Raw genomic sequence first — 123,993 nt, 5'->3', positions numbered from 1 at the left:
TAAATTTTTTTTTTTTAAATTATAAAGAGTACAAAAGAGAGAAATAACGTTATATTGTCTGTTCAAGTTATAATTCTTTTCCCAGAAGGGAAAGTACAAGATGGCCTTTTCAGGCATGTTGAAGATTCTTTTAGGAAGACTGATGATGACAAACTCTGCTACTCCCCCCCCCCCCCCCTTCTGTCCAGATACAAAACTAAATAGAATTTTAAAGCTGGGAGGAACCTAACCTCACTCCCTCGCTTTCTAGATGTAGAAACTCGAAATTAATTTCTGCTATAAGCAGAAATTAAAATTCCATGCCCGGGAGAAAAAAAGTAATATTTGGGGGTATCTGGACCTGCAATTTCATCATTGTAACTATCTTCTATGTGGAAATGCCACCTTCTGCCTGCCTATCAGAGATTCAGAGCAGTAGTTATTCTGTATTTTATCATCTTAAAAAAATGTCAGGTTGAATCTATAAATCCAGGTCTTCCTGACTCCAGTGCTATCCACTATTCCACATTGCCACATACCTCCATGTTCCTCAGATGGATCTGTGATCTTGCCAATTTAGGAGATCCAGGGATGTAGATTGTAACTTCTCTATGTCTACCCATCCTGGGCAAGTCTTGACTATGTTCTTTTCAAATCATGGGAAGTTTGCCCACAAATTTATTATATGTTATAAATTCATAAATATTATATACAAGAAAATATAATTAACATAGCAATATATGGTATTCCATGTTATATGAATTTTAGAAATTTACGATATTATTGTTGATAAAAAAGAAAACTATGGAGATGCAGTCACTGTATTTATCCTCATTAGATGTCTTGAAATTCCTTCATGCTCACACATTCTCTGATGTATTGGAATTTATGTCTGATATGTTGTATTTTGCAAAGGTTTGGATCTCAGCCAAGATGAGTTTAATTGAACACTTTCTGCTTAACGATAGGGAATTGTGGTCTTTTGAGATGCTGTTATCTACAGCTGGCTGTTTTACAGCACCTTGGTAAGTATTGCCAATTTTTTGCCAACATAAAATCAATTCCATTTGGCCTCTGTCAAGAGGGAATCAAATAAAGGATCCATTCAATGCTGTCATTTGTCCTATTTAATTTAAATACTTAATATTAATTGTCTAAGACAAATAAAACCAAGATTAGAAAAATAGAAATTCATTCTTTTTCAATTGTGTCAGCTGTAAAATGGGGGTTATAAAAGTACCTACATCTTATAAAATCGTTGTAGTGCTTAGCCACCTAGTGCTTAATAAATACTCGTTTCCTTCTTTCTCCATGTTACTTTGCCACAAAGACAATGTTTAATCAAATTCCACCGATGATCTAAACCATTTTAGACAATAGTTTAATAATAGTCACTGAACAATTTACCAGCATAACTAATTTTTTAATGAACTGATTTGTGTCAGTCACCCACACCTCTTTCTCTTTTCCTACCTTATCTACCAAATTTAAAAGCTATCAGTTCTTAAGTTGAAATTTTGCCCTACTCTGAGTACATGTTATGGAATTGAAAGTAATTGTTTCTAAGCTATGACTAAAGAAGGAGCCTCTAGGTAAAATAATCCATTTTCAATGGCATCATGAAACTGCCTTTTTAACACTGAAATAGACAAGTTCTTATCTTTAAAATGAAGATATGATATTAATACTACCTACCTCACAGGGATTGTCATGAGAAAAATACTTCGTAAAGTGATATTTTAAAGATGAACTATTGTTATTATTTCTCTGTGAGAAAAAAAAAATGCCTTAAAAAATACTGGTTTATAAACAGCAATACTTAAAGAGTTTTGGTGCCTTATTTTATCTTGGATGTTGTGAGGACAGATGTCATGATCTGAATCCTATTTGGAGCCTTCAAGGACTTAAAATATGAGAATGTTTTCCCAATTATTTTTTTTATTTTTGTTTGTTCTTGTCATTAGGGGGCAAAATTAGAGAAGAAGGGCAGCTAGATGATGCAGATTACTAGCCCTGGAGGCAGAAGGACCTGAGTTCAAATCCTTCCTGAGACAATACTTACTAGCTATGTGGCCCTGGGCAAGTCACTTAATCCCAGTTACCTTGAGTGCCGACCCCCCCCCCAAAAAAAAAAAAAGTTTGGGAAGAAAGCAGGGAGGGATTTTGGAATGAAAGGAAAGAGGAAGGAAAAAGGGAAAGGAAGAATGAGAGGAAAGGTTTTTATTCTGTTAACATATAATAATTTTTGTAAATGTCCTTCCTCTACCTTTGAACTGAACCATGCCTTCCTTTTAACAACAAAAAATAAATCAGAAACACCTGATATAGTGAGCAAATGTGACATTGTATACATTTCACCCCAAGCTGTCCCCTTCCTCACCACCACCATGAACAGGAACAAGCAGGTTTCATCATCTCTTTTCTGGGATTGCTTCTCAATTTGGCTTCCTTGAAAGGAGGGAATCTTGCAAATGCAATACCTTCTTCTCTTTCAGATGGGCAATGGATATTGCTGTAGGTCAGCCAACTTAAATGACTAAGAAAGAAGCAGAATGCCATAATCATTCATTTATTTTGTTAGAGCTTTTTATTTACAAAGCATATGCTGGGTAATTTTTCCAAAATTGACCCTTGCGTAACCTTTTGTTTCAAATTTGCCCCTCCTTTCCCCGACACCCTCCCCTAGCTGGCAGGGAGTCCAATACATATTAAATATGTTGAAATACATGTTAGATCCAGTATTTATATACATAGTTATGAAGTTATCTGGTTGTGCAAGAAAGATCGGATCAAGAAGGAAGAAAAAGAAAAACTGAGGGGAAAAAATGCAAACAAATAACAGAGTGAGAATGCTATGTTGTAGTCTCTGTTCCCACAGTTCTCTCTCTGGGTGTAGTTGGCTCTCTTCATCACTGCACAAGTGGAATTCCTTTTAATGTTGAAGAGAGCCATGTCCAAGAACGACACAATTTTTAACCCAAGATAATGAATTAGATTCCAGTTATAGTAAATTATCCTGCCCAGAGGCATTTGGTAGAGTAGCATAATCTAAGTCTTATGATTTGAGGGCTAACAACTAGAAAATTACTGGGTAGAACACCTGCCTCAAAATATCTTCCTTTTTTGGTTTTTCATATTGATAATACATGAAGATTCATTTTTTTGGATTTAATGAATTGGCACCTGAAATATCTGGTTTTACTTAAAACACAAGAGCTACATAGTTAGGAGGTCATTCTCTGTCATTCCATCTATTCTATATATATATTTTATACATTCTGATTTTTATTTGTGGTTTCCCTTCATTGGAAAGAGGTCCTTGACGGCAAGGACTGTTTTGGCCTTTTCTTTATATCCCCATCGTTTAGTACAGTATCTAACACAAGGTAAACACCTATGTATAAATTGTGCATTAATTGTATCACTTGTGTGATAAATGCAAATACATCTAGGAGGGATAAAACAAATCTTCAGTTCACTTTTCAGTCATGTAAACAGGTACTTCAAGAGAGCATTTCACAAGTTCTAGTAGAAAATGAAGATAAACATTTCTGAGCATTGATTTTTCTTTAATTTCAAAGAAAAAAAAGACATTAGCTTTGCTATTCCTCTCTGAAACAGTACTTGAGAATTGATTGGTCAATACAAAAAACAGGTAATGTTAAAATAGCAACTGACATTTGTTTACTGCTTGTTAGATGGCAGACTGGTTACAAATACCAAAGAATTGCATTTTCTCTCATAACCCTAAACTACTTGCTTTCTGATCCCTTTCACCATATTAGTAAATCACACAACTTCATGTCACAGCTAATTGCTATCACTGGGATGACTCACAGGGCCTACAAAAGGACTACTTGAGTTTAAAACTTCAGCAACCTTTTTGACACTTCATCTAAGCCAGTGATGTGAATGGTATCCTGAGAGAGTATCATAAAATAATAAAATATCTCAAAGAGATCCTGGAACTTATTTAAACCAGCATTTCTCAAATTTAGTCCAAAGACCCTTGGGGGTACCCAAGACCTTTTCAGGCATTCATAAGATCAAAACCTTTTTTTCATTACAAATATCTATATAAAGCTGAATTTTCTTCATATGTTTCAACTAAAACAACAGGGCAACTGATTGAATGCAGAAGAAGATATGAGAATCCAGCTGTCTTCTATTAAGCCAAACATTAAAAAGATTTACAAAAATATGTAAAACAATGCCTCTCAATTGTATTTGTTTTGGAAAATATAGTTATTTTTCATTAAAAAAAAATAGTTACCTTCCCTAAAGTGTGATGAGTTTTATTATTAGATTTAGATGAATTCACAAACATTTTTAAAATGTATCGGTTTAATGTCTACAAGTAAATATTGATATATATAACCCACATAAAAAAAGTTCTTTAAGACCCTCAATAATTTTAACAGTGCAAAGGGGTTCTTAGTAATTTTTATGAGTGTAAAAAGTCTTTATTGTGAACAGTAAATTGGGGTACTGCTAATCTAGACCAACCTTATCATTTTACAGATGAGGAAACAATCCTACATAAGCCAATTAACTTGCCCAAGATCACTCAGGATAGTAAGTAGAATATCAACATTTGAACTTAGATCTTTTGAACCCACATTTATTTTTCTTTTCATTCCACCACACTGTTCTCATGGATAACTGCTTGCTTTCAAATATTTAAAAAGCTCAAAAATTGAATGCAAAAAGTGATATGGATTCAAGATTCTAGTAGTGAATTTTTCATTTTCTTGTTATTCAGTCATATCTGACTCTTCATGACCCCGTTTGGGATTTTCTTGGCAAAGATACTGGAGTGGATTGCCAGTTCCTTCTCCAGCTTGAACTTAGGTCTTCCTGACTCCAGGTCCCAGTATTCTGTGCTGCTTTTCTAACTTCAACATTACCTCGTACTTATTTTGCACTATTTATATGTGCACATGTTGTACTCTTATAGAATGAGAAGGCAAGGGCAGTTTCATTTTTGTCTAATGTCTTAACATGGTAGCTAGCACATAGTGGTAAAAATAGGCTTTTGAGTGATTTCCCAAAGTCACACAGATTATCATAAATGGTAAGTTTGAAGCCAGACCCGGTAGGTTCAAATACAGTTGTTTCTATTGAATGGCACAGTCTCCAAACATGTCTTCCGTGTGTAGGGGGATGTGAGAGAGCTGAGATACATAAATGCATAGTCCTTTAGGGAGGTGGAAGTCTGAAGGTTAAAGATGTCAGAACTGAATAGTGAGAATGGGAAATCATCTGCATGGAAGCAAGTAGTTGAAGCTGTGGGAGTGGGTAAGATTTACCTAGGAAGAGAGAGAGGTCAAAAAAAGACACTTGAAGAGCTCTCCCTCCTATTGAAGGCTTGTGCGCCCATCAAACAGTTAAAAGTGAAAGCTCTGATTGGTAATGGGAGTTGTGGGAGGGAAGAAGAGGGAATGACCTCGGAGGAGGATGTCCTGCCTAGAGAAGTCAGTGCTGAAGACAAACCCAGTTTCCTGATTTTACCTAGTAAAAGCTACTAACCCTACTTACTGTATTTGTAAAGCAAGCAATGATGCTAGGGAGCCACTGCACTGAGAAATGGTGAGTTTGGTATTAAGCCCAACCCCAAATCCCCATTTATCCTCTAAACAGCTGCCATTTTTGACCCAAACTATAGTTTTAAGGCAGGCCACCACAGGTAAAGAACCTGTTTCTATCTGGACCAAACCATTTTTCTCTGCTTAGCACAAAAAGACTAGGGGTAAAATAATAATAACAATAGCAAGGCAACAAGCAAAATACTGCTTCCTGGCTATTATTCAGGTGAGAGAAAATAGAGAGACATTAAAGTTTTTGGAAATTGTATCAGAATATGATGTAGTCCTGCCGTGGCCCCTGTCCCTAGCTTATTGTGTTACAGTCTGTTACCTAGGGAATGGAGTAACATTCCTATAGAGCTCCCCTAGCAGACTACAAAGAGAGTAAGGGAGAAAGTGTGACCAGAAGCCAAAGTCCTTTGGGATAAACATTTCTCCTAAAAATGAAGGACTGAGGATCAAAGATAGAAGGAAGTGATAGTGAGTATGAGTATCAAGTTTTGTGGGTCCTGGAGACTAGAGGAAGCGTAGCAGGGTACACGGAAAGGCCAGCTGTGCAGGTTGCCGGGGTCTTACCTCAGCTGGCATCATTGGGTCTCAAACCAAAGACAGTGGCCAAAAAAGCAGCAACATTCGCCTGGAAAATGGTCAGTCACACCCGTGGATAAGTGGACAGTGCCCTTGATCATCATCACTGCTGGGGAGATACAGGTAGGTAGTTTGGTCATCTACTTCCTGATTGGGTTAGAAAATTTTTCTTGTCCTAATTAATTGAAATTTCTTCTAGAAAAAGTCTGGGAAGAGAAAGGAGAAATTCATCACCAACCTTCCCAAACTTAGCATAGTTGTCTAGTCTAGGGAAGTCTGGACTATTCACCTAACTTTTCAAAGAGTCTCTCTACAACTCTCAAGTTACCATTTTCCCCAAAGCAACTTCATAATATCCAAAAATTATACAATATTAGAAATTGAAAAGGCTTTAGATCTCATTTTATCTAATCCTGGCAAATTTTTATAGGTGAGAAAACTGAGAATCAGAGAGGTGAAGTGACAGTGGCCCAAAGCCCATATGAATATTGAGTAGCACTGAGATTCAAAGCTATGTCTTCTGATCCCAAGTTGAGAATTCTTGATACTCTGGCAAGCTGTTCTCAATGACCTGTCAAATAACCCTTTCTAAGTTCTTTGTTGATAATAGTTTAAGGAATTACCTTCCCAGAAATAACAGAATTTCAAGAGCCTCTTTTTTAAAGACACAAAAATCTCAGGCATTAATACCAGACTAGTAGGATAAAGACAGGCAACCACCCAGTTAAGAAGCCAGTCTTTTTTGTTTGTTGTTATTCTTTTGTGGATCTGAGCAGACTGCAACATATATATAACCAATGAAGAAGAACTGGAATAAAGGAAATGGATGGCAGAAACAGAAATGGAAGATGGGCTGATCAAAAGTCAAGAAATAACAAGAAAAGGAGAAATAGAGGAAGTCCCTTAGTTTTTTGGGGAAATTCCTATGGCAAAATTATGGAAGAATATGAAGTCATACAGGAATAGATAGGTGGCACAGCAGATAAAATATTTTACCTGGAGTCAGGAAGACAAAAGTTCAGTTAAATGTAGTCTCAGACACAGATGAAGATATCACTGAATTTCTCTCTGCCTCAGTTTCCTCAACCACAAAATGGCAATAGTCATTATTATATTATATTATTATTATTATAACCTCCCAGGGTTATTATGAGGATCCAAGACATAACTTTGTAAAGTGCTTTGCAATTCCTAAAATACCAGATAAATGATAGCTATTGTTATTGTAATCTACATCAAATTTGTCAAACAGGCATCCTGGTCCCCCAGTACTACTGAATGTGACCTGAACCAGATTAAAATGTAATTAGAAAATATTTAACAGATAAAAATACAATAGAATATAGATACTGGTAAACAGTTTAAGTCAATATGCACCCTATAGAAGGATTCTTATGTATGATTCAGTGACCCCCTTTGACACTATCTACATCCTTGGAAGGAATATTCAAATTCATGAGCTCCCAGATCCATTCAAGTTTCTGAGTACATCTTCTCAAATCCACTCTCAGTTTCCAGGCCCCTGAACATTAGTCTCCATTGAACCAGTGCTGTGATACTTGAACTGCATTCTCAGACCTTCTGTGGCCCCTAACCTCCAGAAGAACCTTTCAACAAGACTTCAAAGAATCCTAAGATAGTTTATAATGATGCTTCATTGGCCATTTGGATGGTCCTTTCCTCTCTTTCATCAAACTCCTGTCCCTTGACTTTCTAAGACCCCTCCCAAAGTGTGGTTCCACCCTGCCTGCTCTACTGAAGTATTTCATACTCTAGACTTGTCTGTCCTACTTTACAACTCATACCCTCACAAAATCTTCTGTCTTATATACTATTCCTTCAGACTTGCTTTTCAGTTAGCTCATTTAAAAAGAAGCCATTGATGGCTCAATGTTTTGCTCTCCCTGGTAATATTTAAATTGTAGCCAAGGCTGTCAATGCTTTAAACCTAAGGACCTGAAGTGATTAGTAATCAAATTTTCAGACTCATTGAAGACCAGTGGGAATAATATTTTTAGAAAAGTGACTTTCATACCCTTGAAATCATATCAACTAAGCATCTTCCACCTTCCTCTATGTTTAGAGCCAATCCTGACTCCATCTTTGCCCTTTCCAATTCCTGCTTTAAGTGTATTTTGAGACTAAGAATCTTTTCAAAGCTATTGAAAGCTTTTCAAAGCTATTTGAAATGATGTCCTCTTGTTCTATACCTCCTCCTCTGTCACTTATTGAATTTTGAAATGACAGAATTTCACTACTTACATTTCACATGGTAAATTGTAATTTTAGTTCTTTCAAGGCAGTAACAACATCTTTCAGTACTAAAATTGGGGGTGTGCTAAAGCGACCTTGAAGGGGCTAAGAAAGCCTATTGTTCAATTTTCAATGTCAGTATTTACAACTCAAGAAATCAGCAAATAATACAAATCACTGTTGGCTTTATTGTCTTTTTGATTATCTAGAATTAAGAAAGTGATGGAGAAAATGTTAATTTAAATAAAGTGTGTTGTGCATACAGCCAATTGTTATTTACCAGCACAGATCTAAGACCTCCCATTGTTATGATGCTTTTTAATTTTCAAGTCATTTTCATGTCCATAATCTTGATTTTGTCCTCCTTTAAAAAAAAAAATCCTGTGTAGATATCTCCATGTAATAGCTGAAAAAGCTGAGACACAGAGAAGTAAAAGTACTTGTACAAGATTACATAGCAGATCGGCCACAGGGTTAGGACTAAAACCCAGATTTCCTACCTCTTGATCCAGTATTCTTGCTTAGCATACAACTCTACTTTTTATTTAATCTGTTGCTCAATCCCTCTTGCCATTTCTACAAACCGGTAGATGATATGAGACTTTACAGATAGTGTGTGTTTCTTAGTCAACTATTATGCAACAGAGATTCTGAGACTTCACTGGGCTTCCCAAGATTCCAATTGAATTTCAACTTTAGCAGTCCTAGCTTCCTGAATCCCACTTCCTTGCTCTATTGGTGAGGTGTTACTGAGTACTCCTTAGTGCTTCTCTGAAATTTTAAAATACCACAAGCATTAACAAAGAGATCCAAAATAAAATATTCTATGGCATTGAATTTAGTGTGTTTTCTCCTATCCTGATATTATTTTTTTCCTTTTTAATTTTTTTCTGGCTATACATGTATATTAATTTTTTTAAATACACTATTTCCCACTGAATCATGTTGGCAGAGAAAAACCATAAGAGAAAAAACCATGAGAGAAAATAAAGCAAAAGAAAAAGAAAAAAAGTGACCATAACATGTATTATTTATACTCAGTCTCTATAGTTCTCTCTCTGGATGCAGATGGTGTTCTTCTATGCAAAGTTTGTTGGGATTGCTTTGGATCATTGAACTGCTGAGAAGAATCAAGTCTTTCTTTTTTTTTTTTAATTTAATAGCCTTTTATTTACAGGATATATACATGGGTAACTTTACAGGATTAACAATTGCCAAACCTCTTGTTCCAATTTTTCACCTCTTACCCCCCCCACCCCCTCCCCTAGATGGCAGGATGACCAGTAGATGTTAAATATATTAAAATATAACTTAGATACACAATAAGTATACATGACCAAAACATTATTTTGCTGTACAAAAAGAATCAGACTCTGAATTATTGTACAATTAGCTTGTGAAGGAAATCAAAAATGCATGTGTGCATAAATATAGGGATTGGGAATTCAATAATGGTTTTTAGTCATCTCCCAGAGTTCTTTTTCTGGGCATAGCTAGTTCAGTTCATTACTGCTCCATTAGAAATGATTTGGTTGATCTCGTTGCTGAGGATGGCCTGATCCATCAGAACTGGTCATCATCTAGTATTGTTGTTGAAGTATATAATGATCTCCTGGTCCTGCTCATTTCACTCAGCATCAGTTCGTGTAAGTCTCTCCAGGCCTTTCTGAAATCATCCTGTTGGTCATTTCTTACAGAACAGTAATATTCCATAATTTTCATATACCACAATTTATTCAGCCATTCTCCAACTGATGGACATCCATTCAGTTTCCAGTTTCTAGCCACTACAAAAAGGGCTGCCACAAACATTCGTGCACATACAGGTCCCTTTCCCTTCTTTATAATCTCTTTGGGATATAATCCCAGTAGTAACACTGCTGGATCAAGAATCAAGTCTTTCATTGATCATCATTGCACAATTTTACAATTAGTGTGTACAATATATTCCTGGTTTTACTTGTTTTGTTCAGCATCAGTTCATCTAAATCTTTCTAGGCCTTTCTGAAATCAGCTTGTCCATCATTTTTTTAATAGAATAAGAAAATTCTATTACTTTCATATACTATAACTTATTCAGCCATTCCCCAATTGATGGTCATTTACTCATTTTCCATTCTTTTTGCCAAAAAGAGCTGCTATAAATATTTTTGTACATTTTTCCTCTTCTATGATTTCCTTGGTATACAGAGTCAATAGTAGCACTGTTGGATCAAAGGATACACAAAGTTTTATAGCTCTTTGGACATAGTTCCAGACTGCTCTTCAGAATGGTTAAATCAGTTCACAACTGCACCAACAATACACCAGTGCTCCAGTTTTCCCAATCCCCTCCAACATTTATCATTATCTTTTCCTGTCATTTTAGCCAATCTGAGAATTTTGACTTGATATCTCAGAACTGTTTTAATATGCATTTCTCCAATTACTAGTGATTTAGAGCATTTTTTCACATGACTCTAGATAGCTTTACGATACTTTTAAAAGAACTAAGGATACCCAAGGAAGTTCCATGCCACATGCCTTATTTCAGAATGTTTGCCACAGATTGTATTAAACTATGTGCCAATCTTCCTTCATAGGGAACTATATCTTGGAGTATTCTAAAATGGCCACACAAACCAGAATTGGAGTCCAGATTCAAGATAATGAAAGATTTCCACAAGATCTTAGGTAAGGAACTAGCTTACCTGAATTTCCAAATGAAAATAAATTTTTACTCATAAGAGGGAAATGAAATTATTTGCATTTTTGTTAAATAGCTTGAAATTTTTCCACAATACTAATATGTGGAACAAAACATAAGAATAATGTTTTTGACTCCAAATGAGAGAGGCTAATTGCTGGTATACCACTTTATGAAATGTTTTCCCCTTTAAACTGGCCTTGAGGCACAAATTCTAAGGACTGATTCATACATTGTAGAGTTTCTAAAGGATAAGTGGGAGAAAAACAAAGCAAATAAGAAAATCTCAGGATTATGCAAAAGAAATTAAAATTCTCCAAGGTTACTTTGAGGTCTATTTGGAAGGATGGAGTATAGACAGGTTAAATTAAGAAAACAGCAAATTGGAATTATGAGCAATGACCAAATGAAATTTGTGTTTTATAGCACCAAAGGAAATGTTGATGCAGACTTTAGAAGGCAGAAAACTGTGCAGCTGATCGATGGAAGCTCTGAAAAAACAAATAATGGATTATTGGTTTCAAACATCAAACAGACCCAGGACTTGGTAAAAAACAAACAAACAAACAAACAAAAAAGTTATATAGCTAAGAAAAAATAGTTACAAATGTTTAGGGGATTGGATATGAATGGAGGGTAGATTTGCTCAAAGGACATTCCTAAATGATATACCTCAGTCTAGAACAGCTGGAAAGTTGGACTTGGCAAAGCAATATCAGAACATGCAGGACTAGGGAGAAGAGTATAATTAATTGACTAAGTAAAAATATCTGTATTCAAAATTCTTTGAATTGCACCCAAAGAAAGGAAAAGAAATAATTCCTCCCAAATGTATACAGACCAAGCGACTAGCAGTATTTGTCTATCACATAATTATATACCTAATAAATGCTTGCTGCTGATTGACATGAAATTTACAAAGTATAAGTTAGAAAAGATGGAAAATACAAAGTGAAATTCAAAACCTTTTCCCATTTTTTGTTTTGTTTTTCTAAGAGAGAAGATAGATTTTATTTTCATACTGAACATGAATAGAAATGTATTTTTTCCTTAAAATTCCTTAGGAAAAAAACACAATCTTCTTAACAGAGACATATCTACTCATTTGAATTACTTTGTACATGAAAAAAGGGGAAAATCAGATTATTCTCTTTTATTAGAGTATTTCCATTTTTCATCTACTTCAGATACTCCCACCATAAGGTTAGAAAGACTAAAAGACTGGAATGACATAAAGCTCATGTCACATGAGAAATAGTTGAATGACTTCTGTATTTAAATTATACCAAAGAGAACATAAGAGATGGAAAAAGAGGCTAACCCATTCTGTGTTATGCCAGAGGTGCTTAATTGTGCTAAAATGGTTGGGTTGGAGTTAAAGAGAGATTGACCTTTCTCCTTAAAAAAGAAAATAGCTTTATGTTCAAAGCTATCCAACACTGAAAAGAACATACAGAGCTCCCAATCAAGGAAGTGATTAATCAGAGACTAGATGACCATCTGTCATTATTAAGGCTTATTTCCCCCATTAAATTGTAGGCTCCTTGAAGGCAAGAGACTATTTCTCTTAGGACAGTGATTGAACCTGGGATTTCATTGATAAAGAGCATTCCTCCTCCCCCTGAAGGTTATTCTGTACCTTCTATGAAACTTATAATGTGGAGCTGAGGACAAATAAGTGGGCACTAAGAGGCTAATTGACTTGCCCACGGTCAAATAGATGTGCCAGACAAGATTGTCTTCCTGCATCTGAGACCTACTCTACTGTACCATATTGTCCTTCATCCCAGAGTAGACATTTAATAAATGCTAACTGATTGAATGAGAGGTTGGAATAAATAAACTGAAAGATCTCTTCCAACTTAAAAAACAAACAAACTGGTTCTGTGATTCTGCAAATGAATTTGTTAAACCTTGTATCCTTTTTAATACGTGTACATTGGGATTTGTCCTTCATTCTTGAAGAGAACCAGGATATCAGGGAGATGATGCCCTGACATGCAGGTCAATTAGACTTGAGAGAGAGGCTGGGCAAGCTCACATGCCTCGCTTTCCCCTCCAGAGTCATCTGGGTCCTGTGGAGATCAAGACAACTGGAGGCACCCAAGATATAGTGGGAGGCCTTGGCCTGAGGTCTTTAACTGGCCTCAGTTTGACTGAGGCAACACCCAATCAGTGATTAAGGCCGAGTAAGAAATGTGGCAGAGAATGGACTTAAAAAAAAAAAAAGATCCTCAGGGTTTCTGTCCAAAATAGAAACAACTGCTATTTACATTCACTCTGAGCCAATTAGGGTCTAAACAATGACCAAGAAGGGCTTGGCCTGGGATCTATTGTTGGCCAATCTAAGAGAACCAGAGTGATTTGAGTTTTAAGTCTAAATCTTTAAGAAAGAAATCTTACATGCATAAGGGAGAAGTAGAAAGAAGAGTCATCTATTCGCTATATTCATATTGCTATATGAAGGCACTGTTCTATTTCTGTAGGGATCAGATCCTGAGGTTGAATCCATGGGCAATAGAGTCAAAATAGATGTATTCAGTAGTACTTCTTCAGATGTTGTAATGATGCATCCATGTTCAAAAGTTTCTAATATGGGAAAGATGAATAAATATGGGTAAGAACTCTACTATTCTCAGTATGTCAACCTCAAAATGTCATCCAAGAGAAGATCAGAATAGTGAAATCTGGTGTACATTTGATACGGGCAATCACGCTTCCTTATGTTCACAGGCAGTCTATTGATGATAGGATGGAAGATTCATCAATATGTGTCATTTTTGTAATAATCAAATCTGTGACTGGTATGCATATAATTCTCTGGCTGAGATGTAAATATAACTTGTATGTGGCATGGTAGAAAGAGGAAGATCCAAATCCTAGTTTCCAACTTTGCTGTGTTGGAATTAATTGGAATACTCAAGAAAGTAATTTAGATGCCTTTTCCTTGTCAATAAAATGAAGTAAACAGGCTATGGGACCATTTTTAGTATTGTTATTCTGTGACTTTTAAGAAAACTTGTAACTTAAGCAGATTGGGACTTCTAGTATACCATGATTTCAGGTTACCATTTCACCAGGCTCTGAAACTTCATTTTTCTAAAACATATAGTAGACCTTTTGGAAAGGCAGGACTAGGAATGTGCAAGAACTGGCTCCTAGGTTCCCAAAAACCTATTTTTAATTTTTCAATTTCATCATTGATGTCTCATTACAAATCAAGGCTTTATGTATTATTTTGTTGATTAACCAGGTTAAGGAAAAAGATTGACAATGCTGATTAAACTTAAAAGTGAGCATGTACCATACATTCTTTTTTCTCCACAAAGCCCAATTGTTAAACATTTTCAGCCCAACTCAGCAGGAATAGTAGGCTCAGCTAATGAGATCTGGTACCTGTAGGCTAATAATAACAACAAATAATAATGATGACTGGCATTCATATAGCACTTTAAAGTTTGCAAATTGCTTTACATCTATCATCTCATTTGAGTCACACAATACCACTGGATAGGACACACCTTGTCCTTGGATTCTTGACATTTCAATCCAACCCACCTGCAAAATGTAAAATCTTTTCAGTAGCAGGTAGCCAAAACTGTAGTTGAAGCTGCTATTCTTGCTGTACCCATGATGTGGGGGGTGGAGTGGGAGGGAGTGTCGCATTTTCCCTTTACTTTAACCAGTTTGAGTAAAATTGTATATGTCAAATAGAAATGAAATTTGCTCTATTTACCTTACAGATGTGGGCTTTGAATGGTTAAAAAGTGTGATGTAATTATAAATTGTTATTGTTAACTAATCAGAGAGTAAAATTTAAAATATCTCACACTTTTGATCTATGATGACATTCTAGATAAAGGCAGAGGACACAACTAAATTATTTCCAGAGTTTCTTTCCAGCTCCAAGATTTTTTGATGAGGTATAAAGTTAGTTACATTCAATTCAGGACAACATTCTAGCCAGAATATTTGTCAGTGAGTCATTTAGTCGTGTCTCACTCTTCGTGACTCCTTTTGTAGGGTTTCCTTGGCAGAGATACTGACATGGTTTGCCATTTATTTCTCCAGTTCAGTTTCCAGATGAGGAAATTAAGGCAAAAGGGATTAAGTGACTTGCCCAAGCTCACACAGCTAGTAAGAGTGAGGCCAAATGAATTCGGGAAGAATCTTCTTGATTCCAAGCCTGCTGCTTTATCTACTGAACCACCTACCTGCTCACATTGTGTGTAGAGAGAAAGAAATAAATTCCAGAAATATAGTTGGGGTAAAAGTCAACAAAATCTGGCAAATGGTGTAGGATGTGAAAAGATAAGTGAGACAGAAGACTCAAAGATAATGCTTAAATTTTGAACCTGGTTTATTTCTGGGATGCTAAAGATGCCAACACCAGAAAATGAAGTTGGGAGAAGAGGAAAGTTTCAAGAGGAAGTTAATTGGCTCAGCACTGAGTTTGAGGCACTAACAGATAGCAGACAGATGGAAATTCAGGACTAGAGCTAAAACCTGGAGCAGGAGATATGGATTTTTGAGACATCGAGTTAGAAATCACTAATAAACCAGCAAATATTTATTAAGCTACTGTATACTAGATACTATGCTAAGCACACAACAAGAGTTAAATGCTTTAGACAAATCAAGGAGAATTTAATGTTGAGAAAAGGTCATTTCATATATCAATTAAAAGAACACTGATAACCTCAAATGAAAAAGGTAGGATGATAGGATCATAGACATAGAAGAGATCTTAAAAGCCATCAAGCTCAATCTCCTCATTTTACAGATAAGGAAACTGAGACCCAGGGATATGAGCGCTTAAGAGGAAGACAAGGTGAAAGGAACTTTTTTTTATTGTCTTTAAGACAGGAGAGACTGAATGTGTTTTTAGGCAGCAGAGAATTGGCTGATAAAAAATAGAGTGAGTGGAAAACTGAGCTAATAAGAAAAGCTTAGTCTTGACAAGGAGTAAGACCACCTCTTCCTCCACAGCAAAGATCAAAAGGATGAATGAGAAAAGATCTTGAGGTGTGGAAATGTCTTCATATCAAAATAGATGAGCTCCTCTATTTAAAAAATGGAAGGTGGAATCAAATTGGAAGTTTGAAGAGACAAAAGGATTAGATCAACTTCTTTGAAGGTATTATGAGGTGTGTTCAAGGAAGATTAATACCTCTGGTGTTGTATGAATACCTTTGTGGTATTCAACTCTCACCTGTGACTAAGAAGCTGTAACATGCACTGACAGATGGACTAAATTAAGTTGAAGTGAGTTAGGAGGTGTCTAACCCAAGCTTCTTCTAATGGAATAGGTGGATGAGGACAATTTGTTCAGTGGTCATAAAGGCAGCTGAAACAAGTGCTGTGTATCAAGCTCTTGGAGCCCGATCAGACATTAAAGACTGCAAGCTCATCCACTGCATCCCGAACCATCGCCAGTTGTCTTGACACTTGTCTGGCCACTTGGCTTTGCTGACTCTGGAAGAGAGAGTGAAGCTGACAATTTAATGCAACTTGTCTTCCTTAAATCCAGTTCGTGTATAAGTCAAGACATTGCCCTAAAATGTCATTGATCCTCTTCAAAATGAAGGACAACAGAATGAAGAGTTTGATAGAACACTAGAGACAAAACAGAGGACTTATGTGGTAGTAAGGACAAGATTGAAATCAGATATTGTGAATCTGTAGTGTTCACAGTCAGCAAGGTTTCATGATTTCTTCCCAGGACTTGGTAACTCACCATAGGAACAAAAAAAGCAGATGGTGAATGTGACCAAGTGTCAGGGATAATTTAGCAGAGTGGGAAAACTGGAGGAATTCCAAGGTGAAGAATAATGTCTTGTTGAAATTTGGTCAAGACTGGAAGGAGGAAAATATGACCAAGGAGACACCAAGGAGAGATTGAATGCCTTCAAGTAAGGTATTCCTCATTACAGGAAGTAGTAACGCAATGGGAAAATTGGAAAGACAGGAGGTTATAATGAGAAAGGAATTTCATAAATTTAGATCTTGATAGTCTAGCTTTGTGCATAGTAGGTACTTCATAAATGTGAACTGAAATGAATTCATTTAGAATTGGAGCAATTTTAAGTACAGAACCTTCTAAGTGTCTGAGGTAGAGTATAATCGAGAATCAAAAAATCTGAGATAATAATAGCGTTTATACAGAACTTAATAGGGGGCAAGGACTATGGGAAGCACTTTGCAGAAACTTCATTTGATTTTCACAACAACCCTAGATGTTATTTTGATCCCCATTTTACAGTTGAGGAAACTGAGGCAGGTCTAAAGTTCACTGACTTGCCAATGCAGCTAGTGCTACCTACCTGCCTCCCAAGGGCTACCTAGCCCTCTGGGGCCAAGGAGAACAAACCAATATCTCTTCTACTTGACAGCCTTTCAAATACTCAGACTGTTGCCCCTCTTCTCTTCTCCAGGCTCAACCTCCCTAGTTTCTTCAATTGATGTTCATATGACATTAATGGGAAGCCCTTCAGCATCCTGTCCTTCTCTATTATGTCCAATCTTGTCAATGTCCTTCCTAAAATATGGTGCCCAGAGCTGAATAAATTATTCCAGATAATTGACTGGAGCAAAGTTCAATGAGACTATCAGCTCTCTAAAAGAAACTCAAGATTGCATTAGATTTTATTGCTACCATATCATACATTGCTATCATATCATACTGTCCATGGATGGACAACCCATAAATTTGGTTCATTAGTATATGTATCTTGAACAGATGTTATACATGAACAATAAGCTGCTCCCAGAATTGAATAGGAAAAGAGCAGGCTAGACTGTCTTTGGGAAATTCTGCCATGCTTTTAGAGACCCTGAGTCTTTCCCTGGAACAAAAGCTCCTTTTTTAACAATGTTTTTTGGATGTTATCTATGAGTCATAGATTTTCATGATCTCTGAAGAATAAAAGTTGAGGGTCATCCAAGGGACAATGAAGAACTACATGGTAGGTGTGAATAGGATATAACAATATCAGTCAGGAATTTTAACAAAAGGCATATAAAGGATGTTATTAGAGACATTAAAAATGTATGAATAAAAAGACCAAAAGTGATGGACAGCCCATGAACTCCATTTGTATCCACTCAGCATCAAGAGAACTGTGTTACGTGAAATGCTTTTTTTTTTTCATGCACAAGAATTACTTGGGATGTGAGAATGAATTGGCTTCAATCTTCAACCTTGGAGAAAACACTTATATTGATGATTAGTCAATTAAGTGACACTTATTCATCACCTACCATATTCCAAGCACTGGGGATACAAAGGCAAAAATGTTCCTGCTCTTCGGAAGCTTACACTATATTGGAAGAGATAGTTTGTACACAGATGACTATAGCCATGTCATGGAGAGGAAAGGAATTATGGTGTATGAAGAAGAAAGCTAAACTGTTTCTCCCTGGGTAGAGCCTCTCTTCTCCATCCACTTTCCTTCTCTTTCCATTGGGAATGAATTTTTCTCTACTATCTTCCCTGGACTACCCTCTACAAAGGAATTTTCCTTTGGGGCTGTGTGGAATAAAACAATGGGAAGGCTATATGACCCAGACAGAAATTGCTTCTGCCTTCCCTTTCCTTCTCTTCAAAGGGAAAACCTTCAACTCGTACTTTTGCTTTACTTAGGAAAATTATGGAATATAAAATCACTTAAGATTCTCCTTAATTCCAACCCAGAGCTTCCTTGCCAGAAGAAAAAAAAGAGAGGGATCCTGACATTTCCAATAGAAAGTGTATCTTCTCTTCTCTCTCAGCATTCAATGCCTGTTGCTGTCCTTCTCTCCAACTCCCTACTCCCAAGACTAAAAAACATACAAATAAACTGTTAAGGTTGAGCATACTATAAACACTAAAAATCAGGTTTTAATGTATGCTCTCTCCTGGCTTGCAGTGCAGGGTGGAACAAGGACATTATAAAAGAGGAAGGGGAAAACAAGCAAATACTGCATTGTATTGTAGGGTCTCCTAAAAGGAATGCTGCACCCCAAACATCCTCTGCCATTTCTAGCAGTAGTGGTATGTATACTGAGGCAGCTCACACTCCTTCACCCATCTTACCCCATCCTATCTCAGTCCCATTGCCCTCAATTTTCTATTCACAAATTCTTATCAGAGCAGCCTTTCTACCAACAGCCACCCCCAAATTTACATACACATCTTACCTTCAACAAAGTTTCTCAGGATAAAAACCGGAAAAATTAATCCTTTTGTCTCATGTAGTTTTCAGCTGTGATTTCTTGAAAAATAAATGAAAAGTGAGGCTTTGATAAGTCACTGGGATTCAAATGGAGCTACTTGACTTTTTTTACCCAAATCTCACTGGTCCTCACCAATTAGCCAATAATAGGTCCCAGCCCAAGCCTCACTTGCTTATTATATGTGTTCTGATGGTTGGCTGAGAGAAAGTATAAATAACAATTATTTCTATTCTGGCCAGAAACCCTGAAGGGCTTCCCTCTCAAAGTGATCCTTCTGTGAAAGCAAACTAGGCCATCTTTTGCCTCATTTATTACCAGCCTTTAAATGGGCATTGCCTCGGACAAATTGAGACATAGGAAAGACCTTAATTTAAAAAGATCCGGCCTCCCCCTTCAGAGCCATTGCCAGGGGTCCTGACCTAAGTCTTGCCATTGGATTCATATGACTAGAGGATGGAGTGAGGAGTGAGGCTGATGATTTTGCACAGCTCTTCCTCCCTTAAATCCAGGTCACTTGCAAGTCAAGGTATTACTCTCCTGATGTCATCGGTGGTCCTCCAGAAGTAAGGACAAATAACCACACCTAGGACAAAGGGAAAGCAACACTTTCTCTCTAAGACATGATACCTCTTTAGTAGGGGCAACTAGGTAGTACAGTGGAAGTGCTGGGCCTGGAGTCATCTTCCTCAGTTCAAAAGTAGCTTTAGACACTTCATGTGTCTGACTGGTTTCTCTGTCTCAGTAATACCTTTAAAAAGCCAAATACAAGTGGGTAGCCCAGATGTATAAACTGATCCCCTCTGCAGCAGATAAGGAATTCATATTTGATCAAAAAGATATCATTAACTCCTAAACAAATCCTCACTGATCTAATGAGGATCCAAGACAATGTTCAATCATAACCTCTATGCACCTTCGTGATTCTTGAGAACTTCTCACTCTTCCCAGGTTGCCTTGCCCTGAAGAAATTTTGTCCCTAAGACTCAACCTTTCTTTGGAACTTTTTGAAATCCACTCTTCCAAAACCAAAGATTCATGTCAAACAATGACCAGGTTTCTTCTCTTCTTTCTACCATTAATGCTAAGACATAATGATCATTTCTACCTCTGCCCCTAGGTTTCCATCATTTCTATTTCAACAACTGCATCCAAAAAAAGCAATTCCTCTTAATGTTTTCTCTACATTTTAAGGGTGAATTATCATTAAGGCCAGCCAAGAATATATTAGCAGCTCTGATTTTGGTAGAGTTGCAAGAAATGTCTAGTTAATTGAAGTTCCCAATTACTCCTATGTTGTGTGTAATGGCTTGTAATCTATTTCCTGAATTCTTCATCTATTTCCTTCTTTGGATGGTCTTTGCTTGATACGGCACCCTCCACTCTGGTTTTTGGATTACTTCTTTTTTGTTACTGTACGGAAGAGAACAAAAAGGTCAAAAAGAATCACAGACTAGTAAGAAAGCTTTCAAAGTTACATGTTGAATAATATCTAAAAAAAAAAATGAAGCTTTTCTGTTCTACTATGTATGTGGAAATACCCATTGGCCACAGATATTTGATTGCCTGAGATTGAGGAGTCAACTTGTGCCTAGGTTAAAGCTAACTTCAGGGCACCTAGGTGATGCCATAGAGCACAGAGCTCTGGGTCGGAGGCAGAAAGATTCATCTTCCTGAGTTCAAATCTGGCCTAAGACACTTACTGACTGTGATTCTGGGCAAGTCACTTTGTTGAAGTTGGAAAGGGAACCCCAAAAGATTGGGATCACAGACCAGTGTCTTGAGGTGTCTCAAAAAAATCTGCATGCTTGAACCCATTTTCTGATTAAGGGGCAAAATTTATTGTCTTTACAATGCTATTACAAGCAATCTAAATTCCAAGAGAATTTAGCAAAGAAACAGAAGCAAGGAGACACATTTATATAGTTCTTCATGTTATAGATATGCTCATTTTATGGCCCAGAGATAGGACCAAGGAGTACTCTCTGCAATTTGGTTCTCACTGACCAACAGATTATCACTATTGTCTCAGGAGTTTAGTCTGTGGAACTATCCTGAGGCCAGAAACTATCTGACAGTCAGCAAAGAATTGAGGAGTGGTCTGTTCAGAATCAGACAGATTTTTCTTCTTAGATTGGGTGTGGGAGTTTCCTGAGGCAGACTCCAAAGCCAGAAGATTTAGAATCACTGACTTATTGTTAGAACAGAAGCCCCCTAAAGTCTGGGGACCTCAAAATCCTTGCTGTCTCCCCTAGAAGCTACATTACATCAACTTCAGCCTGTTTGCCTCGGTTTCCTCATCCAGAAAATGAACTAAAGAAAGAAATAGTAAACCACTTCATTATCTTTGCTGAGAAAACCTCAAATAGAGTCACAAAGAATCAGACATGATTGAACAGCAACAAGAACCTACTTCAAGGGACTATAAAATAAGACCCAAATGGAGTCCCAAAGAGTTGGATACAACTAAAGTGACCTTCTGCTGTGTACCAGGTCTCTATCCTGGACAAAGAATGGTAACAGGAGGGAGAAGAAGCTGTTTGGCTCTGAGTGAGGTTAAAGATTCGTTTCCCAACCTGATCTGAGGCCTGGATTGTGGACCAAGGGAGCAGACTCAGAACAAGAGGAAACCCTCAGTTGTTTCCCACTGTGGACCTCTGTTTGTCTCCCTACACTAACCAGAGATTGAAAAATGTCTGCTTTTTCCTTGCATTTCCCAGTCAAGCACTCTTCCTAGGTGTAGTTATTGGGGAGAACTGGACTCTGCTGCTTGTTCCTCCTCCACCATTTTTGCTGGTCTCTCCAATGCCAGCTCTTCCCTTGGAGCCAGCCCTCTCTTGCCAATGCTTAGGAAATTTCTCAAAAATCCTGTTGCTTGGATGCCAGGAAAGGTGAAGACACCAGCTGCCAAAGCTGGAATATCTTCAGAGTTTTCATTGCTCATAAGGTCACTGCTAAAAGAAGGAAACACAGAAATATAAAGGCAACCAGAGGCCTCAGAAAAAACTCAGCTAGTTACATTCCAAATGGGGAGCAGTAGCCCCCACTGCCATCACTAAGTTTAGGGAAGGGCCATCCTTTACCCCTCAATGAATTTACATCTTGTCAGCCAGAGGGCTTCCTCCAATAAGTCAAAAGTCAACTTTTTTTTTCTGGTAGGTATGGGTACTCAGTGTTATCAGCTTATCAGTCATTTAGAAGACTCTCCGAAAATTAATCTATATGTGGCCTAAATTGCCTCCACCCCAACATAGTAGTTTAGAAATAGACAATGCTGGGAAAATGAAAGAATGAGCAAAAGGTAATGCCCCCATTACTCATAAAAAGGCAGGAGTTGAATCAGAAACTTCTATACTTTCCAGCTCTAAATCTATGCTCATCTACATAATGCCGTTTCTTGAAGGGCCTCAGATGCAGAGCAATGACATCTCTGGCATGTATAAGGCTGCAGACGGCTGAACTGTTCTACAGTTTTAATTAGACATTCTCCAGGGATATTTAAAGCTCATCTATGTTGATGGGAATTATAACTAGTCAATTCTGGAAGCTCTGGTCTCAGCTCATGCCAGGTGGGTTTTCCCTTTATTTTTGTTAGGGAAGGCAAGGCAGGATTACAACTAGAGAACTCAATTCCCTTTAATTTGACAAATATGAGAAAGTTAGGATTAGTTCTAGCATGAACTCTTTGGATGAGTAACTTCTGAATACCCTTGATGGGACACATCCTCACTTTAGCACTTCAATCAATACCAGCCCATTGCCTGGGAATGCAAATTATTTAAGGTCTGAATGCTTTCCACAATACTACCCCAAATTACTTTTCCAACTTTGGTAGTTTTTTCTACACAATATGTTCCTACAAAATTAGACTACTCACCTTTTCTTAACCTGATGTGGCCATCTCCTTCCTCTAGGCTTTTTTTTTTTTTTTTCCCCACACACCTAGAGCCAATATCTCCCCTCATCTCGCTTATTGACTTCCTTTCTTTCAAGGTCTAGCTCAGGTGTCATGTCCTCCATGAAGTTTTCTCTGATCACTCTCAGTTAAAGGTGATTAATTCTTTCAGATCAACCCATGTGACTTTTCCTAGGTAGTTAATTATTTTATAATATAGTTATTTGTGTTTCTCAAACTCCTCCCCTTTGTTACACTAAACTCCTTGAGAGCTATGACTATGCCTTTTTTCCCCCTTTGATCAAATAAAAGAAAATTTGTTAAAAGCTTTTAGCACAGTAGACAGCAACATGTAGATTACTAGCCTACTTAGATCACCTATAAATGTGTATTTTCTCCTCCCCTTCCTTGTGACCTTAAATGATTAAAAGAGATCATAAGCTCTCACTGTACATACTTTTGAATATGAAAAAGCTCTTGATTTGATAGCTCAAAGTGCCACATTTGGCCTTTTTAAAAACAAGGTGTATCCTATTCAGTTATGTCAAATTCTTTCAAAGGTTCCTTGAAAAATGTAACAACAGAAATTTTATTCTTCGTTGTTCAATTGTTTCAATCTCTTCATGATGCCATTTAGAATTTTCCTGGTGGGGTTTGCCATTTCTTCTTTGGCTCATTTTATTTACTTTTTCAATAGTATTGTTTTTCACTCATTAACATATGAAGAAAATTTCAGCATTCATTTTTAGCATTTAAAGATTTTTTTAAAAGATTCATTTTAAAGATTTAAAATATTTCTCTTTCCAAACCCTCCTCCCTTCTGAAGATGATAGGCATTTTGATTATACATGTGTTGTCATGTAAAGTATATTTCCATTATTAATAATAGTTGTGAAAGAAGAAACACATAAAAAGAAGAAAACACAAGAAAGAATCAAGTAATTTTTAAAATATATTTCAATCTTCAGATTCCTTAAATTCTTTTTCTGGTTATGGATAACCCTTGTTATCCATAAGAATTTTCCCTTGTGAGTCCTTTGAGAAGAGCTGAGTCCATCATAGTTGCTATGTTTTCCTAGTACCATTTCACTTTGCATCAGTTTGTACATCTTTCCAGGTTTTTTTTTTTTCCCCTGAAATATGCCTGTTCTCCATTCTTTTTGAATATTATATTACATTCATATACCACTGCTTGTGAAATTCAACCATTTCCCAATTGGGAATCCCTTCAGTTTCCAATATTTTATCATCACAAAAAAAGACTACTATAAATATTTTTACACATGTAAGTCCTTTACTTACTTTTTTTAGGATAAAGACCTACTAGTGGAATTGCTGGGTCAAAGGGTTGGTTGCCTTTTGGTGATAATTCCATATTGCTCTCCAGGATGGTTGGATCAGTTCACAACTTCACCAACAATGCAGTTTTTGGTTGTTGTTGTTTTTAAATTAAAGCTTTTTATTTTCAAAACATATGCATGGATAATTTTTCAACATTGACCCTTGCAAAACCAACTATGCAGGGTTTTTTTGTTTTTTTTTTTTTTTCCTGAGGCAATTGGGGTTAAGTGACTTGCCCGGGATCACACAGCTAGGACGTGTTAAGTGTCTGAGGTCAGATTTGAACTCAGCTCCTCCTGACTTCAAGGCTGGCTCTATCCACTGCACCCCCTAGCTGCCCCAACAATGCAGTTTTAATAATAAAACACTTGACACATATCCATTGAGGAACTCTAAAGAACGGGAGTAATAAATAACATTGAGAAGTTAAATGAGATGAAAAATTATAGCCAAAGGACTTCCCTGAATAAAGGAGAAAGCAAGGAAAGTCTCCAACATGTGGAATGGACCCCTAGTGGTAAACTTAACAACAGACTTGGGCAAGAATAGCAGGAGATGGTCAGGTCTAATTGGATTATGATTTCCATTGTTGCAGAGAACTTCCAAACTGATGAGTTCAAACATCCATTAGACTGTGAGCATCTCCAGTTCCTAGCACAGACTTTAATAAGTATTTATTGGATAACATTAAATTAGTACATCTAAAGATTGCTTTGAACTCCTTGAGCTTGGCAATCTTGTCTATTCTTTCTAACATATTCTCCCAAAGAGCCCTGCATACTGTTGCCTGATTAATATTCAGGATGCTTTATCTAGTTAGTTTTGGCATTTTGGCATCAAGAGAAGGAACTTTGTTTTCAAAGAACCAGCAAACATTTGTTGGATACTTTCTATGTGCATAGCATTGTGTTAGATATTTGGGGGGTACAAAGAAAAATAATAAACAATTCCTTACCCTAAGGGTTACTGCAAAGACAGCATAGAGCCACAAGAAAAGGTAACACAGGGAACAGATGGCAAATACCAAATGAATAATTTAGAAATTTAACTGCTAATTTGCCTCTGGCTTCATTTTTCAGAAAGGACCTGAAAAAGAGCCTCAGTCCCCATCTAAGAAAGATTTAGAAGAATGGTTTGACACTCACAATTTAACATACCTGAAGCTTACATTGGTGGATCTGATCAGCCAGGGCACAGTGGTTCTGTAAGTCTCAAATTAAAGAAAATATTCTTTCCTTCTGCCATCTCTAATCCCCATCTTCATACCCACTTCTATTCTTCCACTTTCCCCAGGGAAGCATGACAGTTCATAATAACATGTTCTTTCTTTAGGAACAAGAACAACAGTATCATGCAAAAAATCCACTTTCCAATTAAGGCTGTCAGTCTCTTTGAATCAAGAGTTTCTGAGTAAGTATAATAGCCTCAGCAGCTAAAAAGTATGTGAAACATTTCATTTGAGAGATATTTTATATGCTGTACCTTTCCATCAGGTCTTGTGCTAAGCTCTTTCAAATAAATGACTCCTGGACACTTTACCCAAGCAGTTTTTTCTTGTTTTAAGTCCTTTAACTTGGATTGTTGACTAAAAGGATTTGTATTATTTAATTCATTCAGTTAACACTGATGAAACACTTACTGTGTGTGCTGGGCACTATGCTAAGCACTGGGGATACAAAAATAGGCAAAAGACAGTTCATACCCTCAAGTAGTTTACAATCTGAGATTACTGTATTCCAACCACTTTAGGTGCTACGGATATAACATTGTGCTAAACAATATTCATTGGAAAGACCGACCACTGGAAATGGTAGAATAGGAAGGGGAAGAAAGGGGAGAGATATGAGATAAATGGGGTTTCTTAATACCACAAGATAGGACAAAATGAATCAGAGGTGGTTGATGTGGAAAAATGATGGGGTTGTGTTGGTGTTTTTTCTTCTTTAAAATAATAATAAGATGGTTCTCTTTGGGAGAGGATTCTCGGAGAGGTTCTCTGGAGGCAGCTTTAGTTTCAGTTACAATCAATAATTGCTCCAAAATGCAGCCAGCTGGTAAAAATGCAAACGTTTATTTTCTCCTTCCAAAATAACCCAGTTAGTTGAGGCCTATCTCTCTGCTTAGTTCTAAGAGCTCCACCCGAATGTCTCCAAATCCAAAGGTTTGTCCTTCAGACTACAGTCAGCACCAAAGTGGAAGATGCAATGAATCTCTCTTGCCTTGAAGAGAGGGCTTGTGGGCTTCCTCCCAGAGTGCTCCTCTCCGACCCCAGTCAATGTTCCGGAGAAATTCCTTTAAGCTTTAAGAGCTTTCTATATATATATGATCTCCCAAAGGTTAACTCCTCCTCCTGGAGGCAGGGCTTAAGGGAGGTGTAAATTTGGATATCTCATACTAAACCGTGTGAACTCCAATGAGTACTTAAATATTTCTTGCTTCCATGAGCTCTCTAAAGGTGTGAACACAAGCATTGTTTCCATCAGTATTAGCAACCCATCACCCTGCAAGGATTCGCTCTAAAGTGTGAACCAACAAGCATTGTAGCAATTCTATTGAGTTAACACCAGGACCCTGACATCACCCTTGCGTTTTCACCTTGTTTCAAGTTGAGTTGACACTAGGATTCCAAAAGGGTTGGACTAAATAGCCCAGAGATTTCTTCTAACTTCAGGCCTAAAATCCTATGATTCTTAGGCTCCTTACTAAGTATCAGTAAGTGGCAAGAAACCTGAAAAATAGAGAAGAGGGAGAACATTCTGAGTGGGAGAAACAGGTTAACAAACAAAAGCTTAGCACTGGGAAGAAGAATGGTCTGTTTCTTAGGTGATAAAACAATCAGATCTAGAAGAAGATTCTTCATGTAGAAAATTGGTAGAACGTAAAATAGTGAAGACAGAGACAAACTGTGGGATTTTGAATGCCAAGCTAAAGAAGTGAGACTTTGTTCTGTAGGTAATGGGGGAAACCAGTGAAAGTTTTTGAATGGGAGAATTACACAATGAGAGTAGTGTCTTAGGAAAAAATATTCTCTCAATTATGTGCAACATGTATAGATGGACTATTCAACTAGAATATATGTGTGAATAGCAGGAATAGAGAGGAAATGATAGGCCCAAAACATTTTGAAGGAGAACCTGAAGAAACCTGATGATGGATTGTAAGGAGAAAGAAGAGTCAAAAATGACTTCAAGGACATTTCATCAAACCTTCCTGTAGAAAAGGTATTTTGAATCAATAAATGAAATAGTGTATTCCTTTTCGAAGGTAACTAGGGCAAACACATCAAAGCTGGGAGCGTCTCTCATTAAAGTAAACTTTTGAAGAAGAGGGTCAGGGAGATAGTAAAAAGAGCACTGAGAGATCAGAAAGGTACGAGTGGAAGTTCTGGTGGGGCAAGTCACTTAAGCATTTGGGGCTGTAAAATGGGGGTGATATTATGTCTTGTGTCAATCTCACAGATTTGTTCTTAAGAACAAATGTGACAAAAGTATGGGAAAAACCTTTGAAAAAAATTTTTAAATATGACATATAAGTAAAAATCAATGGCAAGATTATTCACAGTTTTCCTTGTGTCTTGACAGAGCTATTGAAACCTATCAGCAAAGAATTCAGTGGCTCATGGAAGGCAGCAGGAAGGTAATAAAAACAAAAGTTTTGCTCTTTGCCTCCCTGCCCCAGTCTGTCTTTCTCTCTCTTCTGTAACTATAAAATATTTTACTTTTTCTTTCCACTTACCAGTATGTTATTTTTTTCCAATTACACATAAAGATAATTTTCAACATTCACTTTTATAAGATTTTTAATTCAAATTTTTTTCCTTCCCTTTCTTCCCTCTCTTTTCCCCAAGACAGCAAGCAATCTGATATGGGTTATCCATGTATAGTTATATTAAACTTATTTCCACATTAGTTACATTATGAGAAAAGAATCAGAATAAAAGGGAAAAACCACAAGAAAGATAAAATAATGAAAATAATATGTTTTGATCTGCATTCATACTCTATAGTTCTTTCTCAGGATGAGGATAGCAATTTTCATCATGAGTCTCAAAGTTGAGACTCAAACAAAGTAAACACAATAAATTTATTAAAATGTACTTTATGTTACTATTTATTATATTATTAAATATAATATTCATGATTCTAACAATAGCTTATCATAAAAATCTGTTTCCTTAAAAAAAAAAAACCCAGCAACTTCTTCCTTGAACTCTTAACTTAGAAGCATTTTATAAATTTTAAAATAATGAATATTATATTTAAATGCATATTGGTTGGTTAGTTGGTTGGTTGTTTTCCATTGTTCTCAAAAAGGACCAAAATGGCATCACTATATTAGAGTTGAATTACAATGTGTTTGACTGTGGCTGATCAGACCAATACGAGTGTTCAGGATGCTCTGTCATAGGTCAGACACTATAGTCCATATGAACATTTGAGGTAGCTTCTCTAATTTTGTACGTCTTGTGTTTCTTCTGAGTTAATGCAATTTTGCTTTACTCATAGAGCACAGCACATTCTCTGATGAGGGCAGGCTATGCTGGGCATTCTGTGCCAGTGTCTCCCATGTCTTACAATTGATTCTAAAGTTCTTAAGAGATACCTTGAAAGTGTCTTGTATTACTTTTTCTGACCACCTTGTGAGCGTATTAATTATTTATATTTAATATATACTTTAAATAACAAAATCAATTAGAAATGTGGGTTATATATATATATATATATACTTGATATATCACCAAGTATTTATACTTCTCAGTTAGTTTATACATTAAGTTTAATATATAATTAAGTATATATAATATATATCAATATATAATATACATTAAATATACATTTAAGAACAGCTTTTTACCTTTCAGTATCCTTATTCTCCATTTATGTATATATTTTGCTTTGAGGTAGTCATAAACAGGGTGTATATTCTTATGATTCTATTTTTACCACTTTGTAGTATTTTATATAAATTCATTCTTTATGTTATTCATACTTATCATTTTAATAGCATAATAGTATTCTCTTACATTCATATTATCAAACGGATCTGTGATCTTATAAATTTCATCTTCCCTTCAACAATGCAGATTATCCATCCTATCCATGCCTGCCCATTTGTATTTCCTTCCATGTACTCCTCTAAGGTCCTCAACAACATCGATAATATTCTCCTCAAATCCAGAAGATACAGGAAAACCTTTGGGCAGTCTACCTGTTGTGCCTTGCATTTATCATGTACTCACCCATTTGGATCAATTGCATTAATATACCATTATTTTTTAAAAACCAAGATCCAGAAGGTTTAATAACTTGCCCAAAGTCACACCAGTAGCAATTTTTTATTGTTATTGTTATGACACAGTACGACACAAAAAAAATATTTTTTAGTACCGTCCATGTGCCAAACACTTAAGCATTGAAGAGGCAAATAAGAAAAAAACAATCCTGTGTTAGGATAGGAGAAGATAACACCAAAAAAGGAAGCTGGAAAGGGGAGACAAAGGGTACATACACACTGCTCTGGGGCATGACAATGCCATGGAGTCAAAACCAAGCAGGGAACCAGGAGAGAAATGAAGAGCTGGCTGAGCTTCTAGACTCTCCTCAAAGAGAGGTTTGGGGAGGACATTTTTGCTCCATTCTCCAACCCTTCAATCAGAGGGACAGAAGCAATTGGAGATACTGATGATGTGAGTATCAAAGCAGAACCAGGGATGGGAGGTATGGTAATGATGGTGGAGCAAAAAATAAGTAATGTACTTGTAGAAAATATGCTTTTTGTATATTCTCAGGGTTGGGGATATTCCCTATGAGATTTTTGGATCAAGTCCTCACATTATACTATAATTTATATTTTGTGACTCTTCATATTATACTACATAAGGGGGAGGGGAGGGAAAGCTTCTAATCTGCAGTTACACCAATAATGTATGAGTGTACTTGTTTTTCTAATTCTCAAGTTCATACTGCCAATCCCACTCTCCAAAAAGGAGATAATCCTGTGAAATTAAGGTATGGGCTACCTATTAAAGATGAAGTTTCTTACTGGATACAATCTTTAAAGGAGGCTCCCTTTCTTTAATGATATAATACTTTATTATTATCAGAAGTAGTATTTATATAGTACTTTCAGGTTTGCAAAGCACTTTATAAATATTATCTCATTTGATCCTTGGGAGGTAGGTACTATTTATTATCCTCATTTAACAAATGAAACAGCCTAAAAAAGTTGCTTGCTCAAGTTCACACAGTTTAGAAAGTGTTTGAGGTTGAATCTGAATTTAGGTCTTCCTGGCTCTATGTCCTGTGCTCCATTCACTGGGCCATCTAACTGCCTTAATCAAATGGATCACTGATTATATCATAGATACTTCAAATTTCCATGGTAATAGAGTCAAAGAAAGCACAGAAGGATAAAACAAATGGATGATCCAGAAACATAAATTTGCCCAATAGTAGTAAGAAAATCAAAATCTATTAAAACTATTGGCAAAAAGGAACCTGGATAGTCAAAAGAGCTTATCATCAAACTCTCTGGATAAAATATCTAAATAATAGTCCCAGGATAGTCACTGAATAGCCGTATGATCTAGGTAAGTCACTTAAAACTCTGTAGGCCTCAAAATGAGTGTTGGGTAATGTTTGTTTTAAGTTTATGTTATATGTGGAAACATGTCTAGAAAAACTGCACATGTTTAACCTATATTAGATTGCTTGCTGCCTAAGGGAGAGGGAAAGTGGGGAGAGAGGGAGAAAAATTTGGAACACAAGGTTTTGCAAGAGTGAATACTAAAAACTATCTTTGCATGTATCTTGAAAAATACAAAGCTATTATTATTTTTTAAAGTTTATATTACAAAAAAAGCACTGGACTTGAAGTCATAAGGCATAGATTCAAGTGCTAGTTCTGTCAGTCACTAGGCCATAACCTTGGATTATTTCCTTGAACTCATCAAAGTTCAGTTTTTTGATCTGTAAAATGGAGATAATACTTACAGTACTCTATCACACAGAGTTGTTATAAGGACAGTGCTTTGCAAACTATAAGTGTAACTGTAGAAGTGTGAGTTAAGATTCCTAATTAACCTTATTGCATAATGTTTAATCGAGCAAAGGAAGAAATGGCTATATAATATGACCTGGAATCATAGACAACCCTAACAGTAGGCCCAGGGTTTGAGAGGAAATCCAACAAGACTGGGACATTTGTCTTTAGCAAAACTTTGAAAGTGAAGGTGACACAGAGCCAACAAAGCATCCCCCGGGTTCCATCTTCTTTGTTTTCCTTCAGGAATGGTTCCAGGAACTCTTACCATATGCTAGCACTTCTGCTCTAAGCATGATAGGGCAGAACAAGAGAGGGTCCACATGAGCAGAAAAGGACTTACGGGAAATGAGCCCAGTCACCGATTTGTAGCTTTGGGAGAGGAGAGATTTTTTATGCCACAGCCTGCTCTGGTCTGTCTCTGGTTTTCTGAGGGAGAGGCCTCCAGATCTGTTCTGATTGAGTTCTTCAATAATATTTTTATACCCGAATGGCTCTGAGAATGGGTCAGACTTGGACATCCTTATAGACTTTTTAAAGGGGTCAATCAAACCAGGACTTGGCTTCAGGTAGTCAGTTAGTATTTATGAACTACCTTCTATGTGCCGAGCACCATGCTAAGCTCTGGGATTATCAAAAAAAGGTAAAATACACACACACACACACACACACACACACACACACACACACACACACCGGGCTAATGTCCTGTAGGGTATCAACATCAGCATTACTTCTGGAAAAAGAATAATCTCAGGATGGGAGAACTGGGAACGGAGAAAGATGGGGAACAAAGTTTTAGCCTTTTCTTAGCATCATCTTCTGCCAAGAGACAGAAGCAAGTAACACTGAGCTGGGAGCAAAACACCTCCCTAGAGCTCCAGTTCTCCTGCCTCGGGAGCAAGGACCTTACACAGAGACAGTCTTTTGGGCCTTTCCTCAGTGGAGGAAAACTGTTAGATTTCTAAGAGTTTCTCAGAGTTTGATACTTAGCGAAGAAAAGGTGTTCCAAAAGTCTTGGTCCAGTTTTAGCTTTAATAGCTTATGTCTTTAGTACCAATTCTGGCTTTAATAGCTTAAAACTGCCCCAAGACTTTAGAGACATCCTGTATAAGGTGTCACTGATTCACTGATTCAACAAATGTCTTTGCCCTCAGATTTTTGGCCTCCTAAAGGGGACTAAAGTTGGAGTCCTGATAGATGTTTCAAACATTAGCTATAGCCTTCAAAAAAAGCAGTTCCAGCATGATCTGTTGGTAAGTAACTCTTGTAAACTGGGGGGAAGGGGGAGCAATTCTGCCTTCCTCAGCTCAATAACAAATATTCATGAATATTCACCTGTTATTTTTGAGGGACTTTGCTAGGCCGTAGACACAAAGATTAAAACAAGAATAACAACGGGAGTGCTATATCCCTGTCCTCAGAAAACTTACAGTCTAGTAGGAATTGAAAGGTCTGTTCAAATAACCACTATAGGAATCGGAATGTGATGAGCACACAGGACATAGACAAGACTGAGCGGTGCCTTTTTGGCTGGATGGATAGGGAAGTCTTAATGGAAGAGGTTACAACTGAACTATGAAAGGACAAAAGGATTTTGACACAGGAAGGTAAGACAAGAAACACTTCCAGATTTAAGAGGAAGGATGAAGAAGAGTTTCTTAACAGTTTGTCAAAGGAGGAAGTGCAGGTATAGAAAGAGAGGACTTGACAGATTTAGAACTAGAGAGGACCTTATTAAAAACCATCTAATCCAGGAGTTTCTAATTTTTTGTGTCCCAGATCCCTTGAGCAGTTTAGTCAAATTTATGGATCATTTCATTTTTTTTTCAAATCAAGTTTTCTTTTTTCTTTTTTTTAAACTTTTTTCTTTTCAAAACATATGCATAGATAATTTTCCACATTCATCCTTGCAAAGCCTTGTGTTCCAAATTTTTTCCCTCATTTCCTCCCCGACTCCCTCCTCTAGATGGCAAGCAATCCAATATATGTTAAACACGTGCAATTCTTCTATACATATTTCCACAATTATCATGCTACACAAGAAAAATCAGATCAAAAAGGAAAAACTGAGAAAGAAAACAAAATGCAAGCAAACAACAACAAAAAAGAGTGAAAATACTATGTTGTGATCCACACTCAGCCCTCACAGTCCCCTTTCTAAATGCAGATAGCTCTCTCCATCACAAGACCATTGGAACTGGCCTGAATCACCTCACTGTTGAAAAGAGCCATGTCCATGGATCATTTCTAATAATGTTTTTAAAAATATAAAATAAAATGCATAAGATTACCAGGGAAACCAAAGGTTAGTGAAAATAAAGATGCAATGTTTCCCATCCATACAAGTTCACATACTTCTAAAGATCTGTTTGACGAAGGGAGCCCTGAAACTCTCTCTCACTCTCTCTCAGACTTTGGGGAGAAAGTTTGGGAACTCCCTCAGAGAAGCTCTCCCCTAAGAGACCCACCCCAGGGAATCAAGGTAAAGTCATTCTGTTATCTAGGTGGGGCTAGTTGAGTCTCGAAGCGGGAGAATTCCAACCCTATTGAATTGAAGATTAGCCCACAGACTCATTCAATTCCAAGATTTTCTCTGATTCCAACTGAAACTACACCTAGCCCCCATCAAGAGCTTCTATTATAAAATGAGCCATGTGGGGCTCAGTTCTTGCTATTCCTGGCATGGCAGCAACCCTCTGCTCACTGAAATGATATTCTCCTTCAGCATTACCCTCTCTTTATCTTTCTCACCTGTTTCCCTAACAAGGCTGTATACCTGGCTGTTGGGATTTCTCTGCTAGAAACTTTACTTCTCTGCCAGGACTCCTCCACCAGAAACTTTACTTCTTTGTCAGGGATCCCCTCGTCAAGCCTATTTTGCAAATATGATGTTTACCTCCCACTCCCTTAATTGTTCAGAACAAGACAGACACAGACATATCACTCAGTTCAGGACAAACAAAATCCTCTTTCCCCTCCTTCTCCTCCCATACACCCATTCCACTCCAGTTTATCAATCTAGTATAGAAGAAAGGATCTGGATGAAGCCATCATTTGTGATGAGCATATGGGGAAAAAGTAGACAAGAATGAGTCCCTTTTAGCTAAGTGGATAGGAAAATCTTGATGGAAAGGATACAACTGAGCTATGAAAGGACAGAAGAATTCTTCAGGCAAGATGTTAAAACTTTTTTTTTCTTCAGTTCTGTAAAATGATGTTTAACTAGATCAGGGAGATCATAACCACCTTTTGGCAGCACAGAGGTCCTTTGTAAAGGAATTTATGAACCCGAAAAGCTAGACTAATAAAAAAAGTTTATTATTGCCATTGGGAAATCAGCCTTTGCATGAACAGGAAAGATTGAATTCCATGGTGGCAAGGTCCTGGCAGAGAAGTAAAGTGTCTAGTGGAGGAGTCCTGGCAGAGAAGTAAAGTTTCTGGCAGAGAAATCCTGACAGGTATAAAGTCTTGTTAGGGAAATAGGTAAGAATGATAAAGAGAGTAATGCTGAAAGAGAGATTTCAGCAGGTAGAGGGTTGCTTCTATGCATGGCATGGCATGTTAGGTCCTCTGCAAGGACTGAGCCCCAAATTAGCTCATTTTATAATAGAAGCCTAGGCTAGCAGCTCTTGATGGGGGCTGGGTGTAGTTTGAGCTGGAATCAGAAAATCTTGGAATTGAATGAGTCTCTGGGCTAATCTTCAATTCAGTAGGATTGGAATTCTCTAGCTCTGGACACAGCTAGCCCCACCTAGATAACAGAATGACTTTATCTTGATTCCCTGGGGTGGTCTCTCAGGGGAGAGCTTCTCTGAGGGAGCTCCCAAGCTTTGTCCCCAAAGTCCAAGAGAGAGAGTGAAAAAGTGTTTTGGGGCTCCCCTCGTCAGGCTCAGTTGTAAAAATCCATAAAGGGAGAGTTCTGATACTGTGTTTTGTTGTTTGTTTTTCAACAAGAATCGTTCATTAACACTAAGATATTAAAGAGACAAAAATTTATTGTGTTTGCAATAGAAACTGCAATCAGACTTTTTAAGGTTCTCACCCTAATTGCCTTTGCATTGTATAATGGCGCTTCTATTTTAGTTCATTTCAAGTGGTTTCCTCCAAGAATTGTAAACCCATTAACTGATTATGTCTTCAGTTGGGATGGATCCTAGTGGATATTAATTTCTATCACTCTACCCATCATCCTCCTTGGTGGAATTTTTTGACAGGAAATATAATGAGTTCAAATTCTACTTCAGACATTAATCATTTAGCCTCTTCTGTTATTCATTTTACTCATCTGTAAAATCAGGGCATTGTATTCAAGGCTCCTTTCAACTCTAAATCTCTGATTCTGTAGAATATGACATGCTATAATTTTTCTTTAAGAGGGAGATACTTTCAAATTCCTGAAAATCAGATTTTTCCTTAGGGGAGAGGGCTTATTGATAGTATTAATACATAATAAGAATTGAGATTGAAGCAGGATTTCCCTGCTGAGGTTTTTGAGCCAAGAGAGGAGTATATAGCACTGTCAGGTAGCCTAGACTGACTTTGATAGAATAGGTTATGCTTGACCTGGTTGAGAGCCCCATGCTAAGTGGTAGCAATAAATAAGAAATTTTTCACCATGATCATCTTCTCCCATCCTTGAAAGTACTCCTGTACTTCACTATAGGTCTTCCAAGGCTTTCTCAGGGATGCTTCCTCCAAGCAAGCCCTCCATGTCCCCATAATTCTTCAGGTGTGACTCTGAAGAGTCTGCCAGCTGAGCCGTGGACTGATCCAGCATGGAAGAGCTGGATGTTCTAATGTCTGCATGGAGTTCCCAGCCAGCATAGGGAGGGCGGTTTCCTCTGAATGATTACATTTCTAGAATCTTGTCATCTCAAAGTTTAAAATAAGTTTCTCAAAAGTATCCAGCTCAGTTAAGTGTCAATGGTATGGCATAGCACAGAAATATTGAGAAAGGAAAAAAAATCAGGATAACAATTTACTTACTCCATTACCTATAGATTTCATCTAAATAGGTCCAATGATATTGCCCTATGGACCTTACATAGGTAACAGGTAATGTTCCCTTTCATTTCTTTTAAATTAGCAGGAAATAACTACGTTCTGTGACTAGGCTGACTGGTCACTTTCCTTCAACCAAAAATATTTACTAAGAAAAAATGAGGACACTAGTTTAGCTACTCAAATACCTAAAGAATCTCATTATGATAAGAGCCTTGCAAATTTTCAGTATGAGCTGTGTGATGACAAATGTTTGTATGCAGACCATATTAATTTGATTATATAATAATAATAGTTAGCATTTAAATATGCTTTAAGGTTTGTGAATTACTTTACATATGCAATCTCATTTGTTTCTTTGCCACAACTCTATGGGTAAGGTTTTAAACCCCCATTTTATAGATGAGGAAACTTGAGTCTCAGTAAAATTAAGTGACTTTCTCAGCTATGTTTGAATTAGGATTCAAACTCAGGTCTTCCTGGCTCCAAGTTTAGTGCTCTCAATTTCTACTACTAATTGATGTATTACTGCTAGTTAGGTTACACAATGGAAGTAATAAGCTTTATTGTTATGTATGCTTATTAGATTTCTTTTTTCCCTAAGCAGGCCATAGCTTGGGGTCAAGCAGGTCCATAACTATATGCCATACAGGTTTCAGGGAGATCCTAGCCTACCTCTCTCTGAGATACTATGGACCCCACCTGAAAGGACCCCACCTTTCTACCTCTCATTCACTTTTTTTCTGAGGGCAGCCCTAACAGATCAAATTCAAAGAGCAACAAGTAAAGTACATCAGAGGTTTGTACCTAAGAGAGAACCTTTTGCAATGATGAGCAGGAATAAATGGAGAAACAGGCTGTGGAGTTGACAGAATGAGCGATGACAATCTACTTGCAAAAACCAAAACCCAAAACCCAAAACCCTAGTGACCCATTGTCTCCCAGACAGCCAGAGAATAAGATTAAAAATTAATCCCTGGCAGCTATTGAAATAGCATCCTGGTCACCTGTCTATCCTCCATCATGGAAACACAATAGAAAAGGAAATAAATGAAATTATTGTTATATTTCTCTGAAATTTAAGTATTTCTTATCTTGATTGTGGTCATTTGCTCACAACTTAAATAAATTAAAAGGAACCCCACTGGAGATCCACATAATCTATTCATAGGATTGATCTCATTAAACAACTCTGAGTTGGTTTTTTTTTTTCTTCTTCTTCTTTCTGAATCTTCCTAGTTTAAAAGAAGACGATGTTCTTTCTCTGACAGTGACTAATCTTGTATGCCTTGGAGCAATGAATTTTCAGTGTTTCAGTTTCACACATTACAAAAAAGATACAGGTCCCAGATGGATTCAGATTGAACCAGATCCATTCCATCACAAGCAGGCTTGTTCTATTTGGCTCCAGAGGGCAAAACTAGGGCCAGTTGGTGGAAGCTACAGAGAAACAGACTTCAGCTGAAGAGAAGGAAGATTTTTCTGACAAATCTGTCTAAAAATGGAATGGGTTGCTTTGTGAGGTAAATTTGTGCATGAATTTTCCATGCTGGAGTTATTCGAGCAAAGACTGGATAAATCTTGGTTACATGAGATTGTAATATTCAATGGAACTTTAGGTAAGATGATGCTGTCTAATTCTAATATTCTGTGGGTAACTCAGCCAATAAACACTTATTAAGCACCTACTATGTGCCAGGTATTATGTTAAGCAAAGAGGATACAAAGAAAGACAAAAGACAGCCCCTACTCATAAAGAGCTCCTAGTCTGACAGGGATGGGTAATTGGAGCCAGAGCCCAGTGTGGTGTGAATCCTCAGGCAGGCTGCCACACCAGACAGGTATTTTTTGTTCCTCTGTGGGTGGGAGATCAGATTAGATGACTTCTAAGGTCCTTCCTATTCTAAAGTTCTTTTGTCTTATTATTTCCTTTTGTCCTACAGAATCTTATAGATGAGCAGCTGAGCAAAAAAGAACATTTGTACCTTCTCTCCTTTGGTACCTCTCCCTCAGCTCTCTGGCCAAATCCAGTAAAGGTCAATAAGTCCATGTGAGTGCTACTTCCAACTGTGGTGACATTTAAAGCGATCAGAACAGGATGAACCAAGGAAGGCAAGATGGTGGGAATGCTTCCATACTTCAGTGGATGGGGTTTGAGTTGAAGTGGGAAGGTCCTCTGACAGTGAAGATCAAAACCCATCCACGTGTTCTTAAGAGAGAATGGGAAGCAAGAAACATATTAGATAGAAGAAGGTCAGGATCCAAAGCCCTGCAATGACTGGAATAGCTAAGGACTTCTGAAACCAGAGTAAAATCCAAGGACTATAACTTAGAAATCTTTGTTTAAAATATAACTATTAATTTTGCCAAATATTTCCCAATTACATATAAAAACTTTTTATAATATTAATTATTTTAAATTTTGAGCTCTAAATTCTCTACATCACTTCCACTCCACCCCTTGAGAATGCAAGCAATATATCATTTTTACACATGAAGTCATGTAAAAAGAAAAAGAAAGCTTACCTTTTTATTTTCAGGGTACTCTTTGGCAGTCTACTCTTTGTAACTCCATGTAGGGTTTTCTGGACAAAGATTCTAGAGGCATTTCCTTCTCCAACATTCATGTGACAGATGAGGAAAGTGAGGAAAACAGAGTTAAGGACTTGCCCAAAGTTGCACAGCTAGTTAAGTGTCTGAGCCTGGATTCGAACTCATCAAGATGAATTTTCCTGACTCACTGCCCTTTCCACTGTGCAACCTAGTTGCCCAAATTATGAGTAGTACAGTGGTAGTTCAACTTATCTCTATCTTGTCTTGGAGATTTTAATTCTGTAAAATAGTAAAATTTTATGAAATGATAATACAACTTTTGTGGTATTGATAAAAACAAAATTGACTTCATAAACCCTTATTTTAATTACATTCTAAATGTTAATTTTATACTACTCAGCTTTTTAATTATGTATGCATTTGTATATTCTTAATTTTTCAACAAATAAAAACTTCATCATTATTTTTTTTAAAATGCCGAGCAAGCTGATTTCAGGAAAAACCTATATAGACCCACATGGACTGATTCTGAGTGAAATAATCAAGAGAACACTGTACACAGTAACAGCAATATTGTACAATGATCACCTGTGAATACAATGATTCAAGATAGTTCCAGAGGACTTATGCTGAAAAATTTTATTAATACCATGGAGAAAGAACTAGAGTCTGAATACAGATGAACACATATTATTTTTCATTTTCTTTATTTTTTAATGTTGTTTCTTTACATCTGTTTTTTTTTCATAACATGACTAATAATGGAAATATGCTTTATATGATTGTACATATATAGCATTTTAAGTTGATTACTATCATGGAGTAGGGATGAAGGAGGGAGAAAATGTAAAACTCAAAATGTTTTTAAAATGAGTGTTTTAAAAGTTTTACATGTAATTGGGAAAAATACTATTAAAAAATTAAAAACCTGCTTTTGAGAAGGGCCTCATGGGCTTCACTAGACAGCCCACAGGATCCGAGACTCAAAACACCTTAACAATTCCTGTCAAACATAGAGCATCTAGCACAATACTGTACATTATTAGGAGCGTAAACGACATTTTGCAAAACTTTTTTTTCCTCATCCTCTCTTAAAGGAAACCAGATTAGGTATCCTAGTAGATTCTGCACCAACTAAATTGTAGTAACAATGTAATCCTAATTAAACGTCACCTTAAAAAGTTCATTTTCATCATCTGCTTCCTCATATTTCTCTTCACCTGTACTAGTTGAAAGCTAGTCCATATTGCTTGCTTTAAGAGAATTCCATCTCAGTCAAGTCAGTAGCAAAAGTTATGGAAAACATTTTAAGTGAAGAAAGATTGCTCAATACTTTGGGCCAAAGTGGGGACAATTCCCAGGACATTAAGAAGAATTTTGGGTCTTAGTCTCAGTTTTGTCCTCTCTTCAGACTCCAAGAAGCCAAGCAGTGGGTACAGATGCTACAGCCCCGGGGAGGAAGCAATCTGCTCCAAGCCCTGAGAAAAGCCCTCATGAAGAAGGAACTGAATTCTTTGGTAGTCATCATAGGCAGCTGGTAGGTCTCTTTTCTCAAATGGACTATGTGAAGTGAGGTAAAGAATCAGTTGGCTATGCATGTAAGAATGCATCCTTAGTTTGAGGCAAATTAAAAGGGCATTTTGTCCTACTAATGGAAAATCATGCCATCTTTTAGATACTAAATCGATCCACCATCATATAGGTGTCTGTTTAAGGTAGGTTTCCAATAATAAAGATGGATCCCACTGAACAATCTACATTCTACCTTTCCTTGGGATTAGTGACATGCATTTACAAAATGGTTAGATAAGGCAAGAAGTCCCATAACTTAATTAGTCATATTTCAATGAGAATGTCTCTGATCTCATCAACAGGCCTCTTCCTTGTGTTAAATTATATCATGACTACTTTTGATTCTCCTTCCTTCTGCAATCATTTTTCCTTCTTGGAAACACCAACATCTTTTCTTGAGATGATATGAAAACCTTTGCGGTTTCCTTTGACCCCTACTCTGACCCATACAACTTTGCCTTCTCTTTGAGGCTGATTTCCCCATGGCACTGATTAGAGAGTTTGTCTAAAGTGTAGGGAATTCCTGGAGGACAAGCTACATGGATTCTAGAGCTAAAAACACAATGTTTTGGAACAAGATAAGGAAGAATTGAATATTTTATGGAAACCTCCTTTAGAGGAGATTCTGAAGGATGCTATGTGAAATTATTCTACATACTCTTTTTCTAACATAACCATTTTAATTGGAGGAATATTGGGTCCACCACAGCCTATTTTAAAATATTCCCACAAAGCACTGCTTAAATGTCCACAAAAAGAGAATAAGTAGGCAGAGGACCAAGTTGATGTAAAAAGGACATTCTTAAACCTAAAGACTCAAATGATCCCTGAATAAGTAGGGTTGTCAGGCATTAAAGCTGTGATTAGTGTTTTCAAATGAACATACTTCAGGCAGCTTTTCAGTGAAAAATGGTGAGAAAAAGATCATTGAGACATTCTAATCTAAAGATGTTGAAAGAGAAGGGATAACACTGACAATTAGGTATAGACTCATCTGCCTAGGACATTCAGGTATCTTAGAAAGAAATAAGGGATCTTAGAGTATAAGTAGTCTTAACATGCCATTTTGTAGAAACTCCTTTACTTGGGAATTGTCTCATTATGACCTGTCTTGTTTGAACTGGAATCTTTCTCCTCAGCCCAGATCAGTCACCAGAAATTCTATCAGACTACATTCTGCAGTGCACCCTGGGAAGGAATCTGGTCTTCCAGACTATTACTTATAAATGCAGCAACCACATGCCCCTGGTAAGTGCCTGAAATGGTAGGAAGCATCTTATTTGGTGGTTTCCCACTGAACCAGATAAAGCCATTGCGGCTTAGAGACCTAGATTTAATCTCTCGCTTGAAGGAGCAGTCAAGAGGCTTGGTTTCTTATGTCAATTTGATTATAAATTCTGCCTCTCAGTGCCTCAGCTTTCATTCCTGCAAAATGGGAAACAATGAATTTATGGAAATTGGATTAATAGAATATGGATCAAAGAATAGTGTTTTCAACCTTTTTTTGTTTGTTTGTTTGTTTGCTTTTTTCCTTTCTTTTTCATGGTTTTCTTGATCTGATTTTTCTTGCACAACATAACAAATATGGAAATAGGTTTAAATCACACATATACCCTTTGAACCAGCAGTGCCACTATTGGGTCTGTATTCCAAAGAAATCATAGAAGAGGGAAAAGGACCCACATGTGCAAAAGTGTTTGTAGTAACTCTTGTTGTGGTGGCCAAGAATTGGAAAATGAGTAGATGCCCATTAATTGGGGAATGGCTGAATAAGTTATGGTATATGAAAGTAATGAAATATTATTGCTCTATAAAAATAAACAAGCTGATTTTAGAAAGGCCTGGAAAGTTTTATATGAACTAATGCTGAGAGAAACAAGCAGAACCAGGAACTCATTGTACATAGCAACAGCAAGATTATGAGATGACCAACTATGACAGAATTGGTTCTTCTTAGTGGTTGAGTGATCCAAAGCAATTCCAATAAACTTTGGATGGAAAATGCCATCTGTGTCCAGAGAAAGAACTATGGAGACTGAATGTAAATTAACACATACTATATGTTCACTTTGCTTTTGCTTTTGCTTTTTTTTTTTCTCTAGTAGTTTTTCCCTTTTGTTCTGATTTTTCTCTTAAGATTCATAAGGAAATATGTAAAAAAAAAAATGGGTGTACAGGTATGACCCCCAAAGTTTTTCACATGTAACTGGAGAAAATAAAAAAAATTTTTTAAAAAAGAATCACATATATTTAATCTATATTATATTGCTTGCTGTCTTGGGGGGGGGAGGGGGAGGTAACAGAGACAAATATGGAACACAAAGTCTTACCAAAATGAATGTTGGGAAACTATATGTGTATTTGGAAAAATGAAATACTATTTTTAAAAAAGAAGAAAAAAATTGGATTAATGGAATAAGGAAATGTTTGGGCTCCAATAGAAATAAGTAGTAGCAGCAGTAGCTGTACTACTACTATTACTACTACTACTAGTAGTAGTAGTAGTAGTAATAGCATTTATATAGTGCTTTAAGATTTGCCAAATATATTATAAATATTCAATTTGATCCTCACAGCACTCTGGGAAGTATGCTATTATTATCCCTAGTTTATAGATGTGGAAACTGAGGCAGATAGAATTTAAGTGATTTATCCAAAGCTAGTAAGTGTCTCAATCTGGACTCAGATCTTCCTGATTCCAGATTCAGTGATCCATCTAGGAGTTGTAAACCCCATAATATTATGATTATTCTCTTTCGGACTCACAATAACTTTCTGCTGTCATCATTGTTACAGGCTGTTGTCAGGAATTTTGCTGAAGGTATTAGAGGCTATTACCACTGCTACACACTAGTATCTGAGGTAAGCCTTTGTGATTTTTTTTCCTTGGGATTTACAGGAGAATGGATATATGCATAGGACCTTTGGGACTTCCTGAGCACTAGGAGTAAACCATGCTCATCTCTCACTTATTATTGTTTCTGAGTCACCACAATTTGACCACCTCCATTCTAAACTTCCTCATTCTGATTGCAATCTTTTGTCCTCCTGAAGCAATGAGGTTAAAGTGACTTGCCCAGGGTCACACAGCTAGGAAGTGTTAAGTGTCTGAGTCTGAATTTGAACTCAGGTCCTCCTGACTTCAGGGCTGGTGTTCTATCCATTGCACCACCTAAATGCTTCCTGTTCTCCTCTTTTTTTGGTGCCTTTACTCTTACCACAATAGTTTCTCTTATACTACCTAACAACAATAGTTTGTTGTTTTTCAGTCATGTCCAACTCTTTTTTTTTTAATAGCTTTTTATTTACAAGTTATACGCATGAGTAATTTTACAGCACTGACAATTGCAAAACCTTTTGTTCCAATTTTTCCCTTCCTTCCCCCCATCTCCTCCCCCAGATGACAGGTTGACCAATACATGTTAAATATATTAAAGTATAAATTAAATACAATATAAGTATACATGTCCAAACTGTTATTTTGCTGTACAAAAAGAACTGGCCTGTCCAACTTTTAAAGACTCTATCTGAGGTTTTCTTGGCAGAGACATTGGAGTGGTTTGTCTTTTCCTTCTCCAGCTTATTTTACAGATAAAGAAACTGAGGCAAACAGGGTTAAGTGACTTGCCCAGGGTCACACAGCTACATAGTGTCTGAGACCAGATTTGAACTCTAGGAGCTGAGTATTTAACACTCCCTGGCACTCTGCGCACTATGGTGCCACTTAGCAGCCTGTATCGATGGTTAGATCCTTAGCTATATTAATAATGTCTTCACCACTGAGTCTCCCTGGCCTTGTTGACATTTTGCCATCCCTGTTTTTTTTTTCACATTCACCCTCAATTAATACTGCTGCCTTTATTCTATTCCTAAGTTGCTTATTATGTGCAAGAGAAAAAAAATTAAGAAATGGTACTGATCTTATAAATTTATGCTTCAACTGAGCCCTCGTGGATGCACATTCCATCAGACTACTTTCTACAATGCATCCTGGGAAACAATCTGATACTCAGATTCTTCATGTCTTATTGATTGTCTTTCAGATTCCTTCCATTAGTTATTTCAAATCTTCTCTTTATTTAGACCTCTAATTCTACTCAATCTTTGCAAATGATGTCCTCAGTACTGAGGAAAACAAAGCCATTCTTTGTAAATTCCATCCTTCTATTGCTCCAAACTCCTAAATATCTTTTTCTTTCCTTTCTTCCTTCTCTCCATTCTCAAAACAAGAGATCTCTCTCCTCCTCGACAATTCAATTCAATAAACATTTATTTCCAAAGCTAACCCTTCCATCTGTTCCTTTAATCCTATTCCTTCCTATTTCCTCCATGACGACTTTATTAATCATCCCTCTTCAATTCTTAATTTCTCTTTCGTTTTCTCTGCTGGATCCTCACCCTAAGCCAACAAATATACTTTTTAAAAATCCTTTATCCTCCAAAGCTCCTTTCCTTTACTCTTTTCACACTTTCAAGTTATCATCCCAATTTCTAGAAAGAAGAATCCAAAATAGAGATTGGGGGAGGGTGCTTTGCTGCTCTATTTGTTACCAAAATTTTATTTTTCTTTGTTAATTTAATTGAAAATAAGGAATAGAGAAAAAATAAATATTTGTTCATTTTTTTCCAATCAATTTTTTTTTAAATAGTAAGAGTAGTTTATAGTTAATGGTTCCCTCCCATGCATTCATCAAAGCTCTATAATCAGGCTTTCATGAAGACCATTCTACAAAACTAGTTCTCTCCAAAGTTAAGAACTTCATTACTAAATCCAGGTTGTCTTTTTTTTCTGTACTCTTTGTTATCTATTCCTGTGTGGCATTTGATACTGCTGACTAGTCACCCTCTTCTCACTGTTAGTGTCATTGAGCTTAGTTTTGGGGATATCGGACTCTCCAGGACCTGCTCCTTCCCTACCCTCTATACCAGCTCATCACCCTCTCTGGGTTCCCTTACATGCCAATATCCCATAAATGAATTTCTACTCATAACCTTCTTTTCTTCTTTCTCTACAATCTTTCCTTTTGTGATTTCCACGGTTTTAATTATCAGCTCTACGAATAAATGAATGTGTAAAGAAGGGAGAATGTGGTTCCCCTCCCCCAACTCAGGTGATTTAGTCACATGCTTTAGTTAAACATGGATAATGAAATTTTAATGTGGTAACAAGATGTTAAATTAACTGTAAAATGTTGGCTATACGCAGAAATCCCTTTACAAAATTTGAAAACCTCGCTAAGTGAGAAAGAGAAAAAATAGTTGACTGAACTAATAAATCAGTCACAGCTCTGAAGACTTTAAATAGCTAAGTCCTGGGAAGTCTAGGAGTGTCCAGGCTACTGAGACTTTGTGGAGCTTTCCCACTCCTCTCCTTTTGGTTATGGTGTCTAATAGTAGTTTGTGTGGGATTTTTCTTTTGGGGAGTTTTCTTGGCAAAGATACCGTAGTGGTTTGCCATTTTCTTCTCCAGACACTACTTTAACCGAGCTGCAGAAACAGAAGTAAAATCACTTGGTGTATGAGTTATTCTTAGTCATTTGTTAATTGTCCGCTCTTTCAGTGAACATTGGTCAGCCATAACATATACCTTCAATCCAATTTTTTTGGTTTAGGATCAGAATTCTGCCAACAGTGATGTAGTCAAGCTCTTTAAAGAGATTCAGAAGGCTAAGAATATTCTCAGAACCATCAAAGAGATGTACCAGAGCAAGACTTGTGAAGCATTCAGCAACATGGCTCGGGAAGTAAGTACTGAGCCTCCATATTTATACACCTTTTGGATAAATGTTCAACATTTACCAAAGAAGCTTTTGATATGCTATGAGACATTTTACCCAGAAGGAAGACATAGAGAGCCTCTGAAAAATTATTTTGCTTTTTGGGTCTTAATCTCAATGTCTACAGAAAAGAAAACTGGATTAACGGGAGTATTTCTGATATGTAGTTTGTATATCCAAGGTTGAACTACCTAAAGTCCTTGACATCTGATGTGGAACCAAAGCTTTGTGAATCTTACTCTCATTGAAACAGCCTTCCTTAACCAAAACAATCAAAGCCTGATTCTTTTACTTTCTCTTCAATGTGTGCCAGGGAAACCAAAAATGGTTTTCACCCCTTCTGGTTTTTTTCACTTTCCTAAGGAGAAAACTTGCAGGTATTCTCTATTCCCCTCATGACTTCCAGGGAAGGAGGCTGATCCTGTGACTGTGAGATGTCTTAAAGATAATTCTTTTATTCTCTTTCCTCATTTAGAGACCTTGTGGGTATAATTAATAGGAACTTGAAAACAATTTAATAAGTCAGTTGTTCACTAGAGTCATTTAATGTTAGGCAGAACTTCAAAAGCTCTCTTTTTCTTCATTTCATATCAATGGGCACAATATATGTTGCATGTCATTTTGGCTTAATAGAAAACACAACTGTGGACAATGCAGGATTAAAACCAAACACATACATTAGTCAACTAGTATACTGGAGCATGTGGAGCAGCTACGTGGAATAGTGGATGGAGTACCAGACCTGAAGACAGATAGACATGAGTTCAAATCTGACCTCAGACACTTATGAGCTTTGGGATCCTGGACAAGTCACTTAATTTTGTTTGCCTCAGTTTCCTCTTCTGTAAAATGAGCTGGAGAAGGAAATGGCAAACCAATCCACTATTTTTGCCAAGAAACCCTCAAATGGGGTCATGAAGAATAGGACACATAAATATTAATAAAAAAAATACTGGAGCATAAGTGAAGAAAGACATTTTTAGTAATAGTCTAGTTTGTTTTTTCAAAAATTTTAAAACATTTTTATTTAAAGTTTTGAGTTTCAAATTCTATCCCTTCTTCCCTTCCCCTTTCCATGAGATAGCAAGCAAAGATAGGTGATATTTGTACAGTTATGTAAAATGTTTCCATATTAGTTATTTTGTACCAGATGAATAAAAGAAAAAAAAAATGGAACAAAGTGAAAAATGCTTTAGTCTGTATTGAATCAATATCAATTCTTTCTCTGGAGGAGGATACTTCACCATTTGTCTTTGGGGATTGTTTTGTATCATTGTATTGCTGAGAATAATTGTCATTAACTATTCTTCATCAAATAGTATTGCTGTGTACAATATTTTCCTGGTTCTGTTCATTATGTATCAGTTCATGTTAATTCTTTACAGGTTTTTCTGAAATCATCCTGCTTGTAATTTCTTATAGAATAATTATATTCCATTATAATCTTTTATCATCGGTGAACAAAGGCTTTTTTAACATAGCATGGTAGAGAGTAAAATAGCATTAGACTGGAAAATTAAGTTTCAATTTTGACTTTGTACTATGTATTCATAGTCAAATCGGTTATCTTCTTTGATTATCAGCTTCCTTATCTTTAAAATGAGGGGTCTGAACCATAAGTTTCACCCACTCTCTTTGCTACTGATTCCAAGTAGGTTGGAGCCATGATGATGCATTTTGTGACTTTCAAAATAGTTAAGACACTATCATCCACATTTTACCATGATACAAAGAGCATGGCAAAAGATGGCTTAAAAAAAAAAAGAAAATGACAAATTCTGGAAGGGATGTGGGAAAGGTAGGGCTGCAAACTGGCCCAACCATTCTGGAAAGCAGTTTGGAACTATCCCCCAAAAGCTATTAAACTGTTTTCAAGTTTGCAATACCAGTACTAGATCTGTACCTCAAAAAGAACATAGAAAGAGGAAGGAAATCCATAGTTACAAAAATATTTATATAGCCATTTATGTTGGCAAAAAAATTGGAAACTGAGGAGACATCAAATTGGGGAATGGCTGAACAAGTTATAGTTTAGGAAGGAAAAGAAATACTATTGTGCTGTACGAAACGATGAAGGAGATGATTTCAGAAAAACCGGGGAAGACTTAAATGAATTGATACCGAGGGCAGTGAACTAAGCCAGGAGAACAATTTATATGGTTACAATAATATTTTAAAGAAATTAAACTTTGAAAGACTGACCCACCACAATTCCAAGGACCCAGGAGACATAAAAGCTCAAGAGTACATATACTCATATACATATACTCAGAGTATAGACTGAAGCATATATATTATTTTTTTCTTTTTCTTTTCTTTTTTTGTTTTTAGCACATATCTAATACAGAAATTTGGCTTGCCTAACTATACATATTTGTAATAAATTTGACTTTTTTTTTGCCTTTTTAATGGTTAGGGGAGAAGGGAGGGAAAGAATTTAGAACCAAAAATAAAGTTGAATAATAACAAAAGAATTTTTTAAAAAATTAAATTTTAGTAAAATTGAAATCTTATAAAATGAATTTTTTATTTATTTATAAAATTGAATTTTGAAAAATTTTTAAAGACCAAATAAGCAAAATTTTGTTTCTTTCCCATATTTGTACATTTTCCAACAAGTATCAATGATGGTAGGGAAGTAAAGAAAGTACTGACAACATAGTTATACTGTAGGCTGGGGAAATGGGAGGTGATGATTGTACTAGACTTCTCATTGAGAATTCTAACAGACTATGGGAAAGGTGATTTGGGATAGTGGTGTGATTTGGGATAGTGGTAATTAGATTAGAGAGTTAGCAAATAAGATTCTAGATCTACTGGTAGATACCAATCTAATGTCTGAGGACTCCTAGATTTTTAAAGTTTCTCCTAGCTCTAAAATTGTTTGACATTGCTATATTTTTTTTTTTTTGCTCAATTTAGATTTCTGCAGAGTTTACAAAATTGTCCTTATCCAGCTTCTTACCCAAGCCTCCAAAGCATGAGAGCCCCCTCAAAATTAAAATCCCAAACTTCCTGACCAGAACCTCTGCAGACTGGCTGAAGACATATGGATTGAAAGGTATTTTCCTTAGGGAGTTTTCACAAGTAACTAAATGCTACCCATTAAGTCTTGGCTAAAAAAAAAAAAGTGTGTGTGTGTGTGTGTGTGTGTGTGTGTGTGTGTATGTGTGTGTGTGTGTGTGTGTGTGTACATCCTGAACTTTATTGTCTTTACAGCTAAGAAGTTAAGCCTTTACCAAATTTTGGCTCCCAATGCATTCTCACCCACGGAAGAATTTATACCCATTCTCCAGAAAACAGTATCTTCAACTCTTCATGAGGTAATTCAAGACAACTAGGATATATTAATGGAAATAATACTGCATCTAATAGAGAGCATAGATTCAAGTCTTTACTCTGCTTCTTGCTATCTGTGTGACCTTGAATAAACTGCTTCTACCTGAACTGATGCTGAGTGAAGTGAACAGAACCAGAATAACATAGTAAGAACAAGCTTATGTGATGATCAGTTATAATAGATTTAGCTCTTCTCAGTAATGCAGTGATCCAAGACGTTTTTTAATAAACTTGGGATATAAAATGCCATTTGCATCCAGAGAGAGAACTATGGCAACTGTATGTAGCCATAGCAAACTAATTTCTTTTTTTTTTAAGAATGTAAAAATAAATCTTTTATAGTAGACCACATTTTCACAGTCCCACAAGTGACAAGATAGGTGATAGTCAATTCATATATCCTCTTCATTCTTCTGAAAGTCATTATCCTGATGCAGGCCTTTATCACCTTATTCTTATATATTGCAGTAGCTTTTTGGTTGATCTCTCTGCCTCAATTCTCTAACCATTCCATTCCATTCTCCACTCAGCTGTCAAAGCAATCTTCCTAAAGCATGTGCCTGACCATATTACTCCTACATTCAACAAACTCCAGTGGTTCCATATTGCTTCCAGTATCAAGTATAAAATTCTACATCCTGGAATTCAAATACTTTCTTTTTTTCTGTTTTAATCATTAAAACTTTTTATTTTCAAAACATATGCATAGATAGTTTTTAACATTCCCCCTTGTAAAAACCTTGTATTCCAAATTTTTTCTCCCTCCTTTCCCTCTACCCCTTCTCCTGATGGCAAGTAATACAATATATGTTAAACATGTGCAGTTCTACACATATTTCCACAGTTAACTTGCTTCACAAGAAAAATCGGATCAAAAAGGAAAAAAATGAGAAAGAAAAGAAAATGAAAGTAAACTACAACAAAAAAGTGAAAATGCTATGTTGTTATCCACACCCAGTCCCCACAGTCCTTTCTCTGGATGGAGATGGCTCTCTCTCCATCACAAAACTATTGGAATGGCCTGAATCACCTTGCTGTTGAAAAAAGCCATGTCCATCAGAATTGATCATCGTATAATCTTGTCACTGTGTACAATGTTCTCTTGGTTCTATTCACTTCCATCAGCATTAGTTCATGTAAATCTCTCCAAGACTCTCTGAAATTATCTTGCTGATCATTTTTTATAGAACCATAATATTCCATAACATTCATATACCATAATTTATTCAACCATTCTCCAAATGATGGGCATCCACTCAGGTTTCGATTCCTTTCTGCTACAAAAGGGGCTGTTAGAAACATTTTTGCACATGTAGGTCTTTTTCCCTTTTTTTGTGATCTCTTTGGGATATGGGCCCAGTACAAACATTGCTGAATCAAAGGGTGTGCACAGTTTGATAGCCATTTGGGCATAGTTCCATATTGCTCTCCAGAATAGTTGGATCAATTCACAACTCCACCAACAATGCATCAGAGTCCCAGTGGTTGCTATAACCTCAAATGTGGTTGCACTTCATTTTCCCACTTCTCATCATAATACAAAAAGGCCAGTAAGTAGGTAAGTAAGTAAAGGAAGACGACTTCATTTTTTTATACTGTTTCCCTGACTGCAGAAAGTAATGATGCAGTTTGAATGGTATGATGGAAGTGTGAAGAATATCCATGTGGACCCACCTCTTCTGTATGACTATCAGGTCAGTGATTGGCTTTGGGCCTGATCTTGATGGGGACACACACACACACACACACACAGATGGAAGAATGGGAGAAGGCAGACACTTGAGAAATAGAAAGAATTAGTAGAAATGTCTTATGTATCTTGCAACTTCAGGTGGGGACCAGAATCTTCCCAGAAAATGTCTTTTGACCCTATGACCCCTTTGACTTGTTTTGCCATCTTTCTGTTTGGAGAAAAAGGAGTTTCCCTATTGTCTATATTTGCCTTTTTTTTTTTTAACACACGGCAACTTACTCAAATTTTCTATCCATGTGCACAGGACATTGGACCTGGAGTCAGGAAGGCTGGAGTTAAAACCAACCTCAGACATTACTAGCCGTATGACACATTATTTATCTTCTGCCTGCCTCCTCTGCAAAATGGAAAAAATAAGAGCACCTATGTTTTATGGTTGTTGTGAGGATACTTGTAAAGCAAGTAACCCAGTGTCTGGAACATAGTAGGGGCTATGTAGTAGTGGTGGTAGTGATAGTGGTGGTGCTGCTGCTGCTGCTGCTGCTGCTGCTGGTAGTAGTGGTAAGGGTAATGGTGGTAGTAATGGTGGTGAGGAAAGGAGGAGGAGGAGGAGGAGGAAAAAGAGGAGGAGGAGGAAGAGGAAGAAGAGGAGGAAGAGGAAGAGGAGGAAGAAAAGGAAAAGGAGGAGGAGGAGGAAGAGGAAGGAGGGAGGGGGAAGGAGGAGGACTTGGACTTACTATGGGCCAGCACATTTGATTCTCACAACAACTTAGAAGGTAGACAATATTATTATCATCGTTTTTATAGATGAGGAAATTGAGGAAATAACTTGCCCAAAGTCATTTAGCTAGTTATTGTCCAAAGTCTGATTTGAATTCAGGTCTTCCAGAGCCAGAGCCAGCATGCTAAGCACTAATGCTTATTCTCTTTCCTCCCTTTCCCCAATGGGATTTATTATTATTATTCTTTTGTGGAACCAATATCTGGAACCTGATCAGGGGAGTCCCCTGAATCTACCACAACACTGACCCTCCCCCCTGGATCCCTTAGTTTGCCTTCCTTGAGAAACAACTGCTCAATGAGTCTGTCTGACCTGTGATTTGTAGAAGCAGCTCAGCAGCATCATACAGATGTATGAAAGGCGGATCGAATGGCTTTCTATCTCTAGCAGGAGAATCTGGGGCACAGTCTGTGAAAAAAGGTATTTTCTCCTATGTCGTCCCCTCTCTCCTTTTTTATGTTTTCTGTTACTCAGTAGTTCAAATATGGTAATATTTGAACTCATTAAATTCTTCATGAGTGATGGTATTAGTGGTGGTCAACATCTTTATCACAGGGCAGCCAAGTGGACAAAGCAAGGGGGCTGGAGTTAGAAGGACCCGAGTTCAAGTTTGGCCTCAGACACTTACTGGTTATGTGACCTTGGGCAAGTCACTTCACCTTGTTTGCCTCAGTTTCCTCATCTGTAAAATAAGCTGGAGAAGGAAATGAACCACTGCAGTATCTTTGCCAAAAAACCCCCCAACAACAACAACAACAACAAAACAACCCAACCTAAAGGGGGTTAATGAGAGTTAGACATGACTATAACAACCAATAAGGACAACACCTTTATCAGGGGATCTTAACCTAGAATCCATAGATAATTTTCAGGGGTCCATGAACTTATGTGAGGAAAAAAATTGACACTTACAACACACAAAAAGTCAAGGGCACCTAATGAAGAGCAAGCATAGGAAACTTCTCTAGGTCTGAGAAGCAATAATAAGATTAAGCACTTCTCCATAGAGGACAGTAGGCCTTGGGTCTAATCAGGGAAGGAGAAAGAAGGGGGAAATGTGAAAAAGGAAAAAAAAGATAAAGTGTGGGTAAGTAGAAGAAGGGAGAGTTGGGGAGGAGGGGACAAAATAAAGATGTATATATTAATGTTATAAACTGCCTTCTTCAGACCTTAATACATGCTCTTTTCTCCCTTGATGATTGTCTGCCTCAGTTTCCTCATCTGTAAACTGGAGATAATAATAGCACCTGCTTTCCAGAATTGTTGTGAGGATAAAAATGAGATAATATTTGTAAAATGCATTTGCAAACTTTATCACACTTTATAAATGCCAGCTATTATTATTTTTATCATTTCCCCTACAATGCCTTTTAATTGCAGGATCATTGACTCTTAGGGCTTTGAACCAAGAAAATAGAGGTCAGATTACTCATTGCTTCAGCATATGAGCATGTTCTAACTGTCCCAGTCAAAATGTTCCATATTTTGAGATCTCTGGAAGAAGAGATGATATACCCTTCTCAGGTCACCTTCTCTAGTATTGTAGCCATACTCTTCAAATTGTACAGATTTTGGACAGTGCTGGGCTCAGCTCATGAAATTCCCCTGGAAAAAACTTTAAATAGTAAAATGGAACAAAATAAACATTAGCTGAGAGATTCAGTTCTCTTTTTAAAGGTTGTATTTCTTTTTAGGGTAGTTATACTGGTGGATATCTCAGTGACCAATTCCATGTACATTATTCATATCCAACATTCTTTAAGACTTCTGCTTGAAGAACAATTGCCAAACAAGGATTGCTTCAACATCATAGCGTAAGCTTCTGATGATGAGGGTGGGGTTATGTTCATTGGGAATTTGTACAAAGAATTTACTAGCAGCAAGATGAGGATAGTGATAGATATTAAAGGGACTTAAGGTAATATGATGGCTATCATTTTATCTGATTTGGATGATCTCGTTTTTAGCTTTGAATAATTAAGTGGTTGCAGGAGTCCATTGGGGCAATGGTGATAGGTGGCCCCAAAACACACCACTTGATCAACCAGGATAAAATGTAACCAAATCCCATGGCCAGGTTTGTTCTGATGGTTCCTAGGTTGCAATATACAAAGAAAAAGAGGAAAAAAAAGACACAGATGGTCCATAAGGTTCACACTTGCCTTGCGTTATAGGATCATTTGTTCTAGACCATGAGTTCAAATGGAAAATATTCAAAGCTTATAATACTGCAAATACATAGCTGTCTAAATTCCTGCATTACCTTAGTTCCAAACAGTCTAAATAAAATCTCATAGAAAAATCTCAACTAATTCAGATGAAGAATTGAATTTGGCTAAGACTTTCCCACTACTACCACAAAAAAAAAAAAAAAAAAAAAAAAAAAATCATGGAGAAACTATTTTTACTATGTTCTACTTTAAATGAAGCTTGTGCTGGAGACTTATTTTTTTCCAGAAAGCAGTTCCAGTTCTCAAGATCAGCATATATGTGCCTGGCACATAATAGTTGCTACATAAATACTAGTTATTAATTATTATTATTTTCCTTTTAATCTGCTTTAACACAAAACAATTTGGAAAGGCAGCTTGAGATCATAGATATCAAATCATCATTCTAACCAGAAAGATCTGTGTTCATGAACCTCCTTTGACACATCCTAGCTGTGTGACCTAAGCCCAGGGGTATGGAAAATTCTATGACTATTAAGTTGCAGAGATGTTGATGTGAGTTCAGAGGAGTCTCCTCACCCTGGAGTTCTCTCACTGGTCTAATCCCTGTCCCTGTTATTTTAAATAGATACTTACCTACTCTAAGACAAAATGACCTTTGGCATGCTCCCCAAGAATTTCAAGAGATGAAATGGAAGTAATGATTGACTATCTCACAGGGTTTATTGTAAAATTGTATGAGATAACATATAGGAAGGGATGAGATCTGATTTCACTATTAGAAGGAGATCCCAGATAAGGAAACTTCTTCCACCAGTGAAAAGTCCAGGGACTAGTCCCAGAATCAGTCAGGGTGTTTTAGAACTGGGAGCAGATTCCAGCTCTTCCTGGTTCCAAGGATAACTATCTACTATGCAACATTTCTTCTTGAATACATAGGAAAGCCTCTTATAATAATACAAATAGTGGGGATGATGATGATGATGATGATGATGATGATGATGATGATGATGATAATTCCCTTTGAAGGTTTGGAAGTATAGTTGAAAGCTGGAGACCTGAGATGGTTCCCTTAACCCAAGAGAATTTGCAAAGTGCCTGGCGGTAGGTGATAGGGAGAACATATGTTACTCTTCATTTGTCCTAGGGATGCTTGAGCTTGAGCCATTATTATTTGCAATGCCTATCTTTGCCTGGCCATTCCTCTCTTCCTTTTCTTAGACATAGAACAGAAAGCCACTCCCCCAGACCCTCTTTTGAGTCTCCCTCCACCCACAAACATTTCTGTTTTTACACTCAACCCTTCACTAACAATCACGTCCCCTCAGCACTCCCCTATGAATCCTGATCTTTCCCCTTTTCTCTCTAGCTGGGTCCTGTCCCTGAACTGCAAGGGCAGCAGGAATGTCCTCGGTGCAGTGAGGAAGGCAGTAGAAGTAGACTTCAAGGAGAAATACAAGTTCAATTCCCAAGGCATCTACATCTTTACTGGTGGAGTCCCTGATCAGGAAATGGTATGTAGAATGAGTCCTTTAGGCCCTCCAGTATTTGTATGTCACGATGATTGACCCAAATGGCCATACTAGAGGCTACTACAAAATGGGGGGCAAATTTCTTCCAAATGATTAGGGATTTGTGTGAATGAATCTAATTCCCCAGACTGGTGACATTTAAAACAGGGAAATCTCCCACATAGTAAAAGATCTGGTTTTCAAACAAAACTCAGATGTGATTTTTAATACTTAATTTCCAAATAGGTTCCTGAAAGGAGAATGCCCTACTGTACCCAATATAGTGGAAATTCTGGCCTTCTTGAATGAAAAGAAGAAACAGACAGGGCAAATGAAAAGACTAGTTTCCTGGAACTTCTACAATTTGGGGGAGTAATATAGAGGCCGAGTCAACATTGCTTGCTTCTTCTGGAGCGATCCAGCTCCAAGCCTGTTCAGTAATTGCTATAACAGAGAGCAGGACACCAGAGCCAGTAGACTGTAAATCATTTGCCCCATTGCCCAGAAAGCAATGGGGTCAGACTTGCCCAGATGCTTTACAAAAGTGTAAGAGGAGAATGTGTTTTCCTTCCATTTCTCTTCCCATCTCTTTGGGATGATTCAGAATTTCTTGTCTAGGATATGTCCTTTTGACAGCCTTGAAGGATCTCTGTTGGAGAGACTATATAATTTGAATCCTTGCAGATTCTTCTCCAAGTATTCTTCCTCTCTTCCCAGGGGTATTCCCTGTTAACTTCTCTTCCACTGAGGTGTTGATACCTTATTGACCAGGTGGCAAGATCAATTCTATGTCCCTTCCCACCCGGTAGTCGGCTGGGGTTGGGATATTCCCAAGCTTCAGCTTGGGAAGTCCAAGCTTCAGGCCCACTGGAGAGCTCCTCATCTTCCCACAGCCTATAGTGAGTGCCTACATTGCCGAGACCTGCAGCGGCTGTGATCTGAAGATTCACGTTTGCCTGTTTCACATCAGCGAGCTAGACATGGATAGCACCATCCCTGCCCGCTATGCCAACAGGACTGACACAGCCTCTGCTTACAAGGAGGTCACACAGGCTTCTAATGGGAGATTCCATTGGTTTGGTGACACAGGTTAGTGAAGGTCCCGGCTGCCTTCTCCTTTGGGGGGGCAATTCCCTACTTTTCATAATGATTAGTAATTAGACTATAACCTGTACCTGACCAGTGTCGGCTTTATTCCAGAACAGTGATGCATTACAAATGTACTGAGAAATGAGACACCTCTCTTCAAAAATTATAAAATACACAATAAAAACCTTACCAGCCATTTTTTACCAGAACTATTAAAAATACCCCCTCAGTCATTTGCTTCTTGCACACATGTCTCACAATCCTTCAATCCTTTTGCATTGACAATAATGTGTCATGGCAGGCTGAACCCAATAGCTCACACTCTTGCAACTGTCTTTGAAAACAGGAATGTAAGTTTCTTCAGCATACAAAATTACAATATACTCTGATCACATTGAGGAAAATTTTAACTCAAAGACAACTATATAAATCATTCATTATCAAAACAGGAATTGACTTAATTTGATAAACTACTTTGCAACTATTATCAAACTATTTAATTAAATATTAAACTATTAATTTTAACAACTTTTAAGAGTAACACATATCTGGAAGAACAGAAACCTACACAAAAATGTAATATTCCCACTCAGGCAAGAAGCATAGAGACAGTTCTGGAATATATGTTAAATTTGCACTCAGCAATCCTCTCAACTAATCAAGAGTTACATCTGCCCTGGATATATATATATAGTTTTCAGCCCAGAATTGCCTCTCCTTGACCTTAACCATCAGGAAGGTCTCACAGAAAAGAAATGAATAGCACTGAGGTTAATGAGAGGGAGATACCATATACATATAGCAGAGAGAATATAAGAATAGATATGGAGGCTGCAATTTGCAAGGAAAATTCCTCAGGAGCCCAGACAAAGTAATAAAGATAATTTTCCTAAGTTCTCCCTGGCCCATTCTTGTTGAGGTGTGTTGAAACTCCTCAGTAAACAAGAGAGAATAAGTCTCTAAAACTCATAACCTTCAGAGAGAAAGAGAAAAAAAAAAATATGTATGTATATACATACATATACATATCTATGTACATAGATTTGTGTGTGAAGATGGATACAGATATTTAGAGTGTCCCAAAAGTCTAGTAAGTCTAAGATTTTTTAAATACTCTGTATGTGTGTGTGTGTGCGTGCGTGTGCGTGTGTGTGTGTGTGTGTGTGTGTGCAGGTGCAAGGAGAGAGAGAAAAAGAGACTGTCACAGATTACTTCCTGCTAAACTCTGACCTGTGAATAATAGACTGAACTTGCAGTTTTTCAGGGCCTTGTTTTAATTCATCACATTTTGATCCTAAATAGAGTGTGGTCTCAGAATTGCCTTTATGATCTCCAACAGACAAAGTAATCATTATATCTATGATCTGTCAGATAAGGGTGTTCCCTTTTAAAGGAGAAAGAAAGTTTTTTTTTTTTCTTTTAGAAAAGTCTTGCCAAAGCCTTCATAAATTCAATTCTCTAATCCTTCCTATATCTATCTATGCCTCCGCCCACAAGGCAGAGTGTGTGGACACTGGAAGAAGAGAGATAAGGGCAAGAGAGAGGGGACATGCAGAATGGAGGCAAGACAAATCCATCTGATCAAGCCTCATTTTAATGGGTGCAATAGTACAAATATATATAGCAGCAGGGTTGCCCAAACTTTGTACAGGGTGGGAGTCCTAGACAAAGGATTGGTTTCCCGCCCAAGGATGAGCTGCTCAGGTGTCTCTGGTCATAGAAAGCTCTATGATGTGATTAGGGGATGCCTAGATATCTGCCTATTCAAGGTTAGGGCAGTGCTTGGTCATGTAGGATGTGATTAGGAGATTCCTCCATGATGTGATTAGGAGATTCCTAGTCAAGGTTAGGGCAGTCTTTTGGAATGTGGCCTTATGTGGCCGTAGATTAGTGCCGGCTCCCCACATATCTAAATTCAATTCTTTTACTAATTTTTTGTGGATTAATCTTTCACAAACACTCCTTTAAGAAACATAACAATATACCTAATATTTCACAATAGATTTGTTCCTGAAACATTGTGTATAGATAAAAAAATTTGTAAATTAAGCCCTTTAATGAGAATAATCTAATGGAAAGATCCTAGAATTAGATCAGATATGCATCTAATTCTAGGATCTATATATATCTGCATATCTATATAATCTTATGCAAGTTGATTAATCCCTTGTGTTTCAATTTTGTCATGTATAAAATAGCAATTATCATATTCCTACCCAAACCACAGGGTTTTGTTGGTATGAAATCACAGATGTGAGAGTAATTTGAAAAGTATAAAACCTGGAAAAGACCTTGGGGATTATTTATTATTATTTATGATCTTAAGATCTAATATTTCATTTTCACACGGATAAGGAAACTGAAAAACTGGAAGCATAAAGCAACTGATCCTGGATCATGAAGCTGTGACTGGAATTTAGGTCTGCTAATAGTAATAGCTAGCATTTGTATAGCATCTACTATGTGCCAACCACAATGCTAAACACTTTACAAATACCATTTCATTTGATCCACACAACAATCCTGCAAGACAGGTGCTGTTATTATTCCCATTTAGGTTGAGGAAGCTGAGGCAGATAGACTTGCCCATGGTCACACAAGTAGGAAGTATCTGAGGGATTTAAATTAAGATTTTCTTGTGTTCAAGTCTAATATTTTATCCACTGAGCCATCTTCTTATCTTCTATGCTCTTTCCTTCCCTATATTAAGGCAAAACATATGGAAGACATTATATATATATATATATTAATCATTGCATCAGTAATAATGATAATGTAACAGGATAGAGATTAGATCTGTGACTTTATCTTCAGCATTTTCTCTGCAAACTTACAGCCTGTGTCATTCATTTCTGGACCATCTAGTGCTCAGCACTTAGTAGGTATTTAATAAATACTTACTGATTGATTAATAAACTTGCCAAAAACAGAGAGAAAATGACTTGCTTACAGTCATGCTTTTACAGTATTTGTCACAGGTAAGATTTGAACTCAAACATCCTTACTTTGACCCTGCCTTTCTAAATCCTTAGCTAAAATCCTGATAATAATTATAAAGAAACTTTGCTAAATAAAGGAATCTATCATTTTATAAGGCAAATAATCAGATATACCTAACTTATATTTTGTATAAATCTGAATCAGCATATATATTGGGTTCCCTTCAAGGCAAGGTACAATTTATCAAGAAGACCCAAGATTAGTTTTAGGATTTAGAGGTGAAATTAAGGTTTTGTTCTTAATAAAAGTCAGTAAGGTCTAGTGGGGAGAGCCTGAAATGGAGAACCAGAACGTGTAAGTCATTCACTGCTTTCCTCCAAGCTACCAAAGAAAACAGCTGTGAAGATGGTTCATCTAAGTTCCAGTGGGTCCCAGCAGAACACAAACTTCTGCTGTTTTAATTAACTCCTCTGGCATACAATTCTTGCTTAAAACCAATTTCCCACAATCACTTACTCAGTGTTTGCCTTCCAGGCATCTTCGAGAGTGATGATATCAGTGTTATCTCCTTGGAGATGGAAAAGGCCATCAACTACTCCCAAAAGGTGCCTTCCTCTGTGATAATTACCTAATTATACCTTCCTTCAGTCAATGTTTTTCCACTCTCTCCCCCTCTACTCCACCCTACTCAACCACAGTGAGCTAAATCAATGAGAGTTATTCTCTTTAAAACCCAAGTCGTTGGAATTATTTCAGAGTAAAAGAGTAGGGATATAGTTAGGGTGGCCCCTAAAACAAAATTATGAGGGAACTTAGGTCTCTCTCCTTCCTTTCTTTCTTCCTTCCTACATTCCTTCCTTCCTTCTCTTGTCGTTCTGTCTCAATACCTATGCTGTTCTTCCCTGCCTAGACTGTCTTACACCTTCTACTATTCCTCCACCTTCTAAAAGCATATTTAAGGCCTAATTCTAAATCAACCACCTTCATGAAGCCTTCCCTAAGTCCTTTTCTCCCCCAACCCCACAATCATCCAGTCAGAAGTGATCTATTCTTCCTCCACAGTCCTATACTTACTGTCTGTACTACTTGTTAGGCACATATATTGCTTCATATTGTAATTATTTCTCTATCTCCTTTTCTCTTAACATCCCAAGCTCCACAAGAGCCCAGAGACTATCTAATTCATCTTTTTATCCCCCCCACAATATAAGCAAGTGTAATACCTCCCACATAACTGCAGTGCCCAGTAAATTTTAAAGAAATACATGACTCTCAGGTCCCTCTCCCAGGCATTCAGCTTCAAGTTTCCCTGTTACCCCCTTTTCCAAGTGGTACTCTACCCAATAGCATAGAATCCTTCTTTGGATCTAAAATCCCTTCCTACACCTCATCATAACATACCTCCCCCATCTATTTCTTTGTCTCAATATATGCAATTCCTTTTATCCAATTGGATCTGAAAAATGAATTTGTCATCACTTTTGGGTGACACTGGCTCTTTATTATGTTAATCATTCATCTGTTTTAATGGGAGCCTTCAATATCTGACCTAGGAAGAATTTCAGGCCTTTGGTGGGAGAAGTTCTGGGGTTAATTAATGGACCTTTGGAAAATTTTCCAATCTAACCACAAAGACAACTTATTCTGTCTATGGATTAATGAAGTTATAGAAGTCAAGATTGTTATCTGCGCTCCATTTGGAAAAACAGGGCTGCTACGATTAATTCGAAGCAATGGCCTCAAGGCTTAGGGGGCCCACTTTCAATAAGTTCCCAAAAGTTCTATTACTTTCAAAAGGGCTTGTAAGGCCTGTCACTCTAATGGACTAATGCAGGTGTTTCTACTCTCATCACACTGCCAGCCACTCCCCAATGACTGAACTTGTCCTTGATAAATCAGGATATAGAAATATATATAAATCAGACTATAGAGTGACACTAACATTACACTTTACTTTTTCAGTGTGCTTTGCTGGTAGCATCCCTCAAAAACCAGTGTGGAAACCAGGCTGAAAGCCCCCCGGCCCCCAAAGAAGACCCAAAGGTGGCAAAGGAGAAAAGTCAGCCTCGGAAACTTTGCTGCCCTAAGCCCACATCACTCTCGCTGGCTAGAATGGTTTGACTCCCCTTTATTAATAACAATAAGTTGTTGCTAAGTTGTTTTTTTCAGTAATCTCAATTCTTCATGACTCCATTTGGGGTTTTCTTAGCAAAGATACTGGGAGGTTTGCTGTTTATTCCTCCAGCTCATTTTACAGATGAGGAAACCGAGGCAGACAGGGTGGAGTGACTGGCCCAGGGTCTCACAGCCAGCAAGTGTAAGTAAAACTGGATTTGACTTCCTGACTCCAGGGCTGGTGCTCTTTTCACTGTGCCATCCAGCTGCCCCTTTTCTGAGGATTTTTGAAACAGCTACGGCCAAGAGCATAGTCCAGAGACCCAGGATAAAGAATGGAAGCTGCGTAACCAGGAAACAACCAGTATCTCTGTCTTACTAAGGGCCAGGACCCATAACAGCTCAATTTAGGGGTGGGTGAGGGTGGGGTTGGCAGCAGCCCTCTGCCCACTCATCTCAGGGAAACAGAGTTTCTGAGGAGACTGCTTGTCAGCACAGACTGACAAGGATTAGGTCTGAAAAAGATATCAAAACTAATCTGAATCTGAACCTGATTCATTTTGGTTTGCCTGGATTGGCTTTAGAGGACCAGGCTGGGGGAATATCGGGGGCACTTAGGATGGGCACCGTTGTATTTAGTGGAAACAGAGCAGTGGGTCCTTGTTCTGCGGGAATATCCAGAGACCAGAAGGAGCTGGGATAGACTGAAGAACTAAAGTTGAATTTGTCAGGATCAGATAGAAAAGGAAGGGAAGGGGAGAAGCAGCAGATGACTTATTTTTCAACCTGGCCAAATCCACATAAAGCCCCTTCCTCATCTTGGCCATCAGAAGGGTATCTTACTCACAAGTATCAGGTATGTTTATCTGTATCTGTTGTACATGTATGACTGAACACATCTAAGTCCTCAGGGGGAGGCCTGAACCTTCCAAAAGGCCTCAGAGCTAATAGCCTAGAGCAGAGCTTGGGAGTAGAAGCAGGGCAATGAGACATATGCCCCTCATTGTTTAAAAAGGATCTTAATGTTCTAAAATGGCAGTTTCCTTTAATGAGGTATCTGTCCCTCAAAAAATATAACTAACATTCAATCAGGACTCAGTTTCTTTCACACAGATGTTGTCGTCATTCAGGAGTTTCATTCAGTTTCTAGGTCCTTCACCCTTTCCTAGCCTGCTCTCCAAACACTTGTCCATAATTCAAAATAAGAAAAAACAAAACACCCCACAGTTCCAAAACCTTTCTCTTATCCTCTTGTCCAATAGTTATTAAGCCAAAGGCCTGAGGTAGCAGCTCTGTGGATTATCAGTGCCATAAATTTTTGTAGACTTAGGGCTTAAATGGGATAGATCCCCTCTTAAGAGTTTCAGATCTCTTACCTGTTTTCATGTGGGCACACAGAGAAGGGACTGTTCACCTGAATGTTGGTGAGGACCAAGAGTAAGGTGCTGGTTTTTGATTCTTGGTTTTTTTAGCTGAATGATCACTGCCTTCCGGCAACATTTAATAACAAAAGAACTTTCATCTTGATAAATGGTAGAATTGAGTAACAACACACACACACACACACACACACACACACACACACACATGTCCCTCAATCAAAACAATGGGAAACTTAGAAAATTCTACTCAGTGGGAAAGGTAGCAACTGATCACTTCTGGTGACTATTTAGTAATTTACTATTCAGTCTCTTTATCAAGCTCCCTGCCTTCATGGATCATTGTAATAGTGTGGTAAGGGCCTTGAAGTCCCACAAGAGCTCACAAAGTTTCCTACAGGAAATGTGTCTTCTTGCTACTTTTCCCATCCTTCTCCCTGGACCCCTTTCCCAAGCTCTACCTTTCATGGCTTATTAGTAATAGGTTAAGAGGAAGGTTCTAAGAGACTGGGATATTACTGGGATGCAGACAACATGAAGACCGAGACATCTTTTCCAGTTAGCCTATTGTTGTTGTTGTTGTTTTAAGAACAATAAAAGTGATCCTGACAAGACTATCTCCACAAGGAATTCGACATGGCACTCAAACACCAGCAGACCAACCATCACATCAGGCAAGAAAAGGCACAAGTTCCAGCATGTTTGGGGGGTGGGGGGAGGACAGAAAAAGTATTTATATGGGGACCAGTTCTATTAATCAACAGCTCAATACAAAATCCAAACTAGGCATAATATACCATCAAACAGAGCAGAGGACCCAGATCCAGGTGTTCAAAGAGAAATCTAAATTTGCCAGAAAATCATGAGACCCGCATGACACCTTTCAAAACTCAGTGAAGATCTAATGAGTACATATTCAGTGAATAGAAACAGACCGCTTAATTACCTCAGGATCTCAGTCATACTAGATTTTCATGGTTTGTGGTGATCAAGAACCCAGTCTCCTAGGTTCAGAGTATAGCTTGGGAGTTAAAAAATAGGAGTTATTACAAAACAACATAGTGCTGATCATCATGGCTTCCCTTATCTGAAATGGTCAAATGTTGTACTTTTCTAGGCCAGCCAGTGAAAGATTGGGGTTCAAATAAGGGAAAGAAGAAGATCAAACCAACAAAGAAAGGATCAGCCACATCTTTCATACTGATTATTGATCAAAGGAAAGATGCAGGTAAGCAAATAACTAAACTCCAATTCTGGGTCCCCTATGTAGGAGTATCTGAAAGGACTTTTCTATTTGGTAGGGTGCCTTCTGGGAAAGAAAATAGCAGTATTTCTGGAATTAATCTTTCCTTGGTTTGACATCTACTAACTTACTGATGAGATGGGTTTGCAAAGACTATACCCTGAGTGGGAAAAAGCATCCAAAAGAGAAAAAAAAAAAAAAAAAAAAAAAAAAAGAGGAGCAATTGGGTGGCAGTGGATAACAGCACCAGACCTAGAGTCAGGAGGACCTGAGTTCAAATCTAACCTCACTTACTAGTTGTGTGGCCCTGGGTAAGTCACTTAACTCTGACTTGCCTCAGTTTCTTCATCTATGAAATGATCTTGAAAAGGAAACGCCAAACTACTCTAATATTTTTGCCAAGAAAACCCCAAAGTGAATCAGACATGACAGAAATGACAGAACAGCAATAACATCTTTGTTCTGAAAAAAAAAAAGAAACTCTAAAATTAAATTGCCTTTACTCTCATATGTTAGGAAAAGGTCTCCTTACCCTATAACTAGTTGGTGGAAATGGAAACAATTCACTCTGGGATTGTGATCTATGTTATTATAAAATGGTGCCTGCCAATCAAATTCAATGATTTCCTTAATAGTAGGTCTGCAAAATCACAAGCTCATTCATTTCTACGCAGTTTCCATTGCTTGACTTGAATTGCTATTATTTAGTGGGTGGTACTTAAGATTACATAGTAGTTAGAACATAGAATTTGGATTCAGAAAGACCTGAATTTGAATCTTGCTCCAGTACTTTTCTAGCAAATTACTTAAACTTTCTCAACCTTGGTTTCCTCACCCATAAAATGGGGATAATATCTCAGGTTTATGGTAAAGTTGGAATGAAATAACATATGTAAAGCCTTTGCAAACTTTAAAGCACTATATAAATGCTAGGTTCATTTTTTAAAAAAATAACAAACTTGGCATTTTAAAATGAAGTTGAGGCTAGGTATGATAGTTTATGCCTCTAGTCCCTGCTACTGGGAAGAATGAAATTGGTGACTTGAGTTCAGGAGTTCATAGAGACAATAGGGCTAAAAGCCTATGGTATATCACCCTAATTTAGATTTTGGTCCTTTTTGAGAACAATCAACTGACCCAAGAAAATGGGAATTAAGCCAAAAAACAACATGGTGCTAACCAGCATGGTTTCCCCCTTCCAAAATGATCAAATTTTTCTATTCTAGCACAGCCAATGAAATATTAAAGTCCAAATAAGGGGGGAAAGAGTAAATCATTAAAGTGCCAATTATATTTTTTCATTTTTTGTTATTAACAAAGGGAAAGGTTTACTGGTATGATAAACCTCCAGGTGTGGAGGGTTACCAGGGTGCTTAAAGAAGGCTGAACCAACCAAGATCAGAAGATGGAACAGGTTAAAGTTTCCATCCTGATAATTATTGGTATCAGCATGTGAGTGGCTACTATATTTCCAGCCTGGACATAACAATGAGTACCTGTGTGTTCTGTCTCTCGATCATTCTGAGGATTTATTATTATTATTATTAAAGCTTTTTATTTACAAGGCATATGCATAGATAATTTTTCCAGTATTGACTCTTGCATAACCTTTTGTTCCAAATTTTCCCCTCCTTTTCCCCACCCCCCTCTCTAGCTGGCAGGTAGTCCAATACATATTAAATATGTTGAAATATATGCTAGATCATTCTGAGGATTTTGAAATGGCTATGGCCAAGTTATAGTCCAAAGTCCCTAAAACAAAAAACTAAATAAAATTGAGTGATATTGAGAATTGGTGACAAGAAGGAGTTATATTTGATGTAAATTATCTTTCTTCTAGATGCAGCACAAAAGAAAAATACACTGATAAAGGCTACAAAAAAATCTATTTTTTCCAATGATCTTCCCCAAAAAGATGACATTTCTTCAACTGAAGAGGTATTAAATTGCCCATGCAAATAAATGTCTCCTGAACAATAGGAAAGCTAGTTGGTGGCAGCTAGAGTGCTGGGCCTATTGTCCATTCCTATTGTTAGGTGTACTCATCTTTCTGAGTTCAAATATGACCTCAGATATTTATTAGTTCTGTGACTGTGGGGTAAGGCACTTAACCCTGTTTGCCTCAGTTTCCTCATCTGTAAAATGAGCTGGAGAAGGAAATGGCAAACCACTCCTCAAGAAAACCTCAAATAGGCAAGACTGAACAAGGACAACAAAAAACTAGTTCCTCTCAATTTGATCAGTGCTCCTAATCTTTGAGTACAAAGACCCTTTTTTAAACATCTAATTAAATAATGAGGACCTTCATATGATACTGTGGCAACTCTTCTATTAGTGTCCACTGGTTTGTTAATATGTGAAAGAGCATAATTCTTTTAAATGAATTTGAACTTCACTTATTTCAACAACATCTACATACTTTTGAAAAGAAACATAATATATGCACAAGACATTAGTCCAAGGAAGTTATATTTGCTTATTTATTGTACTATATTTTGCTACCTATTTAATTGGAACTAAATAAAAATCAAAGTGGTAAAGCTTGATATACAAATGGATTTAGGGGTTCTACCAGGAAAGGTCCACCAGGGGCCCACAGGCCAAAAGTTAAGACCTCAAAAGTTCCATGAATGGGTTTAATTTTTCTTTCAATTAATATTAAGTCTATTTTCCTTCCTTTCTACATCTCCCCTCCACTGGAAAAAAAAAAAAAAAAGAAAAAAGAAAAGAAAAGAAAAACAAAACCCTTATAATAAATAAGGATAGTCAAGTAAAACAATTCCTACATTGGCCATGTCCAAAAAATTTGTCTTGTGCTATACCCTAAATCTATCACTTCTCTGTTAGAAGCTGAGTAGTATACTTCATTGTCAGTCTGATGAAATCGTGATTGGTTATTGTATTGATCAGAGTTCTGAAGGTTTTCAGGATTATTTGTCTTTTTGTATACATTGTTCTCCTGCTCCTGCTCATTTCATTCTGCATTGATTCTTCTATATCTTCTCAAGTTTCATTGAAAGAATTCCTTTTGTTAGTTCTTTCACAATTTGGAACTACCCGCAGAAAGTTACCAACTTGTCCATTTGACCCAGCTATCCCACTAGGCTTTTACCCCCAAAGAAATCAAAGGAAAAAAAAAAGGATCTATGTATATAAAAATATTGCAGCTCTTTTCACGTCAGGCAAAAATTGAAAACTAATGGGGGATCTTCCTGTTGAGGAATGGCTAAACAAATTGAGGTATATGAATCTAATGAATTTATGATGAAATTATATGAATCTAATGAATTTATAATGAAATTATCTTATTGTCATAAAAAATGATGAAATGGAATTTCAGAGAAAACTAGGAAGACCTCTATATATCAACACAGAATGAAGTGAGCAGAACCAGAATAATGTATACAAAAACAGCTTTCTAAATGATAACTACATTATAGAGGAAAACAGCTTGCAAAGATCTGAGAACTCTAATCAATACAATATTAAAGCTGGAGTCCAAAAAAAGTAAGTTGAAACATGATATTCACCACCTGACTGAGAGGAAATGAATTTTATTTTACATTACATTGCATTCATATTTTTGTTCAATTGTTATTTTAATTTGTTCAATCATTCTCTAATCGATAAGCATGGTCAGAATTAAAATTGTGTGTGTGTGTGTGTGTGTGTGTGTGTGTGTGTGTGTGTGTGAGCTTTTTTCCTTTTGTAAATTTCTCTGGGGTCTAGGTACATAGACAGTTTGTAAGCTGTTCAAAGATGGGAACTTGATTTACTATTTCCAGAAGCTAGTTCAAAACACTCCACCCTTAAGATCTAATAAGGATGATAAGATATAAACACCACATAGTACAACCAGGAGGATTATAAACTTGCTGCAAATTTTACAATGAAAGTTTTAATGGAGGTGATTCAGTCAACCAATCAGATACATGATTCTTCAAATAAATGTTATATTCTTTTATTTAAAAGTGGTTGACAAGTTGCAGCTTGAAAAAACTGAAGCTAGAACTGCCCAAACTCTTGTTTGGTGCAAACTCTATTCATCAGAAGAAAATGGAAGATGCCTTAGAGAAGCAAATTTCATCTAAAGCCGTAACCTACTTTCCAACCACAGAAATCAAGGTCAGTTCTCATTTTCAACCTCACTAAATCCTGCATGTAAGAGATTAGGCCAGCCTGGTAAGGTGTGGAGAGCTGGAACACATTGCATGAGTAAGTAGCTCATCATTGCTAATTTGCTTGCTGATAAAATAGGCAATAAAACTCAGATTGCTTTAGGCATCTTAAATTAGGCAGTCCTTCAGAGTGCAGAAACATCTGTGTTCCAATGAATGGGAAAGTGTTATGATCAGCCTTAGAGGCACTGAGGGACACATTGAAGAATGTATTAATGTCATTATTATCTGGGAGAAGGGTTCAGAATGTGAAAAACTCACAAAGATATTATTGGAGCCACAAGGAGCCCTTTATTGTAGAAAAAAGGCACATAAGCTGATCAAGTTGATCTAGCAGTGAGTTATGAGTGAAGGGCTATATTTAAAGACCAAACGAGGGAGAAGGGAAGTAAGGGTGGAGTCTAGAGGATTAGGGAAAGTTAAGGAGGGTCCTAGTCCAAGACAAACTTACATGCGCATTACATCTATGTCAGCAACCATCCACGATGATATACCAGGAAGTGGGGTATGCTAATACAGGTTAATGAAGATGCTTTGGCCACAAAGGTTATTTGTAGAGTGAGAATATCTTTTTTGCTGTTCATATCACAAGGATCCCTGTGGGCTTCATACTGAGTTTTACTATTTTTATTTTTATTTTTATTTATCCTTGTAAATATTTCCCAACTTCTTAATTTGTTTTGGCTGAATGTTGTCAGCCACACTCCTGTTTGACACTTCTGTTCCAGGCAGCTCTCTAAGACCATAAGTTTCAGGGACCAAGAAACTGAAATCACAAGTCCAGTTTCTTTTCCTCAAGTAGTTGATCCGAATCAGAAGAAACATTTCTTCTTTCCTCTTAATGCTTTCTTAGGGCATGATAAAACATCTGCAGTGCCAGGACAAGGATTTAGAAGAGTACATAGAACAGACAGAGAAGGCAAGAAAGTATTATATCACACGAATTCAGTGGTTGCTGACGGGTAAGTTTCTCAACTATGAAGGGTATTGAGGAAACAGAAAATAATGGTGTAGAGGTAACCCCGTGCTATCAAAGTCTAAATTTTTGTTTCATGCTATCAAAATCCAAATTTTGGTTCCAAGATGCTTCACAACCTTCTGTTTTCCTGACTTAGCTCTTAAGTAGTAAGAATCGTTAAATCAATCAACAAACATTAAATGCTTACAATGTACTAGGCATCCTGATATGTGCCAGGGAAACAAAAATAAAGAGGAAACAGTCCCTATCCTCATAGTGTTTACATTATATGAAGCTCATTTTTTTCTTTTCTTTTTTTTTTTTAAATGAAGTTATGAGTATATATAAAATACATGCAAAATGAACCAGCTGTTAGGGCATGACAGGGCGGGGGCAGGGCTTGGGAAACAGAAGACATTAAATGTTTTATCATTTTTATTTTGTTAAATATTTCCCAATTACATTTTATTTGGTTTGGTCTGTACTTAGGGATGAAAAGTTTGGGCTGTCCTTGGGTTTTAATACCTGCTCTCTAAAGCATTCCCTCCTAACCAGCATGCCAAGATAAGTTGAGTGTGTTACCAGGACATTCTTTCTGTAATACAATGTCTTGAGTTTCCTTACTTCAATTGGCCAGTTTTTGGTTTTGTTTTTAATAAGAATAAATGTGAAGATACAAAGAAGTATATATATACATACATACACTGTATGTATATAGTGATGGTCAAGAGAAGTGAGAACATCTGTTCAGAAAGTCAACTAACCTTGTGCAAACCAGCATTCCAGCATTTCTTCTCCCTGTTCTCTCTGTGCACCTGTTCTGGTTACCTTCTGGTGTGCCCTGCTCAGGTTCCCATGGCCAGGAGAAACATACATTGTCAAGGGTACATGGTAACATGTTGAGTCTCACACCGTGACATTCTTGAACCTTTCAGAAGAAAAGGAAAATAAAGCAGAGGATTTCTCTGTAGGTGGGCTTGCCAATCACATCTGTGAGTTTCAAAGTCACATAATATTAGAATCAGAAGGTCTTCTTCCCCAACTTGCTTGTTTTAAAGATGAGGAAGCTAAAGATATTTAAGAATATCACATGATTTGCCCAACATTACATATTTAATTTGTGACAGAATCAGGACCAGAACTCAAAACTACGGACTCCCAGGACATTGCTTTTTCCACTGTATCATTCTGGTCTCCAGTAGTCTGCTATAGGGACATACCACCCTGAACCTTAGCTACAAATGATATTTCCTAATAGAATGTCATCAGAGACAGCTTAATCAGCTAAAATGTATTGAACAATTACTGTTAGGCATTGTGGTATATGCTGTATGGAGAAATAAAAACAGAAAAACCATAAATTACAACCCCATCCCTTTTCTGGCTTCTATATTCATCAGGAAGCCGTCGTCTATTTGGCACTATTTTGGAGAACAGGGTCTGTGTCATGATAGACTTATCAGAGTCCATGGGATTACATCTGCAGCAACTGAAGAAAGAACTGAATTTGCTAATTTGGGAACAGCTGAGAAAATGTGAGAGGTAAAAACAAGGAGTCCCAGGAATGAGGGAATTTGTCTGGGGATGGGGAGAACTTCCTGACAAAAAATTGTGATACAGTATATCATCACTTCATATCAATTCATAGCCTTCTTAGCATATCTTCATCAATCCTCTTTTCACTGATTAATAAAGGAGATGAGGATTTCTAAAATATACTTCAAAATATCTCAAGGCACAGGTTCTCAAACTTTTTAACATCACATAAAAGTTATTACTTACCCTTAAAAATTATTGAAAACTCATTTTGTTATTTTTATATATTTATCATATTAGAAACTAAAACTGAAAAAATTAAAAATATTTATTTTTAATAACCTATTACATATTAGCATCATTAACACATTTTTATGAAAAAATAACTTAATTAGTAAGATATGCATAGTATTGTTTTATATATTTTGAAAACTTCTTTAATGTCTGCTTTAGCAAAAACTTCAAAATTTTGAAGTAAATCTAGCCTCATGCTAGTTGGAAAAGGGGAGAATATTTTAATGACAACTTTTATTGTAAAAATAGTTTTGACCTTTTGAATGGCCCAAAAGGGTCTCAGAGACCATACTTTGAAACTCACTGGGCTAGATGAATTGAAAAATATTGACACTGATCTTTGGGGAATGAAGCAGTTTCCAAAAAATCATCTCAAGTACCCATGTTCCAGTTAAAGCTTTCCAGACAGAGGTAAGGAAATTATTCTTGTTTTTTCAAAAACTAAACTTATCCCAGAAAACAATAAAAACTTTAAAAAGAGAGAGAGATGTGGGGGGAAAAAAGAAAATATGCGTAAGGTTTGTTTTCCCTACACAGAAGCCTAATCTCCCACTGTCTTCCCATTTGTTACCCCCTCCCAGCATCCAATATAGTCTATTATGTTCTAACTAAAAGATCCCACTCTCTCTGTGGCTCTCTCTGTCTCTCTGTGTCTCCCTCCCTCTCTGTCTCGTCTCTCTCCTTCTCTTCTCCCTCCCTCTCTTCCTTTCCCTCGCTCCCTTCCCCACCCCTGTGTTTCTGTCTCTGTCTCTATCTCTGTCTCCCTCCCTCCCTCCTTTGTGTGTGTGCACGTCTTTGTCTCTGTCCCTCCCTCCTTCCTCCCCTCGCTTTCCTTCCTCTCTCTGTGTGTCTCTGTCTCTGTCTCTTTCCTCTCTCTCTCTCTCTCTCTCTCTCTCTCTCTCTCTCTCTCTCTCTCTCTCTCTCTCTCTCTCTCTCTCTCTCTCCCTCATTCTCTCTCCATATCTCTATCTTTCTATGTGTGTTTCTCTGTCTCTGTCTCTATCTCTTTCTCTCTCTCTCTCTCTGTCTCTTTCTCTCTCTCTCCCCATCCCTTCCCCTCCCAACTTCCATTCTCCATTGCTCCATTCTCTTCACTCCCAGTTTTAACCTGCTCGGCTTCGCTGAAGACCTATATGCATGGCAAGATAGACTGGTAGACTCCACAGATGAAGCATGCCATAATGCTGTGCAGTGGGTGACCAAAATGGAAACCCATGGAAGTACCTCCATCCTCAGAGCTTTACTGGTGAGCTGTACCGCCTTCCCTGCTCTCTCCCTCCCTCCCTCACTTCTTGCCCCTATCCCCAAAGGAAGGAGATCCAGAGATATGTTGGGATGACTGAGTGGTATCTTGGCAGGAAATGACAATTCTCTGGAATCAGAAAGGAAGGACTATAACCTTTGAGCACTTGAGTTCTAACCCAGTTCTTAATGATTATTACTGGGCCTTGGACCCTGTGGCTCTCTAAATCTCATTGTGCTTTTTTTCAGAAAGCTTTCACTTTTCAAGATGTAAAAGGACTCTATCTTCTGACTGATGGAAAGTCCGACTTGAACTGCAGTCTCATTCTAAATGAAGTTGAAAAGCTCCGGAAGAAAAAAAATATTAAAGTACATTCCATTTCTCTTAACTATTCATCTAAAAAAGATAGAGAGACAAGGTAAGAAAGCAGGAACTTTGTATTTAATACCTTTATACAACTTTACATCAGGATGAAGTAATAAGTCTGTAAGCATGTACAACATGAATTAGTTTTGAACTCTCTGATGTATATAATAGCTTTCCTGATAAGTCCTACTTATGAGTATTCAAGGAGATTCATTAATTTTTCCAAATTTTCATTGACTTTTCCAATTATCATGTTAGGGAATCTTTGGGAATATTTTTAATGCACAATAACTAATTGTGCATCTCTTTTGATACCTGTCTGAGGGTCTCATATATATAACCCAACCAATCAATAAACATTTATTAAGTGCCTACTGAGTGCCATGTACTGTGCCAAGTGCTAGAAGCAGTATTTAAGAGAAAAAAACAGTCCCTGATCTCAAGGAACTTGCAATCCAATATATGCATTTGAAACAAACTATGCAAGATAAATAGGGAATAGTTACCAAGAAGTAAGAATCAAGAGGGATTGGAGAAGACTTGAGTAAAAAAAGTATTTTAGTTAGGTTTTAAAAAGAAGCCAAAGAAATTAGAAGTCAGAACAGGGAAAGAGCAACATTCCAGTCATTGAGGCAGCGAGAGAAAAATGCTTAAAAGCAAGATACAGATTGACATGTTCAGAAAGCCAGCACCAGTGAGTCCAACAGTATGTGGCAGGGAGTAAAGTACAAGAAGATTGGAAAAGTAAGAGGGCACTAGGTTATGAAGAGCTTAGAATGCCAAAGTGAGCATTTTGTATTTTCTCCTAGAGGTAATGGGAAGGTAATAGGAAGGTGACATGATCAGACTTGTGTAAATTGCTTTTAGTGGAGGATGGATTGGAGTGGAGAAGGCTTGAAAAAGAGCCACCACTAGGCTATTGTGGTAATCAAGATGTGAGGTAATAAAAGCCTGCTCTAGTACACAGCTGTGTCAGAGGAAAGAGTGGGGCATACACAGGAATAGGAGATTAGGTTTCATTCTTAGTGAGAAAAACAAAGCTTACCAGTATTTTCTTTTTTAAAAAAAAAAGTTTTTATTGATTTTTTTATACATTGTTTTTCTAGTGTATGGCATTGTTTTACATATTTTACAAATCTCTTTAATGTGGTACATCTGTGGGTGACAGCAAAATCAAGAATATTACCATCTTTGTGTATACTCGAGGTAGAGTGGAAAAATAGGTCATGGAAGTGATTAGGTTGAGGAGATGAGTTGTTAGGGTGTTTGAGAATCAATACATTGGTTGCAGTCCCCTGATGTGCTGTCAGATCTTTGGATAAGTGAGGAATTTATGACAAAACAAGAAATAGAGGACATAATAAAATGCAAAATGGATGATTTTAATTACATTAAGTTAAAAAGGTTTTGCACAAACAAAACCAATGTAGCCATGATTAAAAGCAGAAAGCTAGGAAATAATATTATACTCAGTGTTTCTCATAAAGGCCTCATTTCTAAAATATATAGAAAACTGAGATAAACTGATGAGAATACAAATTATTTCCCATCTGATAAATGGTCAAAGAATATATGAATAGGCAATTTTCAGATGAAGAAATTAAAAACATCTATAGTCATATGAAAAAAAAGCTCTAAATCACTATTGATTAGAGAAATGCAAATTAAAACAACTGAGAGACCACCTCACACCTATCAAAGTGCCTAAGATAATAGGAAAAGATAATGATAAATGTTGGAATTGATATGGGAAAACAGGGATACTAATACACTGTTGGTGGAATCATGAACTGATCCAACCATTCTGGAGTGCAATTTGGAAACATGCCCAAACGGCTATAAAACTGCTGAAGTAGTCTCTATTGGGTCTGTATCTCAAAGACATCATAAAAGAGGACAAAGGACCCATGTATACAAAAATGTTTGTAGCAGATCTTTTTGTGTTGGTAAGGAATTAGAATCGACAAATAGCTGAATAGGTTATAGTATATGAATGTAATGGAATAATGTTGTTCTTTAAGCAATGATGAGCAGGATCATTTCAGAAAAGCCTAAAAAGACTTACATGAACCAATGCTGAGTGAAGTGAGCAAAACCAGGAGATCATTGAACACAGAAACAGCACAATTATATGATAATCAACTATGAGAGAATTAGCTCTTCTCAGAAATACCAATAGACTTGGAATAGGCAGATTTTGTTGTTTTTTCTCATGATTTTTCTTTTACTCTGATTTTTCTTTCTTTCATAACATGACTAAAATGGAAATATGTTCAAAATGATCGTACGTGTATAACTTGTATCAGATTTCTTGCTATCTTGGGGAGAAAAGAGGTAAGGGAGGAAGGAAGAAAAAGAACTTAGATCTTAAGACCTTACAAAAAATGAGTAATGAAAACTATCTTTACATGTAAGTATTATTGAAATTTTAAAAAAGAAGTCCCCTGGTATAAGGTCTGTAGTTGAGAAAGAGAAAAAAAAATTATGAACCATGTGCCAAACTCATTGAGAAAGGAAGGGAAATAGCCTGGGGGTCTGTAGACAATAGCTACCAGGATTTTGATTGACAACTTCAAAGAAGAAGAATTACTAGAAGTAGAGAAAGAACCTGGAGACTGGCATTGATAAGCAAGGAGTATTTCAACTACCCCACCTTGACCAATCAATCAAGAAGAATTAATAAAGAGCAGCCAAAACAGGAAAAATTGACCAGTAAGGCTGTGATGGAGGGAGCCAAGCTTCAATAAAAACTAATAGATGGAAAAATGTGAGAAAGATAAAGTTTTAAGAACAGGCATTCCAGAGGTCACAGTGGAATGGTTGAGTATCAGTATTCAATGAACTAAGCTCAAAATCTTTTTCATGGGAATCTCCTTATTGGTAGAGATGTATTTCTCAATACTCTACACTTCAGTGAGTTGACAAGTGCATGGGAGAAGAGATCGTGATCTTCTAGCTTCCAGTTTCAAGAAAAAGAACCAGGTTCCAGATGCATGTCCCTAAAGGTAGAGAAAGACTTAGGAGAGAAGCTGTCATAATAGAGAAGCCAGAAAATTAGTCATGTTCCTCTCTCCAGCTTACCATCTTGGAGACTTTATGGAATTTCCCACTTAAATGACACCTGTGACCTTCTAGGTAATCACACCTGTCTAGCCTGTGCACAGCTTGCTATATTTCCAGGCTGTACTTTCCCAGGCATTCGACCTGCTTAAACTGCACTCAGTCTGCAGTAAGTAATTTGTGTCATTCTGACCTGCCCCACAATTTCCACTTCGGTCTGCTCATTGGCTGGTGGAAGGCTGAGAAGCTTTGGGAGCAGAGAAGGTGAGGAGTGTGGGAACGGATCTGCAGGAGCTACAAGCCACTTGCCCAGATAGGAGGAGAGACAATTTGTCTGAGAATGTTAAAGTTTCTCCTTGAACCCAACTTTCACATAGTTCCTTCATACACTGACTGATTTATCTACTTTTTGTTTTCATTTGTGTTTCTTTAGCAACATTGTGGGTTAGAAAGCATTTAAGGATACAGTTAATGATAATAAAAAGACTCCATTTTCACTTGTCTTCACTTTGGAAGAACACCGAAGACTTTTTGTCTTTCTTTCTCTTACTTTCCATGATCTCTGTGAAAGCCAGAACAGCTGGTCTGATTTCTGGCATTTCCAGGAGTTGTGCATTCCACAACACCCAAGCCTCTCTTTTTTTTGGTTGAAATATTTCACTCCCAGTAGGAAAGTTCATTCATTCTCTGTATTGTGTGGTACATATTCTGTTCGTCTTCTCTGACTTCTGTTTGCTATCAGCTTAGATAAATAGATTTATAAGTAAATAGGTTTAATAGGATAAATAGGGTTGCTATTTGCTATGTATGTTCACTGTGGAACTGGTATTTAATGGGAAAGAAGTCAAGTCTTCAATGTATAGTTTGAAAGTCCTTTTCTGTTAAACGATATTGATCAGGAACTCAGTTAGGACTTAAAAATTGTTTCCCTTAGACTTATAATATTCAGGGAGCAACTGGCTACAATAGGAAGAAGATGATGAGATGGAAGTGCCAATTTCTCTATCCATCTGCTTTTTCCCCAGAGTATTTCTCTTTCCTTAGGGACCTAAAGAGACTCCAAAACCATAATCTTCTTTCTTAAAACTGAAAGCCATAAGATCAAGATCGATCTTTTCTCAAGCTCTCAACCACTCTGCCCCTCACTTTATGGGGCACTGAATATAATGAATCTCAATCATCCACCAGACAGAACTGAACTTTAACCTGTGAGGGGCCAGAGCAAGAGTTAAAAATCAAGCAGAAGTTTAGTTTCAAAGTGAGGGTAAGGCTTGCAAGCTAGGACATGTGCTGGAGCCTCAACTCTAGGGAGGGGGGCACTTGAGGCAATGTGGGGAGAGCTCAATACTTCTACCATAGTTACACAGTAAGCTACAACAGCTGCAAAGGGGCCGCAGCGACAATGAGACAAGATTGATTCAGAGCAGGGCTTCATGACCAGAACATGGGTACTTATCCAAGCTCAGAAAGCACCTGGTGCTGGACAAAACAATACAATAATTATGTGATTTTGATAGAAGGTGAGATCATCCAGAGGGTGAGTGTAAAGGATTATTGTTATGCCAAGCTAAGAGATAATAGGGTGTCTCTCAATATCTTGATAGCATCAATGAGGAGAGAGTCTTGTGCAAATGGACTTTAAAACACAAGTTACATACACAAATAAATGCATGGTTATTGATCTACCATCAGTGAGATGTGATTTTTGAGTCTACTTTTTTCTCTAAGAGAGTAAACAGATTCATTTTGTTGCATTAACACTTTTTTCTCCCTTTTAATCCCCACCCACCTCCAATCTGTGATCAATGATACACATATACAGGAGAAAGCTTGGCTCTGGAATTGGAGGACCTAGGCTTCACATCCCAATCCTAGCTGCTCCCTAGTACCTCTGTTATCAGACAAGTCACCCTATCTCTCTGGAGTTCAGTTTCCTAGTGTGTGAAAAGAAAGGGTCAGACTATATGAATTTTAAGATCTCTTCCAGTTCCAAGAGTTGTGGTACATATGATGTATGTATGTATGAAAGCTATCTGGAAACTAGAGACCCCAAACCCTGCTGTTATAGAACTTAGCAAAGCTTATTCAAGAACCTGGCTACCACTGAATGCTGACTTTACTCTGCAGACTAGTGTGTACTTGTGCACGTGCACACAAACACAAGTTTTGCAAATGCAAATATTTGCAAATATAAGTTTCAGGAGTATAGCAAAGTTCAGAATCATAACCATAACCTGAATTAGTGATTTTCTTTTTAATTACACTTAAGACAATCTAAAAGACAGCATAGTAGAGAGAAAAGAGTACTGGAGGCAATGATTGTTGTTGTTCATGACTCTTCATGACTCCTTTTGGGGTTTTCTTGGCAAGGATACTGGAGAAGCTTTCCATTCGCTTCTCCAACTCATTTTACAGATGAGGAAACTGAAGCAGAGTTAAATGACTTGCCCAGAGTCATACAGTCAGTAAATGTCTGCGGGCAGATTTGTCTTTCTGACTCCAGGTGCTCTATCTACTACACTACCAAGTCAGACAACCTGGATTCAAATCCCATCTCTGATCTAAGTGACCATAGGAAGGTCAGTCACTTAAACCTATCTGGGTCAAAGTTTCCTCATCCACAAAGTGAATGTTACATCCCAAGAGATGGACTCAGGATGAAAAATGAGGGATATTAGGTGAAAAATTGGAACAAGAAGTTTGGCAATTGTTAATGCTGTAAAGTTACCCATACATATAACCTTTAAATAAAAGGCTATTAAATTAAATTAAAAAAGAAAAGAAAAGAAAAATGAGGGAAATGTCATTGAGCACAGCAAGTATGGAGATTTATTTTGCTTGGTTCTACATGTCTGTTGCAGGGATTTTGAATGTCTTTTTTTTTTTCAATGAGAGGGAGGTAGAAAGGGAAAAGAAGATAGAATTAGGATTTCTCTCTCCTTCCCCTTCCAAAAAAATGAGAAAACAGTTAATCATTAAATGTTTATTAAGCTTTAACTATGTATCAGAGATTATAATAAGCTCTGGTTATTGTCTCTTTCCTCAAGGTGTTCACAATCTAATAAGGAAGACAACATACAATAACTATATAGAAACAAGATATTATACAGTATAAATGGAAGGTGATCTCAGGGAGAAGGCACTAGAAGAAAACAGAAGGAAAATTCAAAAGTATCATAGACATGGAGAACAGCTGTGGCAGTTACATGTTGAATTTATTATATGCTTGAAAAGAAAAGTAAACTCTCTAGAATAGATTCATAGATTCTGTAGAATCTCCTTTTCCAAAATGTATTTGGAAATGGTCATTTAATTTGGTATATGTTAAATTCATAATAAAAACTAAAATGGAAATTTTCAAAATTTTATAGTATTTTATTTATCTAAATACATGCAAAGATAGTTTTTAGGATTCACTTTTGCAAAACTTTATGTTCCAAATTTTTCTCCCTCTCTCCTCCTCTCTTCCACTCCCTAAGACTGCAAGCAATTTGATATAGGTTAAACATATGCAATTCTTTTTTTTTTTTTTTGTAGGTTTTCTTTTGTTCTCTGCTGCACACTTTTTACTTTATTTTTTTATGCCCTTCTTCCTGCTCCACTTCCCCAGAAGGCTACAATTAAATATGGACATATTTATATAGATACATATATATACACACATATATATACAATATACTCATGCATATATACATATACACACATATAAATGTATGCATATACACATACATACATACACAACATGTGCAATTCTTCTAAATATATTTCCATATTTATCGTTCTGCACCAAAAAAATCAGCTCAAAAGGGGGGAAAATGATCAAGAGAAAAAACAAGACAACAACAAAAAAGATGAAAAGACTATGCTTTGATCCACATTCAGTCTCCATAATTCTTTCTCTGGATGCAAATGGCATTTTCTATGCCAAGGTTATTGGAATTGCCTTCAATCACCTCATTGTTGAAAAGAGCCAAGCACATCACCATTGACCATCAATATGAACAATAATATTCCATTACATTTATATACCATAATTTATTCAGTCATTCCCCAATTGATGGGCATTTACTCAATTTCCAGTTCCTTGTTACTACAGAAAGGCTGCTACAGACATTTTTGCACATGTGGTAAAGACAACATTTTTAAAATGATAAAATGAGATGATTGGAGATCATTTTAAATCTCCAAATGAGATTCTTTCTGTCTGGAATCTATGATGCCCTTATATAATTTTTCAGCCACTTGTAATATCCATCCATAGCCCAGCAACTTCAACCCTGTCTCACTTCTCTCTAGGTCAGCAATTACATTTCTAAAAAAGTTGTCTAATAATACTGGGGGGCGCTACCATCATTGCCAAATGGAGTTGGAAGACTGCATGGAGATACATAGAATGCTGACCGAAGACATAACTGAAAAAAATGTATGTTATTTTCCCCTTATTAATACTTATTTTATTTTCATCAAAAAATCCATTTTTTAAGTTAAAGGATACAAGGAACATGGGGCAGTCTCTTAGGCTTTTCTGTCCTCTCTGAGTTCTAGATAAGGAAGGTGGGATGATATAGAATAGTAGGGATAGAATTTCCATTGTTTTGTGAAAATCCTAGTCTATCACAATGAGGCTTGATTGAAGTAAAGTTAAAAATCTTCTCACTTTACTTAGATTTGCAGCCTCACCTATGTCAAAAATAATTACCTGAATTAAATTAAATATAAAATAATTAACTGAATTAGTGTTAGTGTTAGTCCTGCCTCTGCTAATTAACTAGCTGTACAACTTTGGGCAAGTCACTTAGCTCCCCTAGATCTGTTTCCTTATTTAGAAAATGAGGGATTGGTCCCCATAAACTCTAAAATCCCTTCCAACTGTGATTCTGTGAACAATGGAAGGAGTAAGTGCCCTAAACATGTTCAGAGACTATATCTGCAGGTCAGCTAATGACCTGCATTTTTTTTTTGACAGTCAAGAACATATTATCTCTTCTATTATTATATATGGTTTCTTTTTATTTTTATTTTCTCCAGTTACACATAAAAAAAAAAACTTTTTTGGTTATGTATGTACAATCATTTTTAAAAATATTTCCTTATAAATCATGTTGAAACAACAATACTATATGATGAACAGTTCTGATGGACCTGGCCATCCTCAGCAACGAGATCAACCAAATCATTTCCAATGGAGCAGTAATGAACTGAACCAGCTATGCCCAGAGAAAGAACTCTGGGAGATGACTGAAAACCATTACATTGAATTCCCAATCCCTATATTTATGCCCACCTGCATTTTTTATTTCCTTCACAAGCTAATTGTACAATATTTCAGAGTCTGATTCTTTTTGTACAGCAAAATAACGTTTTGGTCATGTATACTTATTGTGTATCTAATTTATATTTTAATGTACTTAACATCTACTGGTCATCCTGCCATCTGGGAGAGGGGGTAGGGGGTAAGAGGTGAAAAATTGGAACAAGAGGTTTGTCAATTGTTAATGCTGTAAAGTTACCCATGCATATATCCTGTAAATAAAAGGCTATTAAATTAAAAAAAAAATTAATCTAGTACAAAACTTCTTAACCTGTGGATCATGGCTCCATATGGGGTCTCTTAACTGAATGTGAGAGGTTGTAAAATTACAATTTATCATCAGTAAATGTTTGATTTGTATACCTATTTTATATATCTATATATCCTGGAATATAGAAATATTTTTCAAGCAAAAAAAAAAATTAATCTAGTACAAAACTTCTTAACCTGTGGATCATGGCTCCATATGGGGTCTCTTAACTGAATGTGAGAGGTTGTAAAATTACAATTTATCATCAGTAAATGTTTGATTTGTATACCTATTTTATATATCTATATATCCTGGAATATAGAAATATTTTTCAAGCAAAACAAAAAAATCAGAACAAAGGGGAAAAATCCAAGAGAGGAAAAAACGGGGAAAAAAGTGAACAGAGCATGTGTTGATTTACATTCAGTATCCATAGTTCTCTCTCTGGATGTGATAAGCATTTTCCATCCAAAGTTTATTGGGATTGCTTTGGATCACTAAACTGCTGAGAAGAACCAAGTGTGTGATAGTTGATTACCACACAATCTTATTGTTATTGTATACAATGTAATCTTGGTTCTGCTTGTTTCACTCAGTACCAATTCATGTAAATCTTTCCAGGCCTTTCTACAATCAGCTTGTTCATCATTTTTTATAGAACAGTAATATTCCATTACTTTTATATGTCATAACTTATTCAGCCATTCCTCAATTGATATATATCTACTCAGTTTCCAATTCTTTGTCATTGCAAAAAGAGATGCTCCAGACATTTCTGCACATGTGGGTCCTTTTCCCTTTTTTATGATTTCTTTAGGATACAGACCCAATAGAGACATTGCTAGATCAAAGAGATTGCAGTTTTATAACTCTTTGGGTATGGTTCCAAATTGCTCTCCAGAATGATTGGATCATGTCACAGCTCCACGGACAAGGCATTAGTATCCCAGTTTTCCCATATCCTCTCCAACATTTATCATTATCTTTTTCTGTCATCTTAGCTAACCTGATAGGTGTGTGGAAGTACCTCAGTTGTTTTAATTTGAATTTCTCTAATCAATACTTATTTGGAGCATTTTTTCATGTGACTATGGATGGATGTAATTTCTTTATCTGAAAACTGTCTGTTCATACCTTTGACCATTTATCTATTGGGGAATGACTTCAACAAGAATTTTTTTAAGCATCTACTTTATCCCAGGACACTACGCTAAAGCCAAGGGTATAATAGAAAGAATTCTGCCTTGGGTGGGAGGTTATGCTAAAATAAAAATCTCTTAAGACTTTATGATTCAACTGATTATTTAAATAAGATGTAAAGAAAAGTAATCTGATAGTCTGTTCATTGTTTTTCCCTGTGAAGGATTCACTTTTGCAATTATTTGAAGGAGATGACCTAAAAAAACTTACTCAAGAGATATACAAAGCCAAGCATTTCCTAAAGCAGGCCCAGTCTTTCAGGTACAGTTTGGGAATATTTTTGCTGGAAGGATATTCATGTCAGAAACTCTAAGAAGGGGAAAAAAAGAAATAGGTAGGATGGGAAACAAGAGGTAGTTTCAGAATGAACACCAAAGGAGCTACATGTAGGATGGAGTAAAATGGAGAAAGAGAGAAAATATTAACAGAAATGACACTGGACTTGGAAGCTCTAAGTTCAAACCCTAGCTTTGTCAATTACTAATCATGTAACTTGAATAATTCATTTTTACTTGGTGCTTTTAGTTTATGAGGGGGAAAAATACATAAAATTGCACATAGATATTTAAAGGGGCATGAATGCTACAATGCTACAAAGTTCAAAATTCTATCTTTTTGTTCTTAAGTGTTATTTCTCTTTGAATACTCTTAAAATAAATGTGATCTTTGGGAGGGAAAATATTATTAGTGACGTTATTCACTTACACGTTAATATGAACAAGTTTCTTAGATCCTTTTACTCTCTGAAGAGGAAAAAGCAAAAGTAGAAAGGGCAATGTAAGAACACTGGCCATTTAGAGAGAAGAAGGTTTTTATTGAAAGAGGAGAAAAGGTTCATGACAAACCATACTTACTTCATAACCTAATCCTGAGGATGCAGATACAATATCATTAGAGTAAGTACAATCATAGGGATGCTCCTATCCATTGCATCTGCTCCCCTTCAAACTTCTCCTTTTGTCACAGATGCTGCCTCCTACACTTTCCTCTTTAGGCTGAGTTGGAGTAAGAGTGAGAATTTGCTCTAGTTCATTCTACAATTTGGCTTTCCACCAAGGTGGACCATGTTACCATCAGGGTATTATTTCCCTAAAAGCTAGTGGCTAGAAGAACTAGGTCAGGCTCAGAAATGTGGGCATTATGGTACATGCCCTTTGGAATGTAGACATAAAATATCTTCCCTTCCTTCCTCTTCCTCTCCATATTTCCTTTTTTTCCCTTCTAAATTGAACCCTCTTTCTTTCTAACAGAAATATACTACAGAAGAACAATGCTGAGGAAGTGGGAAATCCTGTTTAGAAAAAAGCTTTCAGGTAAACTATGGGAATTTATCAAGTATTAGAAAACTTGGGGTGCAGTTATCTACAGTGAAAAGAACACAAGCTCTGGATTCTAAAGACTTGAACATAAATATTACCTCTATTTACCAGTAAGACTCTTCAACTGTAAAATTCCACAGTTCCTTAATAGGGATTTCTTTTCTATGAAGAAAAAAAATAAAATATGCTCCCAAATCTAAGTTACCTGAGATGATGGGGGACAAGAGTAACCTGAATAGCTGTAATTAATAATCCAACTTACCAATTAGCAACAAACACTAAACTAGTTAACAGAGAATTAGAGGGAATTTAAAGGTTAAAAGATTTGCAATTTTTGTTTTGGAAGAGTTTCTGGATCCTGATCCCAATTAATAAGCTACATGAAAATTCATTTATGAAAATTGGACTAGGTTGTTCTTGGTTTTGAGTGTTGTTTTGGTTGTTTTGTCAAATACTGACCTGTTCCTTCTTTCTTTTTTCTTTCTCCCTGCCCTTTTCAGATGAGTGCCTCTATCAGTGTGGCTTGAAAGGAGTGGAAAACAGCAGAACTAATTCATATATCCATTCATCCATCTATCCATCAAAATGAGCTGAACTTCTGCTCTTTGGATCTTCTCTAGCAGATGTCTTGGCAAACACAAAGATGAACCTTGTATATCCAATTATATATTTTAAACTGCATATTTTATATAGTGTGTATTTATATAGTCATTTATGAAACAAAGCTACTTACTTATTCCTAGAATCAAAATTATTGCTTAGAATGTTAGCAGTGATCACTGTTCTTTTCTTCATTAATCTTTGATGAAAGAAAACCTGTTTGCTAAGTTTGGAACAAGGCCTTCTGTTTTGCTTGGAATTTTCTTGTTTTGTTTCTTCAATTCAGAAAAAAAAGAAAATGTGTAGATAACTGCCTTTTCTTTGGATTTCTGCCAAGATGAAGGAAATATCATATGGCTGTAAATGATGCTTCTCTTTTGAAGAAAATCTTTGAAGTGAAGAGTTCTTGGACCCAGTGGGAGGGAGAAGAGAGTCCTGGCCTTTTTTTTTTTAATGTAACTAATTTATTTTTATGAGAATTTATTATCTCTTTCTCTCTTTTTCTCCTCTCCCCTATTGAACCACTAAAAAAAAAAAAAAACCCGAAAAATAAGACCATTACAAATATGAAAAGTCCAAGAAAATAAATTTCCGTATTGGCCATGTTCACAAATGTATACCTCATTTTGCGATTCAATTCCATGACCTCTCTGGTAGGAGGTGGCCTGTTTCATCTTCAGATCCCTAGATTTCTAATTGATTATCATTGCATGGATCAGAATTCTTTTTATTTTATTTTTAAATTTTTATTAAAGTTTTTTTTTTATTTTCAAAACATAGGTATAGATCATTTTCCATTCACCCTTGCAAAACCCTTTTACAAATTTTTCCCTCCCTTTCCCCTGTCCCATCCCCTAGATGGCAAGTAATCCAATATGTTAAAACAGTGCAATTCTTCTAAACATATTTCCGTAACTATGCTGCACAAGAAAAATCAGATTAAAAAGGAAAAATGAGAAAGAAAACAAAAAGCAAGCAAACGACAAAAAAAGGAAAATACTATGTCGTGATCCATATTTCAGTGCCCACAGTTATCTCTCTGGGTGCAGATGGCTCTCTCCATCACAAGACCATTGAAACTGGCTTGAATCATCTTGCTGTTGAAAAGAGCCACGATGGATCAGAATTCTAATCTGATTTCTAAATTATTATCATTGCATGGATCAGAATTCTACTCTTTTAAGGATATTTTTTTTCTTTAAAACCGTCTTTATTGCATATATTATTCTAGTTCTACTCAGTCACTGAATCATTTCAGAGATCTTCCCACTTAGCTATGAGCCATCCATTTCATCGTTTCCTATGGAGTTCTGTTCTTACAAAGAATATGAAGCATCACAGAGGCACCACATTTCTATTTCCCAGTGCCCATTCACAAAACATAGTAGTTTCATTTTTAAAACAAATCAAACTAAATCAAAAATTAAAAAAAAAAAAAAAACTAGCCAAAGACTCAGTACAAGTAGATCTTGCCCTAGTCGACCTGCTGTACAAAGCGACTCATTCCGGATTTCTGAGTGCCTTCCCTCAGTTTGGGGATCGCAGCACTTTCACTATCTGTAAAACATTAAGAAGCCACAGTATAAAGAGCTTGAGCTTTTTTTGCCCAGGTTAATTCGTATTTACTAAGTTCTCTGCTATAACCAAAATGTGCAATCCGTGAAAACTTCAAAAAACTAAGCAAAAAAGTTAAAATTCTGTCCAAGTGACTGCATACTGCTGGATGAAGGAGAATAGAGACCAGAACTGGAGATAAAATATTTAGTGTCCACAACTGTTATGTCCCGATTGACTCCCCAAATCTGCTTTCAGTACCCCCCACCCCAGATTTGCTTCTCTCCTGCTGCCTCTGGAGACAAGCCGTTTCCATCACATCTGGAGGAAAGGAACCCGGGATTGCTGCAGGAAAGCAGTGAGAGGTGGGAGCCCCGCACCTCTGGGCGTGCCTCGGGGTGGCCCCGCCCCTCACTGCCCAGCTGGGCCGCTGCTTGGGGTAGGACGGAGGAGGGAGACAGGTGCCTGAGGAGCGCAGTCACCTGGGCCGACGCAGCTAGCGGGACCAGGTGAGCTGGGAGCCGTTACCTGGGGGGATGAGGGAAGGGCGCTCCTGCCTGGGGTCAGGATGTGCTGGTGGCGGGATATGGGCGCGGGGGATGCGGTACCTGGAGTTAGACAGAAATATAGACCTTGCCTTCCGCGCAAGATCAAGAATGAAAGTTCCGAATCCTAGAAGCGGTGGCGGGGCGGGGCGGGGCTGTGTGTGCTTATCTCCAAAGTGGGGGACCGGCTCCAGCCAGCTAGTCCTGGCTTATTCCCATCCTCCCTTGTGGATGGGGATGGGGGTCCCTCTGCCCTGCCAGTGAGAACCAGACCCCAGCTTGGACCCTAAATGCGGCTGAGCCTCGCCTCCTTTCCCCTGAGGCACCGTCTCAGGACACGCACTCCCGTGCACCAAATTAGAACAAGTCCCAGAACGTTAGAGCCTGGAAGGACTTGGAGATCCGGTCCTAGAGTCACAGATTGGAGCTGGAAGCGATGTCAAAGGCCATTTAGTCCAACTTCATTTTAAAGAAGAGGAAACAGATCTGGAGAGATTAGTGACTTAGCTAAGATCACAGGCATGAGAAAGCGTCAGAGACAGGATTGGATCCCAGGACCTGGGCCCAGTCAGTGCTGTTTACACAGCACCATACTTCCAAACAAATGGCAACCCATCCAACTGTTTTAATCCTGAGCGATTCAGTCTTTTCCATAAATATTCCATAGATTATCTACTTATTGTGTGGATGCCTTCCTGTGGCACTCTGGCATATATGGGAAGCACTCGGTCTGCCCACCTGTTAGGCTTTATTCTCTCTACATTGAATGATTTAATTATAGGAATGTGAAGCCTGGTGAGTGACTTTTCCCAGACAACAGTGGCAGAGAGAAAAGAATCCTGGTCTCCTAATTTCCAATCTAGTGCTACTTACACTATAACAATCTCCCCCCCCCTAAAAAAAAAAACAAAAAAAACTCTTCCTATGTAACTTTTTAGCTTGGTGGGTACCTAGAGCACTTCTCCAGAGCTCTGTTTGCTGTAGGAGCTCCCACCATTCACCTTCACTTTCCTAATTAGATATGTTTCATGAGTTATTTATGCTAATGACCATTCACTCAACAGGCATTTATTAATCACATATTATATGCAAACACTGTGGTAGGCATTTGGGAATACAAAGAGAAAAACATAGCAGTTTGCATCTAAGGGAAAATATGTTCACAGAAAAATACATATATATTCATTTTTGTGTACAATACAGAATATCTGGGGAGAAAGCACATAACTGGGGGTATCAGGATTGTTCTTGAATGGGAAGCACTCAAAGTGAGACTTGAAGGAAGTTACAGACTCTAAAAAGCAGAAATGAAGAGAAAGTGCAATTCTGAACATGTGGGACAGGCTCTTAAAGGCATGGAGGCAGAAGATGTCATATGTGGGAAAAAGCAAATAGCAAATAGGCCCATTTGGAGTAAGGAGGAATAGTGTGAAGTCAGTCTGGAAAAATTGGTTGAAGCCAGATTGTGAAAGGTTTTAAAATGCCAAACTGAGGAAGCTTTCTGAGAAAGTATCATGGTCAGACCTATGCTTTAGGAATCTCACTTTGGCAGTTGTGTGAAGGACAGATTGGAGGAGGAAGGGACTGGATTTTGGGGAGTCAATTAAGAAGCTATTGCAATAATCCAGGTGAGAAGTGAAAAGAGACTGATCTGGGAAGAGTACATGAGTAGAGAAAGGGGATCAAAATAAAGTATGATGGAGGCAGAACTGAGAAGAGTTTGGACTGGAAATGGGAAGAAATGGAAAAGTGAAGAGTTGAGGATGACTCCAAGGTTGTGAACTTGCATGATTTAGGATTACTCTCCTCTCCCTCCCCTCCCATGTCCAGTAATCAGGTCCCGTCTTTTCTATCTCCACAGTATCTTTTGATTGGTTTCCTTCTTTCTAACCTACTGTTATTTATTTATGCTCTTTATATTTATTGGTTTATATATATATATATATATATATATATATATATATATATATATTGACTCCCCCATTAAGATTCCTGAGAGCAGGAATCACCTTATTCCCTATATTTATATCCCTAACACTTAGCACAATGCTTGTGCTAATAAGTAGTTATTATATATCTATATATATATAAGCATTTAATACCAACAATCTATCAAAATCCCTACATTCAAACATAGTCAATACTTAATAAATGCTTTTTGATTGATTACCACCCACTTGAACTACTGCCAAGAGCTTTCTAACATGTTTTCCTGCCAACATCCTCTCCCTCCTGTAATCATTTTAACCCATTATCAGATTTTTCTTCCATGTGTAGATGAATCTGATAAGCTCAATTCAACAAACATTTATTAGCTTCCGTAAAAGTCTTCTGATGCTGATGCTTTATTGTGGTATTAAGGTGATTCTGGGTCCTTAAAGACAATGACAATAAAATGTGAGCACTTGTAGGTCTTGCCAAATCAGAAAGATTTTTGATGTAGTTGCCCAATGATGGACTGGCTGTTTTTTGTCTGAAGACCAACCTAGTAAACTTCAGAAACTCTCTGCATATACTTATTAAATGTCTTTTTTATACAGATTATAAATGTTTGGTCTCCAGACAATTTTTTTCCAGTTACACCAGCTCATATTTGATATAATAGAAAGGGCACTGAGTTTGGAGTCAAAGGACGTGAGTTCACATCCCAAATTTGCTACTTACTTGTTATGGGCCACCTTGGGCAAGTCCCTTAGAAATATTTCCATAACTGCCAAATGGAAGGGTTGTATTAGACCCCCCAGCTTCTTAAACTATTGTTCACGACCTAATATGGGGTCTCATAACTGGATGCGGTAGTCACAAAATTATCATTTATCATCATTTGATTTATATACCTATTTTATACACCTGTATATTGGGAGTCACATAAAAATTTCTCAGGGAAAAAGGTATATCACAAGTGGAAAAAGAAACCCTGTACTAAATGGCTTCTAAAGTTTCTTCCTGTTCTAGGTCTATGATCCATTTACTAAAGCACAGAATGATTGATTGCAAGGACTTGAAATGAAGTTATAGATTCTTGAATTATCCATGCATTTGCCAGATACTGTGCTGAGTGCTGGTGATACAAAGTTGAAAAAGACAATCACTGCTTATGCTTAAGGAACTTATAATCAAATGAGAATAATAATGATTTCTGGCAAAAGTCTTAGTGCAGTTTTATGCTATTATAGCATATTAAAACACAAAGATCTAGAGAATATCTTGTAGCATTCTTGTAGCATGTAGTTGCCAAAATGTTTTATATATATTATCTTCTTTGAGTTTCACAGTAATCCCAAAGAGTGGGTGCCACAGGTATCATCTTCATTTTACAGATGAGTAAACTGAAGCTAAAAATGAAAGCAGTTCAACAGCATGTTCACAAATAACTCCACCATATGGTAGAGTATGATAAAAGGAAAGGAAAGACTCAAAGTGCTATAGGAAAGCTTAAGGAAGTAGAGCAGGTACATCTTGGGAAGAGCAAAAAGGTTTCATGGATACAGTGGCATCTAAACTTGGCTTCAATGGAAGAGAAAGCTTTCAACAAGCAGAATTAGGAGATTATTACAATAGTCTAGGCAGTAAGCATGGCAACCAGCTGAGTGGCAATGTGAGTGGAGAGGAGGTATTAGAAGAAAAGATATTTTAATATAGGTACCCTTATCAGATTTGTAAATAGCCTGAAACTGAAGAGAATAGTTAACACATGGAATGAGAAATCAAGGATACAGAAAGATCTCAACAGGCTAAAAGGAAATGAGATTTAAGAGATTCTAAAAAATAAATTTCACACATATGAGATTGGAGAACTTTGTTCAGGTAATGAACAGTTTGTGTGAAAAAGATCCAGGGAGATAAATCCCAGAGGACTTGATGAAACATACTGTTCAACATGAAGAATAAGACAAACAGACATTGGGCATGTCAATATGAAGATTAGTTTTGTTTGATTATGTATGTTTGAAGCAGAAAGTTTTTGTTTTTTTTTTCTGAATTGGGGTAGAGAATGGGTTGGGAGAGAACTAATTTTCAAAATAAAATTTTTAAAGAAAAAGCTCCAGGAAAGTCAGTGGACTGAAAGCTCAATTTAGTAGATGAATAAAGCTAATACAATCTTAGAAACTAAGAACTAAGAAAGATACAGTATCTAGAAACACAGGAGTTTATGTTTCTATACTCTGCCCATCTAGAAAATGTATTCAGTTTGGAGTACCACATTTTAAGAAAGACATGAAATAAGGTGGAGCTCATCGAAAGCAAACTGACCATTATGTCAATGGAAATGGAGACCACGTCCCCCAGGTTTTAGTTGAAAGAGTTGGACATGTTTAGCATTTAGTAAGGAAAAGAAAATACTCCGGGGAAAAAAGTTAGCTTTCTTCTAAGTATTTGAAGAGTGGTGTGTCACGTGGAAGAGGAATTTAACTTATTTGTTTAGTCCCAAAGACCAGAAGTGACGTCAATGGATAGACTTTCCAACAGATAATTTTTGAAAATTTTTTTGAAAAAATAACAAACAAAACTTCAACAATTAAAGTTATCCATTGGTCTACCTTGGATGATAGTGGGCTCCCCTCACTAGAGGGCTTCAGGATGAAAGACCATTAGTTGTAATGGTGGCTGAAGAGCCATCATTTAGGTACAACTTGATCTACTTTACACTTCTCTATGTTCCTGTTTTATTATTATCTGTCTTATAATTGTTATGTATTTATTATATTATTGCCTTTTGGGTTATGTGTCATATGCATTCACCGTGTGCATCACATACCAATCCTCCTAGAACGAGGAGACTCAGCCAAAGAGAAATACAAACCTCATATTTCCTCCATTATCTAGCCAGTTTTTGTAGGCACCTGGTATAGTGTGGAAAATGTACTGAACCTTGAGAAAGAAGAGACTTGGGCTCAAATAGCATCTCCTCTGCATACTAGTGAGGTGAGAGTGGGAGAGTTAATTTAACAACTCTGTCAGTTTCACCATCAATAAAATGGGGGTAATGATACCCATAGTATCTATCTTACAGATAACAGATATACCTTATAAGTAATCTGGAAAGTACTTTTGTAAACCTAAAAGAGCTATATAAAGAACTATTTATAATTATCAATTACCCTGATCTCTCACCCAAAGGCACTAATGGGAAAAAAAAAATATCCCCACTCCCTCTCCTTATACTTTCCTCAGAAAAGGACTTAACCTCAGGGATTCTTTATGCTTCTTATATGTCACGGGCTCTCTTTGGTTATCTGGCAAAGTCTATGGACTCCCTTCTCAGAATAATTTTTTTAAATGCAGAAAATAAGCTTACAATGGAAGTCAATTTTATGTTAAAATGTAGTTATCAAAATATCTAAAAAATCTATGATACAGTAATATATCTGGCAATGGATCTGAAAACTATAGTAATTGCAAATTGATGCCACCTTGAGTAGAATGCTAAAGTTGGAGTCAGAAAGACCTGAGTTTAAATCCAATCCCAAACATTTATTAGTTTTATGACTCTGGGCAAGTCAGTTAACTTGCCTCAGTTTCCTCATCTATAAAATGGGGATAATAATAGCACCTACCTCTGGTTGTTGTGAGAATAAAATAATATTTACAAAGCATTTTGCAAACTTTAAAATTTTTGTTGCTGTTTTTGTTGATGCTGTTGTTATTGTTATTAATTTTGAAATCTCTGCAACAATTATAATGTAATTTTTAAATATCCATGATTTTTCTTTGTAACAAAGTCTAATATTACTTTGGTTTGTTGTCTGTGTTAACAATGTTAACAATGAAGAACATGTTAAATTTCAATAAGAGGTCAGTGAAAATAAAGATATGATTGTTTTCCCATTTAAATTCATAGACTCCCTATCCACGCACTCCCCACATTCCCAAATTAAAGACATTTGCTGTACCTAAACTATCCCTTTCAGCTATACATTATTTGTAAGATGTTTTCCACAAAATTTTAGCTGGATATGAATGCTCGGTGGATGATTTGTTGCATTCAGTCCCCCAGGGATGATTGAGTTTTATCTATAATCCACTTGTCTGGGTTGCATTGGTTTGCTCAGAAACCTGTAGTAAAATAGAGATTCCTAAAAAGTAGTTTTGTCTATACCTAGATAGGCCTTTTTTGTCTCCCCTACTAGAATATAAGCTGGTTAGTGTGATGACTGCGTACTTTAAAAATCAGCCAGAGTCAGGAATTCAGGTTAAGGGAAAATCTTCAATCTTTATTCTCACTAGAGGTGAAGAAGGATCAGAGGTGGAGGGGGATTGGAGGTGAAGGGGGATCGGAGGTGAAGGGGGGATCACGCAATATGTGCAGCTGCAACAGGAAACCAGCCAGCAGTCTCTCTCTCTGCCCCTCTGCCTCCACCTACCAGAATCATCATTTCCTATGCAATACATCAGGACTTGCACAAAGAGTGGGCGGGGGGCCATTCTTTCTCCAAGCATATACATTAATAGAGTATAGTCCGATTACTATTTAGCCTCATGTGCTTGGGATCTCAGTGCATCAACTCGAGCTTCAGCCCATTATAGGTTAGCTTTTACATAAAAAAATACTTAATAACTACTTGCTCGACCCCCTAACTGTCTCCTGGCTTCTAACCATTCCCCATCTCCATCATTTAGTCAATGCAAGAAGGCATTTATCATTTGCCTACTATGTATCATGTACTGTACTAGGTCCTGGGGGAAATAAATGACAAAAATGAAAATGTCCCTACCTTTATTCAGAGTATACATAGTACCTAGAAGACGCACATGCATATCCAAAACACGAGTAGGTATATGCAAAGCACAAACAAGATGACCTTGGAGGGAACAACATTGGCAGGTAGAGGGACCAGGAAAGAATGCAGACAGGAGGGTCTTGGGCTGAGTTTTAAAGGAAGAGGGAGACACTTCAAGGTATGGAGGATAATCCGGAGAAAGGTGGAGAAAAGGAGGAGAGTCAAAGAGGAAAAGCAGCAAGTGGGCTAGACCCCAGAATGAGGGAAATATAGAGATAAAGATATATGAACTCTAAGAATTTTTAAAATGATACCTAATAGGGGAATTTGCATTTGATCTTAAAGGTAATAGGGAGCCATTACATTTTCTGGAAGCGGGGAAGGGAAAAGCCTGACGGCCATACTGTTGTAAAGAATGGTTTGGAATGAAGAGAGGCAAGAAAACCAATTAGAAGGATATGGAAGGAAGGAAAGGAAGGGGAGGGAAGGAGCAGGAAGAAAGGAAGGAGGGAGGAGAAAGGGAGGGAGAGAAAAAGGAAGGAAGGAGGAAAAGAGAAAAAGGAAGGAAGGCAGGGAAAAAGGAAAAGATGGAGGGAAGGAGGGAGGAGGGAAGAAAAGAGGGAGAAAGGAGGGGAGGCTGGGAGAAAGGAAAAGAAGGGAAGGAGGAAGAAAAAAGGGAGGGAGAGAGGAGGAAGGGAGGGAGGATGACCAAATACTGTGTTAAACACTTTACAACTATTTCATTTGATCTTCACAACAACTCTGAAGTTGGCATTATTATCATCCCCATTAGAGGATTAGACACTAGAGGCAGACACTAAGGTTTCAAACCAGTTAGTTTGAAAAGATAGTGGAGACTTCCATTGTAATAGGAAATTCAAAGGAAATGTGAGTTTGGAGAAAAGACAATGAATTTCAGACATGATGCTTATGAAATATTTGGGCCAAAGCATCCAATAGACAGTAGATGATGCAGGACAGGAACTCAGGAAGAAACTGGAATTCGAGCTTCCCCTAGCTGTCAAAATAATCTTCCTTAGGGCTAGGTCTGTCCCTTCCTGCCCTCTTCTAAACTGCTATATGGTTCCCTGACACCCAAGGGACAGAACAAAATGTTTAGCCTGGTAGTGAAAGATTTCTATAATCCTGTCAAATTTACCTTTCCAGCTTAATCTCACTCTCCTCCCTATCCTTCATGCTCCATTGCATTGCAATATAATTAAAAGAGTGAAGAGTCAAGAACTGGGTCCCAGTTTTGCTTTACCACAATAAGTCCTGATTTGGGGATTTCAGAGTGGGTATTCAGGGAAATCCTCTTGAAGAAGGTGCTACACTCTACCTTGAATACCACTTTTTTATAAATAAGTCACATCCCACCCTCACAATTTTTTTCAATGCTTTGACCATATTTTAATTTTTCTATCAATTTTGACCCTTTTCCCTCTGTCTTGTCTGTCTTATCCTTTCCCTCTTTTTTGAAAAAAATTCATACATTTACTTTTAATATACATTGTTTTTTGAATCATGTTGGGAGAGAAAAAATCAGAACAAAAAGGGAAAACCACCTCATAATTTCTTGATTGAAAACTCCATAAAACAAGGAACTGGGGATTTTATTTTTCAATTTTTGGAAAACCCCCCCCATTCCCTGTACACAGTAAACACTTAATAAGTGGTTGTTGAATTAAACAGATGTTTATCAAACATTTAGAGCAACTCTTATCTTCATGGAAATCTGCATTTGTTGTGTATTTATTCCGTACACTAGTCATTCGGGCAGATGTCACCTAGTGTCATGTGAGACAGAATGACTAGGTGACAAGAGACCTGGCACTGCAGTCTGGAGACCCTATATATTGACTCTGGGAAAGTCACTTAACCCTATTTGCCTTCATTTCCTCATGTGGACAATGAGCTGGAGAAGAAAATAGCAAACCACTCCAGTATCTCTGCCAAGAAAACCCCAGATGGGGTCATGAAGAGTCTGACATGACTGAACAACAACAAATACTTGTCAATGAGCCTCAGAACCAGGAAGACACAGATTCAAATTCTGCCTTTAACATGTACTGGATATGTGACCCTCCTGAAATTACTTAACTTCTCAGATCTCTAGACCACTTTTAAGATTATAAACAAAATCATAAAGATTCCAAAATTTCAGAGAAAGTACTGAGCTAAGAAACATAGAAAATGTCTTCATTTAGAATTACTGTATATTAATGAAGTCATAGATTTCATCCCCATGCTCCACTAAATGACCATAGCAAGGATAACAGCTTTAAGCTTTGCTAAGAACTTTGCATGCATTATCACCTCTGAGATATGACCCTCAGGACAACTCTTTGAGGCAAGTGCTGTTATCATAATCTTTCTAACATAAGGCAAACAGGCTGACAATATGGCTAAGGGAAAGCATGCTATGTACCCTCATGGGGCCAGCAAGTGAGCTGGAGGTAAAGGCATCTATCTGACCCCTGGGCCTTATCCCTATCTCCCTACTTACTGCCTCTCTTTGAGGAGGAAGCATGGCCTAAATTCAAGCCTCTGGACTAAGTGGCTCCTGATATCTGGGCTATGACTGAGACCTTCTGATTATCAAGGTCCTTAAAATTCTACAGCCTTTGAATCCCTAATATCTTGGTAAAAGTCAAGTATTCATTATATACTTATATTAATATTACATTTCAATATGCACTATGTTATTACTTATTATTATTATGTTATGTTATACCTGGAAATATAAATACAAACAGAAAGGCAGGGTCTGCCCTCAAGAAGTTAATATTCTAATGGAAAAAGATAATACATAAAAATGACCTAAAAAGGGGGTGGGAAAAATAAAAGTACCTAGTACAGGGACATTATAGAGAAAACCAATCTAGAGATGAATGAGAGATGGCCTGATCACTAAAAGAAACAAGGTCCTGCTGTGTAGAATTGAGGCCTGAGGGATGATGGGAAGAGAGGGAAGCCAAAAGAAGTAACTGCTCCCCAGATTTCCCCAGGGGTCTGCCCTAGATGGAGTAGTCTAGTCTGGGTTTTTCTTGGCCTCTACAGGAGACTTTCTATGTAAGTCAAAACCCCCACCCTTTAAAAAAAAATCCTTGTCTTTGAGTGAATTCCAATGATGAGGTGAGGAGCTGAGGAAGCCATATGTGGCCAAGATACAGACGCTATTCTGGAAATATTGGGAATTTTCCCCCCAAACTCCCCATCCTGCCCAGAGGTTCAGAAAAAAAGCTAAATTTACCAGCAATCCTATGTTTGAGAACTTACAGGTCAAATGAATTTATCTTAGCATCTGTGGTTCTACATGGATATATGGTGATCTGGGAAACAGAACTATGGTTCAGTTAACTAATTTCTTTCTTAATAATGATTGTTGTTGTTGTTTTGGAGGGGGGTAATTTGCTGTTGTTATTGTGCAATTTGTTCACAGGTAACACAGGAGGCAGTGACCTAAATGGGACTTTAGAAGATGAAATTTAACCCCACAAGCTCTTCCCCACACCTTTGTGGAGCTGCCACTTAGGGGAGAAAAGCTGCCCCGTCTGCCAGGCCTAGACAGCAGGGGAAGGGCCAAGGGCCTCCTTCCAAATATGGCTCAACCCAAATCTGATAGCCTGACAGTACCCCAAGCCCAGGCACCTCAGGGCAAGGTACCCCAGAGTCAACCACCCCAAACCCAGGCACTCCAGGGCCAGGCTCCTCAAAGCAAGCCATCTCAGAGCCAAGTACTCCAAGCCCAGGCTCTTCAGGGCAAGGTACCCCAGAGTCAAGCACCCCAAGCCCAGACACCCCAGGGCCAGGCTCCTCAAGCCCAGATACCCCAGGGCCAGGCTCCTCAGGGCCAAGCACCCCAAGCCAAGATATCCCAGGGGCAGGCTCCACAGGGCCAAGCACCTCAATCCCAGGCACCCCAGGACCAGGTTCTTCAGAGCCAGGTACCTCAAAGCCAAGCACCCCAAGCCCAGGCACTTCAGGACAAACCACCCCAATCCCAGGTTCCCAACAGCAAACCCAAGGAGCAGGCAAAACCCCCATATCCCTCCAGCCAGAAGGCCCTGGTGACAGGAGGTGGTGGCTACTTTGGGTTCAGTCTGGGCTCCAGTCTTGTCCGGAAAGGAGTCTCAGTGGTTTTGCTCGACATCCAGCATCCTAAATGGGAGCTACCCAAAGGAGTTGCATTCATTCAGGTATGACTGACATTACCTTTGCAGGAGAGACAAGTGCACCCAGACAGACAATTACTCTTCTATTGGGGGGGAAAGGATGTTTTTGGTTTACTTTATGCAGTTGGGGAAAGAAGTTGGTCAAATGGGGAATTTTTATCCACGGAATTAAGCCAAGTTGGGGGAAGAGAGTTTGGGAACAATATGAAAGCAAGGAAAATTGAGTGATAATTCATAAACCCAAAAGATCAAGATTCTTCATGATAGTCACAGATTTTAAAAAGCATTCTTATCTAGCCCTGCCTAATAAGACAATGTTCCTTGAACAAGGAAGTCTTTGCCTATTTCAGGGTAAAAACCTGAACTGAAGGAGAAACTGGGGTCCCAGTCAAGGACTCTGTGTGTTTCACCCATCTCACCCCAACTTCTCTCATTCTGTTTTCCAGGCTGACATCCGGGATGGGGAGGCCCTATATCAAGCCTGTGAAGGAGTTGACTGTGTTTTCCATGTGGCTTCCTATGGAATGTCAGGTGCTGAAAAGGTGTGATCAAACCCCACCCTTCCTTCCTACTCCCAGGACCTCAGCCCTGGTCCATGTTGGTCAGGGAGATGATGGCTACAGACACTATGATTAACAAGAAATGATGAAGGAGCTACTCTCTTTGTAGTTGTTTTGTTTTGTTGAGGGAGAAGGGGGCAGAAATTTAAGGGAAAAAATCAACTTCCACAAAGTATCTGCTTTCTAAGGATGAAAGAATTCATTTAACAAAAAACTGAATAATCCAGGCCCCACCCCCAAATCCCAATTGAAAAAGTGCCTACTGTATTTGAGGCACTGTAGGACATAGACAGGAATGATACAAGAACTTCACAGAATTTCAATCTACTAATTTGTCTCCTATTCCCTATGTGCTTTCTCCTCCTAGTTCTTCCCCTTGTTTCTCTCTTTCTGTCTCTCTTCCTCCCCTCCTCCTTCTCCTCCTCTCTCTGTCTCTCTCTGTCTCTCTCTCTTTCTGTCTCTGGGTGTCTCTGTCTCTGCATGTCTCTCTCTTTCTCCCCCCTTTCTTTTCTCCTCTTCCCCCCCCCTTCTCTCATTTTCCCTTCTTTGTTGTTGCTCTCTTTGTCTCTTTATCTCTGACCCCCACACACGTGGGTCACAAATAGATGGAAGCAGAAATAGGACAGAGGGGAAATGTCAATTAAATATATCCAGAGCTTCTAGAGAGGGTCCAGAAAGAAGCCAAGATTTCGGTCCTCCTTAGCTTAGGGATCTTGGAGTGACTTAGAGGCATCACGGGTCATGGGCTTTCTTAAGGGGATTAACTTCCAGTGCTAAAGACTATTTTGAAGGAATAACTAATACACTGAATGAGTTTCTCCCTGCCTTTGTATCTCACCTCTTTCAGTGAACTAACTGGGGTGAATGAGAAGTCCTGAGACTAAATCTGAGAAGAAGTTGAGAATCAATCAGAGCATAAAGGAAGAGTCCCACGTCTCCATGCTTAACTTGTCCCTGTCCTACCTACAAGGGATGGATTGGGGGACTTTTGTTGGTGTTTTCCCAGCTTTCCTAAAAATGAGGCTTAGAACTGGGGGGAAGAGGAGAAGACATTTGGAAGGGGGAAGAAATGAGAGAACCCCTGATTCTGCCTATGGAAGCAGGAAGTAAGGGTTATTAGTTGCCAGCCATGGACTACAGACCCCTCCCTTTTTTTTTAATCTTTATTTTCTTAAAACCAAAAATATAGTAATGATGGGTTTGGTGTAGGAAACAACATCGACGTCTTAGGATCACACATTTAGAACTAGAAGGCACCTTAAAGACCATCAGATCCATTCCTCTCAGATGAAGAAACTGAGGCACAGAAAGGCCAAGAGTAACATAACTAGTAAATGTCTGTGGTAGGATTTTAACTTTGATCTTTCAGAAACTGCCAGTACCCCATCAACTACACAGTGTTGTCAAACTTAAATGGAACGAGATCCCTGCCATACTGTTGACTTAGAAAATCACAAATTGAGATCATCTGTGTTGTATTACATTTGTATTGGTTTTGCTAAATATTTCCCAACTGGGACAGCTAGGTAGTACAGTGGTTAGAGCACCAGCCCTGAAGTCAGGAGGACCTGAGTTCAAATCTGGGCTCAGACGCTTAACACTTCCTAAGCTGTGTGACCCTGGGCAAGTCACTTATCCCCAATTGCCACACATACAAATATATATATACACATATATATAATATATATATATATATATAATTAAAATACCATTGGAAAAATATATATATATAATTTTTTTCCAATGGTATTTTAATCTGGTTCAGGCCCTACCCAGAGTAGTCTATGGACTTGAATTTATTGCCTCTCAATAGGACTGAGATTTAAATCCCATCTGTGTGATAATTGGACAAATTTCTTAGCCTCCCCAGGTTTCAGTTTCCTCATCTGTAAAATTGGGAGGAAGGAGGGACCAATGGCCTTCCTGCCTCCAAGGGTTGTGTATATTCCCAACCCTATTAGCACACACACACACACACACACACACACCCTAACCTTAGGGTCTGAATCAGCTACTTCAGCATCCAGCATATCCAGGGGAGACTCAGCAACTTTCCTCCCATCTTCTTCTTGTAGCTGCACAAAGAACAGATTGAATCTGTAAACATTGGCGGAACTAAAATAGTGATTGACGGTAGGAGCTCGGCTGCCCACTCCCTAGTGCTGTGACCTGAATCTGCAAAACTGCTGTGCTGTGTCCTGATCTTTCCTTTTCTCTCCTCTTTTCTTTTTGAGAGGAACTATGTGCTGACCACAGACCCCCAAGTGAGCACCTGGGGGAGCTGAACTGGGAATCCTGCAGGCAAAATTCCCACTGACTTGGGAAGAACCTGACCCAGCCTACAGAAAGTGGGGATCAGAGACCCCCTATTCTCTTGTCTGGGGTGGCCCACTCCGGAACATTTCCCTCTTTCTCTCTGTCTGACTACTAACTGGACCTACCAGTGAGTGGTCAATGTGAGTTCTGCCATCCTGAGGTCATGCTGAGAGTATGGTTGCCATGTCCACAGCTTTAAATGCAGAAGTGGTAGAAAGTGGGAGAGTAGGGATGGGGAAGAAAAGAAAGGAGGATTCTGGGATCCCAGGGATACTTATTCGGCCTCAGATTACAACCACTTTTAAGTGTTTCTAGCTCCAAAAGTAGAGGCTGAATGCCAGGAATGGGAGGAATAGAAACTACTGAAAAATAGAAGGAATGAATTATGAAGGGGCCTCCTCGATATTCTGGCCTGGGCGCCTCTGGGCTTTATTTTTTGTTATCTGCAGTGTCTCTCAGTAGTTAGATCCCTTGACTTAGAATCAGGAAGACCCAAGTTCAAATTCTACCCCTTCTTCAAGTAACTCTTCAAGTCATTTAATCTTTTTTCAGCCTCATTTTCTTATATGCAAAATGGGTATCATAATAATAGCAAGGCTGTCAAGTGCAATACTATTTGCAGGCCACTTTGTTAACATAAAGCACAAATAAATGCTCTGTTATAATTATTCCTGAAAAACCCCTGTCTCTAAGGCTATACAGTAGTTTTTACTGCTATACATACATACTCAGTTATGAAATAGTTTGAAGCCACCAAGTACTCAAAGAGTGGGTTCATTTTAGCATTCTTTTCTTGGTAGGGGCAAAGTGCACCCTTGGGTTCATCTTGCCACATGAGCAAATGAAACCTTTAATCAGAAGACCCCAGCTTTATTAGTGCTCCCAGCCATCCTCCTGTGCCTGAGGAGAAATGATGAGCTGAGTTCAAAAGAGAAAGTATTAATAGTAAGGAGAGGTGGTCTCTTCTTAAGGGAATGTTCCTGATTGTCACAGGCAATTCCTTACTCACACCATGTCTTCTGTGTGTGTGTGTGTGTGTGTGTACTTTTGTATATGCTTGTATATTTACACTTTTGTTTTGCATGTATATGTTTGTGTGGATAGTCTGCATCAAACGGCAAATTCCAAGGCTTGTCTACACCAGCACTGTCAATGTTGTATTTGGAGGAAAGCCCATTGTGCAAGGTGATGAAGACTCTGTGCCATATTTCCCACTTGAAAAGGTACCAGATTTCTTGGGATTAGAGGACTAAGTTGGGGAAAGGGTAAACACACTATTCTATTTGAAATAATGCAAATTTTGTTCCCTTGCCTACTCTCTCACCCATCTCACCATGTTTGAAGCTGAATAATTAGGGCCAGGTAGGTGACAAAGTAGATAAAGCCCCAGGACTGGAGTCGGTAAGATGAGTTCAAATCCAGCCCCAGACACTTATTAACTGTGTGACCCTGGCCAAGTCATAGAACCCTGTTTGCTTCAGTTTCCTCGTTTGTAAAAATGAGCTGGGGAAGAAAATAGCAACCATTTGAGGTTTTTGGAAAGAAGGAAAGAAAGAAGGAAGGAAGGAAGGAAGGAAGGAAGGAAGGAAGGAAGGAAGGGGAGGGAGGGAAGGAAGGAAGGAAAGAGGGAGGGAGGGAGGGAAAGAAGGAGGGAAGGAAGGAAGAAAGGAAGGAAGGAAGAAAAGGAAGGAGGGAAGGAAGGAAGAAGGGAAGGAAGAAAGGAAGGAGGGAAGGAAGAAGAAAGGAAGGAGGGAAGGAAGGAAGAAAGGAAGGAAGGAAAGAAGGAAGGAAGGAAGGGAAGGAAGGAAGGAAGGAAGGAAGGAAGGAAGGAAGGAAGGAAGGAAGGAAGGGAGAGAGAGTAAATACAAAATGCTGTGCATTCAAAGCCTTTATAACCTAGCCCCATCCAACCTTTTCAGTCTTCTTGCACATTCTCTTCATTCCAGTGACATTGCCTTCTTGGCTGTTCTGTAAAGACATTCCGTCTCTTGTTTCAAAACTTTAATCTGGTTCTTACTCTTTGCCTGAAATAATCTCCTTTCTCTACTCTGTCTACTGATGTGCTGCTTTAAATCCCAACTAAAATCCCATTTTTAACTAGAAGCCTTTCCCAACCTCTCTCAATTCTAGTGCCTTCCCTCTATTAATTACTTTCTACTTATCCTTTTAATAGCTCTCTCTCCACATATATAGAAATATATTTTATACACACACACACCACACCCATATCTGTTTTCATATTGTCTCCCCCATTAGATTATAGACTCTTTGAAGTTAGGAACTGTCTCTTTTGCCTCTTTTTTGTATTCCCAGTGCTTAACACAATGCCTGGCACAGAGTATGTCTTTAATGAATGTTTATTGATTGATTAGTTTCTTGGTGACCCCAATGCCTAGGACAATGTCTGCATATTATAGGTGCTTTACAAATATACACTTAATTAATTGATGAAGGCAGTATTATGACACAGGATTCATCTCTGAAGAAATATAGGACCTTGAACTGTGTGAGGCACATACTACTTTCACTCTAAAACTTATTCTTAACTCAGAAGTTATAATCCGTGAATCTCAGAGGGAAGTAGATCCAGGTTATTGCTGCTGCCTCAGTCCCTGGCCTATAAATAAACTATAACTCTGGAATCTCCCACGAGATATAAATGTAGCCTGTCATCATCAAGGTTACTGATGGGAAGTTTAATTTTTTTCCAACTGGAAAAAGGGACTGAAGGATAATGGACAATGAAAATCTAGGAACTTTTGGAGTGTGAATTAACTCACAGCTGCAGGTCAATTGCAAGGAAAGAGACTGCTACCCAAAATTGTATATGATCCGGAGCAATTAGAGCCTTGTCTAGCTCCCTGACCCACTTAAGGAGTGACTTACCTGTATGGACCTGTCATTATACTGGGAGCTATCAGATTTATTCCCTCTCTACTTCATCCTCCTCGTCTACCTCACCACTACCTAGCAAACTGACTCTCTCAGTTTCAGGAGTTAGTGCTGTCTCTGAATCTTATTTTTTTTTTATTGTCTATATGAAACATAAGTGCTGACTCTTGTCTCCAGATATGAGTGAATTACAGTGACACTTAACTACAAATCTATAATGAAATTTCTTCTTTCTCCTCTCTTACTTTCCTCTTCTCTACTTTCTCCTCGTTCAGTTTTTCCTTTTCTCATCCCCATATGCAATCCCAACTGCAAGGTCCTATTAATTCTATCTTTGGGGGAGGAAGCGCAAGGGCTGAGGCAATTAGGGATAAGTGACTTGCCCAGGGTCACTCAGACAGGAAGTATTAAGTGTCTGAGACAGATTTGAACTCAGGTCCTCCTGACTTCAGGGCCAGTGCTCTATCCACTATACCACCTAGCCGCCATTCTGTCTTTGTAACACTTTTCAAATATTTCCCTTTCTCTTCATACAAATGGCTATCACTTTAGCTCAGGTCCTCTTTATCTTTTGCTTAAATTGGCCTCCTAATTTGTCTTATTCTAGTTTTATTTTTTCTAATCCATCTTTCACAAAACTGCAAAAATAACTTTCTTAAAGCACAAGTGTAATCATGTCACTCCGTTACTCAAGGAATTTTCAGTGACTACTTGTTGTCTCTAGCATAAAATATTAATTCCTCAGCCAGGCATTTAAGGACCTTCATAATCTAGCTCCAGTCTACTTTTCCACAGTCTCATAACTCCCTTTAATGTACTTTGTTCCAGTTAAAAACAACCATTTCTTCTCCTGCTTCCATGCATAAAGTATCCCCTATGCCACAAAGGTACTCCCCATTCATCTCTGTCTGTCGGAATACTTTTCTTCCTTTAAGGCTCAGCTCAGATACTCTTGTCTTCTGTGAGATCTTCCTGATCCTCTTAGATATTAGTCCTTTCTAATTTTATTATATTTACTTATATATGTATTATATTCTTTTCAGCAGAATGAAATCTCCTGGAGGAAAGAGAAAGCTTGGTTTTTGTCTTTCTATCCACAGTGCCTTGCTTGTAGTTTTTATACATTTTTATTTAATTGAATTGAGTAGCAATGTAATCTTGGAGGTAGGAAACCTAAGTTACTTTCTACTGAATACATAGCCTAAATCTCTGATTCTTGATTTCTTCATCTGTTAAATACTAGCTACTCATAATATTGCTTTAAAAAAATCACATTGTAAACTATAAAATGCTAAATACAGGTAAATTATTAAGAAAATGGAAATGGGAATTTCAATTATCTCCTTAATTTGGCACAACCTGGTCAGACTGGGAAGTGAGGCAAAAGCTAAAATAATTTTATAAACTTTGAAACATTATGTAAACGTGAATTTAAAGAATTGGTTTATCCATCCCTCCGATGTTGTACAGGACAGTGCCCCAGAATAACCTGAACAGATTGGGAAGGTAGGTAAAAACTCTCAAATGGTTCATATACAAGGGGTGCCCCCAAATAGTATGCTAGAAAATAAGAATAAAATATGGAGGGAGTAGAAGATTCAGTCACATCCCAAAGAGATGTCATCTCATAACCTGAGCTGTAGGCGCCTCTTTGCCATAGACTCCCTGGAGAGCAGTCCCAGTATGTGAGCAATACATGCAGTGACAGGTGGGGATACTAATGGAAAAAGGCAGCCCTGGTTCTTGACCTCCTCCGTGGCTTTTTTCTTCTTGCTTCAGCACATTGACCACTATTCACGGACCAAAGCCGTCGCAGACCAGATGATCCTCACATGCAATGGAACCCCACTCCCTGGTATGATGGGGACAAGGCACAGTATTTATGTGGAGATAGAAAAAGGAAGGCACCAGACGACATGGGGAGTGAACTGTCCCAGAAATGTTCTGTTTGCTTTAAACTGATCGCAGAATTTCAGAGTTGAAAGGGAGTCCTGAGTTCATCTGATCCAAACCATATGCCAAAAAGAATCCCTACCACTACACTGAGAAAAGTGCACGATCATCCAGGTTTTGATTGAAGACTCCTCCTAACCCACAAGGAAGCCCATTCCGCTTTTGGACACCTTGTTAGAAAGGTTTTTTTCTTCCTTATTTCAAGCCTCAAATTGCCTCTTTTTAGTTTCCCCCCATGGTTGTGCCCTCTAGGACCAAACAAAACGAGACTAATTGCCCATCAACATGACAGTTTCTCTGTCCCTTCTGAGTCTTCTCTTTTCTAGACTTAACTCCCCCTTACTTTTCAAATGATCCTCATACTGATTGTGCTCAAAAACCTTCACCATTCACTTTGCCCTCTGGACCCCAAGTTTATCAACATCCTTCCTGACTGGGGTGTTTAGAATTATATTATGGTTCTGAGAACTATTTTCGGCTCTAAATTATAAATCCTAAATTTCGCCCCCTCCAAAAGAATATCAGCCAACATAATGAATGTGACACTGGCAAAATTACAAATGTCAAGTGTGTGTGTTTGTGTGTGTGTGTGTGTGTTGCAATGCAGCAAGCAGTTGACTGCATCTTCCCCTTCTCCAAACCATAATTCCAATGAAAGAAGAGTAAAAATTTCAGGGGTGATGACAGATCTGGGCAATTCCAACTTCACTGGCTAATGAAAGAAAGTGCTGGCTCCTTCTCTTGATCCCAGGATATTTTTCTACTCTCGGTTACAGATCTCATTTTTTAAATCTATCTTTACTATTGAAGGATTATTCTCCTGCCCAAGCAAAAGTGGCTTCTGGCTCATACCTCCCTCTTCAGCCCAGCAGCTTCTGCGGCAGACACCCGATCCTCCTGCTTAGAATTATTTATCAGAGCATCCCCTGAGTTTTCCATGTTAAAGAGAGTCATGTATATTCTACCAGGCTGTCCACTTACCTGAGCAGCAAGCTCCCCAACAATGAATATAAACTGCAACCTAATCCCTCTGCCCAGGTGACCTGGAGTTTAAAATTAGACATGAGCCATTTACAGAAAGAAGCCTCTTTATCTAATCACTAACCAGGGATGCAGCTCCTGGGGTCACCCAGGATGGTTTCTACCCCTCGCCTTTTCCAGAAGGAGTAGCACCTATCAGAGCTTGGCCCTACCTGACCCATTTGACGGCTGGTTCTCTAGAAAATCTTACCTGATGCTTTGTGACTACCTGTGCTCCAAGGACAGGAACTTTCAGGTGCTCACTTGGATCACTTTCTGGGTGATCGTCTCTGCGAAAGCTAGGTGCTGTGAGGATTCAAATTGTGCAAGCTGCAATATAAGACACTGAGACAGACCTCTGAACCAATAGTTCTTTATTGAAGGATCCCTCCCTTCTAATGAAGTGGATCTCAGATCTTCTGAGATGCTCCCTTCTGCCAGGGCCTTATTTTTATAAGGTTTGATACCAAATTTGATACCTGAACATTTTAAAGAGGCTATACAAAATCCCATTGGTTGGTAGATTTTGCTTTACTGTCCAAAAAATGATGCATCACTTTGGTATGCCTGTAAGTGGGGGGGAAGAGAAAAGGGGATGTCTCTAAAGCATGGGTATCTCTATTAAATGGTCTTAAGATCATCACCTGCTCACATTGGGAAAAAGAGAATAGCCCAGAGGTACAAAAATAAATTGGGGGACTTTTCATGCTATTGAGCCACCTCCATCACACTGGGCTTCATCACTATAAGAAGGAAAAACAAGGGTGGAGGGCCTCCTGTTAGCTTCCTATGATTAACTAAGTGAAGTTAAAATTTATAGTTCACAGCTCTGGGCCTAATATACAGAACTTATAATCACTGGTCCTGTGGAAACTGATAAATATATATGTGTGTGTGTGTGTGTGTGTGTGTGTGTGTGTGTGTGTACAGCGATATAAATATATTTAACAATTTTATAAATATAAATACAGCAAACATTAATATTTATTGGGGTAGAGTAGGAGTCCAAATGAATTATTTCCCACAGTTCTATCCCTGGCTTGGTCTAGCTTTGTGACCTTAAATAAGGTCTCATCTTAAATAATTTCTCATCTTCAAAATAGGGAAGAGGATGGTGGGAACATGATATCCAGGGTTCCTTCCAGTTCCAAAATTCAATTCTTCTATAATTCATATGGGTTAAGTCAGCCAGTGTGTGAAATATTAGGAATAGGTCAGAGTGATTTTCATTATGTTTTCTAGTACTTTCCCTTCTATGATTATTCTTTAATTAAAACAATATCTAAGAATCTAATCCCTTTTGTGAAAATGACAGTGCCAAAGATGTATACTTAAGAGTCATGTTTTTCATTGTGCAGATGAATTTGCACTCCCTTGTAACAAGAGGCAAGACAGCTGGTTGAGGCTGGGGGTGGCTATGAGCCATAATGAAGTTACAGAGACAGGAAGCCCATGACCTTGGGCCTCCTTTGTAAACATTTTCCACTCAAAGATCAGTGGGAACTAGTATGACTCCTTTCCTTGTCCCCACAGGCTCAAATGGAAGAATAGGTCAGAACCACATATTCCCTGACACGCTGGTCTGTATAGACCAAAATAGGGCTGCCCCTTTACAGGTCAATTCCTTAAAGGGCTATAAGAACAAGCACCCTGGCTATAGTGAGCTTGGTCAATGAGCAAATCTTTAAATGAGGCACCTTGATGAGTTCTTTCCCAAGATGGAATATGTTCCTGAATGGCCATTCCCTCATTCTCTGGTCTATCTGAATGCCTTCTTCTCTGTACCACAGGAGGAGGTACTCTTCGAACATGTGTCCTTCGTCCCCCAGGTATCTATGGGCCAGAAGAACAGAGGCACCTTCCCCGAGTGGCGGTAGGTACTCTTGCTAGGAGCTGCAATACAGTCAGAAGGTAAACTCAGAATCAAGCATCTTGCTCAAACCAGTAAAATTCAACAAACATCAAGCACCTACTAGGTAAGCACAGCATTACCAATACAAAGAAATACCCAAAATACCAGCCCCTGCCGTGAAGAAGCTCATATAATAAGAGTAGATGATATATAAATGACTAGACACATGCAAGAATAGTTGAAGGTAATCTAAAGGGGAGAGAAATAAGTTGATAAGCAATTATTAAGTGCCTACTGGCACTGAGGGTACAAAGAAAGCAAAAGATAGTATTTGATACCAGGAAATGTAGAAATCCTGCAGACAATAAAATCTGAACTGAATCTTGAAGGAAGCCAGAAAATCTAAAAGGAGATAAAGGCTCAGAGCATTGAGAGCATGGCAGACAGCTAGTGTAAAGACATACAGGTGGGAGATTGAATGTCATATTCAAAGAACTATAACTAGGTTAGTTTATGGCTGGATCACCAACTGCATAGAATACAAAAAATGTTGCTAGAAAGCTAGGAAGGATCCAAGTTATAAAGGGCTGTAAATGCCAAAGGAATTCTGGCATGTTTGATCTGATAGATAATAAGGAACTTGGTGGTTAATCATGTCCAATTTTTTGTGACCCTATTTGTGGTTTTCTTGGTAAAGATACTGACTGGAGTATTTTGCCATACTCCAGTTAATTTTACAGATGAGGAAACTGAGGCAAATAAGATTAGCAATTTGGACACAGTTAGTGTCTGAGGCAGGATTTGAACTTGCACTTTCTATTGCACCACTTAGCTCCCTAATACGTAGTTACTGGAACAAGAACACAAATAACTATGATGGAAGGAAAACTGGATAAGCACAGGACAGTTTTTCTCCAAGTGCTATGAGAAAGAGGAAGAATAGTGCATTATTAGCTAAGGATAAAAAAGAGTCAGAGAGGATTTTTGTGGAGGAGATGGTTATCTATTATTGGGAGAAAATTTGTAATATTCTCTGATGAAAACAAGGGAGGAATAAAAAAAATTATAGGCTAAATTAAAAGATTGAAGAATTAAAGGATTAAGAATAAGAGGCCCAATAGAGAATAGATAATAGAAGTAAATAGGGTCTGCTCAGATATGGGACTTCCTCTAACTACATTTAGCAGCATGGGAGTAAGTGGAGAATGGAGCAACAACAAGCATTTGTGAAATACCCTACCAGGTACCAGACACTTCTGAGCTCAGAATATTTCTAAAAATTAAATTAAATTTTAAAAAATTATTTTCTTAATTAAACATTTTTAAATAGCTCCTGCCCTCAAGAAACTTACATTCTTTTTTTTTTCTGTTTATACATGTACATTAACTTTTAATAACATTTCTCTATAAATCATGTTGACAGAAAAAAATCAGAACAATAGGGGAAAAAACCATGAGAGCAAAAATAACAAGAAAAAGGAAAAAAAAGTGAACATAGCATTTGTTGTCCATAGTTTTCTCTCGGGATCAGATGGTATTTTCTATCCAAAGTTTATTGGAATTGCTTTGGATTGCTGAACTGCTAAGAGGAACCAAATCTTCCATAGTTGATCCTTGCACAATTTTATTGTTACCGTACACAATGTATTCTTAGTTCTGCTTATCTTGTTCAGCATCAGTTCGTCTAAATCTTTCCAGGACTTTCTAAAATCATCTTGTTCATCATTTTTATAGAAGTATAATATTCCATTACTTTCATATACCATAATTTATTTAGCCATTTCCCAATTGATGGGCATCTGCTTGTTTTCCAATTCTTTGCTACCACAAAAAGAGCTGCTACAAACATTTTTGCACATGTGGGTCCTTTTCCTTCAAGATTTCCTTGGGATACAGACCCAGTAGTAGTGATACTGCTAGATCAAAGGGCATACAGTTTTATAGCTCCTTGGGAACAGTTCCAAATTGCTCTCCAGAATGGCTGGATCATTTCACAACTCCACTAGCAATAAGCTTACATTCTCATGGAGAGGACAACTATATATAAACAAGATATATATATAGAATAAATTGGAGATTATCCCAGAGGAAAGGGATTGACATTAAGAAGGACTGAGGAAGGTTTCTTGAAGAAGATGACATTTTAATTGAATCCTGAAGGAAGCCAGAAGGTAGAAGTGACTTGAGAGAAGGAGTGCCAGGCATGAGGGACAGCCAGGAAAAATGTCGTGGTGGACAAATTGCATCCCTAGAATATGCAAAAGGCCCTGATTATGTGAAGGATTCCATATTATACTGACCACCACCATCCCTCCAAAAAAGCCTCCTAACCTTGCAGTGACAGAATTTGTGTTTGCATCCCAAAGTGGACTGCCTGTGTGTCCTTAGGAGCCAAGACAGGCACCAGTCTGCACTAGATTGAGAAATTGCTTCACTTGGGACCCTTGTAGATAAGCAGACCATCCTATCTTCAGAGTTCAGCAATTCCCAAAAGGAAAAAAATCTGCTTTTACCAATTTAATTATTCATGATTCCTTTTCCCTGCCATTCCCATTTAGGAGATTTCTTTTTTCTTCCTCCTTCCATTGTTGTAATCTCACAAATCACAAGCTTCAGGGAAGCTACATAGTCAGGAGAACATGAATTCAAATATGGTATCAGACACTTGACACTTACTAGTGTGTCCCTTAGCAAGCCACTTAAGCCCCTTGCCTCACCAAAATAAATAAATGCACAAGCTTCTATTTGGATTGTGAATTCTTTGTATTTGCTTAGGGTTCCACATGCATGTTCATTAAATCTAGCTGCAATGCAATGTCTTGTGGACATATTGTGGTAAATAGAACTGAGGATCCCCTGACTCTCCTATTCTAAGCTACTCAAATATTTCCAGAAGTCAAATATGTGCTTTCTCCCTCTCACTTTCAGGGGAGTATCAGGAAGAGATTATTCACTTTCAAATTTGGGGATCCCAGGACACGAATGAACTGGGTCCACGTGCAGAACCTGGTGCAGGCACACATTCTGGCAGCAGAAGCACTCACTGCAAACAAAAAGTACATCGCAGTAAGTTGTAGGAGCCTTCCTCTGTTAGGTTCTTAGCTGGCTGTAAAGTTATATTCACAAGGCTGTTATGAGAATGAATTGGGATAATATTCGTAAAGCACAGTGTCTGGCACATATTAGACACTTAATAAATGTTTATTCCCTTTCCTTCCCCTTCCCATCAGAATTTAAGCTCCTTAAATAGAAAGCTTGTCCCAAAAAATAGTTAATAAATTGTTGGATTAGAATAGAAAGTTTATCTACCAGCTTCTTTTTTTTTATTTTTTTTTATTTAATAGCCTTTTATTTACAGGATATATACATGGGTAACTTTACAGCATTAACAATTGCCAAACCTCTTGTTCCAATTTTTCACCTCTTACCCCCCCCACCCCCTCCCCTAGATGGCAGGATGACCAGTAGATGTTAAATATATTAAAATATAAATTAGATACACAATAAGTATACCTGACCAAAACGTTATTTTGCTGTAGAAAAAGAATCAGACTCTGAAATATTGTACAATTAGCTTGTGAAGGAAATCAAAAATGCAGGTGTGCATAAATATAGGGATTGGGAATTCAATGTAATGGTTTTTAGTCATCTCCCAGAGTTCTTTTTCTGGGCATAGCTAGTTCAGTTCATTACTGCTCCATTAGAAATTATTTGGTTGATCTCGTTTACCAGCTTCTTTTTAAAAAAATTTATTTATAGTATTTTATTTTCCCAAATACATGCAAAGGTAGTTTTCAATCTTCACTTTTGCAAAACCCTGTGTTCCAAATGTTTCTCCTCTCTCCTGCCTCCTACCCTCCCCCCCCCAAGAAAGCAAGCAATCTGATATAGATTAAACATGTGCAATTCTTCTAAACATATTTCCATATTTGTCAAACTGTGCAAGATAGGGCCAAGCTTCTTAAATTGTAGTTTGTGACTCCATATGGGATCTCAATAATGAAATGTGGGAGGGTCACAAAATTATGATTTATTATCATTAAATGTTTAATTATATAACTATTTTATATACTTATATCTCTCAATTCATGCAAAAATTTCTTTCAAAAAATTTAAGAAACCCTGGTCTAGGGAATCAGTGGGATATTATGGCTGCTTAAGATATTTAATAGAAATGCAACATATTTTCTCAAACACTTTTGAATGTTATTTAAAATTCATTAGGTAAAATATCAAAACCCCACAAAGCTACATAATTAGCATCACAAATAATTGTTTTTGTATAACTTGTATTTTCTTAATGGAGGATGGAGCAGGGAGAAATGGAGAGAATCTGGAACTCAAAGTTCTAAAAACAAATGTAAATAATTGCTTTACATGTAAGTGGAGAAAATAAAAATATTAAATAAATAAAAATTTGACATCAAAAATATTTTCATTATAAAAAAGAACACAAAATCATTTTATTCTTTCTATATATATCTTAAATTCCTAGCACATTGCCTAACACATGCTTAATAAATACTTCTTTTATTGATTAATTTCAGTTGTACTTTAAAGGAATGCAGAGAAGGCTTAGGAGATCACCAGTGATCTTAGAATGGCTTTATTAAGTAAAGTCATTTACACAAAGATAAAATATTAGCAGTGGAGGGAACCTTAGAAATCACCTTGTCCAACAGTCCCCTATCTCCAAATGAATAAGAAATTTTTATTAAGCACTCAATATATACCAGGCACTGTGCTAAACACACATACAAATACAAAAGCAAAGACAGTTCCTGTCCTCAAGGATCTTAAGGTTTTTTTAAATCATTATGGAACATTTATTGGATATCGTCTACATTCTCAGCATGGGAAAAGAAACTTGGTAATAGAGCATACACATAAAAGATGATAAGTAGTAATATAAAGTAGCATAGACTAGGAGTCAAATGAGCATAACAAAGCAAATTTCCAAGAGGAATTGATAATACTTCTTTCTTAATCTGCATGTACTTTGTAGGTTTCTTAGGGTCTAATCATTTTTTTCCTCAGTAGTATTTTCTTTTTTTAAATACATGTAAAAATAGTTTTCAACACTCATTTCTGTAAGATTTTATGTCCCAAATTTTTCTTCCTTCCTTCTCTTCTTTCCCCCTCCAGCAAGGAGACAGCAAGCAATCCAACATGGGTCCAAAATGTATAAGAAGATCTTATATTATTTTTAATAGTTTATTTGTTTATTTATTATAACTTTTTATTGACAGAACATATACATGGGTAATATTTTACAACATTATCCCTTGCACTCACTTCTGTTCCGATTTTTTCCCTCCCTCCCTCCACCCCCTCCCCTAGAGGGCAAGCAGTCCTATACATGTTAAATATGTCACAGTATATCCTAGATAAAATATATGTGTGCAGAACCGAACAGTTCTCTTGTTGCACAGGAGGAATTGGATTCAGAAGATAAAAATAACCAGTTGTGGGTGGGAATAAGGAGAGAACCTGGAACTCAAAAAATTTTAAAATAAATGTAAAAAAAATCATTTTGAATGTAACAGGGAAAATATTAAAGAAATCTTAAAATAGTATTATTCATTTCCAATAAATGCTACTACAAGAGACCAATTCAGAATAGGCCTACTTGGGTATGTGAGCCACCTGATAAGTTCTGAAAATGGAACTGCTATCATATTGTATACTTGACTGATCTCTCTCTCTTCTGTCTCAGAGTGGTCAAGCATATTACATCAATGATGGAGAGAGCGTCAACCTCTTTGAATGGATGTCCCCTCTGGTAGGTACCATAGATGCTCACAGATGCCCCAGAGTATAGAAATTATACATTCTTCCCAACTCCCATCCCTAGGGCTTATATTTGACATCAGGGCTCCCTATGTCACTGGGCTTGCCCTTAAGGAGTCAAAGAAAAGTATTTAACCACAGCCTATAAGAATCTTTTTCTTCTGTTTCCATCTAGAATTTCCCCTACAAGAATTAGCTCAGAAGTTGAATATGATCTTTATACAGTTTTTACTGCTAAGAGCCTAGAGCATGCTTTAGTTTATTCAGACATAGACCTCTTCTCTTCCCAATCCTGAGCTCCAATTTATCCTGAACCTATTTTTCTACATGCTCCAATGCCACTGTAAACCAAAAACAGAAACCATGTGGAAAACAGATGTTCACATCCAACTTTAGAAACCATATTTTTCTCCTAACTATGTTGCCATGCCTCCACAGAAGTCACCTAATATATTAAAGCAATTCACAATGATGACATTTTCAAAAAAGTAAAGACTTCACATGGAGGGGCACATAATCTATGGGACACAGTGTTGTATAATTGGCTCTAGAGTAAGGGCCTGAGTTCAATTCCCACATCTGATCCTACCTCAACCATACAAGGAAAGGATTAGACTAGAAGGCTTTAAAGTCCTTTCCAGTTCTAAATCTATGATTCTAAGACTTATTACTATTGCTAATAATGATCCTACCTTATCACTTATATGTCTCACTTTTAGCAGAGAAACCAGTTCTGGAAGATTCTGATTGTTTTAAAGAAATGAATTTCTATCTGCCCTTTCTAGACTTAGAATAGGACAGTTAGGTAGATAGAGTGCCAAACCTGATGTCATAAAGACCTGAGTTCAAATCTGGATGTGTGACCCTGGGCAAGTCACTTAATCCTATTTGCCTCAGTTTGCCTCATCTGGAAAATGAACTAGAGAAGGAAATAGCAAACTACTTCAGTATCTTTGCCAAGAAACCTCAAAAATGGGGTCACAAAAATTGGACAAAACTCAAAATGGCTGATTAACAACAACAATAATACCTAAAACATATGCTCAGTCCCTTAGTCTCAAAACTCTTGGGATGGCCACAGGACTTTAGACTATGGGCAACTCTAAAGCGTCCAGGTCTGAGGCATGTCCTGTATTTTTTTAATTCAAATTTTCTTTTTTGTTTTCAATATACCTGCTTTCTCTCCTTCCCATTTTCCTCCCCATTAGGGAAAAAAAGGAAAACAAACTCTTCTTACAAATAAACAAATAGTCAAGCAAAATAAATTTCCCACATTGGTCATATCCAAAAGAGTATGTATATCTCAATCTTCACTCCAAGTCCATCACTTCTCTTTCAGGAAGAAGATAGGTAACATGTATCATCATGAGTCCTCTGGAATCATGGTTAGCTGATCAGAGTTCTCAAGTATTTCAAATTTGTTTTTATAGTGTTTCGTTATATAAATTGCTCTGAATCTAGTCACTTCACTTCGCATCAGTTCATACAAGTCTTTAATTTTCTCTGAGTCTGTTATCTTATTTTTTTAATAGCAAAATAATATTTCATCACATTCATATACCCTAACTTGTTCAGGTATTCTCAAACAGATAGACATGCTTTCTCAGTTTCCCATTCTTTGCCATCACAAAAAGAGTTTCTATAAATATTTTTGTATCTATACGTCCCTTTCCTCTCTTTGATCTTTTTGCAGTATAGACCTAATAGTGGTATCACTGGGTCAAAGAATATGCATAGCTTAGTAACTTCGGGGGCAAAATTTTAAAATTGTTTTCCAGAATGGCTGGACCAGTTCACAGCTCAACTGAAAGTATAGGAAATGTCCTTTATGTAGCAAGGGGAAGGAGAGAGGGAACCTGGGATTTTAGTGCCATCACTTCTCCACTTCTTGCAGGGCCCTAAACTCATTGTGCCCCTTTCCCATTTCCCTACAGTTTGATAAGATGGGATACAGCCGGCCATGGATCCAGATTCCAACTTCCTTGGCTTATTTGTCAGGTAAATAATGAAGACAATGTATGTGGGGAGGAAAAGGAAAAAGAAAAAGAGAGAGGAGGGCTATCATGGACAGGAGGAAGGGAACCCATCTACAAGATTCTATAGCCTTAAAACTATTTTTAATAATTCTCATGTCTAAAGTTGTGAATGCTTCCCACATGAGGTTTTATCATTTCCAACTATAGTTCATTTTTAAATTAGTTTTTATTGATCTCTTGTTTTTATACCATTTTCATTTCCAAATGTATCATTTCTCTGCCTTTTCCAGCAGGTGAAATGCAATCTGTCCTTGTAACAAAGAATAAAAAAGAAAGAAAAAAAGTTTAGCAAAACTATCTATCACATGAAATTGGATAATATATGCAGAGTTCCCCACCTGTCAGCTCTCCTCTGTAAAGGGAGAGGGGTACATTTTCTCATTTCTTCTTCAGGACTAAATTTCCAACAAAAGATCTGATTTTTTTTAATGGTGGAGAGGAGGTGTTTTTTGGTCGGTTGATTTATTTGTTGTTTTTAAAATATGAGACATTTGTGTGTTATTCTTGATCAGGAGCCAAGCTAATTTTCTCTATTTCATCCTAATTTTGTCTATATGCTGTCAATGTAAGCACCCAACCAGAGTTATAAACAAAAGTCTCTACCTTCCTGACAGATGACTGTGGGGGCAATTGAAGCTTCCTTGTGTCTCAAATTCATACACCTCTCCACCACCGCTCTATTCCCTTACCCCTCTCCCCACCACTTCCCAGGACTGTTACAAGTCAGAAAAACAGGCAACTATATTAAGCAGAAACCCAAAAAATGTTATAAAAAAAAAAAAGACTAGAATTAGATGGGATTACAGTTTGTCTTTCTGGATGTATTTAGATTGTACATCACCTAATAAAATAACTATACTCCTGAAAATTAAACAGTTGAAAACATGAAATTAGTTCATATTTTAAGTGCACTATGGGAACCCTGTATTTAAAGGGACCCTCTGGAATATTTTTTATATAAAGAATGGAACGTTTTATAAAGCAAATCATCACCTCAATTTATATTTTATGAATATTAGATTTACTTAAAACATAGTATACCCAGCTGTGATGTCTAATCACTTCCTGTCCTTAATGTGCCTTTCATAGCTTCAGGAATGGAATATCTCCACCTGGCCCTGAAACCCATTTGTGATTTCCCACCTCTGCTGACCCGAAGTGAGGTAACAAACCTGAACTTGTCTCGAAGGTTCTGATTTCTGGTTTCCCTCATTCTTTCCCTTCCTGACTCTCTTTTCTTCTCTCCTGTACTCCTCATCCCTTTGTCCCCAAGGCCCTCATCCTGGAGAGGCTGCAGGAAGCATTGCCTGAGATAGTGTCAGCTCAGGATCACGCTTACACCAAAGAGAGTTGGACAAGATCTGGTTACTCTTATTCTTTAAATCTCATCTTATTTTTATTTATGTCTTTGGTTTTTACTTCTTGTTCATTTCTGAATATATTGCTTCCCACTCTCCTACCTTATGTGTCAGGCATTGCAACAAAGATTTAAAAAAGAAAGAAGGAAGAGAGGAATTCAGCAAAATGTCTGACAGCAGATGGATTGTTTCACAAATTAGCTGGTCCTTTAGCAAGGACCTTCATAGGACAGCCTCCCACTCTGTTCTATCTTATCTGCAGCCAAGCCTGTCTACTCTTAGTTCATGTTGTTCCTTCATCTTGGAATACCCTCTAATATAAATCTTATTCAATCATTACATTATACACAGTATACTGGCTTTTGGCCAAAAGACAATAATGTAATCTTTCAAGGCTCAGCTAAAGTCCCACCTCCTCCATAAAGCCTTCCTAGACCACACTAGCCCTGGAAACTGCTCCATTCTTTCAGCTGCAATCTTACTTATTGGGTTGAGGGCACCCTTCAATTTAGTGCTCTGTTATATGCCAATAATGATTTATTAATTATTTCCTATGGATCAATCTCACTTTCCCAACTTGAGCCTGAGTACCTTAATTTCAAGAATGGTGGTCTTAATGTTTCAGTTGATCATCAGGCATTTATTAAGTTCTTATGTGTCAGGCAATGATCTAGGCGATGGAGTTATGAAAACACAGAATGAAATCAATCTTTACTAGCAAGAATCTTGCATTCTAAAGCAGGTAGTAGGAGAAATGACAACAGATGAATACAAATAGAAGGATGTATTCAAAGAATACAGAGAGGTTAATAATACAAGGTATTTAAGGAGCGAGGGAACCATTAGTTGGGAGGGAAGATGAGGAAAAGCTCCAAGCAGAAGATGGTCCTTAAGTTATACTTCAGTGCTTTATCTTACAGAAGGATGACTCCAGGAATAGAGAAGCAGTACATTCCAGGCAGAGGTGATGGCCTGAAAAGGAACAGAAACAAAGATGGGAAATGGAGTGCCATAGTATGGGTTAGTAACAGAGAGAAGGACAATTTAACTGGATTTCACAGTGAGAAAATGATGTCTCAAAAGCCTGGAAAGATAGACTGGGGCCAAATACTAAAATCTTTTAAAAGCTAACTAGGAGAGTTTAAACTTAATCCTAGAAGCCACTGAAGTTAATTGAATAGGAGATGGACAGGAATAGAGCCCTACAGGAAAATCATGTTAGCTGCAATGTGTCCGATGATCATAGAATTAAAACTATCCTCATAGCACCAAGTTCAATATATTTCCTTTGGGCATGATGTTGAGCAAACAGCAGGTGCCTAATATATAAATTTCCAACAAATTCTCTTGAGTGCATGCAGGTCACTTGTCCAAGGTACTCCTAGATAGGCTAAGAAGGCATCCTAGGAAAAGCTAGACAACAGGAAGGAATTTCTAAAATTATTATTATTCAACATCCTGGCACTGAATTTGATGCCCAAGTAATCACAGAATTTTGAAAATAGAAATGACATTATCTGGCAGTGGCCCAAACCACACCTGGAAAGGAAAAAGAATTTCCCGCTGCATTATATCTAAGAAGTGGTCACCAGCTGAGAAGGGAAACAAAACACTAACTCCTAACGCAGCCAATTTCACCCAAACTCAAATCCTAGATCTTCCACTCAATATCTGAATGACTTTAGGTAAGTTTCTTTAATTCCATGGGCTTCCTCATTTGGAAAAAAGGAAACAGGGATTAGATGGGCTAAATTCTCTTCCAAGTCTAAAAGAATGATTCTTTACTCCCCTCAATGAAAATATGTGCTGTTCTAGGATGTGGGTGCCCTCTGCTGACCAACTATGACATATCACCCATTCTTCCATCCAAGAGATAACATGTTCCTGTCCTACTTAATGGAGCTGATTCCAGAGTCAACATTCCTATTTGTTTCTCATAGGGAGACAATTCATTTTAATCGAACACACCTTTATTAAGCACCTTCTTATATGTAAGTCTCTGGGGATACAAAGATTACAGAAACAGTTTCTGCCCTCATGGAGCTTTTTGTTATTGTTGTTTAGTCCTTCTTTCCCAAAAAGGACCATGACATCAGGGAGGGGATGTCATGAGATCCAAATGAGTTGGATTTCAGTGAGGGAGGGCTGTGCAAGGTCATCTGCCTCACTTTCCTCTCCAGAGCCATCTGGGTCCAGTGGCCAGAGATAGATCAGGAAGATGGGAGATAGCCCTGGTTGCAAAGGGAGACCTTGACCTTTTTAAGCTAAGGTCTTCAACAGATTTCAATTTGATGAATCCAGTACATGGTTACAAAAATTGTAATAACCAAAAGAGAGACACAAAATACAGTGGAGAGATTTAAAGAGGGAGACATTTCCAATCAAAGCGGAATCAGGAAAGGCTGAGGTAAAAAACTGGGCCTGAAGGTAAGTAGATAGTCATAATTGAGAGAAGATGGTCATAATCTACCAAAAATCCAGAACTCGTCCACAGACTTTGTTTCAGAGAAGCTGCAAAGTTAGCTCCATGTGCAATGTAGACAGAAGTGGAGCTCAAGTGATGCATCAGAAAGTATTATCATTAACCCACTGGGCCCAAATAGGAAAGAAGTCTAAGAAATGCTCCAATATGCAGGTTGGTACCTTAGGCTCAGATGAAGAACCAAACATCTCCTACTTCCTTTACCTTCCCATCCCAAGTTAGACATAAAAACTCAGTTTTTCTCTAAATAAAATGTTATGCTTCAAAACATAGGTTCTCAACCTTTTTTGTATATGGATCCCTCTGACAATCTGGTAGAATCTAAGGACCCTTTCTCAGAATAATGTTTTTAAATATACAAAATAAAATACATATAATTCCAAAGGAAAACCTAATATTAAAATAACCTTTTCAAAATGTTTTCCCACTTAATTTCACAGACTTTCCTAAAATCTATCTGTGGGCTTCTTAGGTATCTGTGTACAAAACATAGAAGTTCTCAGCAACTCTAGTCCTTTCCCCATTTCAGTGCAGATTTCTCTCTTTTTTTCTCTGAATACTACAGACATAACTATACAATTTTGCTTTTTATTGGTCCTTTTTTTTTTTACTCCAGATGAGTTAATATTAACTCTTCATGAGATATTAAATTCCTCAAGAGCAAAAACTACATCTTATGTTCCTTTCTGTCCTCATAGCACCAAATATTGCAAAGAATAAGGAAACATATTGGTTGATTAACAAGTAAAAAAAAACAGATGGAATCGTGATCAGTTTCCAGTTCAGAAATCAGAATGAGGATTCAGAGATAAGGCCTTGAACACAGGCTCCCCACTTCCCACTAGTCTGTCTCATATATTCTGTTGTCATTTCCTAAATCCTGAATTTGACATGAGTACCAGACCAACTCCAGACGATAGAGAGAAGAGCCCTTGAGAGAAATCAGTTCTGTATAATTGCAGAAGTCTGTAGAAGGGGAACCTTTAATCAAAAGGGAAAATTTATGGCCATATTCCAGGGAGGCCCTGGCACATTCACCAACGACTCAGAGTTCCCTACCTCCCCTACACATTTTTGTCTGGGCTGCCCAATTTCTGGTTACTTGTCTACCTGAGAGGAAATTTAAATATGTTTCATGTGAAGGTAATCTTTCAAAAAAGCCCTTGTGTTGGTAATACAGACTAGGCAAAGCAAAACTTACAGGAAAATATAAGCTCCCCGGGTTGACCTTGTTCCTTATTCCACTGCCAGGGATTTTCAATATTACCTAGCAAAATCAAGCATATCCCCAAATATTTTTTAATTGTGGGCATTGTGGACAGTTATAAAAGATGGCAGAATCTCTGTGTACAATCTAGTTCGAGGGACAAGACAAAGCCACATGTGATAGTTGGAGAATAGCATGTGCCAGGATATGAGACATTCTATCAGTGCTTAAGGGAGAAATCAGTATGCACATGACAGTGTAAGTAATCAAGGAAGACATCATGGAGGAGGAAGACCTTAAAAAGATGGGGTGCAGGAACATGGCCAGAGAGTAGTAAAGACAGCATGTCATCATCACTTGTTGGCTGTGCAAAGTCAAATTCTGATCTTTGGTTTCATAATCTAGAAAACAGGTAAATAATATTTGCTCTACTACTTTCCAAGGTAATGGTTTTTTTTTTTAGAAGAATGCTTTATAAACTATAAAGTGTTATATAAACATGAGCTATTTTTTGGAATATAGGAGTTAGAACTGGAAAAGACTTTAAAGGTCACTCAGCCCAATCTTTCCATTTTTATAAATGAGGAAATTGTACCCCAGAGACATAAGTAACTTGCTTAAAATGAAACAGACCCTTATTAAAGGTTTACTTTGCATCAGGTACTGCGGTAAACACTAGAAATAGGCAAAAATACTCCTGACTTTAAGGATCCCATATTCTAATGGGAGAGAGAACATGTAAACAACTATATTCATAAAAGATATATGCAATATAAATGGAAAATAACCCCAGAAGGAAGCCACTGACAATGGCAGAAGAAATAAATAGAGGAAAAAGCATCTTTCAGAAGGGGAGATTGAGCTGTGACCTTGAAAGAAGACAGAAGTAGGGAAGGAAAGCCTTCCAGGGATGGGGACAGAATTAATAGGTAGAATGCCACATTGAGGAAGAGCAAGTTGGTCTACTTGCTCAATAAGAAAGCTCAATAAGAGTTTGTGAAAAGTAATGAAGTATAACAAAACTGGAAAGATAGGAAGCAGACAGGTTGTATAGGTTTTATTTTTAGAATGGCTTTTTATTTTTCAAAATACATGCAAAGATAGTTTTCAACATTCACCCTTGCAAAACCTTACATTCCAAATATTTTCCCTTCCTCCCCATCAGCAAGTAATCCAATATGGGTTAAACAATTCCTCTAGACATATCGCCACATTTATCATGCTTTCATGAGTTTTAAATGCCAAATCCTGGAGGTAATAGCAATATATTGAGTCAGAATATGAAGCGGGAAAAGATTTCTGAGACCATCAAGTCCAAACTACCTCAAATTTAACAGCAATTGAACTGAATTAACACATCTTTGTGGTAGCTCAGTGGATAGACCACCAGGCCTGGAGTTAGGAAAATCAATCTTTCTGAGTTCAAATATGACCTCAAACACTTACTCTGTGACCCTAGGCAAGCAAGTTAATGTTTTTGCCTCAGTTTCCTCATCTGTAAAATGAGTTGGAGAAGGAAATGGCAAACTACTGCAGTATTTTTGCCAAGAAAATCCCAAATGTGGGTCACAAAGTATTGAACATGCCTGAAAAAACTAAACAACAAATCTCTGTTTCTCTGAGGTTTCCTTCCTGGATTGTTCCTCCTTGAAGTGTCTCCCTCTGTTTTTCTCTCAATAACATTTTCAGTGATCCTTCCTTCTACCCCCTAGCTCACAAAAGTTTCAAAACTTTCCCTAATTAGAATTAAAGATAACTTTCACAAAAAGCACATAAGGATTCAGCCTGTCCAGCATCAGGACCACCTTCTAGCAGACAGGGTTGAGCTATATCTCCTTCTTCTCTCACTCCATCCCACTCTTCCCAAGGGCTCCCTCTAGCCTCTTAACCCCTCAGGTGTGGAGTATCGCTGTGACTCACACCTTCCAGATCCGCAAGGCCCGTGACCACCTCGGCTACACTCCGGAGAAGTTCGCCTTTGCTGACTCAGTAGACCATTACATCCAGACCTGGCACAAGCAGCAACGCCACAGCCCAAGGTTTCTAAGATTACTGATGGTCCTCATTTGCCTCCTTGGTACACTCTTGCTTTCCCTATCCTTACTGGACCCCTCTTTCCTGGGGCTCTCTCATGGAAACTACATGTAAGAGACACCATTCAAGCACCACAGGTTCCTGTCAATTCTGCAGGATCTAGTCCTGAAATAAAAATCATTCAGTTTATGAATCCAGGGAACTATCAAGTCATGGACTCCTAGGGACAGTATATCAGCTGGTTCATACAAGACTTGTCCAATACTAAGAAGGAGGTAAAAGGACATGAATTATAAGATGACATCCAAATTCATTCCAGGAGGTCCAAAATCACATCCCACTGCCTTTTTCTTCTTATTTCAAGATTTGTCCTGATACTTTAGGAATTTAGAGCAGGAGTTTCTAACCTTTTTTTTTTTTTTTTTTTTTTTTTGTC

General features: G+C 37.6%; 2 protein-coding genes across 4 annotated transcripts; both read left to right on the top strand.

The window, feature by feature from the left end:
* Nucleotides 1-5,645: 5,645 nt before the first annotated feature.
* VWA3A (von Willebrand factor A domain containing 3A) lies at nt 5,646-85,142 on the top strand. 3 transcript variants are annotated; one of them, XM_031942047.1, is made up of 34 exons: nt 5,652-6,275; nt 10,988-11,078; nt 11,518-11,638; nt 25,618-25,742; nt 25,871-25,948; nt 28,120-28,174; nt 32,737-32,835; nt 38,527-38,633; nt 40,548-40,673; nt 41,848-41,956; nt 43,505-43,570; nt 46,321-46,452; nt 49,408-49,546; nt 49,705-49,808; nt 51,438-51,518; nt 52,624-52,718; nt 53,993-54,112; nt 55,499-55,573; nt 55,839-55,983; nt 56,874-57,069; nt 60,544-60,614; nt 61,972-62,124; nt 64,093-64,177; nt 64,621-64,731; nt 66,587-66,684; nt 68,719-68,871; nt 69,778-69,886; nt 71,283-71,424; nt 72,814-72,958; nt 73,204-73,373; nt 80,678-80,804; nt 83,306-83,403; nt 84,393-84,455; nt 84,962-85,142. In XM_031942047.1, exons 2-33 carry the CDS (start codon nt 11,014-11,016, stop codon nt 84,439-84,441), a joined length of 3,549 nt encoding a protein of 1,182 aa, XP_031797907.1. In that variant the 5' UTR covers nt 5,652-6,275; nt 10,988-11,013; the 3' UTR covers nt 84,442-84,455; nt 84,962-85,142. The 3 variants fall into 3 exon arrangements, with proteins under 3 accessions (XP_031797922.1, XP_031797907.1, XP_031797914.1); XM_031942054.1 differs by lacking the exon at nt 32,737-32,835; XM_031942062.1 differs by lacking the exons at nt 80,678-80,804; nt 83,306-83,403; nt 84,393-84,455; nt 84,962-85,142 and adding an exon at nt 79,429-79,708 and having other exon boundaries at nt 5,646-6,275.
* A 5,499-nt stretch (nt 85,143-90,641) lies between these two features.
* Nucleotides 90,642-123,671, top strand: SDR42E2 (short chain dehydrogenase/reductase family 42E, member 2). Its single transcript, XM_003761471.3, is given in 13 exon segments — nt 90,642-90,758; nt 97,508-97,912; nt 97,914-98,081; nt 98,504-98,599; nt 100,693-100,750; nt 102,038-102,156; nt 105,605-105,680; nt 108,589-108,671; nt 111,579-111,716; nt 114,367-114,432; nt 116,375-116,438; nt 117,566-117,639; nt 123,420-123,671. Coding segments are annotated over 13 exon segments (1,716 nt in total).
* The last annotated feature ends 322 nt before the right edge of the window (nt 123,672-123,993 follow it).

Source organism: Sarcophilus harrisii, chromosome 1, assembly GCF_902635505.1.
Source record: "Sarcophilus harrisii chromosome 1, mSarHar1.11, whole genome shotgun sequence".
NCBI classification, from domain to species: domain Eukaryota; kingdom Metazoa; phylum Chordata; class Mammalia; order Dasyuromorphia; family Dasyuridae; genus Sarcophilus; species Sarcophilus harrisii.
This window is presented reverse-complemented; position numbering and strand designations above follow the sequence as displayed.

Excerpts from the sequence above, each read along its gene's own strand:
- VWA3A (XM_031942047.1), top strand. The coding sequence starts at position 11,014 with ATGGCCACACAAACCAGAATTGGAGTCCAGATTCAAGATAATGAAAGA. Across the intron at positions 43,571-46,320 it reads GCTACACACTAGTATCTGAG|GATCAGAATTCTGCCAACAG; the intron begins GTAAGCCTTTGT and ends TTTTTGGTTTAG. Across the intron at positions 66,685-68,718 it reads ACATTTCTTCAACTGAAGAG|TGGTTGACAAGTTGCAGCTT; the intron begins GTATTAAATTGC and ends TTTATTTAAAAG.